We start from the raw sequence: 142359 nt of genomic DNA, 5'->3' as shown, positions 1-142359 counted from the left end.
AGGGAGAGGGAGCTGGACGCTTCGAGGATGAAGGTGTCAGACCTGGGAGACGAGCTGGCCACCACGCTGAAGGCCCAGGAGGCCATGCTGCGAGAGACCGCGCAACTTAGAAGCGGCCTTGACCGGGTCCGACTGGACTGCCAGGTAAGGGTCCCTCTGGATGGCTAAACCGTGGGCAGAGGAAAGTGCTTCCTGTAGCAGCTGGTGTCAGGCTAAAGTTCCAGAACGCTTATATTAAAAGCAAAATATATCTCACATGTGACTTTGCCTCTGTTGCAGGCTTTGCAGCTCAAACTGGATGAGGCTGGTCAGGAGAAGGCGGATTTGGAGAGAAAAGTGCAGAACTACATGTCTGACACCTCTCGCATCAAAGACCTGCTGTCCTCCAAGGTGTAGTCATATACATATACAGCTCCCTGTTTAATGCATAGGTTAAGATGATTTAAGCATTTTATCTATATTTTGTAATCGCACTCCAGAGTTATTGTATTCCAAAGGATTTTCCGGCCCATTAGAATGCGATCCCTTGGTTAAGGGAGCCTCAGTAGCCAGTCTCTGCTTCCTGGAATGGTGGAACATGGCATTTAACCACGCTCCCTAACTGTGACCCATGCACCATTTAACGATGCACCCTAACAGCTGCTTGCAGAGCATTCAACCACGCTCCCTAAACTGCAGCCCAAGTCGCATTTGACCACACTCCCTTACAGCCCACATACCCTTAAACCGTATGTCTTGAGCAGGAACGCGAGTGCCACGAGCTCCAGGAAGGTCGACGGCAGGCGTCTGCACAGGCTGGTGGCTGGGAGGAGCAGGCCAGGGAGGCGGAGGCCAGTGCCGCCGAGCTGCGCATGGGGCTCCACACCTCAGACTCAGAGAGGCGCGCGCTGAAGACCAGGGTGGACAGCCTGGAGGGCAGTCTGCAGGAGGTGGGCACAGGCAGCACGGCTAGAGCAATCGCCACAGAGCCTGGTTAGCTCAGCTCACCCAGACGATGGAAAGGGAAATGACTGCTGCAACACTCCAGCTGGGATTATTTATTTGGATTTATTTGGTGGTCTGCTTATTATTGTTAACACAAGTAACTGGAGAAAGGCAAGGTGAAAGCATAAGGACAAACACTTTCCATAAACAAATATGACTAAGTGGCTTTTACAGTGTTAAATTGATCTCCAGAGTAAATATAGTTAGCGTTTTGATCATTACAGGGTCACATGTTTAGACACTTATACTGATGAAGCTGAAGATGACAGCAGTGTCTTATTAAGAAAAAAAGAGCCAACACTCTACTCATACTCACTCTTTCTCACACTCTCTCTCTTTCAGGCGCTCAGTGCTAAACAGTCCCAGAGTGCTGAGCTGTCCCAGCTGAACCACACACTGCAGAAGCAGAAGGCAGAGCTTCAGCATGTGGAGGCGGAGCTGCGGAGGGTGGAGGCGGAGCGGTCGCACGCGCAGCATGACCTGGAGAAGATGCGCGAGCTCTGCATCAAACTGGACACCAGCAAAGAGACTGTAGGTGCCGCCTCTGTTACCCACACGCAGTTATACAACACCATTTATATGGACTGTGTGTGTGTGTGTGTGTGTGTGTGTGTGTGTGTGTGTATATATGTGTGTGTGAGGTGTGTGTCATATTCCATCAGTGTATTATCATTGTGCATTTTGGCAAGTTATTTATATTGCACATATTGTACACAAGGCAATTCAAGGTGCTATAAAATCACCGTGGGCACACAGGAAACACATTTTAAATATGTAAATAAAAATGAACGTTTTAGATGTAGGTGGGATTTATTTTGCCGCTACAGTATCAATTTATTCTCTCAGATTTAGACATAATGATTGACCAAATAAATATTACTTTTAGTGTATGACATTTGTTGTTGTTGTTGTTGTTGTTTATTTTGGCAGGTGCGGCAGGAGTTGGAGATGTGGCGCTCAGAGGCAGAGCTCGTACGTGATCAGCTGACCAGCGAGCGGGCAGCGGCACGCAGCCTCCAGGGCCTGCTGTCTGACGTGCGGGAGAAGGAACTGCATCGGCAGCTTGGCTCGCAGGAGAAACTCACCGAGATCCAGCTCCTGCGTGATAAACTCGCTGTGGCTGATAGCAAGGCGTGAGTGGGCAAGGTTGGGTTGGGTGGTGGTGGTGGTCTGAATATCACAGTGAGCAAGCTTGAGTTGCCTGCCTGCTGTCTCAACTTGCTAGGCTACTAAAGCGGACCTGAATATAATGGCGCAAGCAAAAAGAATAGGAATCATATGAGCAGACATGTACAAACCTACCAATGTGGAATTTTGCAAATAATTCTCAATCTCTAGCACTAAATAAGCCTCATTAACAGATGCTGTCAGAATGGTAGGATTTAATATTTTCTGCCAGGATGAAAACAAAACATAAACAACATGGATAATGAAAAATTGCAGGAAATCCCCTACAAAATAAGTTATCAACTTATCCTAACTGTATTCATAGGTTATGATCATGCACAGCCTTCATTACAATTAAAAACCATAGCTCAAATATATGCACGAAGGCCATATATATGACTTTGACCACTCTCCCTGCCAGGCTAATACTAGTAAAGTTAAAGCTTGTTGGCTGTGAAGCTGGGCTGTCGTCGGTTGAATTGCATTCTGCTGTACTGTTCTGCTCTTCTGAATTGTTGCTCCAGGAGCACTCAGGGCAGGGAGATGGTGCAGTTAAAAACTCGGTCAGCACAGCTGGAGGCTGACCTGGAGGCCACCAGGAAACAGCTCTCCAATGAGCGCTTTGAGAGGTGAGAGTAAGAAATAATAAACCTAATATCAGAAGTAATAATCCTATCAATAATCTGGGTTACAAATAATAGTCCTAATAGCATTTGGGGTGAATTTATACTTGAATATTGGACAGACAGACAGAGAAACAGAGAGAGAGAGTTACTGTAATTATTATTACTGTTATCGTTGGGGGTGGTGGTAGTGCTTCTACTTCTTATTATTAGTATTAGTATTATGTGAATGTTTGTTTCTTTACCACACACTCCCGCTTTCTTTCCCTGTCCCTCTCTCTCTCTCTCTCTCTCTCTCTCTCTCTCTCTCTCTCTCTCTCTCTCTCTCTCTCTCTCTCTCTCTCTCTCTGAGTCTGTGTCTCACTTTCTCCCTCTGTCTCATATCAAATCAGATGTGCTTCACAGGCATGACAGGATAAAATACCTATATTGCCAAAGCAATACAGTATATGTACATGTATTATTAATATACAAATGAATGAGTTTTTATAGAGACTAGAAAATAAAACAATTAAGTAAATAATAAAAGTAACTAAGAAAAGGACATTAGATTACAAACAGTAAATAACTGTGAATGTATGTGTTATAGTGTTTTCTCTGATCTTATGTTTTATATGTTTGCCCAGTAATATTTTCAGTTTTTCTGTATCAGTCAATGTGGGAAAGGTGGGGATCTTGTTAGTAATTCTGTGCAGAAAGGATTCTCTCATGGTTTCGTATTTTGGATATGAAAGTACAAATGGACTCAGTTTCAGACTCTCCTGACAGGCAGTGGTTACAGATTCTGGCCACCCAGCTTTTCATGTGCCTTCCTGTTTCAGTGGCCAGCTTATGGTTGCTCATTCTGTGTTACGTTCGGGTTTGCCTTTATTGTCTTTAATTCAATCTTTTTCTCTCTCTCTCTCTCTCTCTCTCTCTCTCTCTCTCTCTCTCTCTCTCTCTCTCTCTCTCGCACACACACACACACACACACACGCACACACACACACACACACACAGAAACACTTTGATGAAGAAATTAACATTTTGAAGGCTCGATTACTAGCTAGCAAAGATAAGTTAGTTAACTGTAGCTCAGTGGTCACCAACTCTGTTCTTAGAGATCAGCCTTCATGCAGAGTTCAGTACCAACCCTATTACTCCTATTACTATTATTATGTGCACCATTACCTCTATAACAGATAATAATAATAATAATAATAATAATAATAATAATAATAATAATAATAATAATAATAATAATCATAATAATAATAATAATAATAATAATAATAATAATGGAGCTCTGGTATCTGATATGTTCACTCAGTGTCCCTCAGACTGTGAATGTACATTACAGCCAGTGTGCTGAGCTCTTTTTGTTCACCAAGAACATACAGCACCTTCTACTCGTCAGGCAGATTTTTCAACTCTCTCTCTCTCTCTCTCTCTCTCTCTCCCTCTCTCCCCCTCAACCCCTGTCTCTCTCAATTCAATTAAATTCAGTAAGCTTTATTGACATGACCATTTACAGTAACAGTATTGCCAAAGCAGTATTGCAGTAAACAGCATGAATGAACATTTGCAATTAAGGAAATTAAGCATAATTCTATGTTATAATTATGAACTGTAATTGGTTAATTGGTATGAAATAATAATTGGAAGAGGTCAAGATGATAAAGAGAATTGAAAAGAAAGGTAAATAAATAATGAGGAGAGGAAGAAATAAATAATTAGACACATAAAGGTGTTTATAAATAGGGCAATATAGTGTGTGTGTGTGTGTGTGTGTGTGTGTGTGTGTGTGTGTGTGTGTGTGTGTGTGTGTGTGTGTGTGTGTTTTGGTGGGCTACTCACTGTCCCTCATGTTGTGGCAGGAAGATATATATTGCCCAGCTAAATTGCTGCTTTCTTTCATTTCTCCCAATAGGACGGACAGTTTGTCAGTATTAGAAAGACATTTAAAGTTGGGGTGTATCACATCATGTTTTGTGAAGTAAATCTGACGTATCTGAGAAAGTGCAGCTCTTTCGCTACAGTGTCATTGTTTCACTGCTGGCAGGGTCTCTCTGCTTTCTGGGCATCCATGATTTCTTATATCGGCCGGTCTGGATGGCCAGACTGGCTGAGTCTGTACTTTGTCAATGTGGTTCTGTGTTTAATATCAGTCACAGTGAACAGGTAATCTGCACTGTATAAATGCCAGATAACATTGCATTTTGCTTTGTTCTTATATTTTGTGTTCCAATGGGTGATGTAGTTTTATTTTTCAAGTGATTAATTTGGTTTGTTCTGACTGTATTTCAGACTGGTCCTGGTGTATAACAGTCTTACTGTTGGTTAATGAACTCACTGTCAGGACCAGCTGTGTGAGACTCTTATCTCTGCTCAGCTCTTGGTATTGCAGGGCTTTGTAGTGGTTTGTAGTGTAGTGTTTTTTAAGTGTAGCCAGTATTTAATAATCTTTTAAAAAATATTTTAGTAATAGGCGGAAATTTTCCTAATTAAATTCTACATGCATTATTTGTTGTTTTCCTGTGCACTTGTAGGATATTTTTACAAAATTCAGAGTGCTTAATTTCTGCTGGATGTTTGTTCCATTGTTTAAAATTTTGATTTGAAAGTGGTTCCCACACTTCATAACCATACAGCAGAATAGGTTCTATGATAGACTGGAATATTTTGAGCCAAATATGAATTGGTATTTGAATGTTAAATTGATTGCAGGGAATGCCTTGCATGCTTTCTCTCTCAGTTCATTGACTGCTGGATTGAAGTTTCCACATGAACTAATCTTCAGTCCTAAGTAATTGTAATTTGTACAGGTTTCTAGTGTTTGTGTCCCTAATGTGAAGCATGGTGTGTTTCCCTGAGATCTGGCTCTTTTTTAAAAAATAAGGGTTTTGACCTTTGTCGGGCTCACTGCTAGGGCCGAGGTCTGGGTCTCCAGCAGGTCCAAAGCAGAACCAAATCATCTGCATAGAGCAGAAATTTGATTTCTGAGTCATGTGCTGTAGAGTGAGACCAGGTGCTGCAGAGTGTTCTAAAATGGTGGATAATTCATTGATATAAATGTTGAATAATGTTGGGCTTAAGCAGCAGCCTTGTCTCACTCCATGCTCCTGAGACATGAACATGGTCCTTTTGTTGCTAATCTTTATACTCCACCTAATTTTTGTGTGTATGGATTTAATTATGTCATATGCTTTACCCCTACACTGCTTTCCTGTCATTTGTAGAATAGACCATTGTGACAAACTGTGTAAAAACTGTGCTTTTTGAAGTCTATAAAGCATGCAAATTTTTTTTTGTTCTGGTTAGCATGTATGTCAATTAGGGTGTGTAGGGTGTAAATATAATCTGATGTGTGGTGATTTGGTAGGAATCCAATCTGACTTTTACTCAAGACATTGTGTTTCATAAGGAAGTCTGTAGGTCTTGAATTAATATTACAGAATTATTTCCAAAGATTACTGTTCACACAGATGTCTTGGTAGTTATTAGGGTCGAGTTTATCTCCATTTTTGAAAATTGGTGTTACAAACCTTGACTCCAGATATCAAGGAAGTACTATATTCAATTTTTCAGTTATGATGTTTTTGTTCAGGTGTTGTATTGGGAAATGTATTGTCTAGTGATTCAAAACGTGTTCATTCTTTCTGTCACGGCACGGGCCCCACTTCCTCGACTCCTCCCCATGCCTGTGTGTGTGTGTGTGTCTTTGTGTGTTACACCTGTCCCTTGTTAGTCATCATTTAATATATATATTTAAGTCCTTGTGTAGTGGTCAATCCTTGTCTGTATTTAACTCGTGTGAGCTGTTACAAGCCATAGAGTGTTCGTATTACTGTTTATTACATGGTGCATTCTGTCTCATTTATATGTAGTGCCGTTGTTTGTGTTTTGCTTTCTGTTTCTTATGTGTGCTAAGAAACGTGTTTGTTCAGTTCGGCTCATCTGTGCATCCTGCTTCGCCTCCCCAACATGACATTTTCCAAATTTTTTTCCTAATCCTCTCTTGTTTTTTTTTTTGGTTTGTTCCTTACTTGTCTTAGGTTACATATTTGAGCAGCTGTACTAAAAATATGATTCATATTCTTAACTGCAAAACTGATGCTTTATCACTGTAAGTGTATGTAGTGTCCGGAAAGGTGTCTAAACTGTTTCTTGAGAGCTAATTGCTTTCTGGAACTCTTCTGTACTGTTTTGGGCCCATCTGTATGGTTTCCTCATAATAAACAGCTTACTGGGCTGTGTGGGTGCAATACTGTTAGTCTCTGTCCTTTTAATGAACACAGTGATTTGGCTGTGATCAGACAGAGGGGTTGGTGGCTTTACACTAAATGCACTGAGAGAAAATCTAAATCTAAATCTGTTACCATATAATCCACTTTGCTATTGTCAAGGGGTGAGCAAAAGGTGTATCTCCCTATAGAGTCCCCTCATCACCTACCATAGACAATGTACAGACCCAGGCATTGACAGAGCTGCAGGAGGTCTTTTCCATTCCTGTTTACTTGTGTGTCAAGAGTGATTAGTTATATTTCTTAGGTCCCCACAGATCAGCACACTTCCCTGGGCCTGCGTGGCGCTGATTGGATCATGGAAACTCGGAAAATGTCTTTGTTATTATAAGAGTATTCACTGGGAGGAATGTAAAATGTACAAAGGAATATATCTTATAATTTATAATATATCTTATAAATGATTTTCTAATTTCAGAGGAGTTCTGATTTATACCAGATAATGATTCCACCTGACCCTCTACTTCTTTTAATGTTAGGGTGCTTAACAGAGGGGATGATGATTTCTCTCTCTCTCTCCCTCCCCTCCACCTTTGTCCATCTCTCTCTCTCTCTCTCTCTCTCTCTCTCTCTCTCTCGCTCTCTCTCTCTCTCTCTCTCTCTCTCTCTCTCTCAGGGAGCGTGCGGTGCATGAGCTCCGCAGGCTTGGTCTCTCTTCATCCCCACATTCTCCGTTGCTCTCGTCCACGCTACGATCGTCCACCTCGCCCACCCGCAACTCCCTCAGCCCTCATGTGTCCTGGTCACCTGAGCGCTCCAGCCTCGCCATGCCCATCTGCCCACCACCCAAGAGCTCACCCAACAGGTGGGCACACATGGTTTTGCCATTAACACTCAGTGGGACCACACAATTCGTGACCCCATCACCTCTGATTGCCTCCATATATGATAATGTCTTACATTTCTGTAGTTTTATAGACAGAAATTACACTCCAGAGCTCCTAAGAGACCAAAGGGTTAGCCTAATTAATGAATGATAACTACATTAAAACTGAAAGTTTACCTTTTTAAATAACCTTATTAGGCTCACACAAGGCTTTTAACACACTGTTCCATGTCCTTATGTTAATCCATGTTTACTGAAACTAACTTTCTAATGAATATTAGTTCTATCTAAATGATTATGATTTGTTTACTACAGATTTACATACATAATTTATTCATTTCTTTCTACAGGAGTGTAAATTTTAAAGATCTGTATGACTAAGCAGACCTGGATTGGACTGGATTCTCCTGTTTTCATTTTGGATGCACATCAAATTTATTGTGATCCTTGATTACCTGCTGAAATAAATTAAATAATTCTATTTTAAATCTATTTGAGTTGTTGTCCAGGTGCTGTGAATGAATAGACATGAATGTAATATTGATGTTCCATTAATGCTATATTTCTGCTTTATACGATGTGAATTCTTGCCATTTTACATTGTTGTTTTCATAATTGATCACTTCATATTGAGAAAAAAATGTTTTTGCATTTTGTATGTTTTATTCAAATTAAATGTGAGTGAACACAAATATTACACAGTTCTAAGCAAAATTATTTGTATTGCTTACACGTTAATAAATGCAGAGACACATTTTAGGGTATATACTGCTCTAAACTGTATAGATAGTACCTGCCTATGTAGATGGGGCGGAGATGTGTGACGTTGCTTTGTAGGTCGGCGGATTTTAACCAATCACGGTTTACATCGTTGAGCAAGCCTAGTATGTTTTGAGGCTGGCATTACACACTGTCCTCGCTCACCTGTGCGTCTAGGATTCTCACTTTCAGGTACGATGTTAATTGTTTGGTTGCGTTGTTAATTACATTCACTTGTGATGTTATTTGGATGTATGTATACGATTTCTGAATGTCCAGTAAAAATGAGGATGTTCATACTGTATAAAAAGGGAACGTATTAAAGGTTATAATTCAAAAGACGCATTCCAGACTTAACATTGCCGCTGTCAGACTCATATAGTATATACGTACATACATTTGTCACTTTTTGAGGTCTCTGAGTCGACCCGAAGTGAGGATAAAGCCCCGCCTGTACGCACTTTGAGTGGTCTTGGGTTCACTTTTAGCGAGCGAGTAAAATAATAAATCACTTCAAGTCAGATAAATCAAATGGTAAATCAATATTAAACACGAGAGGAAGTGTTATCCACACGTTGTACAGATTACATCCGATCTTAGACTGTAACGCAGCCCTATTCCCCACTGCCTCAGCCTGCGGTTTAAACTAGTGTAGAATTAGCCTATGTTTAACCTGTATCCCGCAAATAGCCCGCAAGATTTTATTGCGATTTTGCCTCGTTCAACAAAAGCGCTATTAAGAGATTCCTTTATACAGCTGATACAGAATGGAGATGATGTTAAAGATGTTAAAGCGATGAAACAGCCGCTATACACGCTCTCAGATTGAAACAGCCCCCAAAACATCCCCAGACTACTAAAGATCAAGCAAATATCGAACGCTCATCTTACAAAGGGGTGATATAAGAATATGATATTACTTAAATTAAGCGGAACCTGAGGTCAAGATCATGAATTGGTCTAGCGACTACCCTAAAATAACAAAAACTAATCAATTTGTCAAATGTAAGTAATACGTATGTGTACATAGCAAACAATTATGTGTTTGAATAGTGTAATTGCAGTGATATGGGTTAGAATGGGGTATGAACCAGTCATCCCATCTCACCTGCAAAGCCTTGTCTTGTTAAAGTTTTAAAAGGCTGGGAACTGTTCAAACATTGGACTGGTTTACCCACACCTGTCTCAGACAGGTCAGGGCAATATCTTAATTGAAATCTGCATGCATAGTGCATTGAATGAGCACTGTTCATGTACATTACCTAAAGTGCATAATATAGACGTTTATTATATGGTTATGGTTGACTGCATGTGACTTGTGGAGTGTACTGTGTCCTTGTGCTGGTGGTGGTGGTGTGTGTAGTGGTGGTCAAATCAAAGATTATCAAGGATTAACAAACACATTGGAATTACACTGTATAATAATCGACATCTCTAAGTTAATTAAGTATGGATGCTCTCTGACTCTATGCTTTACTCATTGCCTTTTGAACAATGTGATGTCCTTCCTTATTGTTTTATATGAATATCAATGATGAGTATAACCCCAGTTACACTGGCTCAAATATCTAAACAGGTATGGTATATCGTATTTGTCCTGACTTAATTTGGGCTTGGGAAACTAGGCTTGGGAGTTCTTTAGAGAGTAACCAGGGGAACAGATAAATGTATCATTATTAGACTTTCTTCATGATGGGTGTGCTGTGTTTGCTACTGGAGGAGGGATTTAGTCAACCAAGACAGTCTGCAGATAATAGCTGTCCAAAGGTCAGTGAGCAAAGAGTCTGGGCTCTCCGTATGGTACTGAGAAACTTGGTGAGTCTGTAAAATGCTGTTAATGATCAGCTATGGTCACTCTCTTGCACCTCAAAGAGCATCAAACACAAACATGACAGTTAATGTTTAATTAATTTTTTTTTTTAAGTTAATGTGGTTCACTGTCCAGAACATAACGAAATCTGAGCTATGATAGAAAAAAGCTTGCCTATCCAGACTTGATTCAGAGACAGTATTTAAGGACATTCTTGTTCTTAGCACTTCTAGCACTGTACTACGTAGTATGAATGTTGTGATCAAAATTAATGAATGAAATGTTTGTGGCTCGATATTTCACAACAAAAGCAACAACAAAATAATACCAAAAAAACTATTATTGTTGTTGTTGTTGTTGTTATTATTATTATTATTTAGTAGTAGTAGTAGTAATCGCAGGAGGAGTAGTATTACTACTAGTATCAGTACTATTTTTAAGATCACACCTGTATCAGTAAGGAAAAGCTGTCTGTATGCAGATTCATTTGCAAAAGAGTGAACTCAGATACCACATCCTTCTCTGATGAATAAGTGTATCAGTGTATCTCTTCCCAGTGAAGATAACATTACTTCTGAGCCCAACAGCACCTGAATTAGAGGCATTCAGATGACCAGTCGGGGAAGTGAGGTACAGTCTAAAATGAACATTAGTTCCTAACAGAGGACAGCAAGAACATTCTATGTCCTACTCTGGTTGTGCCAGGTATAGAAATAACAGCAGATTAGTAAGCAAAAAGTAATGAGGTATATAGATTGTGCAGTTAATCCATACAATATTGCAATTACAGATACAGTTTATAGACATTTTTAGTTAGTGCTGTTTAACTTTGAGATTTTTCTCATTTTGTTTGATTCTGCTTTTTGGAAAGAGCTGTGCTGGTTACACAGGTTGTATTTACAGCACTGGGCAGATGCTCTTATCCAGAGCAAAATGTATCATTATGCCAGTATTTGTGCCTGCAGGGAACCAAAACAATGATATTGGTATTGGTAGCAGCTCACACTGCTGTCTTCAGCACACAGAGCCCTGGCAGTGTTCACTAGTCAACACTTAGACACAGAATTTTGTAAATATTTTAGAGTTAAAAAAAACAAAACAAAAGAGCAAATTTTGATCAGAAAACAAAATCCCCCCCACTGACACATTTCGAGGCTAATATGCTTGTCAGCAGAACCAAGGCTGCGGTACTGGGGCAGACTGTAAAGGCCAGCTGGGACTTGCATACAGAAGGCTCAGTGATGTAATGGCTAATCGATGGGGATACTCTAACTGTACTCCCGGAAATTTGCATAACTGTTAGTGATCTTATCAGTGCATGGTCAGGCAGGCCCTGGAACTATGTAAATGCAGCAGGAAAACATCTGCTCGTCCAAACAGCTGGCTTTTATATATGAGCATTTAGGGGACAGATTCCCTAGCAAATAGGGAAGACCTTTTATGAATTTAATAGGAGACTGTCATAATATAATGCCTTGCCTGTTTTGTTTCAGTTATGGCAGAACTGTCAGTACACTGGAGATGTACTATAACTAAGCTATGCCTTGATATGTAGGTGAATAATGTAAGTGTTAATTTAACACTTACACTTAACATTTAATTTAACACTAATATATCACTAATCTAACACTAATTAAATTTTTGAGTAGCATACATTACTATAGAAATTGTCCTTCATTATAGGTCTCGTGGGACTCATCAAGTGCTGTGATGAGACTGCAGTTCTGAGATTTGTTATTTGTTCAGTGGCTTTTGTAATGAGTTTCTGTGTGTGCGTGCATGTGTGTGTGTCTGTGTGTGTGTGTGTGTGTGTGTGTGTGTGTGTGTGTGTGTGCGCGTGCGTGTGTGTGTGTCACTGGCAGTCATTGGGAACAGTGCAGCATACCCAGTACCTTGCCAGAATGTTGAAAAGTTCAGTGGAATTCCTTCGCAGAAAAAGACCCACACTGGAGCTTAACTCTTAACATGCTCTCACTTCCACCTGCATTTGTCGATGTTTAGCTGTAAGTTGAAGGGAACAGTTACTTATTTCACATGTTTATTAACATTTAAGGGAAAAGATCACTGCGGCATATCTATTAAAAATGCATTTGTACCCGAAAATAGACAGGTCAGCAAACTTCTAGGAGACTTTTCAGCAAACCAGAGGGTGGCTGGCATTAAAGAGAACACAGAAGGCAGCCAGGAAATGGTATTGTTTAATACAAATCAAGATTTATTTTAAAAAGCTCATAAAGGGATTCAATAAAAAACTTACCCTAAGAGCACACACACACACAGAAAAGTAAGAAAAAGGAATACATAATATAATAATCAGTAATGACGTTATTATTTTCCCATTAGTGGTTGTGTATGACCCTTTAAAGGTAAACCTTGTGTAAGGACTTCAATGTGTTGGTCACAATTCATAATACTATAAAAAGCAGTCAGATACCACTGTATTCTCATTGTATCCTCTATCCATGTTGAATATGTTGTGTCAAATAGAGGTATATAAATTGGGATGTTTTCTCAATTTATTCTCCCATGCAGTCTCTTTCCCTAGTACTAAGCAGTGTGTGTGTGTGTGTGTGTGTGTGTGTGTGTGTGTGTGTGTGTGTGTGTGTGTGTGCTCAGCCTTCTCCCCAGAGAGATACAGGCAAACAAGGAACAAAGAAGAATCTACGGCAGCGCTCCAGGAGAGACAGAGAAAGCGGCATCACTTAGCTTGCATTTCAACCTGCTGGTGAGTTTACAGTATCCAGATAAAGAATATTTACACAAATAGGTCTACATGCAAATATATTAATTGATATTAAAGTCTGAGGGCGCAGTCCATATAGAACATACTCTTCAATAGTGCAGGGTTGGCAACAAACGTTTCTTCTACAGAGGTGTTTTGCACTCGTATCTGTTGTACTCACGTGTACATCATATTTAATCTGCTTTCACGTGTTTTGCTGTTTCTCATACAATTGCCTTTTCCCTTTACAAACCGAATATTGTCGTGATACAAACAAAAAACCCACAATGGCTGGATTAAGTCAGATGGATTATCCTCTGTGATGTCACTGGATTGAAATCGTCATTAGTTGATCTGTGTAGTTCTCCCTAAGCAAACCATAGCGGAATCTACACAATACAATCTTGGAAGTTTAGAATTCTCTTCTGTGACGTAGCTCATCGTATTACCTAGCCTAATTCATTTGATCTATGTTCTAAATAAAGACGCTATTGTCTGCTGTTCTGTTAACTGTTTGCTCTCCCTAGACAAACACAATAACCTGCAGTGACTTGTTTCAGGCAGGAGTGAAAACCTTCTGAGAACCAATGATATCAGATTTTTCGGTAAAAGAAAATGAACAATACTCGTGGCAGGTGTGTGAGTGTGTATATGTGCGCAAGAGTAATGAAGTCGTGGAAGAGTCTACTGGCTGATTTGATAGTAACAGAATGTGTACACAAAAACATGTTCACACATCTAAAATCACTACATGTGCATCAAATGGTGGATTTTGCTCTTTGAAAGCTTCCCTAGCTCAGGATAAAGTTTCAGCAGTGATAAAGAAATTTATTTTTTTTATCAGCAAGTCTCCACTGAGGACCCAACATTGAAAGCAAAGAGGTACCTAAGACTCACGGAAAATTTGTGTTAAGAGCTTTGCCCTTTTCTAAATAGCTCTGCACTGAAAACAGGATAATGTGTGTGTGTGTGAGACCAACAGACCAGGGACTTTAGTCTGAGTCTATGTTTCCTTGGTTGCGACATTGTGACTGTGTGTGCATGCATGCGTCTAAATCAGAATAAGCAGTGAAAGAGATGTCTCTCTCTCTCTCTTTCTCTCTCTCTCTCTCTCTCTCTCTCTCTCTCTCTCTCTCACACACACACACACACACACACACACACACACACACAAATACAACCACTTCTATTTAATATCTCATCACCTCATCCATGCTGTGCGCATCTCTAGGTAACGGCTGTCTCTGCCTGGGCCCAAGTCAACGCTACACATGCATCAGGTGACTCAGCTGAACAACCTCTCCGATATATCACACAAAGGAAAACAAAGGAAAGGCTACTCCTTACATGTATTTCTTTTGATTCATACAAATCTACTATATTTCAAGCACTTGTGAACATATACTTAGCATATAGACATTAAATACCCACTCACCAAACACTTTATTAGAAACACATCTTGTTCTTATTGACCTTACATTTTTTACCCTAATTATTGCAGTGTAGTAAGACCTAAATACTAAAAATTCATAAGTATTGTGATCCTGGCTGGAATAGATGAAGATCTTAAACACTCCCTACAGCAATCTCCCTATGGACCATGTGACCATGTACACTAGAAAGACTGTAAACTGATGTCATATTTCCAGCAGAGTTAACTGTAACTTTAACAATGAAGTAACAATATGCAGTAATTATGATGTGTGAAACAAATATTGACAAATATTGAACTTAGATTTTTCAGAGTAGCCATGCTTTACTTTAATGACAGCTTTGCACACTCTTGATGTTCTCATAACCTGCTTGATGAGGCAGTCGCCTACGATGTGTTCAAGAAATTCTAACATACACTCAGCACTTGTAGGGTGAGGGATTAAAGTTGAAGAATAAACAATGAAAACTATTTGCTGAGTGGCCATTTAAAATTAATTTTAATGATTTAATCTCATAGATTAAACTGTAGAATCATGGAGACAAGCCCAGAGGTGGACACAGAGGAGCTAACAGGTTGGAGAATATTCTGAACATTCATAAAAGTTGTTTCAACCATACTAGTTATACATGTAATGACAAATCACACAACTTCAGATATCATATAGGAAATTCACACAATGACATGAATTTCATATATATAGCTCGGAATAAGAGACCACTACAAAATTATCAGTTTCTCTAGTTTTACAATTGATGGGTATGTGTTTGACCAGGCTGAGCAGTTTTGTTTTATTATATAAATTACTGGCAACCTTTTTTCCAAATTCCAGATAAAAATATTGTATTTTAGAGCATGTTTTTTAATAAAAATGACTAATGGTCAAAATAACAAAACAGTTACAGAAATTTCAGACCACAAATAATGCAAAGAAAACAAGCTCATATTCATTTATAAACAACACAGTACTAATATTTAAACTTAGGATGAGTCAAGAAATCGATATTTGGTGGAATAACCCGGATTTTTAACCACAGCTTTCATGCATCTTGCATGCTTTCCACCAGGCTTTCACATTGTTGTTGGGTAACTTTATGCCACCCCTGGCACAGAAATTCCAGGAGCTCGGCTTTGTTTGATGGCTTGTGACCATCCATCCTCCTCTTGATCACATTCCAGAGGTTTTCAATTGGATTTAGGTCTGGAGATTGGGCTGGTCATGATAGGGTCTTGATCTGCTGATCCCGCATCCACATTTTGATTGACCTGTGTGACATGAAGCATTATCCTGTTGAAAAAAACAATCATCAGAGTTGGGGAACATTGTCAGAGCAGAAGGAAGGACAGTTTTGTAAGTGGCTTGATTCATGTGTCCTACACAAAGACAAATCTGCCCAATTCCAGCATTGCTGAAACATCCCCAGATCTTGACTGATCCTGCACCAAATTTCACAGTGGGTGCAAGACACTCTGGCTTGTAGGCCTCTCCAGATCTCCATCTAACCATTACATGACCAGATGTTGGACAAAGCTGAAAATTGCACTCATCAGTGAAGATGGCCTTACTCCAGTCTTCTACGATCCGATCCTCATGGTCACAAACTTCAGTCTGGCTCTTCTTTTCTTCTCATTGATAAAGGGCTTTTTTCTAGCTTTGCATGACTTCAGCCCTGCCTCCAGAAGCTTGTTTCGAAGCATCCTCGCTGTGCAAGTCTCCCCAGCTGCTGCATGCCATTCTTTTTGTAGGTCACTGGATGTCATCTTGCGGTTGTTAAATGACATTCAAATGAGGTGGTGACCATCATGGTCAGTAGAGAGTTGTTTTCGACCTCTGCTAGTCTGTAGCTGTTGTTGTCCCATGTGTTTGCTGCTTGACCTTATTCTTATGAACCACAGTTTTTTTAATTTTCAAGATGGAAGCAACCTGATGCTCACTGTATCCTTCTGCCAGTAAAGCTACAATTGAACCCTTCTTTTTCTTCAAATAACCTTTCTTTTCAACTCTTTTGGCATGGTCTGTAGCTGTATTTTGACTACCCTTACTTTTTGGGTAGTCCTAGCACTGCTTTTCCCATCCAGCTGGTTCTATAACAAGAGAATAATTGGAGTGGTCTCATTTTTTTCTGGAGCTGTATGTGTATATATATACATATACCTACATGATATCTGAAGTCAATTCCCTATGATATCTGAAGTCAATACCTATATGATATCTGAAGTGGATGCAAATGGGAACATGCCAAGTTCATGGCACCCCATCAACTTCAGCAAAGTTCCCACTTGTCACAGTTCACCAGACTTATAGCATGTACTATTACCTGTGTTTATTAGCAAGGAAGAAGTCAAAGTTTAAGTTCCTGAAGACTCGACTTTTCAGCCGCCTGAAGAGGAAGGAGACTGAAGGCCAGATAAAGCAGAGCCAGTCTTCTAGTGATGTCACTACGCATCACGGCGGAAAAGGTGAAGATGACTCGGAGGACGACAGCCAGTGAGTGCACAACTTACCATTTAGTCAAATATCAATCCCTTCTATTGGATTTATTTCACATAAAGCACCTGTTGTTCTCAATAAGGCATTTAAAATAGTATAACTCTCACTGCTGTATTGTATTCAAATCAGAAATGCATCTTAGACTTGACATAAGGAAAGCCATTAATCGATTTTCATGCACTAGGTTACTGAAAGGTTAGGGATAGGGTTTGGTCATTAAAAACACTTATCCGTTTTGCCTAACATTGTTTATTTAAATTTCGAAGGGATTTTCTTACACCAATTGAATAATAAACAACATATTACAGTACACTTATTGCTGCCTGAGTCTTGACATAGTCTTGATCCAATGTTGCAGCTACCAGCACAAGACATTAAGCTCCAGAGCATTGTCACATGACAGCATCTTTCTGGCCAATGAAGTACAGTCCTCACAGTCTGAGCGTGTTCTTTCACAAGAGAATGTGCACAGCAAGATTAGAGCACTGCAGGTGAGTCAAAAGGGCCCATATAACTCAGAATGAAAATATAAATCTACAATCTGCTCCAGCCAGCCTGTGTAATCACATTCATAAACAGCAATTTTATGCTCAAAGGTAATCTAACATAATCTACCATGAACAAACATGAACGTTATGTTGTCCCGGAAGCACAGCAAATATTTTCAACTCTGGACAGTTGAAGCTGCAGCAACAGAACATGCGGCTGGGCCCCCCTCCATTGCTGATTCCTGCAAAGCGCATTGAGGAGTCTGGAACAACTTCTGAGGATGATGGTTTACCCTGCAGTCCTCCTGAAATGTACTTACAAGATGTAGCTGTGCACACAACGGCCTATAAAGTGAGTACAACTATTCAACACATTGCTGAAAACTGACCAAAAAAAGTATGCCTGAATTTCAGTTATGGTTACCATTGCTGAGTAAAATCTCTTTGTCTTTCACAGTTTCCTGACACTAAAAAGCATCTCAGTTCATTAAGTTTAGCAGGAACAGGAAGTGAAGAAGAAGAGCAGGTAATGTTACATCATGTGAAATGCTACTCCCATAAGTTATTATTACTTTCTGTTGCTGGACTTTGCTGTGACAAAGTTGATGTTGTTTTGTAATTGCACAATTACATGGTCTTACATGAAGACACTACATTCTCCTCAATTCTTTATTTGGTTCCTCACAGCCTCCATCGAGGCCTCACTCGCCAGTCTCACGACTGTCTCCTCAGGCATTCATCTCATCACCTATAGATTTAGCTTCATCCTCTTCCAGTGTGGACTTCAATAGCCCTGCCCAATATGTCCCCTGCTTAGACAACTCAGCTGCCCGACACCGTATGTCTATCAAGCCCAGGAACCAGCGCGCCAGCTCCAAGGCCAAGAAGCCACCATCAGTAAGGGTCTGCATGCACAGAACTGGCTTAAAAACAGCTTACAAACATATTAACACTCAAATAATGATAACCCTCAGATATGGTTTAGCCATTTGTTATTTATTTGTCAGCCTCTTTCTCAGCACCCATATCGCCCTCACTCCAACAGTATGAACAATTTGGCCAACCTTCTTTCGGAGAGAGAGGAAGCATCACAGTATGATATCGGCAGATACCATCAACCTTTACTCTGCTCAGGTTACAAGCTTAGAGGATGAACTGACTTCTGTTTCACTTCCTGCTAATATGTCTCTACAGGACAAACAAGAGAAGACCATGGCTTTAGAAAGTGGTCCAGTAGGTCCACCAAGCATTGATGATGAAGCCCTAAAGGCCAGTGATCCAATAGGTCCACCAAGCATGAATGATGAAGCCCTAAAGCCCAGTGATTCAGTAGGTCCACCAAGCATGGATAATCAAGCCCAAAAAACCAGTGATCCATTCCCACCTGAGGGCAGAGTCACCACCAATCCACTCTACCTCCAGCCCATGCCTGGTCTATTTCCACCTTTAAATGCTGATAGCCAGCACACAAAGGAGACTGCAGTTGATTGTAATGAAGCATATAAGACCAGTCCAGTGAAGGTTTTAGCAGCAGATTATTATGTTACAACACAAAAATCCAGTGAGAGCGTTGAAGCAGGTACCACAGAACAAATGCACACTTTGAAAAAGGCTGTAGATGCAGATGCTTTGAGAGTGGCAGAGACCTTAGCAAGACCCCGCCCTGTTCCTGCACCACGTACCAAAAAGCCAACTTTAGAAAACAGAAATATGTCTGCACTGAAAATAAATATTTCAAAATACAGAGAGTTTGAAAAGGAGGCCTTTCTTCCTGAGCTAATCTGTAGGAACACATTGCCATTTGGAGGTCTGGATGAATCTTCAAAAAAAGATAATGAGCCACAAAGACTGAACTCATTCCAGTTTTCCACTGCATCTGTAAAAAATCGCTCCAAGATGAGTGGTGAGCATGTGTCTAAGAAGGAAGATGAAAGTTCTTGCGATGAAACTTCACTGAAGCCTCCATCCTACAACCCGAATCTGGAAGCACAAATGGAGAAAACTCATAATGTGAAACCTATTGAGGTTAACAAAACCTCTTTTGCCATCACTTTGCTAAAGGAAGTAATACTCCAGAATGTCTCCAAGACAGAAGTGGAAAGAAACCCTGAACTATGTGAAGGATGTGCACAGACCATAGAAGCTGAAAAGAGTAAGAAAGTAGAGGAAAATGAAGAGAAGAAAAATCTTTTTGGGGTTAAACTCCGAACCACTTCCTTGTCTCTTAAGTATCGCTCTGATGTGGCCAAAGCAGAGGCAAAAATAAAGCGACACAGTCTGGAGGAAAATCACATGATAGGAGTTTCTGATGGGCATACTGGAAAGGAACCATCTTCCATGGACATGACAGACATCACTAATGCCAGAAATGTAAATGTTCTCACAAATCTAGCACTTCAGAACCCGGACTTACAGCAAGATACAACTTTAGACAAAGGTAACACATAGTGCGATTAATGCAGAAATAACAAATACTTTGAAAGAATTCCTGAAAACTTGTCATTAAGTATGGTCAGTGATTGTGTCTAAACAAAATGCAATTGAATAAGTTGTCTGTTGACAAGTTAATTTCTGTATTTTGAAAAAAGCACAGATATAATCAGCTATAAATGTTTTCATATGTCTTATTGATTCCAAAGTCATTACTAGTTTCTGTTTTCTTTTGCAAAGATCAGAATATATTGTATTGTCAAATAATTTTGTCCATAAAAAAGAATGAAAATTGAGAATTTTGAGGCTTAATCTTTTTTGTGTCTCAGATAAAGAGCTTCCTCCCAGACCTGTGGTAAGCTCAAGCTGGGAGGCAGATACCGGATCTGAGCCAGCACGGATGACCTTTACCCGGGAGAAGACTAGAGCCCACAATCTGTCCACCAAACCCTGTTCACAGCCAGCTTCACCATTTAATTCTACATATTCATCTACACCTAAAACATCATTTGCTCCTCCACCCCTAAGACCAACACTTCAGCATAGACCACCCTTACCACTCATCACAAAATCTGATCTTAGGACACCCCTTAGCCCAGAGCTACAACCAAGTATCCAACCAACACCACAAACTCCACCAAAACTGGCTGCAAGTACAATGGCAGAAAGACGGGTCTCATACAGTCTGAGACAAGAAAATAGCAATGTGAGCCAGTTAGGAAAAGGACTTGATCTAGTGGAAATTAAGGTCAGTAAAATAAACAAAGGCAACTCTTTTCATGCATCCTGTATAATACATTCGAAATGTGTTTATAAGTACTCTGAAAGTATAAGCACCAATAAGTACCCATAAGTTTCAGAATAAACTATTTAAAATCTTAGTTTATATGTGCATCACAATATTTGTAAACTCTATTAGTTAGAATGTGACAGTTTAAAACTAATCCCAGATCAAAATTGTATTTTGACACGTAAAATTAAAACTGTTAAATTTTCATTTGTCTAGTCTTTCCAACAGCTGGCAAAAAGAAATCACACTGGCAGTGGAAATGCATGTTATTTACTTAATAATAAAAACAATATATTATTTATTGTTGCTATGATATTACAGGGACCATCTAAACCTGGAGGCAAGAGAAATACCCAAATAGAATCTGATGTCTTCAGGAGGACCCCGACCTTCAGTAAGAACATGACTTTACATAGCAACATCTGTAACTGTTAATCATTTTCTTGGAAAGGAAACACACTGTACATTTCAGGCCAAACACCAAGAAACCAAGAAAGTGTCCTTTCTTGTGAAAAGCTCAGAACACAAAAGAGCTTCAGCTTTCAAACTTTAAAATCGTGCAAAATTCTTTCTTGATGATGCATATAAAGTTCACAGTATTTAACATAGTGACATGTTTCTGTATTTACAAGAAGTTACCAATTTATTAGGTACAACACCTCCACACAAAAATTGCACCTACCAGTCATTTGTCATTTTGTCATGTGGAGGCAAAAATCTGTTCAGCACTACATCCAGTTAGTTTTCAATTGATTACTGAATTGGGCAAAGTGGTGACCTTAATGGCATTGAACATGACATAATCATGTGCATTATAATCATGTTGGTACAAGGCATGCCAGTTTTAGCATCTCCCAAACAGTTTCAACTTTTCATGGCTAACCATTTCATGGGTTTACTGAGAAAGCATAAAACTACCAGTGATTGGTGATCTTGAAAACAAAAACAGTTGGTGGATCAAATGTGTGAAATGAGAATGGTGAGAATTCTATCAACAAACAGACATGCTACCATAAGGTAGAACAAATGCGAACCCAGTATTAGTTGAAGAATGTAATCTCAAAAATACACTATTTACTGAACTTAATCTTAAGTGTTAGCAGCTAAAGGCCATGTCAACTGCCTCTGTGTTGGAATAAGCACAGGAACATCAAAATTGGACGGTTAAGAAGTAGAAAAAGAGTTGCCTTGTTAGAGGAATTGAAGTTTCTTTCACAAGCAACATGCTGTGTCAACAGTATAGGATGGTGCAGGCAGGGTGATGCTATGGGGAATATCCACACTCAGATAGACCCATCCAGTATGCCCGAGCACCATATCATAGGACACGAATTAGCACTGAATGGTTTCAGGAACAAGACATTGAGTTTTTATTGCTTCTGTGATCTGCATGGTCACCAGATTTTAACCCTGTCAAAGATCTGTGGGATAAGGTGAAAAGGATCACTTGCAGCAGTCCAGTTTATATCTTATATTTCTTCACAACACATGCATCATTTGGTAGATTTAATGCTCAGGGAAATTCATGCTGTTCTGAAAATCACAATAAGCACAACACACTACTAGAAAGGTGTACCTAATAAACAGGCAACTCAATGTACATCATATTAATGTTACAACATACATGAAGACATGAGGGATTAATTTGACAACAGTAATTATTTTTGAGTTCCTTAGCAATATTAAATTTGTCTTTGATCAGTGCCTACTGGCAAGCCTGAGCTTTCATCATCATCATCATCATCATCATCATCATCACTACTCCCCCAACAACAGTCTCCTTCAGACACAACTCAGCCATCTTGGATGGAACTTGCCAAGAGGAAGTCTCTGGCCTGGAGTGACAAATGTTTGGATTAAAGATAAATAAGAGAAGCTCTGAAGTCAGTATGTGTAGGTTTGTAAATGAAATCAAAGAACATGTATATGCACAACTGACACTTTATACTGTTGAGTTTATAAAAACTCAAACTGATGAAATGTGCTAGATCTGCAGAAATAACATGGTTTGGTTAAAAAAAAACCTCTGAACTAAAACTCTAAAATCTACTGACATTAAATTACAGTGTCATGTTCTGTCACTGTTTCCCGTCTCACGTGGGGTGTGTTTCCTTCTTTTAGCCTTTTTACTTCTGCTTCCATCTTTACAAATAGAATATATGGAACAGATATTACCCAGACCAGAAGTTCTATTTTGAAGTATTTTCTATAAAACGTAAAATGCCTCAGTGTACTGAATCTCACAGTTTGCATATTTCTGTACTCATGGAAAATACGTTGGAGGATGCTATGATGGTCGTGGCTTCGAGAACCAGTGCAGGGAGATATGAGTTGGTACCCAACCTGCCTCAGAAACCCAACACAGATTTGGAAAGATGGATGTGGGACATTAGAAGAACTGCCAGAGGGGAAGAATTAAGAAACTGCTTGAAAATGAAAAAATACATGATGCTGTTGTGTGGCACTACCCATATGCAAAGAGTCTGTAAATACATTAAGACAATAACATGCCACACACAATACTTTCAAAAGAAAAGTGTGATATAGAACTACCATGTATATTTCATAGTATAGTTATGACAGTCATGTGACACACACAATCATGTAATAAAGTGATCATTGTGAACCTGAAGGAAGAAGGTTCAGTTCACAAATGTGTGTTGTAGGTAGCTGGTATCATGTAAGCCAGTGGTGGCTGAGTACAATGCAGGTTAGTGATTTCCCATATCAAATACATTTGATGCATCCCAGCAGTTAATTACTAGCTTTAGTATGTGACCTGGAGCAGGGCAAATACCAAACTGTGACAGTCTCTGGCCCTCTAGTATCAGAGCACATCTGATCTAAACAATGCAGTGAAAATGTCTTTTACTTTGCATTGTGCAATAAACTTCTAAACCAGCATAATTATTTATTTAAGATATTAGCAAGAATATCCAAAATTGGCCTTACATCTTACACAACAAATGCTGTTTTAATCTTAATTTATATATATTTTACATATGCTTTAATATACATATAATTTTCATATACTTTCAATAGTGTTGTACAAATACCCCAAATGTTTGCTTTGATCTTCGAAGTTATTTTCTGTTCCATTTTTATGAGAATTCTGTGTTGGAGGATGGTTTAATCCATGGGATTCCCAGGATTTATGCGTGGTTAGCATCAAGGACGAGGTTCGGGTTTCACCACACCATAAGTACAGGACACCTCCAGGTAAGTTTAGCATGCATAGTTTATTGCTAAATGGTGAAAAGAAAGAAAAAGGAAAATAAATGGAAAATAAAATAAAATGCAACAGGAGTTTAGGATTCTAAGGTTTCTCAGACATTAATCAACAGTCCTATCAATTTATATTGGATTAGACTTCAGTGCCAGTCTAAAATATAGTTGGCGGCTGCTCAATCAGCAGACAATTACTAAATGAGTAAAGCTCCCATCTCACCAACCTCCACCTCCTGTTCTACACCCTATTAAATACAGGAAGCCCCACCCTGGGCTAAACCAATATCTCACAGAGATGAGTCTACAGAAGTAAAATAATATCTTGATATAATGCAATGTGTCAGTGTCAGTCCTGTGCACCCCGTTCAATGGTCACTACATCAATAGATTTACTGGTAAGGATAAATATTTATTGACTCAGTCCTTTTCTCTCTCCAGGTGTTCTTTTTTGGCAGATCCCCCTACCCTTGTAAATTCATGGGCCCTTCTGACTTGAATAAGGGTTGGAGCTGCTCCAGCACCCACTCTTTTGGAACAAGGCTCGCAGGTAAGCATATTCTTTAGTTCATTCCATGTTGTAACAGGTATCACTAACATCCACTGTGATGGGACAGGTCTCTGACATCATCAACCGCCCCCCCCACTCCTGAGTGAGAAGCTCACTTCTCAGAATGATGCGAGAGGAAGTCTGCTGGCACATTCTGGTCCCTCTGGGTGACACTTCAGTCAGAACTTGAAAGACTGCAAGGACAGGTACCAGTGGATGATCCTCTCATTACTGTCTTTCATCTTTTGTATCCACTGTAGCACTCTGTAGTGAATCTCGAACATGAACCCGACCCCCATCAAGTATTTTAATGCCCACATTTTAATGCCCACTTTGCTTTCACTCTAGCACCTCCATTTTCATGGTGGAATAGTTCAAGTCCCTTGGGAACAACTTCCTGCTCTATCACCACAATTTTAGAAACGCGGAAATGCATTGAAATTATCTATGGAAATACATTGAAATTTATGAAATTATCTATATTTTGTTAAAATGAAAATAAAATGTTGACTTATTAGTAATAATTTAAAACAAATATTTTAGTTCTCCTCTTTGGAGCAGCAGTCACAAGAACACTCCTCACATCGAACAGATTACTGTACTTGATCTTTGAAGCAGGTATGATGCCTCTCCAGATGGTAAGTTGCCTTCTTACAAAGGAGAGAGAGTCGTCCATTTACCTCAAGTGCAGGAGATCACAAAGAATTGTTAATTTATATAAAAAATAAACTAAGGTTTTTGGTTTGGAGAGCCTATATTAAGTGTTCATGAATCCTGGCAGAAGTGGTCTTTCATCAGTAACTCAGTGATAAATGTTCATGTCCTGGAGATTGGTGTGGCATGTGTCATATCTACCCATGACAGTTACTCCTAGCTGGCAGAATTCCCAGAGTCCCCAGAGTTCTGACTAATTCACACACATTAAGCCTGCTAGCCCTGTGAAGAATATTTAAACCCCTTGCAACTGCCTTTGTGTGAAGTCTTGTAAGTCATGGTTCTGCAATTCTGAGCATTTGTTTTTTCTTAACAGGTTATAACTTCTGTTTCTCTCATTTCTGTCTCTTATCAGATTTTGGATTTGGTTGGTTGGTTTCCATGGTCTCTTGCCTGTTTACTCTGTTTACTCATAGATGGGTAGATGAGGAAGTACCATTCAAGAATTTAGTGAAGAGATTGATAAAAATTGTTTATTTTATACAGCTTTAAAATTTGCACATATATAATCAAACAGACATTTGACAGGAATTTGATACTCCATTATTCAAAATTCATACAGTAAAAACACTAGAATGTCATTATAATAAGTTCATGAGAAAGTATCTTTCAAGAATATAGTGGCATGATTTGAAAAAAAATTGATTTGTTTTATACAGCTTCAAAATTTGCATATATGGTACTGATTAGCCTGGAACTTGCTCCATATTCCAAATGTGTTGTGTTGTACCATTATTCCAAAATGAAATAGTAAAAATGACTGAAAGTTATACCATGGGTGCATGAGACAGTGTATTTCAAGAATATAGGGGAGTGATTTGATGACAATTTGACTTGTTTATTTATTAGAGCTTCAAACTGTAACGTGAGAGGCTAGGCAGGATGCAGAAACGAACCGTGTAGAACACTGACAATTATTTACACACGAGGACAACAAAGCACACAGCCACAACATATGGTAAAACACTGACAAACATCACCGAATAAAAAAAGACCTTATATACATTTATATACATGCACAATAACGAAATAAAACGAGGAACAGGTGTGATACACGGGAAGGGCGTGGCCTTGCGCGCGCACACACACGTACACGATATATGACACCAAAAAGACATTTATTGGGATTTTTCTACCCCATTACTCCAAATTCCTACAGTAAAATTGACCGCAAATCGTACCGTGGGTACAAGAGTAAGTGTACTTCCAGGATCTACTTAAGTGATCTTATAACAATTTGATTTGTGAATTTTATAGAGCTTCAAATATTACATACATGGAACTGAATAGACATTAGATACAGGATTTTGCCATCCTATTATTCCAAATTTCTACAGTAAAAATGACTGAAAGTCTTAGATGGGTAGATGAGAAAGTACCATTCACGAATTTGCTGAAGAAATCTAGTGAAATGTGAAATTAGTGAAATGATTAGCCATTTGCACAATATTGCTACGATATTTCTCAACCTTCTCATGGTAAAAACATAAGGAAATCTTCTGAAAAGATGATAAGATTCTTTTTTTAAGAAACTGATCTTTGTAAATATAGTGGATTGAACTGAAAAGAAATAGATTTTAACTGCGAAGCGTTGAATTTCCAACCAATCTGATACTTTTCTACATATGTTTTAACACAATTACTTTCGATGTATTAGACCTTAATAAGATATGTTTAATTAAGCTGAAGAACACACATCTTTCAGATTATCATTGTCTGCACTAAAACTGCGATTAACTTCCCCCCACATCGTGCAGATGGCGTGACCGCGGTGATAGCTGCAGGTAGAACAAGGATCTCTCATTCGCCCAGTTTTGAAAATGGTCACAGTATTGATAACAACGGAGAATAGCGAAAACAATTAGTACTTTCCCGGTCTGCCCCGCCTCAACGTAAACTTAGCAGCAGAGCAAAGAAATGCTTCAGTGCAGTTCAAACAAATAAAGCACAAAATAAAGGGGAGAACCTAAAGGATTGTTTGCTGCTTGGGTGCTGGAGCGGTTTGGTCAAATTTAACCACTTAACTGTGAGAAAATACATTTTGTGAAAATTTCCAAATTTTGAAACTGAGAGAAGTAGTTCTACTACTTCTACTATTAGAAGTAGATGTTTCTAAAGTCCCAATGTAGGTGAGTTATTTTCTTTGATTGCATTTAATTAGTACAATATACTACATTATGGTCTACACTCTATAATTGTCCACTTATAAAAATGCACCTATAAAATAGGTTAGCCTAATAAAGTGGTGCATTTACGTGCAAAGCAAATGTTTAAAGTGATTTGGGGTGAAGCACCTTGTTTAATGCCAAAAATATGCCAAAAGCACAAGAAAAAGTTTTGACTAACTTTTGGTTGCCGTTTTATCTAGCTGAGCTGCACCTCATAATTGTGAGGATTTTTGTGTGTTTTTGTTTGCCTGGATTTAAAGCGTTTGCCTGAAGATAGACACCCGACTTATACTGAGTTTCTTGACTACTGAAACCCATGCAGTACATTTACCTCCAGAGTAGTATAGTGAGAGAAAAATGATTAATCTTATATTTATATATCAATATTTTAATGCTGAAAACTGACGGAAGAAGTGAGAGGCAGGGTCGCAACAAAGTGCTTTTTTTTATTATCCATTGGTATATAGCAATGGAAACACTAAACAAAACTGTTTATGAATGAGCGCAGATATCAGACGAGACTGACGTCTAAGGTCCGCTAATGTGCAGCCCTGTCTCTTGGGATCTGTGGGTTTAATTAAGCAGATCATGATTAACGAACAGATAAGTTCAATCAGTACTCCGGCGATTGTGAGCGGGACAGGGGTGTGATCCCTAGCAGGAGTGGGCGTGTCCCTCCTGCTAGCCGGCACCAACCGTGATCAACTTATTCTGCCAGCTTTTACTAAAACTCAAATTTAGAAGCTTATTACTTCACTGATCACAACAGGCTAGTGACTTTTTTAACCTCTTAGCACCAGTTAAATCCAATTATCTAACAGTTAAATATTGACAGCCATATATTTGACAAGAGCTAAAACGTATATGTTTTTTGCAATGTTTCAAGTTGTTTGTATTTTGAAGTTAATTGTACATTGACTGACTGTAGTCTTGTGGGAGAAAGCATATGTCCTAGTTATGTTATGGTTATTTTATAGTGGTGTTATGTTGTCATTGTTTTATAGTTTTGTTATAATTGTTATAGTTATGGCAGCATGAGTCACTTTTGGATAAAATAGTAAGTGTTTTAGTGGTATTTTGTACCAAAAGTCAGCTGATGTGCTATGGTGCGGGTTTCAAGAGCACAGTGTGTGAAGAGTTTTGAAGAAGTGGACATGGTCTTGCGACAAGTGTGAAAACGAACTGTGACATGCAGCTTCAATTACTGGTGCTTATGTTAACTAGCTAGATTCTTTTCTGACAACACTAAGTTAGCCTTATAATGGATATGTAAGACTGTAGTCTAACTGTACAAGCAATGATAAAAAAGCTTTTTTATACTTCAGAGTCCCAAAATAATTTTTTCATTAGAAGTTCCAAGAACAGTAACAACTATACAGGCCTCATTTACAGTGTGGGAAGAAAGAAAAGGAAGACGGACATGAGGCTTGTGGAGGTGGAGGAAGGGCTCACATTGATATGGTTTCCAGAAATAATGGATCAAACCTTTCTAATAACAAATTACGCTTTTTGCAAATAGGTTATATATTCAAGACAAGGTTCAATTGTAGCTTCAGAATATAAAATGGAATCCTTAAATGAGTGATCAGGTGATTGGATTATTAGATGAGCCAGATCTCTCTGAAACAAATTATAGACAAAATGCAATCAAAAAACACTACATAAAAGTTTCCTAATTTTGTAAAGCAAACATTAACTATTGTAAAATATTTACTAAGTAAGGACTTGACTGGCTAAATTGTGTGATGAACTTTGTCAATTATAGTCCATTTCTGTAGCGTTGCTATCAATACAATACTTAAAAAGCAACAACTAGGCCTTTCTCCAATTTGTTATTAATAAGAAGCTCTATGGATCTTTCAGTCCCCAAATGATCCACTCAGAGAACATTTTCATGTTGTGCAAGTCGCATCTGCGCCGTACAGCAGCCTACTGAAGGCGTTCACCACTACGCGCACGCGCGTTTTCGTTTACATTTTGAAGTATTTAGCGCGAGTCTTGTGAGTCGTTAGCTACCAACCAAACAAGCAATAAAACATTTCGTTTCAAATAATTAAAGTTTCTTTTCAGTTAGTCGCATTAACGCGTCAATGCCTAATTTGGTGTTTAGGTTTTTGATGAATGACACGAGAAGAAATTCACTTAGCTAATTAGCTAACCTACCTAACTTGGGTTAGCATAGCTAGCTACCACGGTTTTTAGCTAGTTAGAGTTAGTTAACCGCTATCTTAGATTAGCTATCGGTGTTTGTACTCCGCTGTTATTGTCTACATTGCTTCGGTTTGCATTTCTGCTTAATTTCCTACCAGCAGAGTAAATAACAGCTCTAATGAAACCTGCTCGAGGTTCCTCAAGATCCTCAACTCGGGGTCCTAAAGCGAAAGTTCGAGGGGAAAGGAGGTTACCGCAAACCGGCAAAGTAAGACTGAGGAGAGCGCTAACTAGCTAGCTAACCTAGCTATAGCTCAGCTTTCGTCCTGACCTGTATGTTATTCAAGACCTTTTTATGTGATAATTATTTTGTGATATTATATATTGTATATGTGACTACAATGTGTTCTAATCGCGTAAGATTAAAGGCTCATGAACGTTTGTGTTTCAGAAACCTTTGCCAAGTGGTCGGAAGACTCAAGATAAGTCTAGGAAGAATAACTGTGAGTCTGGAGAACCCAACAAAGCCGTCCATGGTTGCTAAGTAATAAATAAATAAATAAATAAATATAATATGAGAGTCATATTTGGGTATCACAACTTTATATCAGTAATGATTTGGGGTGGGGGAGGTTCGGGCTAGCTATCTGGGAAATTCACAAATCTTTTTTATAAAATGTATTTTTTGAGGAAGAACCCATAATTTGGGACCACTGCTACAGAACACATGCTAGTCATAGAAATATAACTAAATATGATTTGTTATAATTTAGCTCTCATGCTTCATTGCACCTACCTTATTTTCCAGTGCCTGCTGAGGTTCAGAAGGGACGGGAGAAATGGAAGCCACTGGAGAAGTCCTCCATTGTAGCTCTTGACACCATGCTAAGCATGTCAATTCTGTGAGGATTGTTAATTTAACAGTTAACATCAATAAAAAATTAAATGACACTTTGGTTAAACTTGACACTTTTAATGTTTCTTTATGCATCAGGACTGCTCTCACACTGAGAAGAAAAGAGAAAGAGGAATCACAGAAACACCTTAACTTACTGAAAGAACAGTAAAGGACATTTCTTAAATTCCTTCTCAGTGTAATAACCAAAGCAGCTATTAGTCTGCTTTTACCTCATGAAGTAAATGAGCTTGCTTTTTAACAGCAGTATGTTTCCTTCATCAGGTTCCTAGCAAAATGTTCCCAACTTCCTGTGCCTGTAAAGAAATGTGGAAACATGGTTCAAATGTCCCGGCAGTTCCAGGCAGAGAGCCAGAAGCTTAAGCAAGGAAAATCAGAAATTGAGGCGTTTGAGGTAACGGGCAGTAATCTGACGCATCTGATATTACAAATATTTGAAAGTACCTTCAATTCATCTGTCTATGATTTGTTAGAGCTGTTTGTCTGTGAAAATGTAGGTGTTGCTACTATATACATGCTTATTGGCTCTTTTGCTGATTGCATTACTAATTATTATTTGACACTATTGCCATGCAATGGTAGAGTTGAGTGTATTCTTGTGCTGCATTTCCCCCCATGTCTGAAGATGTGCACTCTTTTGTTTTTAGGGGAGCATCGGTGTAGTGGTAGGCAGACTAGAACAGCTGCAGCAAGAGATGGACATTCTAGAGGGGAAGTGCAGAGTAATGAGGGCCAGAATGGCGGAAGAGGAGGAACGTGCACAGGAGGTACGCATGCATCGCCAGCCCCTAGGTTACAGTACACTAGCGCTTCTAATGCTCCCACTAATTGAACAGGGATGTTTAACTATGCTTGACACTACTGCCCATCTTTTTTTCAAACATGTATGTTATCTCCACGATTTAGAAATTTTCGATCTTTTCAACAATTTTATAAGTAGTTTGGGCATGGCAGGGAATATAAGTTACAGTGGAGTTGTAGTCATGATAAAGTACATATGTCAAATACTGCTGGTTAGGTTGAACAAATATTTTTTTCATTGCACACAAGTCATGTGGCATACCACAGATTGAAAAACACTTCCTTAGGTTTTTAGTTTTTGGGACATCCCCTTACATGTTTTCCTGTGTTTAACATGCCCTTGCCTTGGGTTAACGATTTCTTTTAAACATGCAAGCTTTTTATTTAAAAATCAAATTCTATGCATTTAAACTGGTTAAAACTGACACATTTAAAATGGAAGCAAGACTTCCAGTGCTACTATGTGGTTAGTGGTAGAGATACCGGCAAAATAATTTATCATAGCACATGCTGACTGCATTTATATGACCTCCACTGACTGTACTTATGTGAACACACATACCTGACTAAGCTCTCTTTATTTTTTCCATCTAAAAAATGCATTATGTTGATTCCCTGGGCATTTAATTAGGCAAAGCTTAGGTTTACTAAGATTTTAGTTGGACTACTGATGATCAGACCTCACTGTTTACATGATTACAGCTTAGTTCAACTAACAGCCTTGAGCCTAATATAGAACCATTGTTGTGTGTGTGTGTGTGTTTGTGTGTGTGTGTGTGTGTGTGTGTGTGTGTGTGTAAATGTAAGTGTAAAGTTTTCATGGTAATATTGTCATGAAGTGGTACCATGATGTGCTTAAGGCACACAACATTTAAGTAATATTTAACTAAAAATGTGGTTGCTAATAACCTTTTAGCTCTGGAAAGAAAAAAACAGATGCCTCACATGGTGGAGCCATACAGTTACAACCCCAGGAACCCACAAATATGTGCCATACATTATGACTAAAGACTGCTTCTTTGTATTTCAGATAGTTTTTAGCATAACTACAGATGTAATAGTCTTGTATTTACCGTCCTTTAAAAAATAAGGAAACCTTGATCTTTCCTGTTAAAAGGTGATTCAGTTTTGTTCACTTTTTTTGCTGCTAGCTGGTTTTAGCCAGCTTCAGATGATATGAATAGTCTTGTCTTAATATCTTTAAAATGCATAGTAATGAACCATATGAAGTTTTGGATTTTGCACAAATGGCTCATTGCAGTGTCTAGTGATTAGTTATACTGTTTTATTTAACTTATGTCAAAGTTCTCTCTAGTTTTTACTTTCTGTTTATTGGTAGATCTTTCAGTTAGCTGAGCAGACAGTCCTGCGCCTTCCTGCTGTACCTCCTCAGCCTGATGGTGAGCTCTCAGTACAGGTACAGAACAGTAGTTTTTTTATGTATATTTTGGTCAGGCTTCCCCACTATAGCTCAGATAAAGTACCTGGCTATGGGGTGGATGGCTAATCCAACTTTTTGTTTTTCTTAAATACTGTATCCATTGGCATATGAAGAAAATGGTGTTGAGTGATAAGGAATTAGCTGTCATGTTGGTAATTTCAAGTGAATCAAAGTTGTAGGATGGTCATATGAGACTACACCATATACCAGATGAACCAGAACACTTCAGAATAAGAACAAGCCAGCTGTCAGAATAAGTCGGCTTTTGAAAACAGTATACTGAGTTGGCAAAAACTACAACAGAAAATATCTAAATAATCTGAGAGCATCGGTCTTCAGACATTTAGTTATGTTGCACATTGTAAAAATAGAAAGTTGCATTTTCACGCAAGACTCCTGTGCTTTTGGAGTGTTTAAGAGGGGGTGACGCTAAAGATGCAGAACAAGACAGAAAAAATGCAGTTTCTGCCAGCTGCACCACAACTAAAGTGTCAGACTTTATAAAGTGTTGGCCAGTTTCCTAGATAAGGATTAAGCCTGTTCCTGGATTGATTGGCAGTGAGGGCTGCTTAAATATCAGAAAGACTGAGTTATATGGGGTGGGGGGGGGGTATATTTTGGGTATTTTTGATTACATAATGGGATATTTGAATTTAAAAATGTCAAATTTAGCCAGAGCTCTTTCCAAGCTAATATCATTCTACTAGTGAAAAAGGTGAGAGTAATATAGGACTGCATAATATGGACAGAAAAACCCATATTGATAATACTGCATATTACATCTGTGAAGTACACACACACACACTTGTGACTTCAGAGCTAACAGTGTGATAATGATGTATTGAACAGCCCTGCTTTTAGACTTAATCGTGGCTAAAGAAAAGGGCTCTATGAGCAAAGTAGTAACAACTTTTGGTAGCCACCCTGCTGAATAGTGGAAATGGCTTCCTGCCACACTTTAAGGCAAACCACATCTGCCCTGCTGTATTGCCTGCATAATGCACAGCTGTGCTGCTGAATCAGTGTTCTGCCTTTTGTACGCTGCAATATCAGAGTGTTTAGTACAGCGTTAGGCTTGTGCTTAGCCAATCTTAGAAGGTGTTTGTGAAATACGCATTGTGTCACGATGGATTCTTGAAACCAGCACTCAACTAACACTTAGCTGGTTCATTAGGAGCAGATGTTGAAAATGGTCTCCAATCCCAAAGTGGTCATGAAGGTACTTCAGAGTAAAGTCACTGGGACTGTGAGAGCCTTCCTGGAGCTGGCACATAAGCACACAGATAGACTGATGACTCACCCGGCGACTACAAACACTGAAGACATTGTTCTATAAACCATTTTTTTAACCAGTAAAAATGTAATTTTATTGTTTTTCTTTTTCTTCATTTTAAGTCAATTACATTTTCTCATTTATATGAAGAGTAAACAGGTGACTGTATATACAATTAGCATTGACCTTGCAATACTAACTTGAAGAGTACAAATTTCAAGTTTTTCAAAATCACATGCATAGGTCTGCCAGTAAAGCATATCAAATCAGTATTACAATACAAAATTATATGTTCATTTTACTTCTGTTATTGTTCTACTCCATTGTAATGCAATTATTGGTATTATATGGCTTCTCTTGAAATAAATAAAATGTCATTTGATTAACTGTTCTGCTGCTGTTAACCTTGGCCCAAATGTTCTGTTTGAGGCTTTACCATTGCAGAGCAAAACACAAGGTAACATTGTTGGATTGTAATGGGCTGATCTATGTTATTTATTTTTTAAAATTAAACCTGGGCCATACTCAGCACACAGGTGCCAGGTATGTGTCATGCATTCATGTGTAATTCTTTGTTCACTGGGCTTCAAACATAATTTACCAGTCATACCTGTTTGGTTTATGGCCTTATGCAAGAAGCAGGACGCACGTTGGATATACTTTGTAAACTGTTCATTAAAGCCCTTTTAGTTGAAGTAAAACATCGACTGGAAAATACACATGCTGAGCTGAAAATGGTTTTAATTTCTTGTCCATATATGTTCAAATACTTGCATAAATTCAGCAAAAAAAATCTTGTCATAAGTTATCTACAGATGGACAGCAACTGAAAGGAAAAGCCTGAATGCTTGAACTACACTGAGGACTGGTAGACATGAGAATGCACTGCACAGCAACATAGACACCAGACCTCCTTATTACAAGGGGTCAAAAATTCAGGCAGGTCTAAATTTTTCACATCATGTCATCAGAATACAAAGAACACATGGCTTTTTACCTATTGTCTTTTTGAATCAGTCATTATTTACAATGAAGCTAGCATGGTTGATGAAAAATGTTGTGGGCCAGTCACGTTAACGTGGAGGCCTTCCATTTGTGTGTCCTCTGCAGCTGGTCTCAACGGAGGAGAATTGATTAACATGAAATTCGAAGTGTAATCAAACTAATTTGTTTGTGAATCACAACTTCACCAATGAAGTGCTCAGAAGCTACAAGCAAAAGAATGAGGGCTTTTCTGGTGCTTCAATCCAACTTCCACTGTGGCCAGTCCATCTATGTCCCTGCATGTGGGTCATAATACAGTACATAATTGGATCATCAATCAGGTTTTTTGCTTTGCTTTATTCCTGTTAGTTCAGATCTGAACATGCAGTTATGTACTGCACACTCATAATTAACTATTCCAGGAAATTCATATAGCACTTCTGTAAGTTGCTCTGGACAAACACATTTGCTAAATGATAAAAATGTAGTGTCTTTGAGATCAGTGATTGGTATTTCATGGTCTGTGCTTTCCTAGAACTGCGAGTCTTTTCGTCGCAGGGACTTCCTGCGTAGCGACTCTGACATATCCTCATTAAAGACTCGCTCAATAGTGGAGAGCAGCGAGGCACGGACAGTATGTCGCAGTCCCCGAGCAGCAAATACGTACAAGATTGGATTTAGTGCGCTCTTAATGTACACCAGGTACAATGCCACATATGTACCCTTCATTGCCCTGTACATAAGGTCTAGCCAACCTTTTGCCTCGAACAGTGCCTTCAGAAAACGGCAGGTGAAATACGGTACCCAACAGGTCAGGAAAATGAGCATGGTGAGGAAAAGAACCTGGTATAGGCGAGTCATCTTCTGTGAGGTGTAATTGGATCCAGTTGGGGAGGTGGGGGAGGTGGGGGAGGTGGGGGGTGTGGTGACTACTGTCGGCCTCTTCTCGGCACGCCTCGCAGCAAGGATTACCGCTAGGTTGCAGGACAGGAAAAGCACCAGTGGGAGCAGGAAACCCCCCACCGTCTCCATGACAATCAACGTATGTCCATCTTTGTTTTCTATGCACTGCGTACGGTTGTTGAATTCCTTGATCCCAGACGACTGGATGTAGGGCACAGACAGGGCAGAGGCGATGATCCACAGCAGAGTGCAGACTACTGGCACAACCCATCGGGGACGCCGCAGTCTGGCCCAGACAGGCCGTAGCAGGCACAAACAGCGCTCCACTGCCACGGCGCTCAGCAGAAATGCTCCGGCGTACAATCCAAGGCAGCGCAGTACCATGACCAGCTGGCACACAGGCTCTCCAAAGGGCCAGCTGTTGTGATTTGCTAGATAGCCTAACATTAATGGTGTACGCAGCAGCAGTACAAGATCAGACACTGCTAGATTCACTACATATACCCTGAAGCTTCCTGCGCCTTGCGTTTCACAACCCACAGATCCCCGCAGCTTCCTTCGCCGTAATCCCAACACCCAAACCACTAGGCCATTCATGGTCACGCCCACCACGAAGATCACCACTGTAACCACCATCTGCACAACTCTGGATGCTTCATCTGCCATGGTATCACTGTGGAGATTCAAATAAACAAGATCACAGATCAATGTTCAGGGGTTGGAAGTAGTAAATGCTTTTTTATATCAGGAACAACTGGCAAAAGTTCCTTTTCTGGAATAACAATATGTAACAAGGTGAATCATCTTTGCTTATTGTGTCCCCCTAAGTTGCTGTGGGTTTGTAATTGTGGCAGAATTGGTAATTAAAAGCTGCTTGAAAGCAGCATTCTGAAGTTGGAAGAGAGGACACTCTTGCACTGTAAAGGCTCGTGTACCTCAAAAGGATCAACAGAACAGAAAATTTAAACCGCCATCAAAACATTTAAAAATGATTTTATTTTAGATTTCCTCAATGTAAGTGCTAAGGTTTTTCTTTCTTTTTTTTTTCTTGCTGGAACAAGATTTTTTTAAGATTAAATTGATGCAAGATTGACTGAAATGGATTTTGAAAAGAAATGGAAATAAACAGCCACATTATAAAGCAATGTGTCTTTTTCATGCACTTACCTTAAACTTAATGTTTGACAAAAGAGAAAAAAAGGTTTCCCATATCACAAATGTTAAAAAGATAATTTGATAGTATATTTTTGTAAATATTAGAAGATGATGTATCTCACATGAACATCTTTGCATCTTGCAAAGGCAAGGTGACTGCAGTGTGACAAAGGTGTGATACTGAAAACACCTTTCTGGCGTTACATGAATATGTGACCCCTTAATTGTTCAATTGGATTAAATTTACACCTAATTGGTCGGACAACCATGCCTTCTCAAGGATGCCCATGGACGATTTTCAAATAGGTTTCCATAATGAGATTTTGGAAAGAATGATTGCTATTATCATAGGGAATGTCAGGTATTTAAAAAACTTGCAAATTTCCCTTACTTTTATATTGAATTTCCTGAACTTCTTGAATTTCCTGTATTTGATTTTATGCTGGTAGGTTATGTGTAACTTGTAACTCAGTTCCACTTTATATTGATGGTCGCCTATAGATTATCTACAGATGTACAAACCTAACAAACTGGCAGTTGATGTGATTCGCAACAGGTGAGTCTTAGATTTAGAATTAGGTTTAAGTTAAAGTTTAGGCTGGGGTCATGTTTAGGCTTAGATTTAATATAATCTATTGTATTTCCTATTGGATTTCAGTTGCATTTAATTTATATTCTGGTGAATGTTAAACTAATTTACAAAGCATCTACAGAGGACCATAAAAAAGTGCTACCTGTATACTACTATTACCACCACCTTAATAGGGCAAAAGGTTTTTCTATTTCTTTGCTATTAATTCCCACTAGCCATTCTTTGTACATTTCTTTACTAGAACAAGAGAACAATTTGGGTACACAACTTCAATAATTCAGGGCTTACAGCTGAGGTGTCACTTCAAAGGAATGTTATCTTCTGTTCCTTCAGGCTGGGGCAGAACTGACCTACCATTCAGAGCCTGTTGACACCTATCTAAGACGCAGGCAAGGTATGGGAACACACCTTAACGCGCTTGACTTTGCTCTCAATAGCTATGAGCACTCCTAGCAAAAATGTTTAGTTCTTGACATCTGATTTGTCAAGCATGACATTTCTAACAATCTTGGATAAGGCTTACCTGTTGCGAAGGATGTCTTCGCGTGGTGCTGACATGCGCTTAAGGTAGGGAAGACTGTTCCAGTCTGTGCTCTGTATGCGTGTGCAAAGAGTAGGTTTGGTGGTTTTTTGTTTTTTTTAAATGTGTGATGAATGGGGGCGTGTTTAAGAAAGTGTGTGTGTGTGTGTGTGTGTGTGTGTTCACATTCCTTCCTCTTAAAGTATTGCACCATGCTGATTGCAACATGAAAAAGTGCTTGGTATGAAACATGCTATATGTTCTATGCAGTGTCACCGATTTCTCAGTATGTGGTAGAGCTTTTGTGTTTCTAGTAAAAGGAATTTGAGAGCATTTTGTTTGCCTAAAAGACCAGGGCTCAGACCTTAACCTGATGTGCTCTGTTACCAGGTTCTTATATGCTGTGCAACTAAGGTTGTACTCTTGGCTTGCTAGTAACACAAAACTACTGAGGTGACAACTACTTCAAAGAAGACAACATATTAGTCATTTCTGGTGATTGCCTTGATTAAAAATAGTCAAACATGCAATATATGTTTGTGGTTTAGTGTAAGACTGAAAATGAGTCTTGCACAAGGAGGATTAATTGGAATGAGAATGCCTTGCAGTGAGAATGGGGTCAGTTGCTAGCAGGACCTCTGCTGAAGGAACAGATGTTGTGCCAAAATGGAAAAGCATGCAACAGTACTACTAAGTAGTCGTTTTACAATGATATGGGAAAATTTAGCAGGGACATGTGTAGTTCTTGGACAGCTAGACTCTGTCGTGTAGTTAAATCTTATAGAATATGGCATTATGCTTGTGCATGTTGTGAAATGAAAGTTTACCCAAGTTTTGTGCTTCTTGTTTCCTTGTGTGAATGTATTGTATCAATACAGCCACAGTTCCGTATTTTAAAGATGCTTTGGTAGCTCTGAAATCTCAACACTGTTCAATATTTTCTGTACATGCATTTTCTGCCACTGAAAATCAAGCAAGATAAAACTACTCAGTGACATGAGTGTTATTTATTTATATATTTGGCAGGTCATTCATTAACATTAAGACAGGAAGTTGGTCAGGAAATAATACAGGATATAGCAATTAGTTACAGACCTGATATGGTATACTGGCAAACTGAATTTGATTTCATTTTTATTTTATAGTCCCGGCCCTAACCTTAACTTCAAGTCAAAACCCAAACCTAATTCTGCTGAGAATCACATTTCATCTGTAGTGCATCTGTAGATAATCTATGGGGACCATCAAAATAAAGTGTAACCCTGAATTCAAACACTGTGACATCCTGTGTGGATTGGCTTTCAGTTATCTCCGTCACATCACCTATGTCTCTCAAGCACAAATCTCACATCACTCCTGTGTAGACAAGCACAGATCTGTGTTTAGTTAAAGGTTACACATCCCCTCTTCTGATTCACTTCCTCCAGCCATACTTTTAGTTTTTCCTCTTCCGTCATGTGCTTGGTGTTTGTTGGGTTATACTGCGTATTGTTTGTTTAATTAAACACAGATCTGTGCTTGTCTACACAGGAGTGATGTGAGCTCTTTCACGCAGATAAGAGAAAGCAAAAATTATACAGGATGTCAGTGCTTCAGTAATGAGGTTGTGTACTTGGCATAGTGGCACAAAAATAAACTTCCTGTAACATAATTGTCTATTTAAAGTGTAATCATCTACTGGCACTTTGACAACCAGAGGTCCTTCACCAGCTGTGCAAGCAAAGTGTAAAAATATAGTATTTTTTAATAAGCAACAGGTATACCACAAATAGAAAAAAACGCTCTCTTGTTGGTCTCTTTTCCTAGAGCATTAAACTGTACCTAAACCTAATTTCCTAAAAAGGAAATATTTGTTTTACATATTTACAAACCATTTCAAATAAATTTTTCCTTGGAAGAATCTTTAGGAAATGTGTCTTCTGAGTAGTCAACTGATTTTATTCCCTCTTCTTTAAATAGTTATTTAAATAGTAAAAGGCTTTCTACAAATGCTTCTATTTGGTGTCACAGAAAGAAATCTGAGCCATTTTGATTTGGTCTCATTTTGTGGAATAAAATGTAAAGTGTAACCTTTTTCCCGCTTGTATCCAAAAACTGAGCATTTGTGTGCACGTGCCAGTAGATTGATGCGGAATGAGTAAAAGGGTTAGTGGACTTCACAACTTATGAATATGCAGTATAAGGTAGTTCATGATTCACTATAGTCAATTAATGTTATCTATGACATCAAGGATAACACCAAATAAGGTGTGATTCCTAACGATAGTTAGGGGGCAGTATACAAATAATAATAATAAAATGTAGAGGTTATTTTATGCACTCTACAGTGCCCAAGAAATGTTGAAGTGAAGCAGAAGTATGAAGATCATCACATACTTCCTGCTAATACAACATTTTGAGTAAGGGCCTTTAAGTCATACGTGCAGGCACTGCTTTGTTGAAACAGACAAGTGGGTGTGTGAGTTTGCCCTCAGGGTTTGGATTTTGGACTGCTTTGACTTCATTTATGTTTCATCTTGGCCAAATCCTACAAAACTAAAGTATTTTACAACAATTTTGCAGATGATCCTGAGATCTATTTACAGCAAATAACTATGGTCCCTTTGGCTCATTATATCAGTGCCATGAACATATTACAAACTGGATGTGCCAAACCTGCAAAGCACAAAACACAAAAATGAGAATAAAGGAAGGAAGGAATACAAGAATACCACAAACTAAAAGAGGAATTAAAGAGAAAATAGAAGCTTAAATTCTAGTGATGACAGGAACATTAAGACTGTGACCCCTTAACTGGAAAATTGAGTTGCAGGTCACTAGGTAAACAGTTTACTCTATAGCTGAACCTATAAGTTATCAGTGAATTCCAATGGCACAAATACCCAAGAAGTTAACTGACTAATGATATAATTTTTAATTTCTTGCACAATTTACCATGTTTTAAAATGGTCAGGGGACATCTAGATCTTTTGTGTATATATGTATGTATATACACAAGAATATACATCAATGTACACTGTGCTTGCATAAACTGAATTTATAAGTGCATTTACTGTATAAATATATATACAGTACAACAGTACACTGCAAATATGCACAACCATATAAATCCAAAGACAAGTCCATAACTGCAGTAAAAGATGTAGAGAAGCAAGACATTTTGGACAGAGGTCCTTTATCAGGTAAACAAGCAAAGTGCTTCTCTCTCTCTCTCTCTCTCTCTCTCTATATATATATATATATATATATATATATATATATATATTTATATATATATATGTATATCTATATATATGTGTATATATGTATATCTATATATATGTGTATATATATATATGTATATATGTATATCTATATATATGTGTATATGTATATCTATATATATGTGTGTATATATATATATATGTATATATATGTGTATATATATATATGTATATATATGTATATATATATATATATATATATGTGTGTGTGTGTGTGTGTGTGTATATATATATATATATATATATATATATATATATATATATATATATATAAAGCATCCAGCTAACTCATATACTTTAATCAAAACCAGGTCATTCATGAAAAAGGACAACAGGGGGTTGAGTCATATAGTGGATGTTTTTCAGATAATTTTTACTATATAAACAAAATATGTTTATATTATTATTCCATTAATTTTTTGTTACCCCTTCTCTGAAGGGTTAGAAGGTCCTGACTGCACACCACTGCTTGGTAGTCTTTGGTCTGCTCTGATTGAATAAGAGCATAGAAAAAGCCTGTTTAGATTCTTACTGGGGACCACATTGGTTTTCTCCCCATCCTCTTCATACTGTATGAGATTAAGTCTCTTGGGCTGCCCGGCACAGAGAAGAGACACTAAGGCGAAATAAATGTATATTTTTCTTCCTGTCTAAAGGATTGTTTCCACGGAGCTTCTTTTTCATTTGTACTTTTGTTCAAAAACTCATTTGCATCTCTATAAAATAGGAGCTTGCAATTTTGATATTTATTGAAGTGCATTGATCCTCCTCAACTCACTTTTTATAAGGATTTCACCATATACATATTTATACCATTTTCATGCTTCAATTCATCCTGCAATGTTAATAGTCAGTAGTGATGACAAATTAGATTGCTATGTGTGTGTGAGTTGGCAAAGTTTCAGTATGAGCATATGTGACATTTTTGGATTCAACTTTCATTTTGCCAGGGAGGAATTGGCTTTGTTTGAGTGTTTAGTTTTGTGTTTACCCTTTTGGCTTATCATTTATTTCTCTTCAGTCCATGTTATTTCACCTTCATCCTTTTGCAGTGACATTGAGAGCATGTGGATTAAATGTGCAAAGAGTAATTGTTAACAAAACACTTTGAATAAACAAAACTATGGGCAAACTAGATTTTTCCTGTTACTTCATATGACAAATCCATTAAGGATCTGATTAGGACAGTATTAGCAAAGCAGAATTAGTGCAATACTAAAATATATTTTAGCAAATTCATGAAAGGGTAAATGCATTAGAAGTATAATTGCAGATTACTTTGACAAACACTGGCAGACCACCAGTCACAACCATTTCCAGAATGGGTGGGTCCTGAAGAGTCCTCTCTCCACACCACGCCAAGTTCAACTGGCACAAGGAAAAGAAAAAAAAGAAACAGGTGCAGTCACTAGTTGAGGGGCACACCCTCTGTCAAAGGAAATGCTAATAAGAAAAGTTCCATCACCTAACCCACAGACAAGAGGTGAGTCATTAGCCCTCTTAGGTGTATGACCAAAAAAAGAGAAAGAAACCAAACACCTCACAGCACCAAACCAAACCCATGACCAGACCGCTTGTATCCAAAAACTGAGCATTTGTGTGCACGTGCCAGTAGATTGATGCGGAATGAGTAAAAGGGTTAGTGGACTTCACAACTTATGAATATGCAGTATAAGGTAGTTCATGATTCACTATAGTCAATTAATGTTATCTATGACATCAAGGATAACACCAAATAAGGTGTGATTCCTAACGATAGTTAGGGGGCAGTATACAAATAATAATAATAAAATGTAGAGGTTATTTTATGCACTCTACAGTGCCCAAGAAATGTTGAAGTGAAGCAGAAGTATGAAGATCATCACATACTTCCTGCTAATACAACATTTTGAGTAAGGGCCTTTAAGTCATACGTGCAGGCACTGCTTTGTTGAAACAGACAAGTGGGTGTGTGAGTTTGCCCTCAGGGTTTGGATTTTGGACTGCTTTGACTTCATTTATGTTTCATCTTGGCCAAATCCTACAAAACTAAAGTATTTTACAACAATTTTGCAGATGATCCTGAGATCTATTTACAGCAAATAACTATGGTCCCTTTGGCTCACTATATCAGTGCCATGAACATATTACAAACTGGATGTGCCAAACCTGCAAAGCACAAAACACAAAAATGAGAATAAAGGAAGGAAGGAATACAAGAATACCACAAACTAAAAGAGGAATTAAAGAGAAAATAGAAGCTTAAATTCTAGTGATGACAGGAACATTAAGACTGTGACCCCTTAACTGGAAAATTGAGTTGCAGGTCACTAGGTAAACAGTTTACTCTATAGCTGAACCTATAAGTTATCAGTGAATTCCAATGGCACAAATACCCAAGAAGTTAACTGACTAATGATATAATTTTTAATTTCTTGCACAATTTACCATGTTTTAAAATGGTCAGGGGACATCTAGATCTTTTGTGTATATATGTATGTATATACACAAGAATATACATCAATGTACACTGTGCTTGCATAAACTGAATTTATAAGTGCATTTACTGTATAAATATATATACAGTACAACAGTACACTGCAAATATGCACAACCATATAAATCCAAAGACAAGTCCATAACTGCAGTAAAAGATGTAGAGAAGCGAGAAATTTTGGACAGAGGTCCTTTATCAGGTAAACAAGCAAAGTGCTTCTCTCTCTCTCTCTCTCTCTCTCTCTCTCTCTCTATATATATATATATATATATATATATATATATATATATATATATGTATGTATATATATATATATGTATCTATATATATATATATATATATATATATATATATATATATATATATATATATATATATATATATATATATATATATATAAAGCATCCAGCTAACTCATATACTTTAATCAAAACCAGGTCATTCATGAAAAAGGACAACAGGGGGTTGAGTCATATAGTGGATGTTTTTCAGATAATTTTTACTATATAAACAAAATATGTTTATATTATTATTCCATTAATTTTTTGTTACCCCTTCTCTGAAGGGTTAGAAGGTCCTGACTGCACACCACTGCTTGGTAGTCTTTGGTCTGCTCTGATTGAATAAGAGCATAGAAAAAGCCTGTTTAGATTCTTACTGGGGACCACATTGGTTTTCTCCCCATCCTCTTCATACTGTATGAGATTAAGTCTCTTGGGCTGCCCGGCACAGAGATGAGACACTAAGGCGAAATAAATGTATATTTTTCTTCCTGTCTAAAGGATTGTTTCCACGGAGCTTCTTTTTCATTTGTACTTTTGTTCAAAAACTCATTTGCATCTCTATAAAATAGGAGCTTGCAATTTTGATATTTATTGAAGTGCATTGATCCTCCTCAACTCACTTTTTATATGGATTTCACCATATACATATTTATACCATTTTCATGCTTCAATTCATCCTGCAATGTTAATAGTCAGTAGTGATGACAAATTAGATTGCTATGTGTGTGTGAGTTGGCAAAGTTTCAGTATGAGCATATGTGACATTTTTGGATTCAACTTTCATTTTGCCAGGGAGGAATTGGCTTTGTTTGAGTGTTTAGTTTTGTGTTTACCCTTTTGGCTTATCATTTATTTCTCTTCAGTCCATGTTATTTCACCTTCATCCTTTTGCAGTGACATTGAGAGCATGTGGATTAAATGTGCAAAGAGTAATTGTTAACAAAACACTTTGAATAAACAAAACTATGGGCAAACTAGATTTTTCCTGTTACTTCATATGACAAATCCATTAAGGATCTGATTAGGACAGTATTAGCAAAGCAGAATTAGTGCAATACTAAAATATATTTTAGCAAATTCATGAAAGGGTAAATGCATTAGAAGTATAATTGTAGATTACTTTGACAAACACTGTCAGACCACCAGTCACAACCATTTCCAGAATGAAGTATTAACTAGTGTTAATTCTGTTTTGGTTTGGATACTGCTGCAACTTCGCCACTGTCAAAATATACATTTCCCTGATGTGGGAGCAGATGCTTAATAGCAAGCAGAAATAACAGTTAAGCATTGTGCTGAGTGAGTTTCCTTGTGCAAGCAGTTCTCATGTGTGAGAGAGCTTCCTCACAAGACCAAACTTTTTCCTTGCTTTCAAATTTTGACATTAGTTTTACACCATAGTATGGGCCCCATATTGCCCCTCACCCTGATGTAAGGTCTCCCTCTTCAAGGGTAAGGAAAGCTTTGCAGTTAAGAAACTAAATTACACACACATGTACCTAATAAAAGGAAGCAGAATTCAGTTAGCTAGAATGACAGCAGCCCTTCAGCCATCACCACATATATGTCCAGATGAGAAAAAAAAGAACACCTAAAATGAATTTGGCATAAAAAATATAACTTAATCTCTGCTGCCAACTGGGAGGTCTTTGTTGTTGTGATTTTATTTTTATTGGCCAATGAACCTTGTCAAGATATAAGGTCTCATGAACTTCTTTAAGTATCAGGAAATCTGGCTGCGTCTGGCAGGAAGCAAAAAACGGATCTCCCATCATATTTGTATAGAAATAGTAATGGTAAAATTACAGAAGGAACCATTGCCACCTGGGGGTTACAGATGGAAATGACATGGACATTGCGTTGACGTACACTATCTGGCCAAAAGTATTGTTGGATATTCCATTGTTGGAGCTTCTTGGGCATTCCATTCCAAAACCAATATCATACAGAATTGACTGCAAAATCACTTAATTGATTTTCTGTCTGTGGGAATTTGTGCCCATTCAGTTAAAAGAGCATTTGTGAGGTTAGGCACTTAAGTTAGACGAGAAGGCCTGGAACCAATTTATTCCAAAGGTGTGGTTCAGTGGGGGTGAGATCAAGGGTCTGTGAAGACCACTGCAGTTCCTCAATAGGCAGTTCCTTTTCCAAACTGTCACCACAAAATTAGAAACATACTATTGTCTCTAATGTTTATTAACATAATCCTTCATTTGAAATAAGGGGCGTAGTACAAATCCTCAAAAACAACCCCAGACCAGTTTCCTTCCTCCACCAAACTTTGCTGCTGACACTAAGCATTCTGATAGGTAGCTTTCTGCTGACATCTGCCAAATGCCTCTTCTTCCATCAGACTGTCAGATAGTGAAGCACGATTCATCACTCCAGAGAAAACATTTCCAGGGCTCCAGTGTCCAGTGACGGCATGCTGTAGACCACCCCACCTGACACTTGTCATCGCATATAGTGAACGTGGGCTTTTGTGCAGCGGTTCAGACAAGAAAACCCATTTCATGAAGTTCCCAGCAAACACTTCTTGTGCCAATGTTGTTTCCAGAGGCAGTTTCGGGCCCAAAAAGAGAACAGGTGGATTTTTCACACCTGTTTTCATGTGGTTCAGCACTTGGAAGCATTGCTTTGGGTTTGCATCATCTAACATCTTGTTGTTGAGCTGTTGCTTTGAAAGATCAGTCAAGGCAGCACTGTGGTTTGGTGGTTAGTATGTTTGCCTCTCAGCTCTAGGGTCTCAGGTTTGACTTCATACCTGGATGGTATTTACATATTCTCCCTGTGTCTGCATAGATTTTCTCTGTGGTCTCTGGTTCCCTCCCACAGTTGAAAAACATGGTGGTCAGGTCAAAACTGGCTACCCTAAAAAACGGTGTGTGTGTGAATCACTGTTATGCCTGCATGCTGAGTGGCAGAAGGTGGTTTGTCCTGGGTGTCGTCATCTCTCCCCTTTCTGTGCCTGATTCAGTCCCCCAGGGGGCCGTGGTTTCCAGTTGAGTGTATGCTGTGTGCAGTTGACGTCTGACTCTCACCAGCGTGTTGACTGCATGTAAAGGTGTTCTTTGGTTCTGAGAAAGGTGCTATATAAATGTAACTTCATTCATTAAATGACTTTTTGCATCTTCTGGCAGTGCCAAGTTCTGTACATTTTCTTTAGCCAGTGGTTTTCTATGGAGATTGGATGGCTGTGTGCTTGACTTTACACCATAAGCAATGGGTGGGGTAGAAACATCTGAACTCAATAGTTATGAAATGTGTCCAAATACGTTTGGATATATCGTGAACGTTGGTACAAATAAAAACGCCTTCTACTCAGTGTCATTTCCTTCTGCCACCACCAGATGGCCATTCTTTTTATAAAATGAACTGTGTTCCACTCCATTTTACCGTTTTTGTTAATAAAATTGTAAATACCGCATTTCTATTGTTGGCATCAAGATATGGTAAAGTATTTTACTTTAGAAACTAAAAGCATTTTTATTTTTACATTTGAAGACATTCTTGGTTTTAAAATTTATTTTTGTGGGAGAATTATTGAAGCAGTTTTGGCCTCTAATGAGAGCAATCAATCAGCATGTAGCACCGTTCTAAAATAAATATTCAAATGAGCATGTTAGCTATGGTGGAACAAAGTATAAATCCATATAAGGATACATATATGGAATATTGGACTAATTGAACTATTGAACTAATATTTTAAAATAAGTAAAACTCAATCATTTAATTTAGTTTTTCTCATTTTAAGCTATTTCTTTCCTACTCTGCAATGCTTGTTTATGAAAAAAATAAGTATGATTTATATTATGTGTACTGCAGTAAATACCAGAGATTAACATTTTAAATCACACCCAAAGACTAATATATGTCTAAATTTTACTAATATACCTCTGGTGATTTGTGTCATAACTGACCAATATGACTTTATTTATGAAGAAAATATATAAGACAACAAAGAAAGATTTAAAGTGAACATTTACTTTGCAACATTTACTCTGGTGATGTTCTCATTCCTTAACCTTTATATCTACATCTACACTGAACTGGGCTTTATATAGTGTAACATGGACATCCCAAAGAGGATGGTTCCCTCTTATGTCTTAGTTCTCCCAAAGTTTCCTCCTTAATCTGTACCTTAATTCCTTAACTCATTTGCTTATTAGGGAGCTGGACCAATATATTGTAAAGCTGCTTTATACCAACATATGTTGTAAAATGTGCTATATAAGTACATTTGACTTTTCTTTTATATACCCCAGACAGAATCAACACACCCATGTATGCTTGTGAGTCCTGTCAACCTCCTTATAGATATTAGGGTGAACATGTCTACCCTCCAAGTTTGTCATATCTTTTCAATCTCCTTTGACAAAAACATTTGAAAGCTAGACTTTATATTATTAACACAGGACATGGGACACCCTGATGGCTCTGAACCCATCCTAATAATATTCTGAGTTGATGCTTCTCTTGAGGGGGGATGAAGACCACAGTAAATTCCCTTCTTTGATCAGAATGCAACCTTCACCTTCACCTTCACCAGAGTTATGATAAAATACATGACCAAGAGCCTTATACACACGTGTAGTATAGTACTGGTGTAATGTGAGCAAGACCCAAAAAACAACATATTTATAGCCCAGAGACACCCTAAAATTGGAACTGCTCGCACTGTCACTGGGTAAGTGCAGGTTCGATCACCGGTGGTGCTAAAGCCATCCCTGAAATAATTGATCTTGCTCTCTGGGAGTCTGACAGCACATAATTGGTCTTGCTTTCCAGGAGTCTGAGAGAGCATAATTGGTCTCGCTTTATGGATGGACTGAATGTCCGGTGCTGGAGGCAGTCTGAAAAGTTGCAGTGTCTGGCTATACCTGTATCAGAGGAAGCATACTCTAGCCTTCACCCTCCTGGCTTGGTGGTCTTGTATGATGGGGGAGAGAATCAATTAGCTAGTGGGTGGAATGATTAACACTGGAAGAAAACTGGTGTTAAAAAAAGAAATCCTATAGTAAAGCAATTTTCCCACAAAAACAGATACAATGTTATGATTTTGTCTGGCAGACAAGGTTCCTGTAGCAGGGTACAGCTGGCAGATGCACATCTAGAATTGTTTGTGTGTGTGTGAGAGAGAGAGAGAGAGAGAGAGAGAAAGTGAGAGAGAATATTAAATTCTGAATTTTTATTTTACTATATACCATTTGTTTTCTATGACCAGGAACACCACATATGTAACAAATTTGAATAGACTACTTATGTCCAGATAATCAAGTCATGCCAATCAAATGAAAGATGTCATATTTATTTTATGGGAAAACTGTAAATAGGTCAAATCTGAATGGAACATGTAACAAAGAGATTTCTCTTTTATCAGTTTAGCTTCAGGAGAAGTGAAGAACAAAGTACAACAAGGATTTTTAAAAATCAAGAATATTCAATATTCAATTTAATCAAGAATAGATTTTATCACAGAAAATCCATTCTCTGTAACAAGGTGCAGTTCAGTCTTCAGAGGAAATGCTAACATTTGATTGTGTTTATCTTAAATACACAAAATGTGTTGGCAGGGGGAAACTTCTAATTGGCTTGCAAGGATTCTCTTACGCTCACTGTTTCTCCACATTGGCTTGAAGCTGTTCAGATTTGTGATGTAGCTACAGCAAATAAGACTTGCCTATCAGGTAAGACTAACCTCAGTGATGTCTATGCTTTCCACCCTAGTCAGTATTGCTATCAGATATGTACTGCAACTTTGGCATAAGCTGGATCTGTTGGTTTCACTAGCTGTTTCTAGCATCGTGGAACATGTTTACCTCATGTCTTCCTTATAGCAAAGGGCACTGCTCTGCCCACTCCTGGTTCCCAAGGCCGCTTGTACTCACACACAGTGTTCAGTCTGGTATTCCCTCTCAAGTACCATATTAAAACATGGAATAGCTTGTACTTTTGTATACGTAATATAAAAGTATAAGAATGTGTATTCTGATTATTACACAAAACACAACCAGGGGGTTAAAATAAACTTGCAATCCTTGTAATTTTGGCTCATACACACTGACGAGTGTTACGAGTGATTAATCACCTTCACAGCTTGAAGCAGTCCCTATTATCCAAAGCAACTTAGTGCTTTGTTACCTTGGAAAACTTCACACTATAGTACAAAGTTAGCAGTGTCTCTAGGGATATGAAACTAAAGCCCCCAGGGTAAGTGTAGTCAATTGCCCCTACTAATGTTAAAATTCTCAGTGTTTGTGATACTGCAGTGTTAAACATTCAGTAATTTAAAAAAAAATCAAACATCTCACCCCAAAAACCTGTCAGCAAAAAAAAAAAAAAGAAACATGATAACAGCTCTACAAAATGATCTGCATTTGTTTATGAGCTGCTGCTGAAGACAACCTGGGCATTTGACCATCTGTGCATATATTACATTTAAATTTGACAGCACAGCTATGTATATGTCCTAAGACGGATTCTCAAAGATGCAAAAAAACAGATTGCCCAGACTTTACATGGGTGAGAAAGAGGAATGCAGAGGGTGAGAGAAGCTTTCACACTGTTTAGTAGTTTACCTAAGCTTTGTCAAAAGTGAATAACCACCCTCGACTTCAACACCAACTATTCATCTTAGGGAAGCAGTCGAACAGCCAATAATGCTGCAAGCAAAGGTTAGACTTCAGTCAATTAAACAGCCTTTAATACAATTAAATTTAAAATACATAAATAAAATACACTAAAAGCAGGTGTCCTAGTCTCCATAGGGCCAGAGTCCAGCAAGAGGAAGCACTCAGAAGAATGGGTGGGTCCTGAAGAGTCCTCTCTCCACACCACGCCAAGTTCAACTGGCACAAGGAAAAGAAAAAAAAGAAACAGGTGCAGTCACTAGTTGAGGGGCACACCCTCTGTCAAAGGAAATGCTAATAAGAAAAGTTCCATCACCTAACCCACAGACAAGAGGTGAGTCATTAGCCCTCTTAGGTGTATGACCAAAAAAAGAGAAAGAAACCAAACACCTCACAGCACCAAACCAAACCCATGACCAGACAGCACAATTATCCACATACCCAATAAACAGGAGAGCAGGGTACCAAATTACAAAAAGTGTTACAAAGTTTACTTCTTAAAATAGGTTTAAACTTTAAGAAAGGCCATCCCCCTTGAGTTGGAGTGCACACTCAAAGAGGGGTGAGTCTTCTCACCCTTCTCACCCTTCCCTACTTCCAGCTTCCTCTCAGCATCACATGAGCAATCCCTCTGTGGCCCAAACCGATCAGAGGTCTCCATCACTGAGCTGGCTGATCTTTCTGCAAGGCCCTTAACCCTCAATTGCTTAAGTTGTGTTCAGTCATATTTGTAAGTCACTTTTGGATAAATGCCATAAATGTAAATGTTACCCTCTGTTTGTTATGTCCTCTCCATCATTCTGAATCATACCCTAATTTTGTAAACCTCACTTGTTACAATCACCACACGCAGGTGAAACAGATCCTAGCTACCAATTTCCCCCCCATCATCTTCCAATCCAAACCCTCCACTACTCTGTTCTCATTTTGTGCCCAAGTGCCCTTAAGCACTTGCAACATTTACCCAACATAAGGGTGACCCAGTTTGGAAGGGGAGAAGTTGTTGTAAAAATAAATGAGTCATTTATTGGAAGGGTATTCGTATGACATACTTGTACATTGTGTTCCCAGAAAATCAAGACTGAACTAATTACTAAGAAAACTGATTTAGGTTCCTTGGAATCTTGTCTACTCCCACCATAAATATATAAACTAAATAGAATTAGTGTCCAAGCTTATTTAAGCACACTTGTACTGTGTATGTGTCTGTGTCTGAAGACAGTAAGGGATGCCAGGTGAAGTTCATTACACCATTTTGATATTGAAAAGGCTCAATACTTATCTTCCTTGTGGTTTTGGCAGGTCAAGATGTTAAGTGTAGTAAAGTGTGTCGCGAGTGCCTTCAAGCAGGTGGGGGCTGGTCCATTTTTAGCTTTGCAGGCAAGTATTTGGCATCTAAAATATAATGCTGGAAAATACAATAAGCCAAAGGTGGGAACACATCAGTGAAATTGTGTGTGAGAACTTGTGGAGATTGAATAGGTGTGCATCATTTGGCTGCTTCCAGACAGATGACAATGGAATGAATGAACATCTAAATTGTCATACTGGGGATAGAAATGGCCAAATCCTCCTCATGTTGAAGAACTAAGAAGCTGCAGTTGTGATGTGTGGAGAATGAAAGCCGGTTGGCAAAATGAATATGTTTTGTGCATATTTAGATTGTGTAATCAAGAAGATTGTAAAAGGAGAGAATGTTCATAACATATATCTCCAGGGATATTAAGTAGCTCAATCTTGCTGTGACTCAGTTTTAGGTGATGGATTGCCATCCATTATTAGATGATTGTCAGACATTCCAAGATACAAGCTGAAACATGAGTATTTGAGGTACTGAAGTATAGGATAAGTTGTCTTCAGGAAGTGTGAAGATTCAGGAAGGTTCTCTCTTCAGGAAAATCCATCTTAGTTCATTACCTCCACAACAGAACAAATGTATATTAAAAAAAGAAGTGGATCAATTACTGAGCTTTGATCGACACTATTACACTGTATGTATGGAGCAGGGGTTAATGCTCTCCATGTCACTTGAAATGAACTTGTGACCTTCATCAGGTTTAATCTGAACACCAGGCATATACTCCATCAAAAAAATCAAAACGTTACAACACCCAGTCATTGAAAGCTAAACAAATATTCAATTTATTATTTATTTAAATTTATATACAGAAAGTTGCCCCCAGCAAACCCAGAAAATCCATAAAGGGACATCCAACACAAGGAATGGAGATACGGGTACTCAGTAGTGGACAGGTGTACACACACTAGGCACTCAGTAGTGGACAGGTGTACACACACTAGGCACTCAGTAGTGGACAGCAGTACACACACTAGGCACTCAGTAGTGGACAGGTGTACACACACTAGGCACTCAGTAGTGGACAGGTGTACACACACTAGACACTCAGTAGTGGACAGCAGTACACACACTAGGCACTCAGTAGTGGACAGGTGTACACACACTAGACACTCAGTAGTGGACAGCAGTACACACACTAGGCACTCAGTAGTGGACAGGTGTACACACACTAGGCACTCAGTAGTGGACAGCAGTACACACACTAGGTACTCAGTAGTGGACAGGTGTACACACACTAGGCACTCAGTAGTGGACAGGTGTACACACACTAGGCACTCAGTAGTGGACAGCAGTACACACACTAGGCACTCAGTAGTGGACAGGTGTACACACACTAGGCACTCAGTAGTGGACAGGTGTACACACACTAGGCACTCAGTAGTGGACAGGTGTACACACACTAGGCACTCAGTAGTGGACAGCAGTACACACACTAGGCACTCAGTAGTGGACAGCAGTACACACACTAGGCACTCAGTAGTGGATGGCAGTACACACACTTGGGTGCAAGACTGTTACTTTCCATTTGTACAACTTCAGTTAGTTGTTCCTCTGTATGAGGTTGTCAACCTGCTGCAGTGTTTATCAGTATAGAGAGACCCACCTGGGCTGCATGCTGCATGTTGGGAAATTACAATGAGATGATGCAAAACTTGATTTACTGAATTCTCCCCTACAATCAAAACAAAAGTAAACCATGTACAAAGATATAGCCCTATTTTATACCCTCCCCAAATTTAGAACAACTAATTTTAAAAATTACATTCTAGATTAGATCTTCTTATTAAGATTAGAGTAAATTCCAGTTCACTCATTTCACACAGATGTACAGTTGCCTATAGAGTATTTTCCTCTGTTTGATGCCAGATAAAACAAACCAATTTTTAATCATATCAGCAAATACCCAGACTGAAATATAAATGATTTAGAGAAGATTCCAGGTGAGTAACTGCAGTGTACTGTAATACAAGATGTAGGGATATTCAACAGATTTAGGGATGTCTGAAACATCCTGTTTCTCTGGAAACCTAATGCAATTCACTGCAATTTGAAATCCTTTAAAAGAAACTTTGATCTTTAAATGTCATTGTAGTACCGCACTGGTACCGCACTCTTTTACTTCAACTCTCTCTCTTCCTTTCCCTCTGGTTCTCTGGTTTATTAGGACACACCCACACTTCTCTGAACTGTCAGAGGAAATTTAAACATCAAAAGCATGGCATTGATCTCAGTTGGGCCTGCACACAGCCAGCAGTTTGCAAGCATGTCAACTCTGACAAGGCAGCACTTCTGACTCATCCCCTCCCCCACCCTTTTCCTGCCCAACACTGCTTCTCGGCTGTGACTAACTGATCATTTCAAAGATCTCTTTGGATTCAGACATTAAGTATAATTGCAATTAAATGATCAGGTCTCAGAAAATTATAATTTCTGAAAAGAACTGAGCATGAAGGTTGGACAGAAAGAATGAGTAAATACATTTTTATACAGTGATTTTTACATTTTTATTGCACCTTTCATTTTACTCTTGGCTGTTCGGTTTGGTCCTGATTTTAAAAGGTTTTGTAATTTCAGAAACTTAGACATCACAGGTAGGATATAAATACTTTTGGTAAAAATAATGCATTTACTGGTTTACTATTTAATTTACTGGTTCACCGGTAATTAAATAACCAAGTTAAATAATGACTTTTAGCTTCATTAATGACACTTAAGCAAGGCCATTTTACAAACACTCTTAACGACTTCTTAGACTAACATGTTTACTCCATACAGATGCTAAAATTGCTGATGACTTGATTACACAGCATATTGCTTTTGTATTAAATCAATCTATACAGATGTATATAGATATTGATTCTTTTGTAACCACATTTCACTCCTTATTGTCACAGCGACACCACTAAAAAGAAACCTTAGTCCTGAATAGAACAGCCAGTGGTCAGTATAGTTACCATGGTTGTAGGAGTAAAGAGAAACCTGCATGTGCCTCAGAATTCCAAACTGGGTTGACAGTCTACCAGAAACCACTCATTTCAATCCACCCTTGAAGCAAAAATGTAGAAGCTCTGGATTCAGGTGAACAATAAATGTGAATAGAGAGTGTGGAAGAGGAGAATTCAATGTTAATTAATAAGGTCACAGTCAAGTGTGTACATGGCAGGTGTTTTCCAAAGGGTTTTGTGGACTCCCCCAAGGCCTAGGTGTTTCCAGCAGATGTAGTGGTCTTGGGGAAAGACCAGCCTATAGGCATGTAAACCTGCCTGTGTGCTCTGGCCGTTTCTGTCGTTTTTTTGTCTGCTTATACCTGGTTCAGCCCTTAGTCTACTCGTTTTCCTTTCGCATATTACATGTACAGGTCTCTTTTTGCCTCTATGGTCTTCTACGTATCTCATCTCCCTTGTTTCAGAAAATGAGTGACATGGTTTCACAATCAGTAAGACTCTTGATATTAGAGCCTACAGAATTTGACAGGGGAAAAAAACCCTAAATGACCTTCTGTAGAAACCTCCACAAATACATGTTATTTGCATGGTTACCAGGCTCTGTGCAAAATAGGAAATGATATCAACTGTGGGTTGCACAGGCACATACGTCTGGAGAGGTGAGGCTATTAACTAGCTCAAATTTATATTACACACACATGCTGACAGAAGCACATTTTAGTAGGGGGACATGTCCTTAATACCATTCTTATCATCTTCCTTGTTGTGTAGAGGCATAGTGGTTAGTGTAGGTCTACAGTGTCTTCTCAGTTAGTGATCTTAGCACTCAAGTCTTCTTCAACATATGCTGTACCTTTTTTGTATGAATGTCAGGCTATAGACGTTTCTCATCCTGCTTCCTGGAAGTATTGGTGAGCCACACTTGTGATATGGCTAGCAACGTGGGTAGTAAATTTCCAGTGCTTTGGGGTGGGGAGCCCCCTACTTCACAATAAGTCCCTTCTCTTTGTGATTGAAGCTTTTTTTTCAGCTTTCTTCTTTTTAGTCACTATTTCACATTACACATTAAGTTTCCACTCAACTTTCACCAGCCCCACAGGTGGCTGTGTTAAAATGCTTTGCTTTGTGTCTGTCTTTCTGTTCATATTCTTAATCAGCACTGACCAGCATTAGTCTTAAAGACTGCAGTAGACTCATACCTCATGATAACATTCTGACCTTGTTAGATACAGTAAGATAGAAATGAAATGATCTTGAAAAGGTGTTTGTTTTTTTTCTATTTTCAGCCTCTTTCTGTAAAGATGCAAAGTAATTTTTGTAGTAATTGTAATGGTAAGTGATAACTGGTAATTATGGGGCCTATGAGTGACACTATGTTCAGATGCAGCAGAGAGACATCTGTAGGTTCAGACATTCTTCACTCTTTTTACTACATTGTGTCATATTAGTTTCAATATATTTACTGAATAATTCACAGTAGCTAATGAAAAATATGCTTTAACTAAATAATGAGTATGGAGTTTGAAGTTAAAAAACATTTTTAAATGCCATGATAGTTCTGTGTCATAAATCAAGAGACATGCCCTCAAAATAGTTCAGTTTCAGTGTTTTGTTGAAAAAGTACATGTCATTTCCTGATGGTGTGAAGGACATTTAATTAGTCTAACCGTTGTTAAATCAGTCGGCCAGTTTTGCGAAAGAAACCGCTCATCTGCATAATTCTCTGCAAGAAACCATTACCTAGTACGGATGTAAAGAATGATGGTTTAACCTGTCGCTTAGAACTCTGTTCAGCATCCTTCATCAACATCAGTACACGCAGAGTGTTTGAAGAGCAGCAGTGCCAGAAACTGAAACTGCGGTCAAACCAGACAAATTGCCATTAAATGGTTTTCTTTAGTTAGTACATTTAAAGTGGATAAATCCTAAGAGATTAAATCAATACTATTAAATGTGCGAACTGAATCATGGTGTATTATACATATAGCTGAACACACTCCACTGATATTTACTTCACTTTTTAGTTAATTAATTTTCTTAATTTCTTAATTTTCTCTTTAAAAACATGTTTTCGCTTCATCATAATGGATGATAAAATGTAGATTGATGGGTGAAAATGGCAATTATACCCATTCAAAATCAAATCCACAACACAGTGTGTGCCAAAAGGGATCTGAATATTTTATGAATGTACTACAGTAAAACAGTTTGCAACAATTGACATTAAAGAACAGAAAGCAGGACAGAAGTTTTGAAGTAGATCATTTGAGGTCAAGGTGAACACGTGAGCACACTGTGGTCTCAACAACAGTTATTCAAACTCAGACTGAAAAGCAATGATTGACTCATGGCAACTGAAATCTTATACCTCTCACCATCGTTATAAGAAACGAAATGTATTTTACTGAGTTTACAAACCTAGTTATTCATTTTCTGCTTAACTGTCATTAGCATATGCAATCAAGTGATTGATTAACACCAGCCATTGTCCACTGCAGTGATGTCACTTTCTATACAGTAGGACTTCTCAAATTACCATCCGTGTGTATGGTTTTTTTCCTGGAATTTTTTAGGAATCAAATGTTTTGCTTTGTCTGCTGCGAAGTTCATTTTCATGTTGCCATCATCACAGTGATGACATCTTTTCAATGATTTTGTTCCTCCAGGGCACTCATAATAGTAACAAACAGCTACAAAGAAACATTTAAGACAATTTAAACATTTATTAAACTGCTTTAAATGTGTTAGACAATGTGATCCTATGATTGTGAATATATTACAAATGACAACCCATCTCATATGAATGGTTAGCTTATGGGAGCCAACAGCTACTGGGTTGGTTTAATGTTTGTAACTTTTCTTCATGTAAACCTTCATTCATGAAAAAACACAGTGAAACCGTCCTTCTTTATTGTGAAATTGGATTATGTTCATTGCTAACATGTGTCTTAAATCTTATTTTACAATTACAGACTCCTCAGAGGTTGTGTTTGGTTTTTTTAGATTTTGTTCAGGATCACTGAAGCTATGAAATGTGTAGTTGTGAGAGGAGTGTTAACCATTACTTTTACAGTTTTAGATTACTAATTTTAATGGACTTCTACTTTTACAGTAGATTTTATTACACATTATAGCAATAAACATACTGAGAAATGGGGGTTTTCTCAAAGAGAAAATGGCCTGAATTTATTTCATTCCTGCAGTAAAATGGAGACTTCTAACCATTTTAATGTTGAGAATGAAAACAAACATTCTTTACAGACATTCTGAATTAGTTAAGAGTGATAGTTTCATTTAGATGAAATCAGCGCCCATTTACTTTCCCCACTACCCTGGGGATTTCAGATGAGTCATCCTGTCAAATATATAAAGCCATTATATAGGGATGTATTTTTTAGACCTGCTCACCAAGCGACTGCGTGTGTGGGGTGGGGAGGGGGGACAGAGAGAGAGAAACACAAAGAGAGAGTGAATCTGTGAACTAGAATGTGAACTGCTTTACTGGACGAACTTAATGGAATGGAATACCAGGTGGACATTTAGTGATGATGAACGCAGACATGCTGGGAGAACAGAAGAGCCATTTTTGCCCTGGAGAAACATGCCCACAGAGAACATTTGCGAATGCTGGGCACCATGAGGAAGGAAGTGAGTCTGAGGAGGTAAATGTAGCTTAACTCTGTGGTTTTTTTTTTTTTTTTTAGCATTTCCTTGACTGATGTTTCAACCAGATTATAAAGTTTCGTGAGCTTTGGTTAATTTTAAACACAGGTGCTGCCATCACTAATAAAGGCTTGAGGTTAACAGCAAAATATAAAGCAGTTGTTAGCATTTGGCTTTTCCGGACAGCTAGTTAAAGCAAGAAACCAGCACCATTCAGACCTGTTTACAATAGAACATCCTCAGTTGAAGAAGAACCCGATGTTAAAAAAAAAATGCTAAAAACATAACATCACCTTGCTGATTAGCTGGTGAGCATTGAAGAAAGCCTTACGTCAACTGGGAGATGACTCAGTGTTACCAACATTTAAAGGTCACTTTACATATGGATTGTTACTCCTCTTTACAGGAAGAATGTGAAGGTGGGGGCAAACCGAAACTGCACTTATGCATGTAACGAACAGACGTCACTTTCCACAACGCTTTATGTTTCATACCCAGAGTCCTGATCTGCATTCAGTTCAAGCGTTCTTTCACAGAAAATAGTTTAGTACCTGTGTCTTTGATATGTAACCACACAGTTCTTGTTTATCAGTTTATGATTTAATACATGGCATCTTCCTTTGTTTTGTGGGAATAGTATAGAAAGAAATGGTTGCTGGCAAATACCCTGTTCTTCTCTGATGTACCAGGCGTCCTATATTTGTAGGCAGAATACAAATAAGTTCTCTATAAGTTACCATAACATGTACTGCTTTTTCTTTACCCGTAGGTGGCACTGTTGACAGACTTTCGATGCCGCTGCCGACCTGTTCAGTTCAGGTTTAATGCTAATCGTGATAGGGGTTGTGTTTACGTGAACACCTATGCTGTTAGCATTATCCCTGCGCTGGTGAGTTTGCGTCACATCATGGAGAACACGTGTGAAAAAGACTCTTTTTCAGAAACATAGGAATTCGGTATTTTGAGTGTTTTTCTGGTTTATTTTGAAAGAGCACTCTGATTTGGATGCAAACACAAACCATTCTTTTTCTCTCTTCCATCTCTCGTTTTTTTTCTCTCTCTCTGTTTGTCTGTTGTTCTGCCTCTGCCGAGCTGTCTGTCTGTCTACATACATACATAGATGTTGTGTTAATGCTGTTCATGACTGGAGTTGTGAGAACAGCACTCACTCCAGCTTGGTAGCATTCACACATTCAGAAGCCAGCCAGATTCATTAAACACAGACTGCACAATATTTTCCGTTAGTTAGTTGTTAATATTTATGTAATATGGTGCGACATGGACAGTTACGACAATTGTGTGAATTGTCTGTTTAAAACATATGGGATCTTATGAGCATAAAAAGCATGCATGATCTTTAAATAAATAAAATGAATCATGTGATTTTTCTAATGGCAAAACAGTAAAACCTCGTCTTCATTCTTTCATTGTTTTAATGATTTTTGTGGGAATTAAACAGTACAAAATAACTTTGCTTTCAGTTTCATTTCGGCTTCAGTTAATACTACTTTATTAGAAAAATGAACGGGAAGAATGGGTTTTAAACTGGAAGAACTTGTATTAAAATTTGTACTTGGTACCAAGCTGAAGGATACAAAAAAGTAGCAGAAGCAGTCAAGGAGCAAAAAGTAACTTACTTCCATTTTTTGTTAGATGTCTCAATAGTGTTAGAATAGTTCAGTAGTAATAATTGTAAAGAGTTTCTGGTAGCATTCTGTTTGTGGATAAAAAAAAAAAAAAGGGAAACATCAGAAATGAAGTGGACTGGCTTATGTATTTTGACCAATCAACAGGTGTTTCTCATGAAAGAGGAACTGGCACGCATGACCCTTCTTTAAGAACAAATAGGTCCACTGTCAGATTAACAAGTTAACAGTTGATGGACCTTGTCTGTAGCTCGTCACTGACCTATATTTACCTTTTTAAAACTATATTAAAATAATATTTAAGCACATATCTTTGGACGCATTATAAAAGGTCTGGCTTGTCAGACCTGCAGTGTGCAGCGAAGTATCCACACTTTTAATAATTTAAAAAGAGGCCTCAAAATGACACTACCATTTAAATGAGTAAGAAATGTGCATTTTATTTTTAATTTTTCGATTTAACTGTATATTGTCCCATAATGACATATCTTTAAAAATTGCGCATCAATAAAATGGATGGATAGAGTCAAAGAGAAGCAGAAAGTGCCATTTACTTTTGTTTCTTAATTCCATAATTAAAAAAAAAAAACAACTACATTTATTGTATCCTAGCAAAAGTAACTCAATATAAAGACTTGAGAACTTGTTGTAACGTTGAGCGGTAAGAAGGCGGACGCATGTACGGAGAAGAGCGGGATTTATGGGCAAATCCAAAATCAGAGTCGTTATAACGGTTCAGGGTCATAGAGCCGACACGGAGAGTACGGGGATACATGACTAAACAAACACACAAAAACAACAACAAAAAAAGTACACGAAAGCAAACAGGGGGATCAGGCTATAACAAAAGACTAGGGAAAACTCGGGGCTAAGGCTAGGAGAATAAACAAATACGATGATTCAAATATACATAAACTGAGGCAAGAAACAAGCACAGCCACATAAACACATTCAAATGAGCAGAAAAACACTGGGATCAAGACAGGATTTAAATACATGAACTTAACAAGCCTAGAAACGAGGGACAAGTATGGAAAATGAAACTACGGAATGGAACTAAGGTACACAAAACAGGGAAAAACACAGAACACGGAATCTGGGTCATGACACTGGTAGAAATTAGGGGTGGGACTCGATTAAAAAATTTATCTAATTAATTAGAAGCTTTGTAATTAATTAATCGAATTAATTAATCTTCACAATAACCTGTTTTACTTCCCTTTCCTCATCATACAGCTGCTGGATTTTTTTCGACATTGTCTTTCTGGACGGCAGTTCGTAACTTGCATCAGCTGACACAATTTGCAGCGTCTCTTGTAACCCTTTATCTTCGACCACAGAGAGCGGTCTACAGTCCACAGCAATCGCCAGTGAATTGGTCAGTTTGTCTGACGTGGACTTTGACATTTTGTTTCTTAATGTGAACCCCGACATGTGGTCGAGTGTTGACTGGCGACACTGTTTGCTCGTACTAGGAATACTATCACATTTAGCAGTTAAGTTAACATTACTGACCTGTGCGCTAGCCCCAACATGTTTTGCGTTGAAGTGGTAACGAAGAGTGAAAGTGCTCCTGTGATATTTCCAGCATAAAGTGCAAATAACAACATTTTTGTTTGTACTTCCATCTGGAAGTTTCTTGTATTTAAATTTCCCATCCACCAGCGTAGCCTCTTCCGTCATCTCCATCATGCTCATCACATTGTGCGTCAATATAATCTGTATGCCTGGAACTCGTGCACTGAGAAACGTTCCACGGTGCAAAAGTGTGATTAAAATGCGTTAATTTTTTTAATTCGTTATTTTCCCTGTAATAAATTAATTGAAATTAGCGCGTTAAAGTCCCACCCCTAGTAGAAATACATATTTCTAAAATCCTTTAGATGGTTGACAGAAAGCTGCAGGAATCGTGGCATAACGTAACCATGTAGCCTGATCTAGTCTTCGTGTCTATGTATTTAGTAACAGTTGTTATTATTGGTTATTAATGAATAACAATTAATAACTAATTATAACAAAGAATGTAAGTTTCAGGATTTCTTGCAAAACCTTGTGCATGAATCTGACCTCCAAAACGCCTTTAAACTAAATGTCCACACGAAATTGAACAGCTAAAGCTTATGCGAAAGTTTAAAATATAAGTAATGTCTATAAGCACGTTCCTTTTGTCTGTTATTACTCTTTTTTGCACGAAAGGAGTGCCGGTACTAATTCGGAACATAAAGACTGTGTGGACACGGAGTTATTATAACGGTGGACCTTCAGCGGAAGTCGAAGCATGGACCTTGCTGTGCGTTGCTAACTAGCTGGCTGGATACTCAGCTGTATTAGTTTCTTTTGTAAAATTAATATTTTTTTTTATTATACCCAACTGTTCCAAACACCAGTGAGCTCGAGCAGCTTTAAGAGCTATGGCATGTCGTAAAGTTTGCCAAATGGTCCAGCGCCGTAAGTCTCTCCTAATTTCAGTCGCGCGCAAATGTGATTGCCCAGGCTGCTGACCTTGGCTTAGTTAATGCATTTCTAGTAAGCGTAGACAGTATCTCTTTCACATTTGAATTTGCACTGACATATTCATATTTATGTGTTATGTGAAATGTTACGTAACATTCACTTTTGATATTTGGTTTGAATTACGAGGTGCCCCTGTTATTGAAGTTGTCTAGTTAGCTGGCTAGGTACCTTGTTGTCACTTGTGCTTCAGTACCGACAGTTGACTACCAACATAGCTAGATATTGCTGTCTAGGTTAAGCAAAAGGTTAAGCATATTCATGTATTTTCAGTAGCATAATTTCATATGGTGCTTTCTCGCAGGTCTGGCATCTAGCGCAGCAGCTGAGCGTCTGTCAGCGGCAGAGCTACGCAGCTGGCGGAGCGCTCTGTTTTCCAAAGAGCAGAATCGTCAGCGGTCCCTCTACCCACGCATAGAGAAGATAGAGGTGGCCATGCAGGGGCCTGGACTCCAGGGGACGCGTCTGGTTATGAACAAGGGGGTGTCTACCCCGCACAGCTGTGCAAAGCGTGAGTAAACGTTTACATTAGCTTTTTTTGCGGTTTGCCCCACGTCAAAGTGCATCCTTATGTTTGTTGTGTGGAATTTTTTAACATTTACATTTGTAAGTAAAATCAGTAATGTTGTATGCAGCATGAGAGAACATGGATTTGTCATATTTGATTTGAATAACCATCACCAGCGTCTTCTATGCAGTAAGATACAAATAAAACACAGGTGCTTTGATTTGGCCATTCTTAGTGGTAACTGCTGGGAGGGGATTAGAATTGTGTTTATTTAACAGTAGTATTCTCAAAACTTGGGTGTTTTTACATTCGCGGTATTTGTCAAATGCTCTTGTCCAGAGTGATTTACATGTTTATCAAGGTGAGAGTATGCACTCCTTGGGAATGACTTTTGTATTACTTGCACCTTGCTTTACCTGCTCTACCAGAACATTGGACAGTTGCACAATTTGAGGTATTTTATTAGTTTAGTTTAATTCTCTCTCTCTCTCTCTCTCTCTCTCTCTCTCTCTCTCTCGCTCTCATTCCTTCTTTCCCGTCAGACCTGACGGAGTGGCATGTGTCCAGTGCAGCTCTCGCCCTGGTTGACGGTGAGCTGTGGCACTTGCATCGACCCCTCACCCGCTCCTGCATCCTCCGCCTCCTCACATTCAAAGATGTCGACCCTCAACTCGTCAACCAGGTCTGTTGGCAACATCTCTGCGAATGAGCTATCTCGACCATGGAACCATTCGATTCAAGCTGAAACTCATAGTCAGTGATGAGACTTATTGTAGAGAAAACAGTTATGCATCCACACAGCACTTTTTTTTTAAGGTACATGATGGATCCATTCCTGTTCCGTCCTGATAAATTGAGGTGTGTGTGTGTGTGTGTGTGTGTGTATGTGGTAGGCATTTTGGCGCTCCTGTGCATCCTTGCTGGGCCAGGTGCTTGACGATGCCTTTAAAGAGGAATACAGCGTGGAGTTGCTGAATGTTCTGGAAGTGCCAGGTGTAGAATCACAGTCACAGAGTGACTGCCATCTTCATGTCTCCTACTGCGCATCCACATGCAAAGCCTGATGTTAGCTTATATGCCTGTTTTGCCTTGCTTTGTCTTTAGTCTCTGCGGGTGCCTTCTGCTGTGATCTGGTGCTGGACCCTCGCCTCGATTCCTGGAGCCCCTCAGAGGTCAGTCTGCTCATCCCTTATATGCAAGGGTTAACCAAGAGTATGTTTTATGAGTCCTGTTTTAATAGGGATATTAAAAAGAAAGTGGCATTTGCATCTCATTTACATTTTTGATATGTGCTATTGATTATATTGCTGCAAGAAATGGCTACAGCTTAATACAGTCTGTTCTTCACAACTGCATGTGGGAATTGTTTTGGTGCATTTCTGTAACGGGCACGGCCTGACCCCCAGGAGAACCTGCGCTCCTTAACCCGTGATGCTCAGCAGCTCATTCATAAAGACTTGCCCTGGGAGCCTCTGGAGGTGGCACCCCCTGTAGCTCTGGAGATCTTCTCCCACAGCAGGTACTACTTTCACTCTGAGTAGGGGCCAGTTAGGACACACGGTGCTGTATCCTTCTTGCTTTAAGGTGGCTGGCTTAATTTAGTGAATGGGACAGTATAACGTGGATGTACAGCACCATTGCAAATGAGTACTGCTCTTTAAGTACAGGTCAAAGGTTTTTAACCAGAGAAGTAAATTGTCACCAAAGTTTTATGCATTTGGTGCCACTTTCTGATGTATGGTGCTAGCCAGTTAGATTCAGAGGTATGGAATTCACAAAATTCCTCATGTTCATCTCTGAGTTGCAGAAGAATATCTCTTTCATTATCTCAGTTTATGCAGTTATGGAAACAAAATGACCTGTTACTGAAACAGTGACTGTTGATAGCCATTTGATATTTCATAGATGATTTCATTGAGGCTGTTCTATCTTGAGTAAAGACTGTTAAATTTTCATCCTTTTTGCTTTTGATTATGTATTTTTCACATTTTAGCTAGTAAAAAAATATTTGTGATATTTGTAATGCTATCTTGAGTTTGAGAAAGGCGCTATATAAATGCAACTTGATGATGATGATGATAATAATAATCCATGCAACACAGAGATTGCAGATATGCAAAGATAATTTCGTGACCGTGTTTAATTGAAAAGAAAAGCTTCCTCCTATGTAAAGCTACTTTACCACATGCCATATAAGTGTAAATATTGTATCACCATTCAGATGTAAACAAGAAGAAGTGGAGGAAATCGCTGCTCATAGTCCTAATGGCGTAGTGTCCCTATACAGGTCAGTGCACAGACACAGACACACACACACACACACACAGAGTGTACCATACATGTGTCTCCAAATGTACCCATATTCATAAATGCTCCAACATATCCTCATGTACATCACTAATTTTCTGAGCGCTCATATCCGAGCCAAACAAATCATCTATCTCTGATATGATGTCCTGCTGTCTTCCAGGTGTGGGCAGCATGTGATGCTGTCTGGTGGCCCCCTGGTGGCCAGAACAGGTCTGTGCTGTCAGTATGAGGTAACAGCACTCCATGCAGTGGGAGAAGGGCAGTGGGGCTTACAGCGCAGGGCTCAAGGACTCTCACTGCCTGTGAACCTTACGGTAATGAGAAACAGTGGTGGTGGATGTGAGTGAGTGAATGGGACTTTAAGCAAAGAAAGGCAGGCTTATGTATGTAGCACATTTTATACATGAGGCAATTCAAGGTATATAGAGAGAGAGATATATATATATATATATATATATATATATATATATATATATATATATATATATATATATATATATATAAAATTTGAATAATGAAATTAATTAAAAAGATGGAAATAAAATGGAATAAAAGACTTATAAAAGTTAAAAGTGTAATACTTAGACTGAGGCAGAAATAAAGTGTGCAAGATCAATTATAGGCACAGGAAAACAAAGGTTTCTAACCTGGATTTAAACATTGAAATTGGGGCACATCTAAGTTCTGAAAGTTGGTTCCAGTTGTGCATGGAGTTAAATCTAAATGCTACTTCAGCATGTTTAGTTGGAATTCTGAGCTTCATTAGCTCACCCATATCAATGAATCTAAGAGACCTACTAGACTTACACTCTTTAAGCTTACTGGTAGTGTACTACAGAAGTGTATTCTGGATTTCAGCATTTTGGATCTGCTGTAGCTCTTGAATGTTTGTTTGTGAACTCCAGTTTAGATGGGGTTAAAGTAGTCAACCCAGCTAGACATGAAGACATGCATGAGGTCTTGTTGGAACATTTAAGCCTTTGATTCTAATGATGTTTTTAAGATAGTTGAAGGCTGTGGTGAAGGCATTTTTGGTCAGTGTTTGATAATGAAGGTGAGATTTGAGTGTGTTAGAACTCTGTGATTTCTGACTAGGTCTTTAATTTTTAGATCCTTGGATTCTAGATGTGCACTAATTTTGACAGTCCTCTCTAATTCCAGATGTCATAACCTCTGTTTTGTCTTATTTTCATTGAAGGAATTCTGTTTCATGCAGTATGTAGACCAGGATTGTCTATTGGACCAGAATTGTGTATCTGTGTCCATGTGCTAAGGGATGATGTAGAATTAGGCCTGATGGGAGCATATACAGATTGAATAAAAGTGAGCTCCAAACATGGACCAGAATTGTGTATCTGTGTCCATGTGCTAAGGAATGATGTAGAATTAGGCCTGATGGGAGCATATGCAGATTGAATAAAAGTGGAATGAGAAATGTTCCCAAGTCATCCTGTCAGATTCATAATTGCTAAAAAAAAAGGTTCGGAGGAAGTAAAGTTTGTGTTTTCTCAGAGTAAAGTTTTGTCTTTTCTGTTATATACTGAAAAAAATGCCAGCTTTTTCACTACTTTTAAACTTTTATACTACTGAAAAAGGTTTCATAATTCTTGTTACTGTAGTGTGAATGGCCTACACAGGTGCTTTTATTACAAAATGTCCCTTGCTATTCATCTCATTTGTTTTCTTGTTTATACTGATTCAGAATTGCATAAATTACAATGTTGACTCCACTGTCCCAAAATATTTAGCAATACAGGCAGGTATCTAATTACCCATGAAGATGGGTCTCGTTAACCTGTATTTCTTTTCTTCCATTTTCTAAAGGCTCATCATACAGTGTGGAGAAGGCTGAGGCAAAGAGCTGAGAAACTGGTAAGACGTCACACTGGGTAAATACGTGGACCTGTAACCCATCAGCAACCTGTTCCACTCTTAAGACCGCTTCGTGCTGTCCTATTGGCTGCTTCTGTTTTGCAGGTGGAAATGCCCTCATCTGCAGACAGTGAACCTGTGACCACACCGCAAACTCCAGAAGCCATTCCCCCTTCTTCTTAGTGACTTGCAATCATCAATCCTAGTGCAAATAACTTTGTATCATATTGTTCAATAAAGCGCATGCCAAGCTGTAAATGTTGGTTTTAGTGCGCTGATTTGAAGTACATGTCTACTGTGCAGTGGGGAAAATATGAAAGTTTTGATTGGTTGTGTTTTGACAACCAAGTTCAACCAAACGTCTTCCATAACTAATTTGTTGATAACATCAGCACATGAGATCATGTAACATGAAACCCATGGGGGGGGGGGGGGGGTCATATGTGTGTGATTAGAGAAGAGCATCAGTAGGGTGTGTTGGTGTATTGCATGTCCAGCCATGTCAGCTGGAGGTATGTGAGAAAGCAAGAGTGTAAGTAAGTGGTCAGCACTTTGGCTGGGCAGAGACAAAGGCTGTGTTGTGTGACTGTCATGGTCACAGCAACTGCCATGTCTGTCATTTCAGGACAGGTGCAAGGAGCACTGCCCAAGGATTTAAATACCACGCCAGATGACAAGTTGCCATTCCATAATTATATTAATCCATCACACATCTAAAACCTTTTGTAGCTGCATTTTACGTTCGGACCAACGGCGTCTTCTGCTTTGTCATAAAATACCCGGGCTGTCATAATTTAGTTTAGTTTCGTTTAGTTTATTATAACGCGCTTCTGCGTGAAGAGAGTCGATTTTACTCTAGGCAGTTTAATGTGCTGCATGCTTGCGCTGTATGGATCTATAGCACAGCTGTTCTCTCCGCTCAAACTTTACCCCTCGCGTTACCCCAACAGCCGCGGGCGCGTAAAAAGATCCGGCCATTCCCTCCTCGAGACAAATGGGTTGCTTTTGCTTGTTATCGGGCCAGCAGAGATGTTTTTGACCGTGCCCGCATATACCACCAGTACCACCCTCTGTGCATAAGAGCGCCAAACACGATCACAGTGTTATGACATCCATCGTTACCAGTTTCGGTTGTGCACCAAGAGTGATGTGAGCAATACGCGCTTTCTTGCGCTAATTTATCATAACTCACCGACATTTACCGACTTCGAGCACTCACCTGCAGCATAGTTTACTATAAAAGCGATTTTACACGATTTATTAGTTTGTATTGTTCTGTCCGTTATTGTTTGATATGGTCTGGTTTCGATTACATTTGTATTATGTAATTAGCCTACACATTAACATAAAGTCAAAAGATGCTGCATGTAGTTTTAACAGATGGGCGTCGTTCGGGTTTCGTAAGTAGTTTCGAAGGAATAATCTGCTTTAGAACGTGACAAAGCGAACTTTAGTTCACCTCTGTGCCTTCAAAAATCTCAACATTTCAGCAACATGACTGTGGCGTCACATGAATATGATAGCAAATAAGCGGATAATTTTGGTATTTCACAAAAGCAGGCTCTAATCCTTTCGAAGTATGAAAAGAAAAAATGAATTAGCATTGAAAGACCTTTTCATAGGATCTTGACACGGGGGGGGGGGGGGGAACAAAACTATTCGGGGGGTCCTATTTTGCTTGATCAATTTAGTTGCATTCCAATGTATTCGTATTGTTAATTTTATAGGTTTATGCACATCCTTCGCTTTCTTTGACTCTGTGAGCCGCAAACGCGTATTATTATTATTATTATTATTATTATTATTATTGGTTATTATTGTAGTAGTAGTAGTAGTAGTAGTAGTATCGTTATAACATTTATTATTATTATTTAAAATCATATACATTTGTCTTGTACTTTCACGATTGTGTTTGTACTTTCAATCGATAATAACAGTAGAAACGTATTGTCGTGCGCTTCGAGGACAGTGCGGAGCGCTCTTGGAAATTCCCTTTTTGCCTTTCGCTCTTTCGCAGCTTGCCTATTACACCAGAGAGGACAGGTAAAACCAACGGGGCACCATTGAAGATAAATTACGCGTTTCAGCCATGCTAGAACCATTATGCCAAAGAAAACGCGAAGCGCAGCACTCAGGGTGAGACGCAAGAATGCGCACGTACGTGACGCAAGAAAGCGCAAGTCGCGCTTCTGATTAAAGGACGCCCCTGGTGTAAACACAGACGCCTATTAGGAGATCAACATATCGTTGTGAACTCTTACTTGGACTGGGCCGGACTTTCATTGTCCTGTTGTGCTTCAAGGGTTAACAGGCTAATTGCGAATCTGCAATTAAATTAGGTCAAAATGCTTCTTTTTCTTCTCGTGGTTTTACCGCTGTTGATGCAAAGTGAGTACTTTGCCCCATTTTTATCTTCTTCGGGTTTATTGTCTAATTTGGGAATGGGATTAGGCTACTTGTGTGTGTGTGTGTGTGTGTGTGTGTGTGTGTGTGTGTGTGTGTTTTGGGACGGTGTTTAGGGAAAAGCAGAGCAGGTATTCTAGTAGCAGTTATTCAGGAGACATCATCTAAAATCCTAAACACAGTACAGAAAAGTTTGATTGTTCTCGCGCCGTTTCCATTTGTAAGTACATGTTTAGAATGCAGTAATCTGGAACAATCGTATAAAGAAAATTATACTACATAATATTGCTGCCATCGCACGCATTTTTGATAAAGGGTATAGATTATCTCAAGTTTTTCATGTGGGTAAAAACGATTTGGGGCGCGAAGGACAGCACAGATAAAGGAAAACGGGTGTATTGCGGTCTCACACACACGACCTCAAAAAATTACATTTACCTGACATGCTGACAACTTCCATTCCCGTTATCACAGGACCGCGAATCAATTTTGGCAAAAGGAAAAGAGCAGTCGAGTTTATCTACGAAAAAAAAAAGAACGCTTTATAACAGTGGTCTTAGTTGATGGCTGTCTGTGATGCTGTCAGTACGTGATTGATTGCGATCAAAGCTGACCTTATCAGTCAGTTTTTAATTTTTATTTATTTATTGTTGTTTGTTATTCTTGTGGTGTGCATTCTAATCACAATGCAATATCAGGCGATGACGTTTTTTTTTTTTTTGGTGCTGTCTTATAATGGTTCTAAAGCTTAAGAAACTGGTAATGCCTTTTGTTATGGTAGTTCTGGCAGTGCTTGGCTGATTATGCTTTGTTTGTGGGGTCTCTACATCTGGGTTGTGATCTTTATATGAGCCCTTTCATTTTTATTGTTTAGGACGGTGTGATGTGTTTGAAACTCAGTGTTCAGTTTTTATGCTCTGATTATTACAAGTGTGATAGAGATAAAGTGGTTTACTGTTGAATTGTTTGGTTTGTGTGTGTGTGTGTGTGTGAGTGTGTGTGTGTGAGTGTGTGTGTGTGTGAGTGTGTGTGAGTGTGTGTGTGTGTGAGTGTGTGTGTGTGTGTGTGTGAGTGTGTGTGTGTGTGTGTGAGTGTGTGTGTGTGTGAGTGTGTGTGTGAGTGTGTGTGAGTGTGTGTGTGTGAGTGTGTGTGTGTGTGCGCGTGTGTGAGTGTGTGCGTGTGTGAGTGTGTGTGTGTGTGAGTGTGTGTGTGAGTGTGTGTGAGTGTGTGTGTGTGTGAGTGTGTGTGTGTGTGTGTGCGTGTGTGAGTGTGTGTGTGTGAGTGTGAGTGTGTGTGTGTGTGAGTGTGTGAGTGCGTGTGTGTGTGTGTGTGTGTGTGTGTGTGTGAGTGTGTGAGTGTGTGTGTGAGTGTGTGTGTGTGTGTGTGTGTGTGTGTGTGTGAGTGTGTGTGTGTGTGAGAGAGTGAGTGTGTGTGTGAAGGTGGGGCTCTCTGTGCCAGAGTCACCCGGCTGAGCCAGCTGTTCCCTCTGGGCAGTGCAGAATTACATGCACAGAGAAGCTTTGTTCTCTCTTTCTCTCTCTGTATCTCTCTCTTTCTCTCTCTCTCACTCTGTCTATCTCTCTCTCTGCCCCTCTCTCTTTCTCTCTCTCTCACTCTGTCTATCTCTCTCTCTATATCTCTCTCTTTCTCTCTCTCTCACTCTGTCTATCTCACTCTCTGCCCCTCTCTCTTTCTCTCTCTCTCACTCTGTCTATCTCTCTCTCTGCCCCTCTCTCTTTCTCTCTCTCTCACTCTGTCTATCTCTCTCTCTGTATCTCTCTCTTTCTCTCTCTCTCACTCTGTCTATCTCTCTCTCTGCCCCTCTCTCTTTCTCTCTCTCTCACTCTGTCTATCTCTCTCTCTGTATCTCTCTTTCACACACACACCACTCACAAATGCCACACTTGTCAACTTGAATTCAAACAGGTTTCCTTCCACTTGCTTTATGACTTATACATGAATATTTTAAATTTTCAATGACAAAGTATTTCCATCTGATTGAAAAATTAAAGGTTATCTATATTTGACATAAATGTTACTGCAGTATAGAATACAGTCTAAGTCCACTAACATCAAAATCCAATTTAGAATGCATAGAGTCTATAGAGATCAGATTAACAAATGGACAAATTAATCTCTGCTGTCAGACAGTATTAAATGGCTACCACAACCTAATAAAACCCTTATAATTCAGCTCCTCACAGTTTTTGACAGCTGCATACACTGCCTGGCCAAAAAAAAGGTCACCACCTGGATTTAACTAAGCAAATAGGTAAGAGCCTCCCATTGGATAATTACTGCATGGGTGTTTATGTTTCAGTTGGCAACAAGTTATTTAACCCTAACTGATGCAGTGAGTAGCTTCTCATTTGTTAAACAACCATGTCGAAAGACACATCCTGTGGTCATGGAAAAGATGTTAATCTGTTTCAGAAGGGTTAAATTATTGGCATGCATAAAACAGAGAAAACATCTAAGGAGATTGCTGAAACTTCTAAAATCGGGTTAAGAACTGTCCAATGCATTGTGCAGGATATATTAAATATCCTTTAGGATTTTCATAGGTTGCTTGTTTTCATGGAGCCAGTCATGTACATGGAAGAATGTTTCCAGAGCTTTAACTCTGTGACCTTATCCATCACTGCAAGCAATGTGCAAACTATTACTTTGCTCCCAGCATGTTTCTATGCTGACTTAGTTCTTTCAGTGCCTTTGGTGTGACAGGAGTGTGTGGGTGTGTGTGTGTGTGTGTGTGTGTGTGGACACACGTGCGGGTGTGTATGCGTGGAGGGCTGTCACAGTTTAAACGGTAACATTGGGAGGATGTGTGGACGGCACCTCAGACTTGTTCTCACTGCTTTCTTATCAGACTGCGCTGAGTTCTCTGGATGGCTTCCATCAAAGTAGACACAGCCAGGCCTTGTGTCTCATTTGTGTCTCATTTGCCTCTCCCCTCTCACCTTTGCCCCAGCCAGCGTTGGTAACAATGGTCCTCAGTAGGAAAGTGAGGTGATAACATGCTTGCTGCAAGGCCGTGCTGGTCGCACAGCTGTGCTGATAAAGTGCGTGGAGGGAATTCACTTTGCTTCAGTTCTGAGACCAGTTTTGAGGGTCAATGTTATTATATATATAAATTATATATAGGCTGGTCCTAGAACAGTTCAAAATGGAAACCTTTGCCTATAATGCAGGTGATGATGGGATTAGGAGAAAGGCAGGCCTGAGGTGTGTAACAGGTGAGAAATCTGTGCTCTGCTACATATGCCTCTATATCTCAGAGAATGTCACTACACTGTAATAACACAGATACTGGAAAAATTTGGAACAGTTCTCATTTGCTCTGTATCTTCTATTTTTGCCACACTTATGGAATATAGCTGATATGTAGGTGTCTGTGGTGAAACATTCAGTCCACAATGGCACATGTGCATTTAGGTCAGTTGGTAAAAGTTTACAGTTGTGCCGTGCAACTTGCAGTGAGAATCCAAGTCTCTCCTGCAGGTCTCAAACTACTGCTTTTGCTGAAATGAAGAATGACCTTGTTTTAAAAAGGGGTTTTTTTTGCAAATATGCTTTCCTTTTTTGTTTAAACTGTGTAATTAAATATAATCTATATAGAATGCGTGATGGTGATATATAAGATATATAGAGCGAGTGTGGTGATTACACTTCTCTATATTACATTATTCTTTACTGACTATATATATATATATATATATATATATATATATATATATATATATATATATATATATATATATATAATGTAAGATGATACATGAGTAATGATGAGCCCAACTACTCATTAACTGTCACATTTTATAGAAGGATATTCTTTGAAAAACTGCATGCTTGACACTGAACACATCAACCTGAGCTTATGAACATCTTCAGATGTGAAATCCATTTCTAGTACCAACTGATCCAACAAGTGCTCCTTTACATGACCTCTGACCTCTGACACTTGCTGTTCAGCACAGATGTCCAATCGAGGGTAAGGGAAGGAAAACCCTGGCTGTCATAGTAGCAGACCCACTCCACACTAGTAGGGTAGTGTCTAGAACTAACAACAGTAGCATTTATGTCTTGTAGATCACTTCCTTAACTGCAAATCCAAAATCTGATTTATTATTAGAGGTACCCAAACTGAATGTGAATGTAACACGAAATACAATGGCCACAATTCTGTTGTGCTGAAAATTGCAGTTGTGAATAGATTTTTGGACTGAAATTGCATCTGCTGGTCTCCACCTAGGAAAATATCATTTAGTGAATGCATCTGCCTGTTTTTCTGTGCTCAAGTTTTTAAACGGTGTTGAAAGTGAGACTGGAGTCAGGAGCAGGAAACAATACCAGAAACTACATGATCTGTCTGTCCATGGATTTACACAGTGTGTCTGGGAGGTTTGGTGGAGTGATGGCTACAAACATTTTCTGAAAGGATGTTGGACTCCTGAAATAGGCTGCACTCTGAACTCATTCAGAAAAAATTTCTTTCAAAAAATTGAAAGAATTGTTTCCTCTAGTCTGATTAAATTTCTGGTGTTTGTAAATAAAGAGCAATAGCCCAACTACAGACAAGGATTAAATCTCACAGTGTTCCCATATATTATGTTGTCCATGACAGTGCTTCTTGTAGTTTCTGAAATAATTTTTTCTTTCTCTATATTCTCCGAAACACTCATGTGCTTCCGTATCTCTAAAGAAGGAGATAGCAATTTATTTCTACAGTTAAATAAATAAATACAGATAAATAGAATTCAACAGAGCTACAATGGTTTGCATGCAGTTTATGTATTATTTATAGTTGCATTTAGAATATTTACATAATATAATTTTGAAGCAAATAAATAATTAATGATGTGATGATGTGGCTTGATGTAATCACTGGCCTTGGGAGAGAAACAGGATGACAAACAATAGTTGTCATGCACGGACACAATCATGAAGAGGAAGGGCTGCACCTGTTTCCTGTTCCTGACAGGAAGTTAGAATTCTGTGTAATGAAAGTTAATCATGCCACTGTTTTCTCAGTATAGAGGTCATAGGTGATATATTTACATCTGATTTATATATATTTTTGGTAGACTGACTTTTTAGAAAACCTTGCCTGTTATGGCTTTGTAATAGGACTGGCCCTTCCTTTTAGGGAAGCAGAGGAAGTTTCCAAACCTAACATTATTTTTGAGTTAATTAGAACTGGGAATCAGGATGTTTGGCTATGAATTGGGTACACACCAACAGGTTATATTTTCACACAAGTACGTCATTATCAAAAGGGTAGCACATTCCTGCACTTTAGTCCACAGCAGTTTTATATCAAGTTAGGAAGTTAGGAAGGAATAGTTAAAACTTAGCAAGTGGTCAATTTGTCAAATCATCAGCCTTTGTGCCAAAAGAACCCAAAAAGTTGTAAAGGCAAACCTGGTGTCGCCATGTGACCAAACCTCCCTCTGATCACCTTACCATCAGGTTTCCCCATTGTGGCAGTCACCGTCACCACCTCCAGACCCAGAGTAGAAGTGCAGGAGAATTCAGGTAAGTGAAATTTGAGGGGCAAACAAGGTACCATATGATATCTACCACGTCTATCTATTCAGTTACCACCAACAGGGGTGGATGATTGGCTAACTTTTGAGTTCCCTTATTTCTCGGTCCAGATGCTGTGCTCTCGTGTGAGTTTAAGACGGAAAAAGATCAAAATCCTCGCATCGAGTGGAAGAAGAAAGATAAGGAAGTGTCCTTTGTTTACTTTAATGGCAATTTCAGAGGTGAGTATTATTTATGACCCACTTCTAAATATGACACTAACTACTGTTCATGCTCCAGTTACAATAAAGGATAAATCCACCAAAACTGGCAGAATTCCACTAATGGGGCCAACACCCATGGAGGACTCTCAGCTTTGGAATGCTACTTGAGAGTGGACTGATATATCCCCATAATCCTCCTATTTTACTTAATTATCCATTCACAGGCTTCTGTCTTCACAGGACCATTTAAGGCACGTGCCAAGATTGAAGGGGCTACGGTAACACTGCGCAAGGTGACACTGAAGGATGCAGGACAGTACCGCTGTGAAGTCAGCGCCCACCTCGACTCAGTCATGCTGGGCGAGACCAACGTCACGCTCAAGGTGTTGGGTAGGGAACCGTTCTCTTCTCCTACTCCCAATTCTTGCTCAACAGTTTGCTCTTCAGAAAGCCAACTGACACCAGTTAATAGTCATCACATCGCATTGCCATTCCGTGGTTGGTTGTATTCTCATCAGTCCGTCTCTGTTTCTCTGACTACAGTCCCACCACACACCCCAACCTGTGACATCCCCAGCTCAGCACTAACAGCATCACGGGTGGAGCTCCGCTGCAGTGACCAGATCAGCATCCCGCCTGCTGAATACTTCTGGTACAAGGACAGGAAGCCACTGGTACCCCCACGCCAAGCCAATGCCAGTTACACTGTCAACCAGCGCACTGGTGTTCTGGTGAGACTGAAGGATTTGTAATATTTGATTACATCGTGGCATGTATGTTTGCGTGCTGCATATGTTTAAATGAACAACTGAACCATCAAACCATGGGTGTTTAATAAGAATTAGTTCCTTGGTTAAATATGTGTTGCAAAACAAATCCTACTCAGACTTGGAGAGCCATAATGATGGATTAATATTGACAGGCAGAAATAATCCCAATAAATAATAAATACTGTCATATTGACCTGACACTGACATTTAAAAAAAAAACAAAAACACGTAAGAATGTGTACACCCCCCCCACACACACCACCACACATGCACACACACACACACACTAACAACCTTTGCCATGGATGTCAAAAATTTCTTTCTCAACACATTGGACAAATAGATTGGAGAAATTCAGTATGCTGTACCTGTTCCTCTGTTTGGAACAGACTTTTCTAACAGTTACCAGAGCTGACACAGGACAGTACCACTGTGAGGCCAGAAACGGGGTTGGACAGCCAAAAAGCTGTGTAGGAAAGCATATGAATATCGGTGAGTGTATGTTTATGCATATATGTATTCATATAAGTCCTGTAGTGGAAGGTTTTCAGAAACGGTTCATTGAGACACATTAGAGTTAACTAGTCTATATCAAGGTGTCTGTATCCTTGCCAACTGGGTATGATAGATATTCTGGTACCTCTGCTCATTTCCATCTTATTTTTCCATGTGTTGGACTAATGTTCTTTCTCTTTTCCCTCAACCTGACCTTTCTTTTTCCCAGATGACCTAAACATTCCGGCTGTAATAACTGGGATAGTATTAGTGTGTCTGGTCATATCAGTATGCACTCTTGGAGCATGTTATGCCCACCGGCAAGGCTACTTCAGCCGTAAGTTCGCTAGCACGGTTTCCACTGCCTGTGTATGTAGGTCATGACGTGCTTATCAGTACAAGATGAAAATGTATTGACCAATTGTCTTTTCTTTTTATTTCCATGTCTTAATCTTACTATAACGCCGTGGTAGGGCACAGAGGGCGGTAAGAATATTAATTCATTCAAAAACATTGAAGATTGTGTGTGGTTGTATATATGTGTTTGTTGGTTAATGGGGCTCAGCTGTCAAGATAGAGATTTTAGACTTTACATAACCACTAAAATTAGTTTATTCAGAAGTTTAGACATATAGATACCTGGCCTAAGGCCTAAAGAATTCCTATTCTCAGTACACTACTTTTGAACCGGGACATATTGCAGAAATGACTGAGATTGACCAGTGAGACTGGATAAACTTGTTGGCTAACAGCTCTAAGCCTTTGACGTGATTGGATAACTTTAGCATGACTTTGTAGTGTGATTGGCTGACTCTGCCTTGAACTTGTCTTGTGACTGGTGAATATAATTCTACATTTGCATGCAACTAGCTAATCCCTCCATTCCTTGCAAGTGCTGTTATCTTGTCATGAAAGTCACTCACTGGCTCTAACCTCCGTAACCTCCAGCATGACGCACAGTGTGTGCCGTGGCCTCCAGCTGTTAACTCTGAGCTATGAATCCCATGGCACCTTATTGCAGGTCATTCTGGATTCCACAGTGTCATGGAGTGGCTCACATCAGCAGCCAGAACCTCAACAGAACTGAGGACATGTGAGTTAGAGAGAATGACAGAAAGGATCTACTAAACAAATTAAGACACTAGATGATCATTACAGCTGAAGAACAGGATCAGAGTATTAAAACAGTAGTAAAGACTTGATTTACACCAAGGGTTGAAAGTGGTCATGACAGAACCATAGTCACAAGCCACAATATCTTAATCATATCAATATAAACCTGATAAAAGACAAAAAAACAACCACATAATACCCTAAATACAGGCCATGTGTTAGACTGTTCTACATAAACACTGATCAAAGACAGAGTGTGGGGCAGGCTGAAGGACAGCTGGGTGACTGAGACAAATGGCATTAGCTAAGGCCTAATAGTACAGATCAAAGTGTGTGTGTGTGTGTGTGTGACAACAAAAATAATTAACATATACAGACCAGGATTTGTTTTAATTGGAAGATAAAGGAATATTTTATTCTAGAGAAAACTATAAAATTAATGTGTGGATGGTGCCTTTGGCTTTTATTTCTACTTCCTGTAAAATAATAACAATGTTCACAGATTTATTTTAAACTTTCATTTATGATAAAAAGATATCTTTTTGTTATTTCACAGCCCCCATGCTGGCTATGGCCCACCTTCTCAAGACGTGAGTATTAACTGTAAAGTGTCTTGTTTTGTTAATTTGGCTACAAAGCCAAATGATTAAAACTACAAAGGTTTATATATATATATATATATATATATATATATATATATATATATATATATATATATATTATATATATATATATATATATATAGTGGATGTGCACATGTCTTTTCTTACTACAAATGAACAACGAATTGATATTCATTGTTCAAGACATTTTTAACAATGAGCTTCTTTGACTTTTATTCATTCAGCAGTTGATCTTCATTTCCAGTCTTTTAATGGATTTAACTAATTTAAATCTAATTTAGCTGACTTGACTATAACTATTACTATTATATAACTATTATTACTATTAGTATTAGTATTATTAGTAGTAGTAATTCCTGTTCATTTTTTAATTGTAATTTTTTTTTACAGAAATCAGGTTTAGATATATTTTTAGTATTGACCCCATTCTTTAGTATATCATATTACATAATTGCGATATAGGCACTAAAGAATGAACTAACCATATTAGGTCTTAACACAAGATATAATACAACAGTCAAAATGTAGTAACCACCAAAAAATCTAGACATTTTTTTTGGCTGATTCTTCATGACACTTTTGAGATTACTGAATACCTCGTAATACCTCCTACCCAGTGTGGTCACTGGCTGTTTCCGAAAACTCAAATGTTTATTCATAATGACACCAGCTGCACTTATCATGATTTATACTAGTTATTACACTACTTATTACTGACAGATGGCACCATAAATTGGAAACTTACACTGTTGGTTTGCAGAGTCAGGACTTTAAGCACACCCAGTCCTTTATGCTCTGAGAGGCCTTCATGCTCCCTCTGAACACAGTCAGCATCAAAGGCAACATGGGAACCAGAGTGACTGAGCCTCATTGATGCTCTCGCTGCCACCATGGACAGACAGCTTGCCAGGACAGAACGCACATGTTCCCTTCTCCTCTGCTGCTGCTGTGAGGCTCTTCTGACAGTCTTTGAGAACATTTGCATGGTAGTACCATGTGGCACTCAATCACTGAAACTGTATTTTACTACTGTTTTACCACCACCCCACTCCACCCTACCCAGCGGGGGCCAGTGGCTTGCTTTTGTGCTGCACAGTTCAGTTGCCCACTGGCGCCCTCTGCTGGTGTTTTAATACACACAAAGCTGATCACGGGTGGAACACGTAATACTCTTTGGGTTAGTGATCTTCCCAAGTGTGGTAGCATACAGGTCATCTTAAGGTGGCCGTTTGAGCATCTTAATACTATAATGCTTTTCGGAAACTGGGCCCAAACTTCAATTTACATGATATCTGTATTCTTTGTGCCTTAGCAGGGAGACATTCACTGGTTTTGCAAATGAACTGTTTTCAAAAATTAACTCACCATGTTGAGTCTCATCATTTCACCAGTCAGTGCTGCATTGTGACTGGTTAGTTCAAGAGTTGAACGATCTATTATTGGGTGATGTTTATATGAAAATGTGTTTGAACTGTGCCTTTTTTTCATTTTAACTGTGCAGTTATTCTTCTAAATGGAAGCATGGGATATGAAGCAGTGAATGATTTGCTGTACTATTAAAGTTGATTTTTTTTTTTTTTACATTACAGTGCAAATTATTGTGTTTTTCTGATGGCAACAGACTGGAAAACTGCTTTACTTTGAAGGGAGAAATAAATCTAGGTTACATACACCATCAACCATAGACCCAAATAGCCATAATCATGAACACAATGGCATATTTCTAAACCAAGGTCATTTATTAAATATTCACACCAATCATTTAGGAGACAAACACAGGAGCAGAGGGTTTATCACTTAGCCACCTCTTCCAGCTTGGGTTCTGTTGAGGGGAAAAAAAGAGGATGAGGTAACACAGAAAACCCAGCAGATTAAAAGTAAAGTGAAACCCACTGAAGACAGCGACCACTGCGTTAAAGTTACATTATTATGATGTACATTCTGATCAGGAAATAAGAAGTTAACTTTCTTCCCACATATTTTCAAATTCTTTTGTATGTCAAATGTCTCTCCAGGTTTACAGAGATCAACCCATTTCTTTTAGGATAACTGGGCATAAATTTGGCTCTTTTGCTTATCAAAGCAAGATTAAAGTGTTGGCCTTTGTACCATCATCAAGTTATTGCAAATAATGAGAGTAAATAATGTTCATTATGAAATACACCGGTTATGTAGCACTGTGTTCAACACATGATCTTAAATTCTTGTTCACTGCTTACCTGGCCCCACTTTGGACCATGAACTGGATTGTGTTCATTTTATATGTCAATAAGGTGAAACAGCCTTTGAGAACAGAGTTAGTGTTTGTGCTTGCGCTTAATATAAATGTTGTTTTTATTGGGCAAAAAACCAGAGCCCTCTCATAAGATAATGGACACAAGCCTATTTATTGACACAGTCTAACCTATTCCTTTAGACTGTAATACTACTGTACTGTCAAACTGAAAATTGATTACTGACCTGGGAATTTGAAGTCAGGGAACTTTGTAAGGTCTCCATCTCCGTATAACCTTTGTAGTTTTGCAACCTCTTCTGTCAGGTTCTTCTGGTAATTGGGGCCAGCATCAACAACTCCACCTGTGCTCCTTAATATAGGATAAAAGAAAATGCACTGAGGAATCTACTTTAAAAAATTAAGAAACATCATTTTTCCATAAACATGGAGCATAAACTACTGTTCCACTGAGGCAAAAAGTGCCTGAAACAGTAATCATAAGTGAATTGCTTTGCACCAATATTCGTGTGCCTCGGTTGTTTTTACTAACTTGCTCTTGGTGTTGTATTCGCGGATCTTGTCCAGAAACAGTTTCTGTACAGGGTCCAATTCTTTTGCTCGGTTAAACAGCACAGCTGAGATGCCGATATTCCTGCGCAGTGTCACCGTCACTGCTGAGCGGAACAGTGAAGACAGCTGGAAGAGCCGACGGAGCGCCATTCTGACATGAAATAAAGTCAAACGCATTATTTACCGTAAAAAGTAGCAAATTGGATAGACTGTTAATTTTTAAGCTCCCCCTGATAACAATATCAACTGCTAATAAAGCTAACGTTAGCATCGTGGTGGGGCACACCGCATAATTTAACCGTAATTTACTGCCAAGATAGATAACCTAGCTAACCAACAAGCTACCGCCAACACATTTTTTTTCCGCCGCTGTGTCCCATCCCATTAACATAGCAATGATTTACATATCCTACATTTATTCAGACCTGTCAAGGACTTATTTTAACAGGTTATATGAAATGAATTTAGCAATCTCTAGGAACAAAACATGACGGCTAACTAGCTAGGCTTTCATTTTACTTCAATGGCGTAAGATAACAAATCTGAAATGCGCTGCCATAATCCGACACCAAAAACAACCACCTGCATTCCAAAGGAAACTTATACAAAAGTTAGATGTCTAGCTACAATTTCCAGGTACGAGGAACCCTGTAAAAGAAGAACAAACAGCGCAGTCACCTTGCAACTATCCCGCGTCCTCAAAGCAATCAGCGTACACAAGCAATGGCGGCCAGGCCAACCCTCGAGCATTAGGGGTAATTCTCCTTCTTCGTTTTGTTTCTTTCCGATGAGAAGGCGCAGTGCCACCACCTACCGAGCTCCAACGGAGGTAGTCTGCTCACACAGGGCTGCATATCACAATTTTCCCCCGTGGGTTTAAAAAAAAGCTCACATACAGCCGGACTAGCCGACTCATGAAATAGCCATATTCTTGTTTTTAGACGATTCTAATTACCTACGCTTTGCCTCCCCACCCACAGAAATCTATTAACCGTCAATGACTGCTGGCAACACATTTATTTGCCACTCATTTGATTTACAAACACACCCACTCATGGACCACTGTATTAACTACGCCCAAGTTAGCGATACACTTTATAGGTGTAGAGTTACAGTATTGGTACGAATGTGTGTCATCCTGTGCTCCATTTATCGCTCGCTAGTTTCTGACCACTGCACAGCTGAGATATTATTTGGATATCTACCATTCTCAACACTGCCGCGACAACGCCAAAGTTGTGCATGAACACCTCAGCAACGCGGCTGTGCCAACTCCCTCAATCACACCATTACGTAAACTGTCAATGCTGCCTTATCACACAAAAAACATCCAACCAAGAGCGGATCTGTGCTGAGAAACGTAATCAGAGGAAGAACCGACAGCTAAAAACTACTGACGACCACAAATCTCATCTCTAACTGTACACATACAAAGCGTTTCTAACAAATGTTGCCAAGTGTGTGGAGGACTAAAATATAAAATACTGCAAAAAAAATCTTGCTACTTGCACAGGAATTGTAATTTTAGTTATTCTGGATACGTATTTTGGGAAAATAATGGTCTAATTTTTTGCTTTTCACAAGGACAAGCTTTTGTTAGACTTAGCCCATTTTAATTTAGTCACTCAGTCTATGAAATGTACTTCTTTTACAGGCAGTGCAAACATTTTGCAAAAAATTGGTCCTGCTCTTGTGTTCCTTTCCTTGTGAGTCTTATAGTGCAAGATCATAGCCTTCTGAAGAATTCAGATTTAAATATTTGATTATCTAGTCTCATTCACTATCTATTGATTATCTAGTCTCATTCAATATAAATTGCCTGCATGCCACACACACACACACACACTTTAGATATACATTATAGGCATACCAATTACTGAAACATTAGGATTCAGGGTCTAGAACACTTAAGATTGTGTAAAGAATGATGAAACACCACACAGGGAAACTATGTACATTCAAAACTTTATTATGGAATACAGTGTATAAAGCATAGTTTTCCCAGTCAAAGCAAATGTTTCATACAGTTACAGAGAGGAAGAAAAAGTCACAGAAAATGAAAATGAAGAAACCCTGCTTTCTCTGCATCTACAGTGCAGTTCTGCCCACATCCCTAAAGCCTTCCTCAGCTTCCTCTGCAGATGTGATCAAATAACTGCAATTAGAGCCGCTTTAGCCTATGTAATTAACCAGCCACTGCTGAGTTTCCGCATCAGTCTTTTCATGCCTGATGAGACTGCTATAAGAGATCCTGCAATCAGCTCACTGAGAGGAAAAAATAGGGGGGAAAAAGAGGTTTTTAATTGTACACGTTCCTCCTTTTTGGTTTGAAGACACTCACCAGAGCAGTGCAAACGTTTTCTATGCATGCTAGATGGGTAGTGTAGTGTTTGTCACATTCATTAGAAGAGCTAGGTGAGACTTTTGAGTGGCTTGCTTACCATGCACATCCCCCTACCCAATATACCAAATCAGATGTGCAAAGGCTAGACCTGATCCTGGATCAGACTGCATGACCATGGAAGTAGAGCATCTCTTAGCAAGCAGCCACTCATTCAAGATCAGCGCCATTATATTAATTACACCCCCCCCCCCCAAATCAGGGGAACAGAATTGAGACTGTGCCACATGCACTGTTTCTCATTTAGTTCAGTGTTCAATTACCCTCTTTGCCATGTCTGTTCTATATTCCCCTGCTCTGCTAAGCACCCCGTATATGCATGACAAGTATCTGGCTCGCGTGGTCGCAATCTGGCATTCGGGGTGACATCCTGTAATAAGCCCGATAATTTAAAAAAAAAAAAAAGGGGAAGCAAAAGACAGAAGAGTGCCTGTAGACCGTGTAGAGCTAGGAGGGACATCACAAGCACAGCCCAAAGTGCTGCACCTGTTCCTCAACTTTGCCATAGTTACAGAAGCGAGAGGTGAGAATCCAGAGAGAGAACAAGAAAAGGAGAAAAAAAAAAAAAAAAAAAAAAAAAAAAAAACATTTGACGCCCCTGTGCAGCGTGAAAACCAGGAGAGGCTGAGGGCAAGAGGCATTAATTTTTTTTGCTTCTTCTTTTACGTTCGTTTTGCTTTTCTTTTACATCAGCACATGGGACCATACAAAAACACAAAGCTGGCTGGAAAGAACACGCGTACAATACACACAGTGAATGTGCCCCCCCCCTCCCAACCCCACTGTACCCACCCTCTGGGTAAACCCACGCCCCAGCCCCTGGAAATCCCATTACAAAACACATAACCACGTGATTTCAGAATGGAGACTGAAATTAAATAAAGTGGGTCATGGGAGCAACAAAATCCATCTCCGAAATGCATAGGATTAAAGCACTCTCAAACGTAAAGACATGTAATGTACACAGGCAGATTTATCCAGCCCCCAGGTACTGGAGGAACTCAGCAAAGTAAAAAAAAAAAAAAAAAAAAAAAAAAAAAAAAAAAAAAAAAAAAAAAAAAAAAAAGCATTGACCTTAAATTGTGTTTACATGATAAAGCAGAAAGCCAATTAGACTACATCCGTTTTCTCGTTACCGAAATTTAAGTCACGTGTTCACAAGAAGATACTAAATGTTTAAACCCTGCTAAAATGACGATCTCTACATGAGAAAGAATCCATTCAGATAGCAGAAGAGAGTTTTCTTCATGTTTTTCATCATGCACTAAATAGGTACAGCTAATTTTCCTGCATTACGGCAACACATTAGACGCAACAAAAAATTCTTCTAATCTTTCTCCTTTTTACAGTGATTTTTCTTTTTTTTCTTGAAAAACAAACCAAAATAAAAAAATCTTAAAATAAAGAGCTCATTCAAGAGTAGATTAATCTCATCACTATAATCATATCGTCATTATGATTTTATCCTTTATAACCCGGCATAATCCAACACAGCACAGCTGTCATCGAAGCGCACAAGGGAGACGATCAGGATAGGTGACTGTAGAAGGAGGGATGAGAGGAGAAGGAGGGACAGCGGAGGGATGAGGAGAGAGGGAGGGACAGCAGTGTCTTTAAACTTTATATCCCAGTGTTTAGCAGTTGAAGTAGTGTGGGAATGGACAGTGTGGGAACACTCTGGTAAATGTCCTTAAACAGACCTTGGATTAGCTAACTCTATCCAAGTTTGGCCAATATCGAGGAAGGGAAAAGACCTAACCTTGAATCAGTGCTTAAGGGCACTTCCTCGCCACGCTAGAAAACCAAGGTCTTGCAGTAGCATTAGAGTTGCAGTAGCAATGGGTTGACCAACTCACCCCACAGCCAGTGAAAGATGCAAGTCTTTTTGATTGACAGGGGAAGCGACCAATCATCTGTGGACTATGTGAAGTAAGCTCTTCCCTACACTGTCCAGAGTGGGGTTACAGGTAGTGGGGGTTAGAGATCAGGGGTCAGGGACTCAGCCTAGGAAATGGATCCTTAGTTATGCATTTGCTCAAAAAACTTATAGGTGGGATTCTCATAGCCATTCTGCTGCATTTTAGAGAGATGGCGCTCCTCTGGAGTGATAGCAGCATCCACCTGTGGCGGGGGGTGGGGTGAAAGAGGATTGATAACATTAATTTGCAAAATAATGAAGCGATGCTTATCTAAATATATATAGTAACATTATATTATTCAACAATAGCATCAAATCAACTGTATACACGCATGCAATAAAGACATGGAAATCGAGAGCATAGAATAAAGTAAATAATCTGAACTTCAAATGACAAATTGAGAATCAGAACTCAAGAACTGCAGAACTACGTAACCCGCATTTAGTTTCACATGAAGCGGACATGGCAGACTGAAAACAGGTCTGGCAGTCACATGCGGTTGAAGAAGGCGCAGAGGCACCGAGTCATGCTGCACCCGCCCACCCGTGCTGACCTCAATCACTCCGTGATGGATGGACGTGTACTGCTTCTTTCTCAGCATCACCAGGGTAATGACAATGATGGTTGCTATGACGACACCGCCGACCATCAGGCCAATAATAGCACCCTTGTTGGAGCTGACATCTTCTGCAAAAAACACCTAGCAAGTGAGGGAGAATGAGGGAGAGGCAGAGAGCGGGAGGGAGTCGGGGAGATAGAAAAAAGTGAAGAAAAGAAAGAAAGATATTAAAATAGCAGTGGGGATAACTCTAGCACTAGCAAGAATGCTCAGGGGAAGCCATGGCAGCTGCTATCGCAATGGGCCCCTGTTGCCATGCCAACCTGACCTTGTAACGTGGTAACAAGGACGATGCTGCAAGACTCTCCTGGCACCATGTTAGATCTGATCTTGGGAGATTGTGTATGCGGGGAAGGGAGACTAGAGTCTAGAAACCATCTCAAGTGTGTGTGCGTGCACGTACGCGTGTGGGTGTGTGTGTGTACGCGTGCGCACACGTCAGTGACTATATACCAGCTTCTGATGGTGCACCTCATAGCCGGCACTGCGCCTCTCCTCTGCCTCCATCCTCAGCTCAGGGACTTCCTCCGGCTTCAGCCCAGACACTAGACCCAGCGGGCGGAGGGTGGCAGGAGATGGAGCAAATGCTGTTATAGCACCATATTAAACACACTCCCCAATCCGTTATAGCACCATATTAAATACACTCCCCACTATACATCACAGACCCACCAGCAGCTTCATTAGGAACATCTTTACACCGGATTATTCATGCAACTGTCCAATCGGCCAGTCATGTGGCAGAGATGAAATGCATCAAATCATTCATAATTGGGTCAATGGCTTGAGTTAAGAATCACACCACCATGAATCCATGGACCCAACTCTCCTTGTGTCAACGGATCAGGCTGATGGTGGTATAATTGTGCGGGGGTATACTTTTCTTGGCACACACAGTGCCCCCTAATACCAATCGTGCCTTGTTTGAATGCCACAGTCTAGCTGAGCATTGCTGCTGGACATCACTTTATAATCATTTTAATACACCATATTAATATGGCATTCTTATGAAATTGACCAATTAGTGTATGTCCTACGGTTTCATTTATTTTAATCAATGCTGCCTTAAATTTGTTCTGACAGTTTTATGTGGCTTTATTACGTGTAATAAATGCACCTGGACTCGTAGGAAGGCCTCTGTCGGGGATTGGCCGAGCATCGACAGGTTCAACTACACGAAGAGTGGAAAAGACCTTACTGTCAGTGAACACGCCACATACTTATACTGTGGTGTACTTCATATTTTATGAAACTAGGTTTGAGAGACTTTTTGTGTGGGTATATACCATGGTTCTGGGTGTTGGGCTGGTTGAAGCTCTCAGGGTGGATGAAGCCCAGGCCATCCAGGCCCAGGTGCTGGGTGTCCTCGGATGGGAGCAGGTCCAGTGTGGCCGTGCTGTCAGGCAGGTCCGGCATCAGGGCGTCATTGCCATAACTCACCCTGCCGTCGCTCTGAAGCGATGCTAGCTGTGCCGACATCTCTTGCTGCTCACGCTGCAGGAGCTCTGAGTGTGAGAGAGAGAGAGAGAGAGGTGAGGGGCTTAGCTCTGGGACTGCCCCTGACCCGAGTCGTCTGCTTTTAGCCTCAGCGTTTGTAGCCGTGCATTTCCGTGGCTGACGAGCCGTGATGGAGCTGACCCAGCTCAGAGTAGAAAGCTGCACAAACATGGTGGAAAGGGAGAAAATTAGGGCCCGACGAGTTTGTGGAAGAAAGAGCTGAAATGAGCAAATTAAAAGAGCTGAGAGCAATAAAGTATCAGGGAAGCGCAGTGCAAAGCACAAAGGAGAGTGGGCAAGAGACAGAGGAGGAGATTAAAGACACAGAGATCAATGCTGGAGCTCTAATTAAAGCTGCGATTAATGAAAGAGTGGCACCAGAGTGCAAAAGAGTATAAACCATGGGGAGAGAGAGAAATAGACTATGACTGATTCAGGGACTCACAGATGGTCAAATGACGCATAGAACACAACACAACACACACACACGGTGGGGGTGGACAAAACAAGAAGAAGCAACAGATACAAGTCGTCATACTGTAATATGACACGATATGTAGTAACCTACATGAAATCAAGATGCAAGTGGTTATAGGTCATTAAATGTTTTTATGTGTAAGCTGTTGTGTGTGTGTGTGAGAGAGAGAGACACTCACCCACTTGATCCTGGATATCTTCCAATACACCGGGCACCTTGTAGAGAAGCCCCAGAGACTGGTTCATCCTCTCCTCAATCACACGCAGGTGGGTCAGCACCTGAAGGTGAAGCCAGAGGGCTTGAAGCATGAGGCTCTAATCCCTTTATCCTTTCAGCTGACTACAAAATGACTGAGGTCCTGAATCAATACAGGCCTTTCTGACTTCAAAAATCAAATGAGAAGTCAAATGTTATGAAATAACCCCCCCCCCCCCCAAGGCTAATCTTACAAGCTCAAATCATAAAATCACAAAAAGGCTTCAAAACAATCTGGATTCAGTCCCACAATATGGCAGGTGAGCACCCGACAGTCTGCCAGGTCATCCCATTCCCAAAGGCTGGAACAGGAGCGGCCCTGGCTGGCTACCTGGGGACGGATCTGGGCTGCCTTCTTGGGGTCCACCACGCGGACATGCTCAAAGTGTTTCAGGGTGTGCTGTCTGTCCTTCTGCTCCGCACGCACGTACTTCTTCAACAGGATGAACACGTGATGTGGCTAGAGGGAGAGAGAGAGAGAGAGAGAGAGAGAGAGAAAGAGTGGTTATTCTTCTTGGAATAGGACGCAGACCAAATGGTCAGCCATTATTCGTCATCCTGTTGCTGCCTTAGGTGCGAGTGTCGAGAGTTGGCAGCAGTCATATAGGCAGCCATATGGCATGCTTTCATGCTGTTAACGTGTATTAATATGTTAATGCGAATGTGCTGCCAGTAGCTTCGTATGTTTGATTATTTGAAAGGAATATGTGCTTTCCAACTCTTCTGAGGAGGCTAAATGTTCTAGTAATGGCTACACAAACATTCGAGAGCATAGAGACTGGACTGGAGACTGGAGTTTATGGCCAAAAGAAAAGCATCAACCTCTTAAAGGAGTTCTTAAGGAAAAACACACACACCTTAAGGGTGTTCGTGTGTTTTAGCAGTATGGTGGCGAGTCCTTTGGTTACTAGTACATACCTATATCCACACAATGGAATGCATTAAAAGCTAATGATATTTACTGCTTCGGTAGCAGCACTTATGAAATTCACAGGCATTTTTTTTAAAACCAAGATTTTACAGTAGGAATAATTACATTTTCCTGTCAATTACATTTATGGCCTAATATTGTTAAATATAAGAAAATGAGGCCTCAGTAGTAGCAGGTCTAGAATAAGCATCTCCTCTTTGAATAATCAAATTCTCTTCTCTCCTTCTCTGCTCCCCTTTGTGTGTCTGCATACAGTCTTAACTGGAACAGGCAAGAAAATGAAAAACGAAGATTGGATTGAGTATGAGGCTAAAGGAAAGAGAGGCGGGGGGGGGTACTGGAAGGGGAGATAAGTGTCAGGAAAGCAGTGGAGCAGAAAACGGGTGAATACGCAGAGGGAGAGGAGGAGGGATGGAGAGGCACAGATGGTGAAGGGTTATGACTGGAAGTCAGAGCTGTGTGAAAAGGTCTGGGTGTGTCTATGTGTGGAATGGTTTTTGCTTGTGCTCTCCTCTGTACATTATCTGGTTGGCCTCAATACTCGGAGCAAGAAAGGCAGCAACAGCCAAGCTAAGACGTTTAGTATATCTGTGGAGGTTTTAAATACTGGATTTGTGTGTGTGTGTGTGTGTGTGTGTGTGTGTGTGTGTGTATATATATATATATATATATATATATACCCGTGGCTGGTCAGCCTGCAGGGCTGTTAGAAAGTTCTCGAGTGCTAGGCGGCGGCGGTCATTGAGCAGGGCCTCAACACGGGCCATGTGGGTCTCTACCAGCTGCTGTCTCTCGCTTGCAGCCTCCTGCTCCAGTGCTTCCACTTTCTCCTGGAAGTGCTGCTCAGGGAGTTGGGGAGGAGAGAGAACAGTTGGGTACAGAACAGAAGAGACTTTTATTGAGGCATTCCTTTCTGCAACGATCCTCCTTCCAACTTCTCGAAGAAGAAACCAGAGGAGCGGAGGAGAGGAACATCAAATCTGAAATTTGAGCCCAACCTTAATAAAACCCCAAAGGCTGAATTTCAGGATGGTGTGTGCGTTATGCCTTCAGGGGAAATTTCCAGGTGCTGAAACCTCAGCTGGGCGGCGCTCACCTGTATGACTGCCTTTTTGTCAGCGCGGGGCAGACTCTTAGACTGCCTCTCTGCTTCCTCCCACTCTCTCATCACCTGCACAGTGGAGAAAGCCCACGATGAGGACACCACGTCATGCTTGCATTCTGGCTTGTTCACAACTTGGCTACCTGCAAGTCCCGAACTCTTATTACGTGTTCTCCCTCTGTCATGCAGGTAACACCACCAAGCTGGGAAGGCTGAAGCTCTGAGGCATGTTAGGCTTGCAGTGTCATATTCCGATCTGCTAGCCAGACCTTATAAGCGTCTCAACCTGCCTGGACTGCCAGTAACTTCTTACATGAGGACGAGATCAGCCGAATGAATGGCTGAGTCACTGCACAAAATGGGGATGACCATTTTGTCTTCCAGGTGGAATCCAATTACAGTGCGTGTCATCAGCCATCAGCACTGTACTTCTTGGTCTGTCTGTACCGTGTACAGTGTGCATTTGGGTGTCCTGCTTCGTCAGTCCTCTGCCCAGCAACACTGGCCTCCCCTTAACTGGCCATCTCAGCCTGCCGAACACCCTTACCTGAGACATCCTCTCGTGGTGCTTTGCTTCTAGACTCTCCTTGGCCTTCTGGAAGTGCGCATGCTCATTCTCGTCGGCTGGGGTCTCCAGATAGCGGTCGACGGCGTCCGAGGAGATGGGTGAAGTGGTGGGTACTGCAGGCAGAGAGATGTGGTGGTAGGATAGTGTTTAAAAGCAACAGGCAATGAGCTGAGCTGAGTGGAGTAGAGGGAGCAGAGCCAACACCCCCCCCAACTAACACACACACACACACACACACACACACACACACACACACACACGATTAGTCTGGGCAAGAGCAAGACACAGCGCATGTCCAACTGCAGTGTTAGTCATTCAGAGAGTAGACTGGCTAGAGAAATATCTGTAAAATTAAGTCTGAAAACGGGGCCAAAGTAATCAGAGATGTAAACAATTTCAAATTGAATTCATCAAGCATGGGAATCAATCTAAATCAGCAACATTTTGTTAGTGTCAGTCACAGTACAACAAATTCCTTATGGGAAGGGAATTGGGGATGCTTTTTCATCTTTGCACCATAAATAATGTAACTGCTAAATTACTTCTGACATGTGAGTGGACTCCGCAGTCTCATATAGTCATATCGTTTAACTGAAGGTTTTGGATCTTTCAGTGAATAAACAAATGAATGGACATATGAGTTTAATCAAATGACTTAATTCAAAAGCACACTGGTCCCAGGGATACATACCAGCTGGTTTTGCTTCCAATGTGAAGAATGTTAAGAACTCATGAATTATAGCACTGGAAGCGGAATTTATTTTGACATCATGGACAAAAGCTTTCATTTTCAACACTGCGCAAAAATATACTGCATGTCCTACAGTTTAAAAAAAAAAAATCTTGCATTTGGCGAGAATGAAATTCCTAAAGTTGTCAGTACTGGTCTGTAATTAAATTAGTCCAATAACCTATACTCTTAGGTACAAAATTTGAAACCTGATCCCATTTCAACAGGAAGAGGGAAATTTTTAGAAGCACTTTCCAGTAAGCATTTTGAAACTGAGCCTTGTTGGTAGTTCTTGAAGGACTGTGATGAGGGGAATGGTTGTGTGACCAGGGCTTACAGAGCAGAAAAGAAAGGGGAGAAAGAGAAAAACAAAACAGGAGGAAGTTCCAAAAGTCAATCATGAGCACTCTCATGAGTTTAAAAGGTCAGAGGGTCATTCAGGGCATGATGAGCAAGCAGTCAGGACTGCAGAGTCACTGCAGCACAAAGGCAAGCGTGTGATCACTCACACACACACATACGCTTGCACGCACATATGTATGCATGCACACGCACACGTGCGTACATGGTGAACGTTAGTCAGTGGAAGAACACCAGATGGAAGGGAGCAGCTGAGCCAAGCTTTGTTGTCATGTATAAACCAAGCTGTGGCTTTCCTAGTGAGAAACATATAGAGAGTAAGACGCTAACGTGCTAATGCGTCTTCTCAGATGCTCGCGCACGCTGCGGGAGGCTGTTCGTGAGGGTGTTTGAGCGGGCGCGGCGGGGGGTGAACTCGTGTGAGAGAGAGCTCATACACCAGGACAGAGAGTGACCGCAGCCACGGTTGACGACGATGACGGAGAGTGGGACCACACATGCGACTTACACACACTGCCGCAGACGGACAGGCAGTACTCCTCCGAATCAAAGTTATTGCGGTTGCCTCCACAGCCACCGTAGATGAAGGGCGCACAGCGGCCCTCTTCCCTCACAAAGTACCAGCGGGGCAGCATGGCCCGGCATGGGCCCGTCTCTGCACTCGCCCCGCACACGTCTGAGAGGGGGCACGCACGCATCAACATGCAGCCACGCACACGCCCATGCGTGCGCCCGCGCACACACACCCACACACACACACACACAAATTCATGCATGCAAGCACACATCCATGTACGTACGCACACAAGCATGCGCACGCACACACACACAAAATGAAAATGTGGCTCTTAATGGGTCACTGTATTTAACACAACCATACTCTTGCATTTTTGATGATCTATGAAGTGACATGTTGAAATAATGAACATACATAAACATGCTCACTGTTCTTCTGACACACACACACACACACACACACACACACACACACACACTCTCTTACCTCTGACTACTTCCTCCACAGATTCTGTGGTTGTGGTCGTGGTGGTAGTCATAGCAATGCTGGTGGTCTGCTCATTGTCACCACGCTCATCAATCATCTCATCATCTTCTTCCTCCTCCTCCTCTTCTTCCTCCTCCTCTTCTTCTTCTTCCCCATCTCCATCCTGGTCATTATCCAGAGTCTCCTCTTCATCTTCAAGGTCTTCATCATCCTCTGCTGCTGTAGGCTCCACCTCTGTCTGCTTCACTGGCTCCGCCTCCCGAGCCATACTATACATACGGTTAAGAACACAGGAAAAAAAACCCAAACAAATTTATGGTTCAGTTATGTTTTCACACATCAATATGCCTGAGTGGTTGTTAGTTTGTGGATATACAGTCCAGTGGGTAATAGCATCATGCGTGTGCACACACACACACACACACACACACACAGGAGTACATAGGTTCTACAGTCTTCTTTAGAACCATTGCTATGATGAGACTGGTTCTTAAGCAGATTGGATTTGTGGATCTAAACAAGCACAAACCCATGTGCAGAAAGAGCTGTGTTGCTATCCAAATGCAGCCTAAACTGGAAGGGGAATAAAAACAAGGCTCATGTTTATCAAGTATCTGCATTGATCTGCCAGACCATTATTAATCTATTCTTTAAGATATGAAAAGAAGACACTGGTTGAGATCAGCTTTCTGGCTTAAGGACATTTAGGGCCCTGGTTCCATGTGATTTAGATTTTCTTTCAGGTTTTAGGGAAAAGACACAGACATATTGGACACGTGACAGAAATTGGATGAGACTGCCACACACAGGAACAGAATTACATGTTTGGTTGGTGTGTGTGTGTGTGGGTGTGTGTGAGTATTTTATTGTAATCTCTTTGTGAACAAAATGTCCCCACAGATACTACTGATCCAAATGAGCAAAAAACATTTTGTTAAAAAACAAACAAACAAACACAAACACACACACACCACCAACAAAAAACGGCTGAAAGACTTTGGATGTGAGGTTTGGAGTAAATTTAGCTAAAGTAATATCAGGACCCATCTCAGCAGTAACACAGTCTGGTGCCAAATCTCCATATATACACACTAACCCAAAGGGTGTGTCTGTGTGGCACACCTGTTATCGGTGTAGTCGTTCTCGGCACCTCCCCACCACACATCGGAGTCGTCCTCCTCCATGTCGGCACTGTCTGTCTCTCTCTCTGCCTCCACCGGGCAGCACACAAACTCAACGCCGCGAAAACGGTCAATTGCGCAGGGCAACAGCATCCCATAATTGTGGAGGTTCATGGTGTGGTCCCCGCAAGACTGCAGAGAGAGAGAGAGAGAGAGAGAGAGAGAGATAGTAGAGTTGGAAAGACACATTCAGTAGGACTTGATTCCTTTCAAAACAATTTCAATCATCTGTTTACTAGTGGGAAAGGCCTCTATTGTGCCTACAGGGACAACGTCGGGATACGGAAGGAGACTGGCCGTGGTACGGGAATGATCTAATAAGTAGGACTGACAGGTGCATCTTAAGTCCTTGAGAGATGCTCAACAACTATCCTGGGGGACAACGTGCTGGAGAAGCGTTGTCAAAATGAAATCTCTACCAGCGAGTCTAGACATGCATTTGTCTAACCAAGACAAAGGCTGAATTTCCATACCAGCTCCAATGGCAGCAGAAGCCATTGAAACTGCTTCATGTTTGACAAGTCATGCAAACATGCCTCATGTGTAATGCCAGGTTTAATGATGTGATGCTCACGGGTCAAGGCATTATTTACAGTAGCTTGATGTGAGGTTTCTGTATAGTTCTAAATTAGTCCTGTCCAGTGTCCCCTCACCTCTTTGGCCACGGAGTGCCAGTGTAGGTGGCTCTCACACATGTCCATCCGCTCCTGGTGCAGGAACTTACACTTGTCAGGAACCAGCAGGGCATCACTCACAAACTCCCCGACTAAGGCAAAAGGTTTATCAAAAATGCATGAAACCTGCACATATGCAAATCGATGCCAAACGTAATTATACATTTTAATGTCAGACACTGTGACTAGGAAATAGGTATTGGCATAACAAATAGGTGTTATCTTGTCCCTGGAGGACCAGATCCCTGTCCCATGAACAAAATAGGTAGCAGAGAGGACGGACACACACACAAACAAACACACACACCATACCTAGGCAACGGTAGGGCACCACGATGTGTACATGACTTCGGCACGGCTTGCGACTCTTCTTGCACCAGTTCTGGATACTAACCGGCTGATTGGCCTCTACCACATTTGTGATCTGCAGCTCTGGATACACCTGCAGGAATGTTAAGTTGACCGTTCAGCCGAGCAACCCCCCCTCCCCCCCCCGCCCCCAACACCACATGCTTTGTGCACAGTCACTCTCCCTCATCCACATCAGTCCATTCACCAAGATGCTAGGACATCTGGACCCATCTGTCCCGTGGAGCTCTCGTGGCATCTTTGACAACAACGCTCAGTCCCCTCTCCCTCACAGGTCAATGTCTCACGAATGCGCTGGACAATTTAGCACTTTTCTTATTGGCTAATTACTAAAATCCTTCAGGAGCCGAGTCACGTCAGCCAGATCTGTCCCTCCCTCTCTTCATAGCCCTTCACTTCTTCCCTCCCTTTGCTGTTTTGCACATCCACCCTCCTCTGCACCACCCCTCTCCGAATCATCTCCGGCCTGCCCTTCTCCCCACGGGTCGTGGCCTACCTCCTGGCAGTACTGGAGGATGCCCTCTTTGGTGCCGATGCAGCTCTTGGTGCCTGAGGGATCCAGCTCCCACTTGCCAGTCTGGACGTTGACGTGCATGTTGAGCTTGCCGCAGAACATCGCCACCTGCGGCTCGGCCAGCAATCCCGCAGCCTCCTCTGACGGCACCTGGGGAGACAAGCGGGAATTTGACTTGCACATTTTGTAGCTGATGGGCATAAAGTTTTTTTTTTTTTTTTTTCCATTTTAACACTGTCCAGGATATCTTATTTAGATTTGGAAGCAGAAAGTGGTTGAGGTTTTGTACACTCATGACACCATTCCTCATATAGCGGAGACAGGCATTTATTTGTGGATGAGAAGAGTATATTTTTGTTGTTAAATTTTCACCATGCTTCTCACAGGGATGCTCAAACTGTCCCTCCTTTTCTTCAGTGCTGTCACATTCACCCATTTATATTGCCTTAGAAAACTGCTGCCTTGTAATTATAAAACATCTACAACACACCCGGCACCACAAAACAGTCCTGCACATGTCAGCGGCTGGATTCATGGGAAAATAAGAGGCTGTCAGCCATTAAGAGAGTTTTACAAGACATTCCAGGATCACTCGGAGAACATGCACATAACATAATTTAGAGAAGAAACTTATAAACATTTGATAAACGTGGCATGATGGACAATAAGGTTTACTAATGGAGGCATGGCGACCCCACCCATACAGCTTTGTTAAAATGCTGTTTTACCTAAAAATTGCATCCTGTATAATTACACATGCATAGATTGCTACAATGCTTAAATTAATCTGCTGTATGGGGTGGAACAACGCTGATGTCATCAGGAAAGGAAGGGAAGACCAGCTTCTGCTGGTTGCCCCGAATAAGGCAAATTCACAAATCAGCTACGGGCATTCTGCCACTGGTCTACAGGTGGCAGCACTGATGAGCGTTTACTGTAAATGGGCCCTAGAGCTTTTTACTATCAAAGCTAGTGTGGAAAGCAACAGCAGTTAATAAAACAGAAACTCTTATTTTTCTCACCAGGTCTTTTATTTCTGTTTGATTTGTGCGATTCCTGTGCGAGAAGGTATTTTTGCGGGCGAGTGGGAGCATAGAGCAAAGGCAAAACATCACTCAAAGACGGCATTGTGTTGTGGCCGAAATAACAAAGATGGGGGGGGGGGGAAGCAAGGTAACATTTTCTGTTCTGTGATCGTGTTAGAACACTGAATGCGCCGTCAAGACGACAGCAGCTCGTTTGTGAAGAAGCGGAACACGTTATGAATAGAGTGGACTACTGGAAACATCTGATACACACTACACATATAAACACACACACACACAGTCTCAGGCAGATCAGATCACTGCTCATTTGGATTGGGATGTGAAGTCAATGTCCTTCAAGGTCACCCACACATACAAGGTGCATGAGTGCAAATCCCTTGCAGTATGTATATACACACACACACACACACACACACACACACACACACACACACACACACACACACACACACACACACACAGAGAGTCAGTTCTTCTCAGATCAAACAAATCCCACCCATCTGTAGCCCAACAAGGTAGGGACTAGGGACAAATTTCCACACAATCAATGAACCTGAAAGTGCTTCTTAAAGTGAACAGCCTAACGCATAAGAGAGTCCACATCAGTGATGCCATGAGATTCACGACTTCTCCTTCAAGCCTTCCCAAATGATCGAATGCATCTTCCGAGACATCGTAACAAGATACGACGCTAATCGATATGCCACTGCTGACTAGCAGTCTGACACAAGGATCGGAAAAGGGCACAAGAGCAAGTTGCCTTGTAGGTGACTGACATTTAGTATGTGCTAGACTAATCACATTTAGGTAATTAACATTCAGGGAAAGCATAAGTTCACACAGCATGAGCAGAGTGGAGTTGGACTAGAGAAAAACAACTATAGAATATAATCTCCATCTAGCAGAGGAGATGGTTACATAGTGATAACTAACTGTACAAGACAAACTTGCCACTGAAAGAGTGCCATCAGGCTATCTGAACTACTTCCGTTTTTTCTTTGATCTTAAATTTTTTTAAAAATCCCTTCACAAAAGCCTCGTTTCAAATGTTCAAGTGCACTGTGGGTGTTTAAAAAACCAAAGTTTGCAATAAACCTTTTTTTTTTTTTTTTTTTTTTTTTTAAATTAGCTCCCCACCTCTGTTCTCCAAAACTAAAAAGATTATACCCGAGGGTTCGTAAAGTTATTAGTCAGTTATTACTGGCCTCAGTCTAAGAAAAGATGGCCATAAAATTCACCCTGGCAAGTTACCTAGTCACAATTACTAACCCATAATATTCACATAGGCCTGCTGCAGCCAGCCACTGGTTGCCCTTGCTACCTCTTTTCATGCCACTCTTGCCAGTGTTGTTGGACAGGGAGGCTCTGGAGAGAATCAAATAAACCCCAGGCCAAGATCAGAGCCTGGGACACGCTTCTCCACTGATGGTGGGCACACAGAGAGTGCTTAGGCTGCTTGGATGGACACTGATAAGAAAGCAAATGGACACACTTGAGTTTATCTTTCGTAAAAGGGTTTAAAAGGCAATTTCCAGTACTCAAAATGGGCTATAGGAGAACTAACCAATAACTTCAACACGGATAAAATGTCGGTGAAGTCAAAGTGATGAATGGAGTGAAAGGATGTGGGATTACAAACCCATCATTTAGGGCTGACCTGAAGTTAATACTTCAGTATTATTTTGGGGACATGCTCCTGTTGGAAGGAATGAACAATGCAGTTACTAATGAGTAGCTTGAGCTAACCAGGTAACTTTAGCCCTTTGCTCACCCACACCCATCTTTGGGCATGACAGGAGTAAGTCAACTTCAGAATCTTCACCATTCTTCCCAATTCTCTGTGTAGACCTGTAAATAACCTTACACCATTTGTCTGGATGTTTGCTGTTCAAAACAGAGTTATTTTTTACAATCATGAAAGAAATTACCATTACCAATTTAATCCTTAACTAATGAGAAAACCTCCTTGTTAAAAGTATAATAGCAATAGATTAAACTGCAAGACTTGACGCAACCATGCCTTCAGTCTGATAAGCAAAACAGGCTCAACTAAAAACACAGTGGAATCATGCTGAGATATGATCTTCACTCTCTTCAAATACAATTTCAAATAAAGTAACAAGAGCAAGACTTCTCAGATTTTAGAAGGAAGTGAAAAACAGATCATACTGTTCCACAATGCAATTGAACTATTGACTGGTATGGGTCACCTTCTCTAGCTGACCCAAATTAACACATAGTTCATTGTGGGTGCGGCTTCCTCACAGACCAGGATGAATTTCCCACCATCTGCTGTGTTTGCACTTTCAATCACATTTGCATGCAAAAGCTTTAGCATGTAATCCGCTCTAAAGCAGCCTCTGAGACTTGGCTCACTTTTAGTTGTGAACTTGTGTTATCAGAGAGGAACATTTGTGAACCCCTCACCTAACAGACAGGGTTTCAGAGCTGTGCTGTAATATTCTTTGACTGGATATAAGAAGAGTAAGAGATTCCTGGTCATAGCAACTTGAGTTGTTCAAAAGCTGATGAGACACAGACAAAAGTCTGTCAATGATTAAAAACCCTCTATACAAAATTTAAATACTTATTTAAAAATTCAAATAAGCAGCATACATTCAATATTTTTGGGTTTATGCAGGATAACAATGTAAACTGTTTACCAAAGACAAAGAAATAACAGCTACGTAGTAAACCTCCACAGAACACAAAGCAAATGGTGGAGAGTGATAGCAGATTTGGGTGTGCCTGTCTGAGAGAGATAGAGGTGGTAATCAAAGCGCACACACAGTTAGGGGGGGAAAAAAAACAAAACAAAATCATCTGAGCATTCCCCTTAAGCTTTCAGGCATGTGTGTAAAATAATATCCGCTATTCGTTGCTAGGACCAGATCCTCGGGGTGGGTATGCATTGCGATGATTACAGGGCAGTCTGCCTCTCGTTTTCCCTCATACTGCCTGCCAACATTCCACCCTGCACTGCACCAACTCACTGACACGCGTGCGCGCACGCACGCACGCACACACACACACACACACACACACACACACACAAACACAACCACCACGACAAAGACAGCGGAGATGTGTGCTCTTACAGATACTGGCTGTTGCCACACCAACCCCCCACTCAACTGCTCTGACGCCACTCAACAATCCATCCATTATCTCACCCCCACAATCCCATTTGGAAGAGACCCCCCCTCCACCCACCCCTTTGTGCCAATATAGGACCAGTTCAGCAGTCTCTATATAAAGGTTTTTTATGGTAAGATTACAGTCAAGAATGCTAATCTTTGTTCTAAAACAACAATCTACCAGTATGTGAATAGCCTAAAGATGTGAACAGAGTTAGATGCCATGTATTCATCAGTGGGCAAATGTTGAATGATAATTCTGAAAGGGAACTTTTAAGTTGTAGCATCACTTTGCTCCATTGGGAATAAAAATCATTGAAATGCATTGTGTTGGAGGAGAGGTAAGGACAGAGGTGGATGAGAATGACGGAACTCTGTCTCTGAATGACAGAGTCGAGCCCTTGGCCAGAGAGCCTGCAGGGAACCCACTGCGATTTCTCAGAAGTGCTACGCTGCCCGCTGCCTGACCTCCACCTTCACCATGGCAACACATAAGTCAACCTGTTTGGTGCCCTTGTTACAGAGAGACGCATATGGACTGTAACTCATTCTCTTTGTCTCTTGATGGAAGATCTGTTGCCTTCAAGCCTTCGGTGGGGGAGGGAATGATGGAAGATACACAATACCTAGTTCTGGCAAATGTAATACCACAGTGCACCTAAACGTGATCTTACCAGCTATTTCTTAGTGTTGCTGACAATTCTTATGGTGAAGCATGAGAATGTGGGGCACCAAACAGGTTTTACAACTCCTTCAGGAAAAACTACTCCCACTTCCTTTAAATTTAGGTCATCCCTCAAAACAACTCAACATATCTGTTACCTTCTCAGACATATTCTTGCCAGATCATTCTAGTTGAGAACAATCACATGCACTGTACACAGACCGTGGGGTGCACACAGCAGAGGGTGAGCCATTTGTCTTTACGTCACCCGTGGCCAGACAAACAGAGGAAGTGTTCCTTTTTATTTCAGTGAATAAGAGCGAAACAAGAAAATCATGAACAGCTTTGCATGGCCAGCAAATGTCTACCACACCACCCTGTCATAAGTGACCTAAAATTAGTCATAAAATTTTTTACTCCTACTAAATTTTATATATATATATAAATAAAATAATTATATAGCATCACTCAATTTGTGCATATACATAAATAACATTTTTTCTTCAACATTTCCGTATTTTGTCATCATATGTCTGTGCAGGGAAAAAACAGCATGAGCTCTTAGATGTACAAATATATGCTTGCCTTAGATCTTCACATGCTAGTCTAGACCTACATCTTGCATCATCAAATTCTCAGGGCACTCCACTAATCCTCTCCAAACAGCCTGAGCATGATTTGGTAATGGAAATATCACGCTTTACTGTATCAAAAGGAAAGCAGGGGGAGGTGGGGGGACAGGACCCTACGGTGACAGGAATGAGAGCAGGGTGACAGGAATATTGCACCCTGGCCCAGCTCAGACATGGTTCTCTGGGGGAGCGCTAATTATAGCCCAGGTGCTGTGCATCGATGGGTAGTCTGGGTGTTATAGCAGCCCCTGAAAAGTGCAGGTGGAGAAGGGTCCAGCCATACACAGCCGCGCCTGTGTAACGTTTGTCGTGCCCATGCACTTGAAAAATAAGCCTAAACTCACAGAGATTCTCTATGAAGATGCAGAGTATATTTCTATGAATCAAAGAATACATGTTATTTTAACTGGTTTATTCTTTGCTCTGTTCCGTGTTTGGAAAAACATTAAATGAAACAATTAAGTTGAAAGATTCTGAAACCACCATCGTTAACGTAAATATTTCTTTTTTCCCCCCCTTCAGTAAGAATCTAAAGTGAAGCCAAACCCACAGCTCATCAGGCTATTACCTGTAGTGAGATCACACCATAATGCCATGGGTACTGTTTCCCCGGTTTCCATTCAAGACAAAGCCCCATGGACCATTTGAGCTCTGTGCTACTCACACTTCCTGATTATAGTCAACTGTGAAGGTCAAAGGTCATTCGCCCCCACTAAGCAACAGTCCCGTTGCCAAGGCAGCACAACCACTGGAGAATATGTGTTAGCTATGGATCTCATAATCTACGCCCCCCCCCCCCCCCCCCCCACCCCCCGTCAACCAGCCAGCAGGAAGTTGCCCAGCTTCATCTTCTCTGTACAACAGAATTGAGTTGCATCTGCATCTGCATGCGGTAACAAATCAGCCATGCCAATACAGGCAGGACAAATCCTGGTCAGCTGGCCATCCCAATTATACAGCGATCTACTGTGCCGCTCATCTCTCCAGACACAACATCCCTCACCTGCTGACAGACCGTGCTGTAGCCAAACAAAGACCCGTATTCAGTGCTGGGCTTTTCATGGTGATCAGCTCTGAATGCTTTCCATTCCACTGCAGGAAACATGACCTTTCAAGAGCTGTGGCTCAAAATGAAAAGGCTGTGGTACAAGGCTAATTGAAAAGAACACACAAGAAGGCACATCGGTCAGAACAAAGAACTTGTCCATGATGATAAATAAGTGTAGGACTTTCGGAATAAAGATTTAGGTTTCTCCTCAAAGTTCAGTATAAAATTCATTGGATGTACAAACTTTTCTTCGTCATTTGAAGTTTCTATATAAACAGGCAGAATCAAGTAATAAAAGCAGTAATGACTGGTATTTAGGCAGTGGGTTTAGACCAGAAATTATTAATTTAATTGAGGCAAATTTTTTTAATAAAATCTAGATGTCTAAAGGTTGGCAAATTTGACTGAAGGGTAATTGGTATAGCCTAAATACTATCAAAATGTGTGTACCAGGATTGTCATAATTAACATGACACTACACCTGGAAAAAGCATAGTAAAAAGTAGTAAAAATACATGAAAACTACATTATTGGAACAGAGGATTTTCATTAGCCATAATTCTGAATTCCAAGGCCATACACAAAGAAACTGGTTAAAATAATGGTGGAGAGCCGTCAATCTAGTGAGGTGGCTAGTGCTGTAGTCACCTCGTGAACGTCTCGTCATACTCATAAAAGGAACACAATCATGCTCCTTTATTTTGAAAGGTCTGTGCACCCTATGAGGAACACCTAGCAGGTAAACCTCAGTGCAACCATTATTTAAGTCACCCAATTATTGACTTTAATTAAGGTGTCACTGGAATTAAAGATAATTAGCATGGGATGACAATTATACTGCTATTCCAAATTCATTTTGATATAGCTGTTCCACTAACATAGCCCACATACGTCGTACTAAAGTTGTCACCTGAGCTTATTGCTTATTACTTGGGAAGTTATTTCACACAAGATGAAATCTGAGATATTGCGCTCGACAAAGACATACGTTGTTACAATCCAGGCAAGCCTTGAGACGTCTTCATCACATGAATCTAGCTGTTATAAAGCTAAACGTACGTTTCTGATCAGTTTATTTCTAAGGTCATAGACACGTACATTTGTATTAGATATAAGGACCGCAAATTCCCTCAGTCAACTCGCGAGTTTTCTATGGCCTATAGGTTATGTAGCCTCGTGGAGAGCAGACGGTTACCTTGAAAATACCACACTGACGGTGGAATTCGTGATAACGTGGTCAATCTAAAATGTAGTTCAGGACAAGATATGACTTGCAGTAACAAAAACGAAGGCTTGGTATTTTGAGAGAACAGCCTTAAGGTTGAGAGACTACTATGTGAAGTTCTGCCGTAGACCGCATAACAATGCCAGTTGCTTGTTACGTTCAAGAAAAGCTTGTATTTACTTGTTCAGACAACTACTATATAAAAAATGTTGTTTCAGGCAGACTCCCACTGACTTTACTGGCATAGTTACTGCAGTTAACCGCCGCCATCTTGCTTCTGTCTGGATACATCCAACCATCCCTACCCACGACATGTAGGTAACATGTTGACGGAGAAATATTCATTAAAAAAGCAGAGCTTGGCAAACAGAGGTGGTCATGTTCCTTGCTAATTACTACACAGGCCTTCCATCTGTACAGTCAAACAAACCGTTACATTAACGTAAAGAAAAAAAATGAAACATAAAAATAACATTTCTTCACACCCACTTCTGAACAGCACCGCTAAATTTAACCAGGACTACAACTGCGCAATTTTTAGACAACGGTCTAGATTTCTACAAACCTACACTGACACCAACATAAACTTATTTTTTAAACGAACCGATGGAACAAGTACATATGTAGCCTCGCGGATGGTTATATTCTCTCATACGTTTCGCGGTCAGTAATTTAAACGTAAGCTGTGGGTATTACTGTATCTTGTCCCCGCAAAAATAATTTGGCCCGTATGTGAAGACGACCTCTATACAAAAACGTTTTCTTTGTTGTTGTTAAACGTTTATTGCAGGCTACGTAGAGAAGTGTGAGACACAATGGCATAATGTGATCTATTATCAGCATATATAAAAAGGATATAGGCCCATTTAACGATAAACAACGAACCCCTTTCGGAAATATAGCTAAACAACTTAAATATACACTGGTCAGGTAAATAAAATAACCGGTTCAGTCTGATTTCAATAACACGAACCAGCACAAAATCTTGTCTACCGAAATTTAGGATTTATAACGTGATGTATTATTATTATTAAGCGTTATAACTGCGTTTCTAAATATTCGTGCTAGCGTAGCTGTTACCATTTATCCCCGAGGTAGCCTCAAGGTGAGATTTTGTTAGCCCTTAAAAAAACATAACCGTTCTTTCTGGCTTATAAAGCACATAACCGATACAAATAGCCAAAATGTGCCCTCGATGAGGGGAAATGTGTTTAAAGAAATATTTTTGTGTATTTTGTTTTACAGTGCTTTAAATACATGCCATCATAGTATTGACGAGTCAGGCAGGTTGAAATATACAGCGGTATATCGCTGCGGAGTCCCGCTGCTCACCCTTGTCGTATCTACAACACAACGCAACATTTCTGTATTTCATCCTTACCTCAACCGCCAGTGCCGAGGTCGCAACCAGCAACAGCAAGAAAACCCCGCGGTCCCCCATTCCGAATGATCTTTTACAACGCTCCCAGTATTCTGTATGCTACCGAGTTTCTATGTCGGCTACAATACGACGTCGACGTATCCGTTCGTGTCGGTCCTGTGAAAAGTGTGATGACTGTGAGGCTGTACAGCTGCTCGAACGCGCGTCACCTGACCGGACAGACAGAATGCAATCAAAGGAGGCTGGGAAAAGGAATGACTCAAATGTGTGTAGTTCTGCAGGATATTATTGCGACTCTATTCACCCCAGTATCTTTAAAATCAATAGAGATGTAATTAATCTGTGAGCTGTTTTTATACATATTTGTATACATCATTGTGCTAAGAAGCTTACTTGAAACGATGGTAACGTTTTCTACGTGCTTCAGTATATTAAACCTGTTTTATTTTATTTTTATTTGTGAACTGTTTTACTGGCAGTATAGCACAGCAAAAAAAAAAAAACGGGGGCGTAGGCAACATTTTATTATAGAACGAAATAATCTTTGCTGCCACGATGTGGTGATTCGTCAGACAGCAGCTGCTTGAAGATATAACCTGGTTCAAAGTCTTCTCGGAGGATTCGTTCTGTGCTGCAAGAGCTTAATTGATACGATAGTGCTGAATTATCCAAAGGCAAACCAAGGGCTTAAACAAATCTGCTTATATTTCAACACAATGAAAATTAATTTTCATTAATTTAATAAAAATTAATACTCATACTAATTTTTAACCAGTCAGCTCCAAAGCTTTACACTTCTCTCTTTTGAAAGTAGTACGACTGCAGACTAACCCTACTGACTGGGCTTCTCAGTGTGTAAGAGATAGAAAGATACTATTAGACTCTGGTGTAGCCCATTAAACATAGTTTCTGTTAATAAAAGGATTTACAGTGATAAACATGACTTTTTGAAATCAAAAATCCAAAATCCAAAAAATGTAAAACAAAGATTTTGTTATTCAGGTCAACCAATTTAACACCGAGTTGGAAAAGGGAAATGAAGACAAACATCAGATGTTTGGGCTCTCAAAAAATAATAGATATCACATATGTAATTCAACTGATCCATTAACCAACCATCAAGGTGAATATATAAGCTTTTATTTAGATGACAACATTTATAGCTTCTATTTTTTATTGTCACTTACCGCAAACAAAATCAGTTTGATTCCTTTAACTGCATCACAAAACACAGTTCAAGTCACTAGCCAAATGGAACACGGATTTATCTACGACATGAATTCTTTTACTTTCTCACATGGTTGCACCTGTTTTGTGTTCCAGAATTGTGCAAGAGGCCATACATAATTTAGATGTAGTCTTCCAGATTTATACAAATGTGCATATAAAGACATGATAAAAAACAAATAATTAACACACTGTATATAAACAGTGTCTATGGGGATGATCCACACCCCCCTCAGCACAAATCTCCTGGGTTGATACATGAACCCCCCTCCCAGAAGAGGACAGTTGGACTTACCCAGTTCCAGAATTACGAAAGGCAGTTGGTCCCATTCACAGAACATTGACACAACAGCTCAGAGTGCAGTTAATGTCCTACCTCACAATGTAGCAAAGGTAGGATTTAGCAGTTCATCATACTGTGTAGTGCAGATGTACCGTGTATCACAGTTAGTGACTTCCCGGCCACTTCCCCAGTGTCAGCATGTTAAGGAAGATTCATTTTCTGTTATAGCCTGGATAGGGTGGAGGTGGTGAGTAGTTTGCCGTTCTGGGTGGTGTTGGAGTGTATGGAGGGGGTCGAAGATCTGGGGGATACATCTCATAATCATAGCTGTAAGGAGGTGGTGGTCCTGTGTGTGAGAGTGAAATGTTCATATGAAACGGTTAAGATAAGGCATGGTAACAGCTATGTAGGGGTACAGAAAAAAAAGGCATTTTTAGCCAGCACTCAGTATATCTTTGAACTACCAATGTACTGTTCTCAGAGCAAATGCCTAATATTTCTTGCGGTATTCAATTTGATATTAGTTGATTAAAAACAGCCATTTTATATGTAGCAATGTGTGCAAACACGCGTTTGCGGTTTGCCTTATAGCTGATTGTAACACTGCAGCGCCCCCTTGTGGATAAAGTAATGAAATCGAGTGTGATGAAGTGTAAATATTTGGTTACCTGGGTAGCCCTGAGTCACTGTGTTGATATATGATGTACTGAAGATACCCACTCTTGCTCCATGCCCATTCTTCACACACATGCATATGCACAAAAAGATGGCCGCCACTGCACCCATCAAAAACACCACACCAAACACAATCCCTGAAATCGCTGTGCCCCTGTTGTTAAGAAAGAAAGAAAGAATTGTAAACAGACAGCAAGCAGAATTAGGAAACTGTTTATTAGGTGGCAGAGTATTTGCAAGAGGCAGATTAGTGTTTCTTTGTTATATGCAGATTTACAGTATAAAAGCATTGCTGAATTTGGATATAAAATCATCCTTTCTGGCTTTCCTTACTTAAACAAGTAAGGAATCCTCCATAAAATAAGATTTATGGATCCTCCATAACAAGATTTAGGGTCCCCCTGACAACACCATGGCCATTCAAATGCTAGATGCAATTTTATTCAAATGTAAACATGTAGGTATCTTAAATGTAAACATATCTAATTTTAGTGGGTGACTGTTGCCTCATATCTCATTTGCACACCTCGCAGTGATTCAGTACCAAAAACCTGCTCATCACATAGTTCCTATTTAGAGCTTTAAATGTAATTTCACACATATTTAAATGCAATTTCACAGAAAATGTTTAGTCTCTCCCAAAAGCCTGGATGCCTTCTTTTCACATCTCATGAAGCAACATTTAGCCCCCCTCAGAGCTTGTGTTGTAAAATTAGGCCACCCAGGTTATTCTGTCATTTTTTTCTGCATCAATGAGCATCATTTGGTCCTGTCTGGGCAGCATCACTGAAAGGCTGAGTCAACAGCAACGTGTCTTAGGAGACACGGTACACTTGATGGAAAAACACTGGGGGAATGGGATGGAAAAAGAGCTTAAAGCACCCACACACACCTCCAACCACACCTTCATACAAAAAAATATTACATTTACAGTAACCCTGAGGACACATGTAGGACCAGCGAATGTTATTAATGCTATGTGATACACAGGTTTTAGTCAAAAGACGCCATTTGCCCATTTGACACCTGAAAGATGCATTTTAATCTCCAATCTGCAGGGACAGGAATATTCAGTATCAGGATATCAGTAAGTGCGAGTAACTAAATAAGACATGGTAATCCCTCTACACAGTAACAAGTGGTGCTTTGCAACGAATACAAGGAGGTGTTGATCTGGCACTATTGAGCAGGGGTTGCTTACTGTCCGAGAGTGTTGATGGAAGTGATGTTTCCGATTGGAATTAAAATAACAGCTGCCTGTTCCATCTCTTCCCTTTGTGAGATCACAAGAGGGTAAAAGTTGTAAGGAAGACTGGTGTGATTACATGTGGTAGTGATTACTTACGACAAGACATCCCCCACGTATGCATAGTATGAGCAGCAGAAGGGAGGTGCACCATCACAGCAGTACTCAACACAGCCGTCACACTGAGCCTGGCCACGGCCTGGAATTGCGTGTAAACACAATCAAATGCTGCTATGCTTAAACGAAGCCAAATTCCTTTCAGTTCAAAAGGAAATCGCAAGAAAATAAAAGCTGAGAGAAGATATAATTTTCATGTAAAAAGTTTTACAATATTTAGAGAAAGCATTTTCTGTTAGGTGACAAACAATTCCTTTTACAAAATTACACATGACAGAACACATGTACTTGTTTGTTCAAGACTTTACAGCAAATGTACTTTGTTTTCAGTGGGCAAGCTCTTTAAAGATTGTTTGAGGTCTGCATGTAAATCCAATATTATCTTATGGAAGCACATTGTTTTTGGATGACTGTTGGGTGGCATTAAACAGATTTCTCCCTGTACACAGAGGTCAAGCTGTGGAGGTACCCATCATATCAATACACAACCCTGCTGTGCTTATTGTCCCACACCCTGCTATTGAGAATACGCAATGTGCACAAACTAGTCTGGTCCTGCAGTAGTTGCATGCTTTGCTTTGTCATTTTATTTTCTTACTCAGTCACTGTTGTTAGCTTCGACCTTCAAGGCCTGCAAAGAAGCTTGGTGTATAAGTGGAGCATAAACAGTTTTTCACTCATGTACTCTCTCATACCAATACATGACAGATGGTGATAAAATGTATTAAATACCTGTTTGTTAATACAGTTACAAAATGCTAAATGAACAAAACTAGACGAAACAAAGCATCCCTGTAATGCGTGTTTTTTTTGGTTAATGAGGAGAGACCGGTGTTTGGGTAGTGGCCATGTGGTAGCCATTATGTCCCGATTACTTGCGCCGAGAGTTCTTACCTAAATTTGTTTGTGTGTCTTATATTGGCATGCATAGACTCGTAGGATACTTTACAACAAAAACTACTGATGTTTAAACCTGTACGTGCTCCTGTTTATGAACACGTTTTTGCGAACATGTAAAACAGGACTGAAGTTATTTCTCAATCACAAACAGGATGGACTCTTAATTTCTCTAATTTGAGTGGCGCCAGTTTGCATCTGGATTCTCATGGCAAACGCGACCGTTTGATGTGCGCTCCTCCGCGCAGTCTCGCTACATGGGTGGTCCTCGCGAAGTCCTCGTTTTACCTCTGGGTCCTGTCGGTCAACACGTTTGAGACAAAGCCTATACAACATATTCTTTAAAATGTTCCAACTCACAGCCCGACCCCCTGTGATGCCGCTGTTTGTAATAACGCTTTAGTGATGCTTGAAGTAAATGCCGACTGTTGCCCAGTTGAGAATTGTTTTTTTTTTTTTTTTTTTTTTTTTTGTTTTACCGCAGGTCGTAAATTGACGAATTTGTACCGTTAGTATGAATTCAAGGTTTATTTCCATAGACTGTATATATGGTATTCAAAGATACAGTGCATGTTTATTAATCTGTGAGAAAACTACGGCACAAAAAGTAACGCTTGACAACACCATGCAGCCGTTACCGGCTAAAACGCATTTATGAAATTGCCAACTCAGCTGTCTGAGTATGATCTCTCTGCTTTTCGGCATCTTCTTCTATCTTGCTGTTCGTATGTTTAAAAAAAGTTGTCATAAAAGTTGTTAGTGAGTTGGCACACAGCGTAACTCTTCGAATAAACTATGGACTGACATTAAAATTGAGTTGCCCACGTTGTAGGATGGATAGTAACTTAATAAGGCTTACCGGCAAAGAGGCATATAAGCACAGAGTCCATAAAGAGTTTCCACCCCGTCTGTGAACTCGTTGTTCCGCGACTTTCCATACCGTTTAAAGAATGTTTTCCCCAGTCGAATGGACTAACTTGAGGATTTGTAGCAGTTTTCCCAGTCAAAAGGGATAAGACAAGACGCTTCAGTTTGCTACGTCTATTGCATATCTTTTGGTAGTAGATTACATGTTACTGAGTCGGCGTAGGCTATCATTTAATGGTCTTTGAATAAGAAGGCAAAATACGACTTTTTTTTTTTTTCCGTGGACACGTGCTCCTGTCCCTCAAGAAAGTGTCCCCTGACTTCTTCCTCTTCGTTTTTCCCTTCTTCCTTTAGCTACTTCTCAGCACCTCCCCCGCCGCTATTTTGCTTAAATTACTCTTCGGTCGTAGGGAGAGCAAGGATGTGACTGCACGGCCGACTCACGGTTCTCCGACAAAACAACGCCTCCACCGTCACGACATGTAATTCCACGATCAAAGAAATATTTATGCGCAATTACCGAAGGAACACTGAACAACCTCACGATCGTTCTGGGAACATGACGCTTTTAAGGATTTAGCTTCAATCATGCTTCCTTTTCGTTACATTGATCAAGGACTTGCGTACCTGATGTCTATATTTAGAACGGGCTGGATTATTTTGTTCAAGAATCCTTTTTATAGTCAATTACTGAGTAGAAGAGAGAACGTAAACAAGGCGAACGGGTTCCCGGGCCCGTCTCTTCTTTTTAGTATCCATTTCTTAATTAAGTTACCATTTGCTTGCTTCACAAATACAAGTTGGCGTAAGTCTCACCAGCAACTGTATGGCCACAAAAGTGCAGAACGTGAAATTAATTATACTGTTAGTTTCTACTACCAGTGTATGAGAAGTGCGGTCCATAAGTGACAATAATGTAGTAAGACAAGACTTCTGTTACTCTTTTCATCACAGCCCCCTCACTATTTCCCCTGTATATGAATTCTCATAACCAATAATGTATTCTTGAGCAAGAATAACTAAAAATACCACTGTTTCTGTGTGGTGTTTGTGATATAGCAAATAGGACACCACTCGTCTCTATAAGTAATTTTCTCTTACATATCTAACCTATTTGATCATCTCTGTGGTTATGGCAATTTCACTGCTGATAAACATCATTTATTGATATGGATCACGGGTATTGTCAGTCTTGTGTGGCTTCCCATTTAGTCCACATCAGTAGTGCAGTTTTTATTAGATGTGTCTAGCAGTAACACCAATGAAAACAAGTTTTAAATGTATGTATGTATGTATGTATTTATTTATTTTATTATTTTTATTTATTTTTTTTTTTTACCAGCTCATAGCCTCCAACTCCACTCCATGCTACCCCGCCACCTGGATTTCAGCAATTCCTGAACGAGTAGCTAGTTTTCTAAATGGGTGCAAGGGTGTGGTATTGCCCCCTTGTGGATGAAATATGCAACGTACAAAAAAGTGTAGCAGCGTACTGCTACTTAGGTAGAATTTTGAAGATTATGGGAAAATTTTGTCCACTCAGTTGCTTTTCTGTTATTTGTTTGTGTTGTATATGGCTGTATGTATGACTGCATTTAAATACTGTACCACTCAACTTACTACTGCTTTACAGTAGTTGTCATTTGTTTAAACACCTTTTTAGTCACATCACCAACAAACTAGATCCAGCAGTTTGTATATCTGGCAGGCAGAAATGTGCTAAACATTTTATTGCACAGGCCACAGAGAGTACTTGTGAAATGGTAAAATTTCAAAGAATGGTTACACAAGCATAGGGTCACCACAGAGTTGTCTTTTATCTTCTTTATTGTTTATTTTACATGGTTATGAGCATCATAGTAAACATTTGCTGATGAGTCTGGGCTTTTGACCAGTTCATGACCATGGGACTGTCCTATCACAATTTGTTAAGTGTTGTTAGTCAGCAGGTCTGTAATTCAAGGACACAAATAGCAAAGGGATGGTTCTAGACTTTTCCAGACACCAATCCATGCACAGTGAAATATATAGTCATTGAGATGTAGTGGATAGAGTACATCATTATAAGTACCTAGGTACAATATTTGATAGTAGGCTGAGCTTTGAGCAAAAAACAAACAAACAAAAAAACTGACCTGATAATTAGAAAATGTCACAAGAGGCAATCTTTTTAAAGAAACCTAATTCATTTGGGGTGGAAAGGCATGTACTTAATATGTTCTATTATGCATTCAGGACAACATCTTCATAGCCAGAGATGCAAGACTGTTTGTAGGAAGGAAACCTTTACATCTCAAATAATTTACCTCTTATACAGCTCTTACAAACCCTTTCTTCACACAAACTTGGAAAATTTACCATATACAATATTGAGTGTTTAAAATTTTGGACTATATGAATGATATTATCTTTTAGGATTTTACTGTGTATGTTTGGTATATTATGTGTTTTGGTTATTTTGGGAATTGACTGTTTTTGTGGCCACATTGTGGTCACATCACCCTGTATGGATAATTAAAATTTGTTTAATTGCTTGATTTATTAATTACCTAGCCAGGGTAAGAGGTGATATAATCTTAATCTGTTGCTCATCTTTAAAATGTATTTTGGGCAAAATCTGGCTTTAAAGGAGCATGATGTGTGTGTAACTCTGAAAACTATGTTAGTGTATAAACAACAGAATCCCCAGTGTTCAATTAGCACTTTTTTTATCAGGATGGAAATTAACACCAATTCTGGATGGTGTTTTTTTTTTTTTTTTAGCAACTCTGCAGGTGTTAATTCAAGATTGGGATTTTTGATGCGTATATTTATTTTCTTTCTCCATCTCAATGATGGAGCCATTAATTACACATAGAAATGACATCAGTCCACAGATCAATGTGATACTTTATTCATAAACCTAATTCCATATATAATACTGTATAAATACTCTAATATAATCTACATCCTTCTTATTTCAATAATAACAACAAATAAAAATACAATAATAGAAAAGCCACAAGATTGTATTAAACAGGCTGTACAAAAATAAATAATGTTTGGATATTCTGTACAAAAAGAAATATGTCATTAAGATGATACCTTCTTGGAAGGCAGGAGAGACTTACTTATGAAGTAATACTAAAAGAGAAGTCCCTCACCCAATCTCCACACATGCTTCTAACACACACACACACACACACACACAAACAAAACCATGTTCTTAGGCCTCTCTCCCCCACCATCTTTATGATTCCTTATGATGGTCTATGGCTTTAAAAATTGGCAACAATATCAGCCTTTACACTAGCTGTGGCTATAAGGAAATGCACAATACCTGTTGTGGTGTATGATAGCAGCTTGTGTGTTTAGGTAAGGAGAGACATGTAGGGAGTTTTAGCAAGAAGGCATCTATACAATATGTGCTCTGCATGCTAGGCAAAAACATTGGCATTAGAAGTAGGAGTACCATTTCTTGGCCCCTCTATAATATATAGCTATTAAGTCATAAGTACTGCTTTCTCACACAACCAAATACTCTCAGACTCCTATATATTCATGTCTCTAACTTTTTCCATTCTGTGGATCCTGTCATATATATTTCTGAAGCAGACCTGTCTGTCCAGTCCAGCTCAGACAGACAGTACAAATATGTAGACTAGAGATTTTCAAACAATCACTCACTTTAACACACTCACACTCACAGAGCTACATACATGACAGTAGCACCTTAAGCAGCAGAGGTGCCCTTACATGGCCCATGCACTCCTCCTCCATCTTGTTTTGTGACAGACGCGCAGTGTGCCAGCCTTGTGCCCTGTACTGTGTTGGAGGAGTGGGAGTTCTAGCATAGGATTGAGGCTAATTGCAGTCACTGTCATGAGGGGTCCCTGGGATCCCAAAACCTGTATCACTGCTTTAGACACAATTAGCAGGATTACAGTCACAATTGCTAGTCCCTAGCCAATCTTAACAGACAATCTCAGTACACAAGTCCAGGAGGGGTCGTGGCCGATCTTTTGCATTGCAGCTGTCGTGCGGCAAGGTTTGACCATCATGCCCCACGCATCTCAAGGTACGTTTCCGGAAGCCTCGTCCACAGGTCTTGGAACAGGCTGACCACTCACTTACAAGCCAAGATGGGCAGGCCTGTTTACAGGGGCGAGTGGAAAGGGGACGCAGCTCTTCGGGACAGTCTTTTGATGGTCGGCCCTGGGCATCTAGACAGAGGACATCCCTTTTCTGTGCACCTTCTCCGCAGGTCTGTGAGCAGGGTCCCCACTCACGTAGGGTCCACTCTGCACCTCCTACTTCTCTGATGGCATTGATGGGCCGTCGGTTTGAGCCAGACGTGGCAGAAACAGGACGCGGGGCGAAGTAGCTGTACTTGATGCGGGGCCGAGGAGAGCCGCTCACTGACAGTACTTGAACTGTCAGCGGCTCTGGGAGAGCAGCAAAGCTGCGCAAGCGCTCGATAGTGGCCAAGGAACCGCTGTAGCGCAGTAATGCCCCTCGCAGGGAAATGTCAGTCTCCAGAGTTGTAAGCTTGTAGTCACCATTTAGCAGGTAGGTGCCATCTTGCCGGCGGACTGCCAGGTAACTTCTGTCGTGGCGACGGCCACCGGGGGTTCGCTGTTTAATATCGAGGTGGGTGGCACCAGCAGGGACTGTCACCACATCCTGATAGCCAGGTCTGAAAGCAAGACACAGAGGTTAGATTCAAAGCTTGAGATTTGGAAGACAAGCTGGCATGCTTGGTTATAAAGTAAGGTTATTTGTTTACCTTGCACGGTCCAAGGATCCAGACACTTTCTTGCAAGTGGAGCCATCTCCTCCACAGACGCCACATTTATCAAACCGTTGGCTTGAGCCAATCACACGGTCACATCCTGCCTTAACGCACTGGCCTTGAACACACACTGATGTGGAATCGGGGGTGCAAGGTGTCCCATCGGCCACCTGGTGGCAGCAGAGAGTCACATATTGTATGCAGAGTCTCATTTATGTTGGGGAAATATTGTTTAGATTGCACAAATAGTATTAATATTTACCTTTGGCTTGAGAATGAAAAAGTAGCCTGTTCCCTTTGCTCTGCAGACTAGTTTGCATCGGTCCTTGGGTGATACACCAGCATATTTTGGTACCCACTCAACACCCTCACCCGAACCAAAGGACACCTGGGAGGAGATGTCATTATGGGCCAAACACTGCTCTTCACGAAAGCTCAAACCTATACAGAGGATTGAACATTGACATTAGTTACAGGTAAAAAGCACATACTATGGATAATCATTTTCACATTCTAAGGATTGCATTTCTTACCATTGCTATCAGGGCAGGCCTCCGTATTGCAGGATCGATACTGAATTCTTTTACCCTCACAATATTTTCCTCCGTTCTTAGGCAAGGGGTTGTCACAGTCCCTGAAAGAGTACTGCACACCACCTCCACAGGTGCGTGAGCAGTCACCCCAACGTCCCCACGGTCCCCATGCACCATTGACTGGCATCTGAAAACACAACAGAGAGAGAAAATGTCAGACATGGGTTTGGCAAACAGTTTGCTGGCAGAAACCATCATCCATTATACAAATAGCACACCAAATGGTGCTTACCTGATAGATGGCTGCTTGCCTCTTGCTCAAACACTGGCCTGCCATACAGTAGCTGTCATGTCCACATGGTGTTCCATCAGCCCATGGAAAATTCTTGGTCTGGCAGACAAGCAGACCATTTGTAGTGGTGACAGTGCACCAGAGAGCTGCACAGGTTGTGCTCGGGTCAGGGCAGTGCTGTGACTCCTCCCCAAATGTGAGACGGCACTGATGGTCAGCATCGTACACCGAACCTGGCAGGGCCTGGGAAAGTTGCTGGGGTCTCTGGGGCTTGTCTAGCAGACACTGACCATGGCCATTATCCAGGAAGGTTGTGACCATCAGTGCACTGCAGGGAGACCAAGGCCGCATCTGGTCCAGATTAGACAGTGTGGAAGCCATCATGTGGGAACCCCAGTGATCCCCATTGATGCTAGCACACTGTTTGGCATCATCATGGGGCATGTTGAACACGTGACCTACAGTAACAGTAAAAAATAAGAAAGTGCTTCTTGAAATTTTTTTTTTAAACTGGAGCCTAATTTTTTGCATTCTTCTATTTTTAGCTACTTTGACAAACACTTTTAAAAAATTATTATTATTATTATTTTTTTTTTTACCCAGTTCATGTGCAACAGTGAAGGCTGCTTGCAGTCCATCATCCTCAATAATGGAGCAGCTTCGGTCGGGATCACACGCTGTGCCCACATCAGCCATTCCCAGTGTGTCACAAGAATGAGCCCCACACAGATCCTGTAAAGAGAAGGTGAAGTAAATTACAAAAATCTGAGATGGACTCTTTTACTATCATGATTTCACTAATTCATATATTTTAAACTCCCAAGTGCTCTTATATTCTTTATTATTTTTTTCTCCTTTAACGTAAAGTTGGTTCCTACCTGTCTAGTGAACAGCACGGCCGTATCGTAATGCTCTGGGTGGCGGTCACTGGGGGGGTTGTGCTGCCTTTGCCACTGACAGAAGTTCCTCAAGGTGAGGGCAGCGTTGGTGGAGACATCTGGGCCCTGTTCCTCATCATATATCACCAGCAGCTTCACCACAGCCAGAGTGATGGAGTTATGAATAGTTGGGTGGCGGTACAGACGAGATGCTACTGCCATTATAGTCAGCAGGTAAGGCTTCAGTCCACTCCTATGGAACTCTGCCATAGACTGATCTGCCACGATCATGATCTCCAAATATCGTGGGATGGATACAAAGCGGCGGGACCGACGGTGTTCTGGAACAAAAACAGAAACGTAGTATATTCTTATTATTTATTATAAAAACATACAGTATTTGATGCTTAAACGGCGCTTGTTGAAATTTTTTTCATGCACTTAATTTAAAACGTATTGAAACAGTCCTGTGGTTTAGCTAATCTAGAAAAGTTACGCGCTTTTAAGCAAGTGAAAACTGATCTGACATAATGACTCAGCTTTCACCTGAGCTCCGCCCCGTTACTAAGTTTTCTAAACTGGCGTTTTTAGGTTTGTTTTTTTTTTCACCGAGGAAAGTTGCCGGAACTTTGCGCTATCCGCAGTCGTCCTGAAAAATATGTCCGCCGGTGCAGAGCTACCCAGCATGGTGTATCAGGAGGCGAATTAACGCGTCGCACCAGCTCAGAGCCGCCGGCTTTCTATCAGTCCCTCCCACACTACCGTTAAGCGGTAACTACCCTCCTACCCCTTTTCCACCTCTAGCGAGTTCTGCCCTTTTCCAGTTAACCCTAACCTCGCTTGCAGCAAGTTTTCTTTGCTCCACTAACCACACGACTACATTATTTTAATATATAATCACACCTATTTAATTTTGATAGGTATTCTGGGGGTTTAGTGGGGGGATTCAGCAGCAGATTAGATGGCGGCACCTGGTGACTTCCGCCGCTAGAAGCAAAACAGTCGAGAGTGATAATTCAGTCATTAGGCGCCAAGCACACCCTAAACGTCTGTTGTCACCGAACTCATGGTTTATTTGAGGGTAAGCATAATTTTTAGAGGACATGGGTATCTTATTAGAAACGAATAAAATTTGTTAAGGTTACATGCCGTCTTGTCAAAGTATTATTGCTACATATTACATTTTCATTAGTTTTAATTCAATTTCATTTGTTTTTAATTTTGGAACAAAAATGTATACCTTGAGAACCTGTTGAGAAGGGCTCCTTGTTTGAATTCGTCTCATGATTTTCAGGAACCTTTTCCTCTTCCTCGTTCACACCGCACTTGGAGCTACCGTCCGCAACAGGCCCTCTACTTCTGCGTCGAATGATGTGGAGGTCTCCTTCTGAAGAGTAGGCTGTTGCACTGGTATTGGTGGGTTGAATGAAGTATTCTTCTTCACCGATGTAGAAGCCACCTCTCAATCCATGACAGACGTTTATAGCGGCTGCTGAGTTTTTCTTGCTGTTCACCGTTCCCGAGTAGAAGCATCGCGCCTCCTCTGAGCTGTCAAACTCCTGCTGGCTGAAGGGTTTCCCCACCACATGGAAGACAAACCCAGGCGCCAAGAAAGTCTGGTCCGGCTCCAACTCCAGCATTACCCGATCCCCAAAGATGTCCAACTGATAGAAAAGCTTTTCTGATTCTTTTTCCTGAGCCTCTGGAGAAAGGGTAGATTTGCGCTCGTGAGATTCAAGTTTGACTGGTATCACTGTAGTTTCCTCCCATGTTCCCTGCGCAGCGTTAACGCACAGAACAGCAGTGAAACCCAACACGACACGCACAAAGCACATCATAATTCCTCCAGGACTCAAAGTCAAAATTCTAGAAGATGGAAGTACAATCCTGAAAGGTTTGTTCGATTTTTGGAAAAAAACGCACGGAAGTCCAACTGGGTGGGTCACGTAAAACTAACTTCACACAAATCTATAGCCTAATAAATCTAAAACCGGCTAAAAATCCATCGCAAACCCCATTTGAGTACCTGCGCTGATAAACATAGGTAGAAATGAATGAAACAAACGCCGTGCCGACTGAGTTCAATCTCTTGCAGCAGCTTTCTGCGCTAAGTCCCAGATTTAATTCCGATAAAACTTTTCAGAAAGCAAAGACTAATTTCTCCCGGAATATAATCAGCTGTCTGGGCTTTCTCGGCGAGTACGGGACAGTTTGTTTCGCTGTCTTTCGAGGTTCTGCTCTGCTTTTCTCAGAGTCGAGTAGAGCCCGGCTCGCTATATAAGCCCCCAAACAGGACCACCCCTTTCCTGGAGGTCCTTTGATGTAACGGCAGCGAAATTTCGTGCGCAACCAACGCAGCAGAGATCTGGAACGTAGCCACAAAAATTAATCACAGTAGAGTAGGACGCTTCTGGTTGACACCCCACCTCTCCTTCCCCTTCTTTGACCCCTCAATAAGACTGTATTGACTCATGTCTAGAACTTTTCATTCGCTTTTATTGAAATCGTGCGAAATAATCCACATTTGTGTATAAAAAATACTTTATAAACAGGAATACTTTTAAAATATGAAGACAGGGGATAATATGTAGGTCACCGCTCATATTGCCAGTTTTTTTCAGTTTTCAAGGTGATGGTGGTAGGCCAGTGACAGCAGCCAGGGGACTGTAGCCAGTTTTATTTGTAGTCACTACGGGCTGAACCTTTACGGCGTCAGACTGCGGGTGGAGGAGAGGGGCAGTCAGTTCAGATGGGGAGAGGCCGGCCACGAAGCTGTTAAGGTGGACTGTTATTCGAACAGGTCCCGTCTCATGCTGAGGGGCTCAAAGTGCCCCGTCCAAGTGGCTGTTCTCTCCTCCTCTGCGCACAAGCAGCTGAAACACTTCATAAGTTGATCCGGCAGCTTTGAACCCCTGTCAAGAAATTAATTATGCCAGGATTAACCCACTGATGTGACCGCGTCACGATATTTGCAGAAAGGCGTTTCAAACTCGATAACAGAACCAATTTAATGAAGCATTCAATGAAAGATGTCTGTTTGACCTTGAAGTGAAAGCATGGATAGTTAAATGGGACATACCGTACAAGAACAATATAAAACAAGCATGGATTAAAGGAAACATAAATACAGATAAGAATCAAAGGTTTGAGATGTGCTCAGCGGGACCAGACTGTCTTGCAAAGCATTTAACTGTGAATTGCACATCAGTTTTCGGCTCTAATCTAACGAAAACCGTCTGGAAAGACTTCTGATGTCTACAAAACCCGAAATTAGACGTTTTGAAAAAGAGTAAATTAAGTAAGTGTTTTTTAAATTAAAGTGATAAAAAAAAACTAGGCGTCATGCAATCGTTAGGCTCGACATTGTATAGTTCTGGTCCACCTTAATTAAATTTCAAAAAAACGTTTTTCTCAGAGTTACTCAAATGTCCACTAGATGGCACACGGTGATCACGCAAGAAGGGCCGCTTAAGATATTGTCTTGAAACCTTGTAAAACACAAAAATAATTCCATAAATACACTGTAGTAACTAACAGTTATATCCCCAGTAGGTCTAAACAACATCGTATCTTTAAACATTGCCACACCACATATATCAGCATTTCAAATTAATATTACCGGTTATTTTTCATGAAAATAAATAGTGAAATAGTGAATGAGAAAACTTGCATCAGGCGTTGAAATGAGGACAGACCGATTCATGATTAAGATCACATAATATGACAAATGAGATTGTTTATTCAATTTAGGGAAAAGCAAAAAATGAAACACTTTTAACCCTTTGTCCTACACAAGTCATTGATCCTTCATGCAGTGGAGGAGTACTAACAATCAACATTTTGTCAATGTAGTGCAGTTGTTGCAAAAGCGGGTCAACAGATGGCGCTGCAACCTCACATATGTTTCCCTAAAGATTCACTGCTTTCTCTCAGTGCAAGTGTTTCCATGTGTGGAGTTTATTATTATTTATAATTATTATCTTATTTTTACATTTCTTATTTATTATTTTAATACTTATGGTTTTAATTTCGTGTAGGATTAAACAATGAATTCAGGTTCAGTGAACACACTTATTTGTTTAGTAAATAGCAAAAGGTTTGTTAAGATCTCCTATTTTCCACAGATACGTTCTGACCTATAGAGTAGGATTCCTTTCGGATTATGGACAAAATGTCTTCAGCTCTTTTCTCATGCTTTATCTGCTTCATCTCTACTCTGGCAGCATCATAAAATACTTATCAAGTTGACTTTGTGACTCTAACAATTCACCTAATGTTAAATAAACATCTTTTCATCCATTTATCAGAAGGAGTTCAGAGTGGACAGCTAGAATACAGTACATAAGAGGGTAGACGTATGATCTGAATGACAAGAAGTCGAAGTGGGGTTGTGAATGCTTAATGCGTTCATCTAACTAAGTACACTATGTTGTGGGTTATGTTTACACATTTATTTCAAATAAAGATGTTGGTGTTGTAAAAAGTGTTATATTGAAGAATGTCGAATATAACAGCTGAATTTTCACATGATTTCATTTAACTTTATTTACTTTTGCTGTGCCAATTGATTTAATTGGAATCTGTGTGAAAAAAGATGAGCGCAGGTCAGAAGGATGTACTGACCCAATTAATTTTCATTGTGCAATTTAGTGGAGCGAATTTTAACTGATGTTGAAACATCTGGAAAGCTAGACAGTGATTAAATTATAACCTTCCAATCAAATCTATTTGGTTTGCTAGAAGAAAATAGTTGTATTTTAAATGTGCTCAGCTTCGAGGACTTTTATTGAGAAGTGATGTATGAATGTGAGGCTATATCTAATATAACTTTGTCAAGTGAATCCCAGTAGACCACAAACAGAAGACCAATTTAAATATATAGATTTTTATATACATACTCTTTAGATGACAAGAAAACAAACACTATTTTCTTTAAAAGAAAGTATTCTGCTCAGTCATATCAATGTTCCTAGTTAAATAGTAATTATGATACAAAATGACCATAACAATAAATAAAATCACGTTTTTTTTTTTCACATACCAGTTGTACAAACAATAAATTATCATTTCAGTGCTGTGTTTTCTGTCATTCAGCAAAGGGGTTTTGTTTTCTCAAGGCGAGAGTCAGACAGTACTGCATACATGTGGTCGTCAGGGTTGAAGTTGACTGAGTTTCAACACAACATGTGGACTGACGTCAGGCAATAAATTGAAATCATTGTACAATAAATTCATTCTATCAATTTAAACAATGTGGTGACTTTTAATAACTGACTGAATCTTCTGAAGTGGCAGCATTAAAAATCAATCTACCCCAACCCTAAAAGAAAAAGTCATGTGTGTTAATGTAAGGTGTTATTTTTTCTCTGTGTGTGTGCATGTATCTGTGTGTGTGCGTTTGTGTGTTAATATCCTGATGACACAGATCACATGTCTGAGTAGTGGTGTTTGTTTTCAGCAATATAACTGCTTCTGTTTTGTCAATATGAATTGTTCAGTATGAATTCACACTGTATGTCAATGCATTACATGTCCAACAATATTGCTGTATTCTATGCAAAATCTGATGGAAAGTTATGTTCCAGCAAGTGCATTAATCAGTATTCATTTTTCTACATGCCAAAGTGTGAATGGTTAAAATGGGTGATAGGATGTAATCCAGATTAATTTCCTTCTTGGTGTATTACAATAATCCAGGGCACATATAAACAAATGGCACCTAAACACAGAAAAACAGACATAAAGACGTACGTATATGGCACCAGATTTCAGGTTGCCCTTATAGTTTTTCAGTTATGAAGGAAATTACATCAAGCCACTTTGACAATGTGCATAAACATAACAAGATCTACATCAACAAACAGGTGCTGGTCACAAATACACTCCATTGAGCATGTTACAGGCTTTGATTTCCAGAGTGTGCACCACTAAGAATAGCTCAACTACAAAACCAAAGTAGTCTTTACTACAGTCCCATGGTGCAGGAATTTACTTGCCGTCCTCTATGATGAACTCAAGATTCAGTTCTAGTGTTATTTTTTTGGGGTTGCAGTTCAAATTTGATTTGTAAATACACTGAACCTCAAAGGGCAGGGTCTGGACAAAAGGATGTGGCTACATACTGTTTATTCATCAGTGGACCGAGACCGCAGAAAAAGTCACTGTGTTGCATTAGAGGCCTCGGCTGGCACTCCTTGTCCAAGGTCAATATAATACACAAAAACTCAAAGTTCAACAGTGATAAAGTTTAGGGCATAAAACAGCATCAGCACACTCACAAATGCAAATGCAATTGTAAAAGAACCTTAAATGGATTTTGCTCAACAAGATTCTATCTGCTCCAGTCAGTCTCCTCTTAAGACCGTCCACCACAGATGGGGAAGAAGAAACGTGTCCATTAGCGAAAGTTCATATCCACTCAGGGTTCTCAGCACTTTTTAACCAAGCAGTGTTTAAAAACAGGAGGTCGGGCATTGAGAGGACACCCCTTAGTCAGCTTACCATTTGGGTCCTTGCACTGAACTGTACGGCTCTGCCAGCCTGTGTCACAAGTCCTGGAACAAGTCATCCAGGACCCAGTCACCCAACGAGGCCAGGGCGGTGTTGTTGACGGAGGTTTGGTAGTGGAGGACACCTCCGTGGTCATGGTCAAGACCTCAGCTGAGGACAGAGCAGCTGCTGTGGCAGAAAATGATGGTGCTGTCCAAGGTGGGAGCGGTGTCTTGCGCGGCATAAAGAAGCTGTAACGTACGTCTAGAGGCTTCTTCGCGTCGGTCGCTAATATCTGTATCACCAGGCTCTCCTTGAGTGCCCCGGGCCCCATGTTGTGGAGGGTCTCGTCATGCTGGCTCCAGCCACTGTAGTTGAGCACGGTGCCATTCAAGGGGATGACAGTCTCCGAGGTGGAGATCATGAACTTGCCGTTGAGGAGGTACTGTCCTCCTGGGCGGCGCAGGGCTAGGTAGGCTGTGAAGCGAGACTGCCCTTTTGGCTTGTACTGACGGACCTTGATGTGGGTTGAGCCTTCTGGGATCTTCACCACATCTGTGTAGCCCTTACTGTAGATAGCAGGGGAGAAGGTGGTTAGAGTGAGTTTAGTGCAAAGAGGAGAAAGTCTAGTGCAAAGAGAACAAATGCACATTATACAGCTGTTTCTTTAGAGCCCTCTATTTCAAAGCACCAGACCACTTAAACTATGTTTGTAAATGAGCATGCGTGGAAGTAGGTTCCAACCCTGTTCCTGAGGTTCTCCAACCAATTTATCTTTTGCTCTATTTCAGTTCACATTATAGCTGAGCCAGGTAATTAGCAATTGATCACCTGATTGAGGTGAGTTGGGAAATGGAACAGAGCAAAAACTGAGCAGGAGTCAGTACTTACTGGGAACACTCCTACCTAGTACACCCCCAATTTGGTTCAGTTATACTTAATAATTTCTGCTTGCTGCTTAGAAACGAAATGCAGTGCTGAAAGACATACGATGGCGGCGTGTCTCATTTGCCGTGTGTGTTCGGAGAGAACGCATGGCGAGACATACGTGTCACACTACCTCTTTTTGGTGAAGTTGCCGGCCACTTTTACACAGCCGGTGCCGTCACCTCCGCAGACGCCGCACTTGTCGTACTGCAGCTTGGAGCCTATGATTCCGTCGCAGCCTGTGCGCGCACATTTCCCCTTCACACACACTGAGCCGCTGTAGGGCCTGCACTCCGTTCCGTCTGTCACCTGAGGAAGAGCAACACTTTGTGGTTTTTGTTTTTCCTTTGGCAGGTATCTGCCAAAATGCTGAACTGTTGTTTTTGGCTACGGTTGCAATACTTCTTCTTCTTCTTCTTCTTCTTCTTCTTCTTCTTCTTCTTAAAACAACATGCCAGAACAACAAGCTTTCACAAGCATGTTCGTTTACTAATTTAATTCTGGAAATTTTCATTCACATTTGCTTGTGCAATTATTACCATATTCTACCACATGTAAGCCTGTTTCATAAGAAGCAAAATGAAGGTGAAATCAGTTTTTTATGTTAAACAAATGTGCTGAACTTACCCTTTGGGAGAACACCACATAGTAGCCTGTGCCCTTGGCCCTACAGGTTAGCTTGCACACGTCCTTTGGAAGAACCCCAGCGTATTTGGGTACCCACTCTACAAATGTCTTCACTCCCTTAGGGTCGGTCTGTGGTCCATTCCTCAGCTCACACTGCTCTTGCCTAAAGCTCTTACCTATCATTCACACATCAGAGGAACACATTAGAGAGTGTGATAGAAATCATCTGATGTTGAACTGGTAAGCGATAGGTATGCCATTGAATAATCTACACTGTGAACGTGTTTATATGTTTGTGTGTTTGTATGTGCGTTTTTGTCTGCGTACATGTCTATATGTGCATGTGTGTTTGTGTGTGTGTGTGTGTGTGCGTGTTTGTGTATGTATGTGCATGTGTGTGTTTGTATGTGTGTGCGTGCGTGCATGTGTGCCGGTGGCACTCACTCTGCGTAGGGCAGGGCGTGACGTTGCAGGACCGGTAGATGGCTCTCTTTCCTGTGCAGTAGCGGCCGTTGTTGCGAGGGGGGGGGTTGTTGCACAGGCGATTGGCAAACTGCACACCCCCTCCGCACGTCCGGGAGCACGCGCCCCATGGCCCCCAGGAACTCCAGCTCCCGTGGTTAGAGGTCTGCGAGAAGAAGCGGTGGACCAGTGAAACAAATGTCACAGAAGTAGAAGACATGAGAAGCCAATTAGGGTTCCTCATAAAAGTTACATCATTATTAAATGAATTACCTCATTTACATAATTTACATCATCATCAATACAGCATCAATGTAAATTGCAAGCAGGCTGTAAATGCATTTCATAACACACTGCAAAAACAAACTGCAAAGAGGACTGAAACTATGTTATGTCCAAAGATGCAGAATCAAAAGTATGTTTCCTGCCAGCATAACTATGATCAAAACAAAGCAACTGCCAGGCATTTTAAGAGATTCCAGTTTCACCTGGGATCTGTGCTCCTCGAGGGAGACACTGGGCACATTCTTCTTGAAGTTGTTTAATGTCAAACGAATTTGGTTGCACGAACGGTAAGCTGAAACAGGCTAACAATTTTACATAAGGTTGTGCACACACCCATTCCCTATTCGTGACGAACAATCACAAATCCAAGAACAGCCGGAGAAAAGTCTCGAGTGAGCCATTGTGCATCGCAATGACCCCTAAATACTGGACATTCTGAAAGAGTGACGCTATGTTAGACAAGTTCACAGGAAAGGAGGGGAAGTGGGAATGTATGTGAGAACTACAGTTCATCATTCATCATTCCATGGTACAAACACACCCACAGGCTTTTCAAAGGGTACGTTCTCCTTTGAAAAGTAAAACCAAGTCTACATAAGTTAATGACTTAGCACCCATGGACAAAATTACCCATAATGCCTGGAGAAGAGGAGAGCACAGACAGCAAGGGAAATTCCCTATGCCCTGCAGGCTAAATGTGTGTGATATTAACCCATGGACAATCAGGAGAAAATCTACCCAAGGTTTTGTCTAAGACTGAATTTAGGAGATAAACAACTGGGGTAGTCATACCAAATAGCAAGCTTACTTTTAGCCCACCTAGTTTCTTGTCATATGTCATGAAATCACTATTTCCTCTCATTTGCCTTAACTTTATTGCCAAAACTTCATTCCATGCGCTGGAGAACAAATAAAAAAATCATTAAAAACCTTCCACAGCTTAAAAGCTGCCCTGTGGGTCAAATTCACATATATGAACACCTACTCGTGATGTTTCCCACGTCACTCATGCTCTCTTCTTCTCTACTTTTGTGTTCTACCGGGTCTCGTGGGGGCGAGGCCCACACACCTTTATGCCTGGTTACATTTGCTGTCATACTCGCCTGAAGACATCTCCAGTTGATCTGCCTTTGGTGCCTCCTTAGCCTGCATGTCCCGCTACACCCCTGCATGTCCCGCTACACCCTCCCTCGGAATTCCATCCTGTCTTTCACCACGTAACGCCTCTGCTAGGTGTTCTCAAGCCTTCATTTCAACACACCCACTCTGCGTTCCATTTCTCACCCCATTTCTCGCCCGCATTCCATCCCAAGTTCACTCTCGTTAGCTCTCTATCCAAACAGAGCCTCCTGGAGAGCCCTTCCATGCACTTTTAACACATCTATCCATCTCTCTCTCTCTCCCTCTAGTGCTCTCTCACTCTGTGGGAGTACATCAAGCCTTAGTTCTCAACACTTCTAAACAACAATCTCTTTACTACTGTCAGCCATTTTCTCTTTCACCAAGTCTTTCTTGTTCACAGAAAATTGGCTCGTGTAACTCTTTTCCGACACTAATGCATCCATCCATCTTTCACTCTCTCCCTCTTCCTTGCTGTCTAACTCCCTGTAAAATCTCTCGCATGCGTATTCACGCTTTCTGCCCTCTTTCTCACCCATCTCTTTATCTCTTCCTCCCTTGCTCTCTCTTTTTTTGACCAAGTCCTGTGGTCAACATATCCATAAAAGTCATTTGACTGTCCCTCATTCTTCCCCAGCTCACCGAATAGTGTTTCTTGCGCGTCTTGTCCACACACTTGCCCTGCAGACATATCCGCCCCTTGCCACATGGTGTGCCCTCTACGGCCGGCAACTTCTTGGTCAGGCACACCATCTGGCCCTTTCTGATCACAGCGCACCACAGGCGGGCACAAACATCCATGCCCGGGCACACTGTGTACTCCAGGCCGAAGGCAAGCCGGCACTGGTGCACTGCGTCGTAGCTCTGGCCGGGGAGCTCTTCGGGGCCCAGGATCGGTTGGCGAGGCACATCCAGCAGGCAATCCGCTGGGGAGGAGAGATGAGGATGTCATTCCAGTGACCATGTGATTTCTGTCCAAAAGGGGTTTGTGCAGGGACTAACAAACCATGGTTTACTAAACTCATTTGGGAGCATGTCACGCCTTGTGTGTGCTGCCCATGCAAGTGGCATGTTATTCAAAGACAGGTCTTTGAGTGCTGCAGTGAAAAACAAGGCTGTCTGTGTTTTTTGCTCCATTGGTTTTTGATAAACTAGTCATGATGAAGAACCGAACCGTTGCCGTCGTCAAAGAAGTCGGTGATGGTGGCAGAGGTGCAGCGGCTCCAGGGCTTGGAGGCGTCAATGGAGGTCAGGATGGAGGACATGAGCCTCTTATCCTCTGTAGAGCCAAACCTCTCCTCACAGAAATTGGAGTCATCGTGGGACAAACCAAGCAGGTGCCCTAAACACAAGCCACATTACAGCAGTGTTACTGTAAGCAGCCTCTGGGCTATAGTTCTTATACATAAATGAAGAAATCACCAAACTATCCAGGGACATTATCATTATTATTATTATCAACAACAACAATAATAATCAAATAATTTTCTAGAAGTCTAAAATAAATAAATAAATAGTAAATATAAAATTAATGTAATAAAATCCAAGTGAGCTGAAACAGGAAGTTCACAACAGTATAAACAGGAGATGGTGCAGGGTTGTAGCTGAACAGCTCTATCAGCAGTGTGGGTGTGTTTTACAGTTTGGTGTCTTGTACCGATCTCATGTGCGACAGTGAAGGCAGCGTGCAGGCCGTCGTCCTCGATGATGGCACAGCTTCGCTCTGGAGAGCACACGGTGCCAACATCAGCCATGCCCAGTGTATCACATGAGTGGTGCCCACACAGGTCCTAAACAGTACACACACACACACAACCTGGTGTAACAACAGCTGTCGTTGCGCCAAAGCAACTACTTGGATACTGCAGGTAAAATCTGCCATGTCTTTCATTCGTTCTACTTTAAACAAAAAGTCTGCACCCATTTGTCTGGCCCTCCCTGGGGTCGGAGCTCCTGGATATCAATCTGTGCGCTCTTCCACTTTTATTATGCGACTAAGCCTGAAGGTCCAGTGACAGTCCTGAACAATTTTGCGTCTTTTACCAATGACCCATATTTGCTAGACTGGTTTGACCCGTGGCGGCTACTGTTTACACCAAACAGATGACTTGCTTGAGCTTTGTCTACTACCTTTAGACAACAGTTAGCAATGTGTTTTCTAGCAATGTTGCATTTTCCTCCAGATATTTGCCAAACACTGTGGCCAAACTACTCAACACTACTTCTACAGTGTTGAGAAAGCTCTCTGCCTGACCCACAGCTCAAACATTTGAACATGTTTAACTGTGTGGAAAGCCCAGTGTAAAAGTGGTAATAGTCAGTCCACACACTGTACTCTCCAATTCACATCTTGTTGAACACACACATACACATGCATGCTTGAGTGCATAAACACACACCCACCCACACACACACACACGCACACAAAGACACAGAAGCACATATGCGCACACATATGTGCTATGTTTATTCACACATTAGCTTAAAAATGTAGGAAGACATACACACACACCTACAGCTAAACAAACAGGCCCTACTGTTGCAATCCTCTAATGACTGACTGTGTCTTCCCAGAAGGTGGGCCAGTGACAACCTCACCCCTGCGGGGCCGTCTGGATGTTTACTTACTCCTTTACTCACACTTAATGGAAACACACTCCGCTCAGCATCAGCATTACACACACATATGTAGATAGACAGGCACGTGTGTGTGTGTGCACACTAGACAGACAGGTATACACACACACCCACCCACCCACCCACACACACACACCTAAACCACATAAGAGAAAGGTGCACTTAAACCCCATGGCTTCTGGGGTTTACTAAAGCAACACCAGGACAGTCTATATGTTCACAGTGCAAATACCCTAAAGGGCAAAGTTTGGGTTATTACATCAGTGGAGTACATGTGTAATGTGTATTTAGTTGTGAAGCAAGCCAGTGTGAACACATGGTTGATTGGCATAAACGCCAGGTCTGGGATCAGGTGTATTTGTGATCCTTGAGATGGGAGATGGGATGTGACTGTTCTTATGGGTAAAGTCCCGGTGCTGTTAGAACTCGGCAGCTTTCCTCATCCCTTTAAACTGCACTAACTGGGCTTTATGCAGGAAAAGCTTGTGGAAATGACTAAGCGGTTTCATGCTGTCCCATTTAAAAGATATGAAAGAGTGACAGTGACCTCCATTCAATCAAAGAGAAAGAAGAGTAGGTTAGATTATAACTGAACAAGGACTTGAGGAGCAGACGTCTAAGTCTCTTTCTTGCCACGCATAGCTTCACTCAAACAACTTACAGCTCCAGTGCAAAATTGGTCATGGCTCTCACACCTGGCGTGTGTTCAGAGCAAACATGTTGAGGAGAGACAGACAGGAAGTAGGGAGCTTAGGCGGAAAGGGCTCTGGATATTTGATTCTAGGTGTGACCACACCGCCGGTTTCTGTCAGCTGTTCCTGATTTGTTGGTCCCCTCAGAGCTTGAAAAATGGCACCACCTCCACTTCATTCTGTCCCAGTATCAATTGACTTGACTCTTTCTCTGATCTTTATTGGCATTAACCCCATCAGAACTTGCCTCAGATGTGCCCTTGAGCACACTGTCCCATCTACCGAATGATAGATATCGCAGAGTTTGAGGAACTCCAGATCAACTGCTGTCAAAAACAAACTTATTGGGTTTTTCAAAAGTGTCCTGAACCCATCCTGCATTGGCACAGAACCCTGTCTAGTCTGCTGGCATCATAGAGGGATGGAGTCTACGCTAAATTATGTCTGAGGTTTTCAGCCTGCCTTTACGGTATAGGGAGTGAACTATAGGATGTGTGAAATACCCCAACCTGTTATGACAAACACAAGGGGAGACTCTTGCAGAAGTAACTCTCACCCCTTTTTCCCAGAATTACAAGTACACATCTATACACATGTGCAGAGTCATAAATTATGAACGCAGGAATTATGAAACTAGGAGGACAGGCATTGAGTATAATGCATGCACACATGCACACACACATGGGCACATACAGGTGTGTGCGCACACGCACACACACACACACACACACACACACACACACACACACACACACACACACACACACACACACACACACAATCAGAGTCACACACGTGCGTAAACCATCCATTTGTGCTCTCCTAGTATATACGGTACTTCATAATTCCAGTACTTCATAATAATCCAAAAGGTTAGGGATGATTTAATTGCTTGTTTACCTGTAAAAGCAGTCACTGCTGATACACATATGCCATATCTCACACTGCCTCTCATAAATAAGCACAAACACACTAACACTAACACTGTGCATACTAGAGCTCTATGTACAGTACAGCTATGTGTGACTGTATGAGAGAACAGTAGACTGTTAGACAACTATGGGGGATAAGGTCAAGGGAAGGCAGAATCTACAGGGTATATTTGAACTATATTGATATGGATGTCTCTAGTGCATGAGTGTGAAAGTGTGTGTTTGTGAGTGTGTGTGTATTTGAATTGGTACATTAGAGAGAGAGAGAGAGAGAGAGAGAGAGAGAGAGAGAGAGAGTGAGTGGGGTTCAAACAACTGTGAACCAAATGTTTCAGTAAGGAGCTATTTTTTAATTCAGCAATCAACTAATGTGTATTTTAATTTAGACTGTATATTTTAATTAATATAAAAGTAAAGTATGTGAATTATTTGGCCTTTTCATGTTTTACATTTAAAAAAAAATGTTATTTGAATTACCATCTGTTGTTTAAACTTAAAGATTAGTTTTACTACAATATATTTTATTATTCTGTACTTCATGTAAGTACTACTGCAGCTGAGACTCTTATTATGCCAGGACTGTGTTGAGCTTGGTAATGATACAACTGGACTGTTGTTCACTAATGCTACAGAAACAGCATGCTGTTCTTTCAATATTAGTTTTGGAAATAAATGTTATAAACCTTTTAAACAAATGTTATTACCTATGCATGAAAAGTACTAAGCAATACTGTAATTGAGTGAATCATGGTCTCAAGAAGCCTTATCTGTCAAATAATCCTCTGTGAATGAATATTACCTCTCATTTGACTCTAAATCACTTTGACGGTTCTTTCTCAGACTGAATCTGATTCTGAATCAAAAGTAGTCGACTGCGAGGCTATTCTGACAGGGATGGATCCTAATGCAGAATCAGAATACTGTCCCTCAGACGTGACCCTATTGTCATCCCAAGCTCATCTTCAGTCTCACTCAACAGGCTAACAGGCAAGGCATTGTCTCCTGCCTCTGACAGTGGCCTGCAACGTCAGAGCACTCGTGCATCCATCCCCTCAGTGATATTACATCACATAAACGCGCGCTCACAAAAACGCCTGTCGCACAACCGACACCCCCCCCCCCCCCCTCAATGTGCCTCTTGTTCCGGACTGCTTTGGTATGTGCCCAGCTCCATGGGCATCTCCACATGCTTGAACTCACACTTGAACTGAAAGGGGGCAAAAAGATTCTGGGAATTGAGTCTGTGTGTGTATGTGTGTGTGTGTGAGAGAGAGACATGTTCTGCCTAATCTTCCCTCTAAAAGTCTAATTCAAAGATCCATGGCCCAGCTGATTTGTTCTTATTGTTGGAAAAATGATGCTTGATTGGACAGTTAAGGAAAATAAGGATGGGTTATGATAGTGGTGTCACCGCATTGCTGGATTCTTTAGGAAGCTTTCTTCCCATAACCTAAATGATGAGTGGCACCTAGTCCATAAAAAAAAATAATTCTCTGATTATCTTACCTTTGAATTCCTCTGAGGTTAGGAGTAAATAGGTTGAAGTTATTGAGTATATGACTGAGTGTAGGACTCATGGCTGTTCCCATTAAGATTAATATGAACCGGAACTGCAGCCCTCATGTGTTTAGCTGTATTATGTTTCCAGCTTATCCACTGTGCAAACTGAACAGCATCAAGGAAGAAAGAGAGGACCATTGCCTCATGAGTCACATTGTATATGCTTAACACTTGGGCTTGGCTGCTGGGCTTTTATCACCTCCCCCATTCCCACAGCCCCCATGGGTGTCTGCGGACTCGATTTGCACACTGTGGCCCGCCGATATGACAGACATGACAGAGTTGACACCACAGCTGCCACACACACACAGACGCGCACACTATGGCAGCTATGGCGACCGCACTCTGCCGGAGAGTTCAACACTGGCACTGGTGCCCTCTGTGCTTGGTCTGCAGTGCCAAGAGAAGCTTCCTCTCAGTGGGATCTGGAGAGGAGAGCCCTGCCACAAGGGAGTGATGTCAACAGCACGCCAGTCGACACTGGGCATGCATCCTTCAGAACAGGCTCCATGGGGAGACTCAGTGCCAAGAGATTCAGAGCTAGGCGTGGAGCCTGTTCCCTACCAACCTCATATGACTCGTGTGCACTGCGAGCTTTGCCGGGGAACAGGATACGGCAGCCAGTGGGGGGATGGTTCGGCGAACCACATGAGACAGGGGTGAGAAAAGCGCGAGACTTTGTACTCCGCAGCAGGCTTTGCCAAAAGGGCAGGAGATTTAAACGAATGTGGTCTTGGCCCATGGAAATATTCTGAAATGGTGGATCTGTTTGTTTTTCTGACGGCTCACAGAGTGGGGGTGAGTTATGGCCTGTGGCTTTAAGTAAAACAAAACAAATAAAAATCAGATGATAAAATTGCTGACTTGTTGCAAAGTGTGCAAAAAATTGCACTGTGTAAGAAGAATCACATGCACTTTGAAGATATACACACAGGAAAAAGGGGGGAAGATGGAGGATGGTACACTCTTCCTAAACTGGCGAGTATGAAACAGTTATATATATACACAAATGTTTCCTACTTGCCAGTTTAGGAAGAGTGTACCATCTATATATATATTCTGCGTGGGACACGTTTGCTTTTGTACATGCATCACACACACAGACGCGCGTGAGTTCACGCGTACATGCAGTCACGCGGTCATAGACTTTCCTCCATTGCGGATTATAATATTACGCGTGGGCTACAGGTGGGATGGGCGTGACAGTCATGCGCTTTTACCTGCCTGGTGAAGAGGATGGCCGCATCGTGATGGTGCTCGTGCTCGTCATCCAACGGATTCTGCTGATTCTGCCACTTGCAGAAACTCTTCAGTGTCGCGCCTGCGTTTTTGGACACATCGAGCCCTTTCTCTTTCTCCGTTACCACTGTGACCTTAACCACAGATAAACGAATAGGATTCTCGATACTTGCGTGGCCGTATAGCTTGGACGCGATGGATGCCAAAGTCAACAGGTAATGGCGCAAATCCTTCCCATACTTCTTTGACATGGACTCGTCCGCGACCAGAAGCAGTTCCACGTGCCTTGCGCGAGAGACCGACCTTTTCCGTCTCTTTGCTTCATCCTGTGAGAATGACTCCGTGAACTTTGCCCACCTCCTCCTAGCTTGCGACCAGTGCTTCTCCTCTTTGAGCGCAAAACCAGAGCGGTGCTTTTCCTCCTTCCCTTGACCTCTCTTCCGGCGTTTCCGAATGCCGTCGTTACGCCTTTTTTCTTGGCGAGTGCCACAGCTTTCGCGCAGCGGTACAGCCTCGAAACTGAAGCTCTCGCGCGTGTAGTAGTGGATAGCCCGCTCTGCATCAGCATCTTCCACAACTTGTACGTCATTCTCATGTCCTTTCGCCCGTATGAGCGCCTTAACTGTATAGCGGGCATGGTTAACTGCAAAGAACCCACTAAGTCCTCCGCTGCACAGACTAAAAACCGCCAAAGATTCTGGGTTCGAATCCACGGTCCCACGGTAAACACATTCCCGGTGAAGAGGCGGCGCGCCATCTCCCGCCCCCAGTAGTGTTTCCACATATTTAGAATTGAAATTATGAGACAGTATAGATTCGTCTCTTTCCATGTCAAGTTGAAACCTCTGGTTGTCCATGTACAGAAGATAACCCACTTTTCCGCCTCCATGGTATATCCGGTCAATAGTCTGTACGATACCGTCAGTCCTCCGGGCAGGTGTGAGGAGCGAGTCGTTCGCAGGTGGAGAGAGGGCGCTGAAAGAGGCTCGCTCGGAGTCGGGACGAGCATCGCATATACGCAGCAATGAAAAACACAGGGAAATAATCCTTAGTGACATAATGCTACCAATGAAAGACTAAGGCACACAAATAATTGGCGCGATCTAAATAACAAGCCGTTCACATCGAAGCATAAATATTCCGTTTTGCAAACACAGCAGGTTTAAGATGACTTGGGCGCAGAATTTAGTAAAATGTAGCCGGTCTACTCCGGATGCGCATCTTCTAGATGTTTCGGAAGTGTTCTGGCCAGAATTATGAACAGACGAAATAAAAAAGTCATGGAAAAACATAAAGACAAGCAGAAAAAGACGTGAGCGAAGGGGGACAGACAGTTCGCAAGAACTAAGCTGAACTTGAAGAACAAAACAAAGTTTTCCTCTTAAAAGCACCAGAGTGGGAGAGGGAGAGAAGTCCTGCCCCTTTGCGCTAAACTCTCCACTCCACCCCCCGCCTCGCCCTCTCTTTCTCTCAAGTTGCGGTCTTGTGTCTGTTGGAACCTAAGCAAAGTCAAGTGCTCAGGGCTGCCGAGACTGACAGTTCGCTCTAGCCCAAATCCGGCGCCGAAACACAAACAGTAGGAGAGTAAATGTAGAGAGGATACGGGATAACCAGAGCTGTTACGAACGGTCTCCAAATTGGCCTCAGCGGAGACCCGGCGAGGATAAAAGCGCGCAAAAGAAAACGGCAGAGAATAGCATTGAAAGTTAAGCTTCAGGTTTACTCAAGTTTCAAGTCCATTGTTATGTTTTGGCAACGGAGAAGCTAGAACAAAAAGAAAAGCACTGTTATTTAGGCAGAGTATGACACTGGGAAACCTAGAGACGTTTGTTCAATAGTGCATTAACCCCCGCGGGCGACGACTCCACTTAGCGCAGAATACCGGGTATTGTGGACACGAGCGCGGCGTTCATGCTGCTGTCTGGTGCTGTTGCGGGTTATTCGCATTGCACCGTGACATCACCGTCACAACACCGACTGTCAACAGTTTCTCTCTCTCTCGCTCTCACACACACGCGAGCGCGCGCCTACGCGCGCGCACACACACACACACATTTGTGTGGAAAGTATACAAGTTTTGTAAACATTTGAAAGATTCAGTTACCACTGTGCTGTTAGCTCGTGCATTTAATTACTGAGCTTTTTTTTCTTCTCCATAAAGACAGTCTGAATTTAAGAGATGAAGGGTATGCATAATTTATATCGCGTCCAGAGTTAAACGTTTAATCATGCTTGGTGATTGAATAGACTGTGGTTTTGTGCGCTCTAACGTAAGGAAAAATCAAATGTTCACGCGCGTTCTTATGAGTTCAAGAAGAACGTGTAAAACTTTGTGTTGTTATGAAAACATTTATTGCGGTCTCGGTCGCTGTTTTGGCCTGTTGGATAATATTAGACCTCATTTAAATTCACATCCCATTCTGCCTTCCATATAAAAAGTGACACTTCATGCATCTCACGCCCAGTATTTGTTTATTAAAGCTTAGTCAGTTACTAGTAAGTCCCACAGGACCCATCAAAACACTGAGTCAGTAACAGGCAGGCGACAAGAGAATTTAGGTCCGGGGAAAGACAGTAAGTAAGAGAAAGACAGCTGGAATGTGGGCTGTCTCTATCTATCTCTGATTCTCCCTCCCTCCCCCCTCCCACACACAGACAAGCACACACACAGACATACACACACACACATTATTTGAATAAAAATTTTGCAAATCAGTTTGGTCTGTACTATACCCATCACACTAATTCATTAATTTATGGCAAGTCTCACCAAGAAGACCAACCACTGACATGCATAGAGCTCTGCATTCCAACTGCTCTGTGATGTCAGTGTGTGGGAGGGTTTGAATGCTTGTTTACAGCAGAACACCATGTGCTACCATCATAAGCCTTCATACAAGTTCAAAGTGGTACAATCCACTTCAATTGAATGGCCTCCCCTTATAAAGGTCTGAATGGAAGAGTCCACTTTAATTGGTACACATACAGTGTACAAAGTGACATAATGCAAAGTGGCCTGGTCTCCTTAATGTTTCGATAATGCAGTTCTTTTACATAGCCAATATTACCCTTTTTAGATGACCATCTTACATAGAAAGTTGTTTACACAACCTCTTACACTCTCCAGAAAATATCACCAAGCCAATGAAAGGGGCGTTATCCTGCACTGAAACAGCTTGCCCATCACCACAACCCACCACACCCCTTCTCTCGATGACAACGAGGGCCATTCCATCTCCAGCATATACTGATACATTAAACCTCATTATGTAACCAGAGAGAAAAGAACCACAGTCAACCTCCCTCTCCTCACCTAGCTGTCTCTGTAGAGAGAGAGAGAGAGAGAGAGAGAGAGAGAGAGAGAGAGAGAGAGAGAGAGCGAGTAGGAGGGACAGAGACAAACCACCACAGCCAAACATTCTGACCACAGCTGTTTGGATGTTTGCTCAGACTGAGGTAGTGTGTATTGGGTCTGGGGTTGAGTGGGACACTTGCATGCATGTAAATGTGGAAGAAGATGCACTCCCACTTACTATACAGTGCACTTCTCCCTTTTTGGGATATGTTTGGTGTGTGGTGTGTGTGTGTGTGTGTTGAATGACAAATTCCTGCAGGGTCCTTTAAGGTATCTTTTATAGCTGTTGCAGGCATATGCAGTGACAGGAAGCCAGCAAGCAGCAGAACACAAGGACTCATCAGAGACCAGCGTGGCTAATTCATCTCACTACCTGCTGTGGTTTGAGCACCAGGGCCTCCAAAACCTTGAGCCTGAGCATTCGGATGCATATTACAGGGGAAAAGTGGCAGGGTGGAGGAGCGTGGTGTATTGAGGCCTAGGAAGATTAAGAGATAAGTTATTTGAAAGCACTGGATGGCAAATAAGCGTTCATGCACGCACACGTGGTGTGCTTTGGCACACAGTACCCAACACGTCATAGCTCACCCCAAAGCCCCCCCCCCCCGGTGCCGGCTGGTGGATGCTCGCTGATGCATTGGCGCATCTAACATGAGCACCCATTAGGGAATTACCCATAATCCTACATCTGAAATAGAGGTAGATGGCAGTGGACCATATGGACGTCTGTGAGCCGCTTGTCTCTTTCTCTCTCTCTCTCTCTCTCTCTTAGACACACACTCACACATATACTAGTCACATGCTTACGATGCCATTCAAAATATAGAACACTCACCAAAAAAAAAAAAAAAGGCTTGTATTTGGGCACATACAAGGACACGTGCTGTGTGAACTTGTGCACACAGTTACACACACATGCACGCACAAACATGCTCAGGACAAGTAGATCCTATAGCACTAACTAGTAGTGGAGTGATTTACTGAACTAGAGGGTTAAAAGGCAAAGCTAATACTCATCCACCAATCTCCATGCTTGCACACACACTCTGTCCCTCATGCATTACAGACCTCACATAAGTGTCAGCTTAAAATACTCTTCAAAAGCTAGACAATATTAGTGACACCTGGGACCTTCTCTGTTAGAAGGAAATGATTTTATGCAATGTTTGGAACACAAGCCTGTTATTTCAAAGTTGATGGGTGATGATTTACATGGGTTAATGCCCGTTTTCTTGTTTTTCACCTGCCATCTGTTCATATGCCTATTGTGAGTCCTCACTCTCTTCCATTAACATGCATGTCTGTATACACACATGCACAATCTTGTAATATTATAATACCATATATTTATACTAAACACTGCATTATTGTAGCTAAATATTGCTTTTCCTCCATCTAAACAAAAAGAAACCCTTTAGCAGCATTAATTATTAAAATAAAAGTCCATGACAGAAATGTCATTTTCTTGTCTCTGCACACACACACACACACACACACACACACACACACTCACCAGATGTTATTACTTCTTTTGTTTTGTTTATTTATTGCAATCTTTAATAGTATTCAAAATAAATAAACACACCACCACCAACCACAACAAAAACAAAAAACAAACAAACAGGAGAGGTTAAGAAATAACCATCTTAGAAGCAATTCTGGTAGTGACTAAGTGCTGAATGCCATGTCAATGGTGGTACCTGAACTACATTCAATGGTTCACTCATTTGAGATGTTTATGGGATCACTGGTTAGCGAAGCATTCTGAAATTCTAGATGCTTGCTCTGAGTTATAGGCCTGCCCTCAGCACACACTACATGCCATTTTCTGATTTACGCCCATGGAAGACTCTTTTAAGTGCTGAGAAACACATGAGCTGTGATTTCCCCAAAGCCCTGTCCCTGGGGCCAACAGCAACAGGGAGAAGTCTGCTGCTCACTTTTCACCAAAGCAGCCAACAGCGGCAACTTGTTTTTAAGCCAATTCAAGTTTCAGTATTTCATATCCAAAATACAAAAGTTCTTATATTTGATTACCATGCAGTTTGATTACCATGGAGCAAATAAAGTAACAGAAAACTGTGAACATAATTGAATGCATTTATATATTGCCGTACTGTGAGTTCTCCCGTCAGCAGCCTCTGTTTGGCAGCAGTGGCAACGACGTGACTTTCAGTTATGTTGCGTCTTATGATTTATATGCCACACCCGCACACAGGTGTTGTTTCCTCATTCCATCCGTCATGCTGCCTGTGTTGTTAGCTCCTTATTTCTGTCCTTTTAAAACCCCTCTTTTTAAACCACTTTGTTGGCTATTGATGTTACTTTGGGTTTGTTCCGTTTTCGTGTGAGCAATTGTTTTGTGGTTTGTTCCATTAAAAAATCTTAGTTTGAAACTAGTGTTTGCTTCCCAGTTTTTTGCTTGTCCTCGTCCATGACATCTACCATTAAATTTCTGATAAATGAATTATGCCAAAAATGAAATATTTCTCCATACAAAAGTTACATTTAATTAAAAAAACAAAAAACAAAGACACACTGTCAACAAAGCCTATTTTAGTGGCAACAGCACCTCCTTGTGGATCATGTTAATCATGTTAAATGCGAGTGAGTGAGTTACAGGTCAGAAGCCAGATCCATTATGTGCTTTGCATCTAAAAATGTAATAGGCCTTAGATATCCTTCATCTCCACCAATTACAGTAACAGTTCTGGTGGTGATGAAGTGCATTCAAGTAGAACTTCCATGTGCATTCATCTACTAAGTGAAAATGAATGTCTTGGTCAGCATCTTGAACTTTTAACACCAGCAACAGACATAAAAGACATATTTCTCACTTCTTGCTCCTTGTCATTCTCTTTGCTCTCTTTATCCTGATTGCACATCTACTACCACAGCCATTTAACCCATTCTACTAACACAGCCATTTAACATTCCTTCTAACACCTCGTCAATACTCAAGGGCTCCATCAATCACCATTGAGGCTTCCCTTTGTAGAAACGGCCCTGGTATAGTTGGACAGATTTTGCAGTTAAGAATGACACTTAGGAGTTGACTCATGACTGATGGATGCTGAGTTTGGGCAGCCGGAGTGTATTCAAAACTGCCGTCCGCCTCCTTGGTCTTCACTGATGGGTCAAAAGTTAAGCTGATAGCGTTAGTAAGGTGCTTCTCGGCCACACTTGAGCCCTCTACGGGATGAGACAGCATGCGCAGTCGCTAGGGTTGGAGAGAAGACATATGGCTCATTCATCTGACCTGTGGGACTCCGGTTCAGGGAGACTAGTGCAATTCCATGCTCTGAGACAATCAGTCCTACCCAGTAAAGGCTTGGTAATTAGCTAGGAAGTTGAATCGGGTGTGTTACATTAGGGAAAGCACCAAACTATGCAGTGCCATCAAGTACTACAGTCAGAGACCCCCAATGTGGATGATTCATGATTAAAAGGTTAAGTCTGTTCATGAACTGAACCGAAAGATTCTCCAATGTTCTTTCATTTGTTTTTTGGTAATTAGTAATGCATGTAAAAATCTCAGTAGCTGGAAATTTCCAGTAAACTTAATGTTGATGATATTTTTCCTTGGGGGGGGGGAAAAAAAAAAAAAAAAATTCAAAACAATTCCCCACTGAGGCCGGAGAAAATAAATGGAGAAGCTGTCCTACCAACCTGGACAAAGGTACCATGGGCGTTCACCAAGGCATAGATGGCGCAAAGGGGCAGAAGAGAAACCGAAGACAATACCAGCAGCCAGCCCAGGGCCGTTGTCCAGGCTGGAGCTGCCACACCCTTTCGTAATGTCAGCGGGGACCAGCTCACCAGTGAGAACACAAATGTGTCCTGAGGAACCAGAGGAACAGTGACCGTTACCACAGGAGAAGTGGAAGGAACAGGAGGTCCAGGGGCCCAAGCTGGATGAGATTCTGATGGACCACGCCAAAGGCCGAGGGTGGAGGGGGTCGCCCACCATGCACACTGCAGGGGTCAGGTAACGCCAACACAACCTGAAGGTGCAAGGTGGGGCGTAGCCAATCATGCTTCAGATGTTGTTGCTGAAGTGCTCCGGTCCTGGGCAACAAAGGGAAAGTCTGTGAAGAGCAGCAACCAAGCTGCAACCAAACTGTCCTCGCAAGAAAATTCACAAAAACCCAACCATTGCTAACAACATTTGCTACATAGTAGTTCTTAATAAAGCTCACAATGTTTTACACAGCAGCTAAGAAATATTAATTGGAAGTGATGATTGTATTCGAATAATGAGTTATTAGACATCTGGTTTCCTTAAAGCTTAAGAAATATTGAGGGACAGTTTTCAGACGCAGACTAAAATTAAATTCTGAGTGACGGTGACCTCCTGTGCCAGCAGCCTCCATGTGGTGGTGGAGGCGGCTAGCTACTGCATAGCTTTTGTTTGCCTAGTTGGTTTCATGGGCTTTAATGTTGTGCTTTTGTGCCACGTGCTACACAGGTGGTGTATGTTTCCATTTTATTTCCCGTGCTACCTGCATGTTTGTTATGCCTTTTGTTTTAACTGCTATATCGGTTGTTGTTACACAGTTTCTTTCATTTTACTTTGGTCACAGTTTTCCTTTGTTTCATTAAACTCCTTGGCTTCCTCCTTTATTTCAGGGTACAATAAATGACTCAAAAGCTTCTCTTCAAGAGGCAATTCCTATAGTTTAACCACCCAGATAGTAGAATCCCACATTTAGCAAACTGGAGCCAGAACCACAATTTAGTACAGTCAATAGACATTTAATAGGCCGAGAAACACAATAATCTTCCTCTTAAAGTGTTTCCTTCTCCAATTTTTCAGTGTATTTCAGTCGCTGTCTTGAGCTCCGCATGGACAGCTTAACAAGTGAACTTGTACTGGGACCATAGGGGACCTACACCTGATGTATTCCA

General features: G+C 40.7%; 11 protein-coding genes across 19 annotated transcripts in view; 5 read left to right on the top strand and 6 right to left on the bottom strand.

Moving 5' to 3' along the window:
- tsga10 (testis specific, 10) overlaps positions 1-8514 on the top strand; it is a 14721-nt gene extending 6207 nt beyond the window's left edge. Inside the window, exons 9-16 of the mRNA XM_035535135.1 lie at positions 1-144; positions 280-390; positions 744-929; positions 1327-1515; positions 1915-2117; positions 2676-2780; positions 7674-7862; positions 8234-8514. The exon at positions 1-144 is cut by the window's left edge and continues 25 nt beyond it. Of these exons, the coding sequence (XP_035391028.1) occupies positions 1-144; positions 280-390; positions 744-929; positions 1327-1515; positions 1915-2117; positions 2676-2780; positions 7674-7862; positions 8234-8264 (1158 nt within the window). The 3' untranslated portion in view covers positions 8265-8514. The remainder of the gene's footprint in view (positions 145-279; positions 391-743; positions 930-1326; positions 1516-1914; positions 2118-2675; positions 2781-7673; positions 7863-8233) is intronic.
- Positions 8515-8771: 257 nt separating this feature from the next.
- On the top strand, positions 8772-24670 carry cracdlb (cracd like b). 5 transcript variants are annotated; one of them, XR_004777019.1, is made up of 15 exons: positions 8772-8834; positions 13069-13177; positions 14406-14454; positions 15126-15181; positions 16938-17094; positions 17456-17588; positions 17776-17937; positions 18043-18111; positions 18273-18482; positions 18780-20022; positions 20345-20763; positions 21127-21199; positions 23914-24024; positions 24472-24580; positions 24648-24670. XR_004777019.1 is itself a non-coding variant. In XM_027005618.2 (13 exons), exons 4-13 carry the CDS (start codon positions 15142-15144, stop codon positions 22647-22649), a joined length of 2574 nt encoding a protein of 857 aa, XP_026861419.2. In that variant the 5' UTR covers positions 8772-8834; positions 13069-13177; positions 14406-14454; positions 15126-15141; the 3' UTR covers positions 22650-23763. The 5 variants fall into 5 exon arrangements, 3 of the variants coding, with proteins under 3 accessions (XP_026861419.2, XP_026861418.2, XP_035391027.1); XR_004777018.1 differs by lacking the exons at positions 24472-24580; positions 24648-24670 and adding an exon at positions 22508-23515 and having other exon boundaries at positions 23914-23997; XM_027005618.2 differs by lacking the exons at positions 23914-24024; positions 24472-24580; positions 24648-24670 and adding an exon at positions 22582-23763.
- Positions 24671-24754: 84 nt separating this feature from the next.
- Positions 24755-34426, top strand: LOC113574598 (centromere protein Q). 2 transcript variants are annotated; one of them, XM_027005620.2, is made up of 9 exons: positions 24755-24786; positions 29772-29881; positions 30065-30116; positions 30422-30515; positions 30608-30676; positions 30794-30923; positions 31177-31296; positions 32670-32747; positions 33946-34426. In XM_027005620.2, exons 2-9 carry the CDS (start codon positions 29792-29794, stop codon positions 34105-34107), a joined length of 795 nt encoding a protein of 264 aa, XP_026861421.2. In that variant the 5' UTR covers positions 24755-24786; positions 29772-29791; the 3' UTR covers positions 34108-34426. The 2 variants fall into 2 exon arrangements, with proteins under 2 accessions (XP_026861421.2, XP_026861422.2); XM_027005621.2 differs by lacking the exons at positions 24755-24786; positions 32670-32747 and having other exon boundaries at positions 29444-29881.
- Positions 34427-34524: 98 nt separating this feature from the next.
- On the bottom strand, positions 34525-38277 carry LOC113574597 (C3a anaphylatoxin chemotactic receptor). The gene is made up of 2 exons (XM_027005619.2): positions 38202-38277; positions 34525-36604 (listed from the first exon to the last, which is right to left on the bottom strand). Exons 1-2 carry the CDS (start codon positions 38234-38236, stop codon positions 35560-35562), a joined length of 1080 nt encoding a protein of 359 aa, XP_026861420.2. The 5' UTR covers positions 38237-38277; the 3' UTR covers positions 34525-35559.
- Positions 38278-62729: 24452 nt separating this feature from the next.
- On the top strand, positions 62730-67923 carry mrpl39 (mitochondrial ribosomal protein L39). The gene is made up of 10 exons (XM_027005607.2): positions 62730-62912; positions 63280-63486; positions 64026-64165; positions 64377-64476; positions 64588-64655; positions 64890-65002; positions 65705-65770; positions 65954-66107; positions 67618-67665; positions 67771-67923. The coding sequence occupies exons 1-10, from the start codon at positions 62876-62878 to the stop codon at positions 67846-67848; spliced, it is 1011 nt and encodes a 336-aa protein (XP_026861408.2). The 5' UTR covers positions 62730-62875; the 3' UTR covers positions 67849-67923.
- A 1791-nt stretch (positions 67924-69714) lies between these two features.
- Positions 69715-80403, top strand: jam2a (junctional adhesion molecule 2a). 2 transcript variants are annotated; one of them, XM_035535061.1, is made up of 11 exons: positions 69716-70053; positions 75541-75606; positions 75729-75839; positions 76062-76211; positions 76365-76552; positions 76981-77083; positions 77316-77423; positions 77560-77572; positions 78108-78179; positions 78756-78789; positions 79583-80403. In XM_035535061.1, the coding sequence occupies exons 1-11, from the start codon at positions 70011-70013 to the stop codon at positions 79619-79621; spliced, it is 927 nt and encodes a 308-aa protein (XP_035390954.1). In that variant the 5' UTR covers positions 69716-70010; the 3' UTR covers positions 79622-80403. The 2 variants fall into 2 exon arrangements, with proteins under 2 accessions (XP_035390955.1, XP_035390954.1); XM_035535062.1 differs by lacking the exon at positions 78108-78179 and having other exon boundaries at positions 69715-70053.
- A 137-nt stretch (positions 80404-80540) lies between these two features.
- atp5pf (ATP synthase peripheral stalk subunit F6) lies at positions 80541-82392 on the bottom strand. Its single transcript, XM_027005628.2, has 4 exons — positions 82286-82392; positions 81588-81758; positions 81283-81407; positions 80541-80644 (listed from the first exon to the last, which is right to left on the bottom strand). Exons 2-4 carry the CDS (start codon positions 81755-81757, stop codon positions 80616-80618), a joined length of 324 nt encoding a protein of 107 aa, XP_026861429.1. The 5' UTR covers position 81758; positions 82286-82392; the 3' UTR covers positions 80541-80615.
- A 1161-nt stretch (positions 82393-83553) lies between these two features.
- On the bottom strand, positions 83554-105596 carry appa (amyloid beta (A4) precursor protein a). Of its 3 annotated transcripts, none has more exons than XM_027005591.2 (17): positions 105342-105596; positions 96191-96358; positions 95638-95767; positions 95305-95417; positions 94593-94783; positions 93471-93739; positions 92976-93143; positions 91357-91490; positions 90804-90878; positions 90388-90546; positions 89108-89236; positions 88700-88799; positions 87833-88051; positions 87664-87717; positions 87018-87091; positions 86481-86627; positions 83554-86129 (listed from the first exon to the last, which is right to left on the bottom strand). In XM_027005591.2, exons 1-17 carry the CDS (start codon positions 105399-105401, stop codon positions 86028-86030), a joined length of 2292 nt encoding a protein of 763 aa, XP_026861392.2. In that variant the 5' UTR covers positions 105402-105596; the 3' UTR covers positions 83554-86027. The 3 variants fall into 3 exon arrangements, with proteins under 3 accessions (XP_026861392.2, XP_026861391.2, XP_026861393.2); XM_027005590.2 differs by having other exon boundaries at positions 87000-87091; positions 105342-105594; XM_027005592.2 differs by lacking the exon at positions 92976-93143 and having other exon boundaries at positions 87000-87091; positions 105342-105593.
- An 863-nt stretch (positions 105597-106459) lies between these two features.
- cyyr1 (cysteine/tyrosine-rich 1) lies at positions 106460-114098 on the bottom strand. Its single transcript, XM_027005614.2, has 4 exons — positions 110646-114098; positions 108872-108971; positions 107520-107680; positions 106460-107197 (listed from the first exon to the last, which is right to left on the bottom strand). Exons 1-4 carry the CDS (start codon positions 110722-110724, stop codon positions 107064-107066), a joined length of 474 nt encoding a protein of 157 aa, XP_026861415.1. The 5' UTR covers positions 110725-114098; the 3' UTR covers positions 106460-107063.
- Positions 114099-114204: 106 nt separating this feature from the next.
- Positions 114205-119357, bottom strand: adamts1 (ADAM metallopeptidase with thrombospondin type 1 motif, 1). Its single transcript, XM_027005641.2, has 8 exons — positions 118368-119357; positions 117128-117468; positions 116849-116981; positions 116250-116707; positions 115958-116144; positions 115687-115865; positions 115419-115594; positions 114205-115328 (listed from the first exon to the last, which is right to left on the bottom strand). Exons 1-8 carry the CDS (start codon positions 118963-118965, stop codon positions 114605-114607), a joined length of 2796 nt encoding a protein of 931 aa, XP_026861442.2. The 5' UTR covers positions 118966-119357; the 3' UTR covers positions 114205-114604.
- Positions 119358-121996: 2639 nt separating this feature from the next.
- Positions 121997-135986, bottom strand: LOC113574587 (A disintegrin and metalloproteinase with thrombospondin motifs 5). The gene is made up of 8 exons (XM_027005606.2): positions 134078-135986; positions 128694-128826; positions 128211-128378; positions 127679-127962; positions 125615-125798; positions 125171-125346; positions 124677-124852; positions 121997-124185 (listed from the first exon to the last, which is right to left on the bottom strand). Exons 1-8 carry the CDS (start codon positions 135152-135154, stop codon positions 123555-123557), a joined length of 2829 nt encoding a protein of 942 aa, XP_026861407.2. The 5' UTR covers positions 135155-135986; the 3' UTR covers positions 121997-123554.
- Between the last annotated feature and the right edge of the window lie 6373 nt (positions 135987-142359).

Source organism: Electrophorus electricus, chromosome 16, assembly GCF_013358815.1.
Source record: "Electrophorus electricus isolate fEleEle1 chromosome 16, fEleEle1.pri, whole genome shotgun sequence".
NCBI lineage: Eukaryota > Metazoa > Chordata > Actinopteri > Gymnotiformes > Gymnotidae > Electrophorus > Electrophorus electricus.
Note: the sequence above shows the minus strand (reverse complement) of the source record. Positions and strands in the feature narration are given on the sequence as shown.

Excerpts from the sequence above, each read along its gene's own strand:
- cracdlb (XM_027005617.2), top strand. The coding sequence starts at position 15,142 with ATGGAGACAAGCCCAGAGGTGGACACAGAGGAGCTAACAG. Across the intron at positions 18,483-18,779 it reads AGGCCAAGAAGCCACCATCA|GACAAACAAGAGAAGACCAT; the intron begins GTAAGGGTCTGC and ends ATGTCTCTACAG. Across the intron at positions 20,023-20,344 it reads AGATACAACTTTAGACAAAG|ATAAAGAGCTTCCTCCCAGA; the intron begins GTAACACATAGT and ends TTTGTGTCTCAG.
- LOC113574598 (XM_027005620.2), top strand. The coding sequence starts at position 29,792 with ATGAAACCTGCTCGAGGTTCCTCAAGATCCTCAACTCGGGGTCCTAAA. Across the intron at positions 30,117-30,421 it reads TAAGTCTAGGAAGAATAACT|TGCCTGCTGAGGTTCAGAAG; the intron begins GTGAGTCTGGAG and ends CTTATTTTCCAG. Across the intron at positions 32,748-33,945 it reads ATGGTGAGCTCTCAGTACAG|GAGCAGATGTTGAAAATGGT; the intron begins GTACAGAACAGT and ends CTGGTTCATTAG.
- LOC113574597 (XM_027005619.2), bottom strand. The coding sequence starts at position 38,236 with ATGTCAGCACCACGCGAAGACATCCTTCGCAACAG. Across the intron at positions 36,605-38,201 it reads GAAGACATCCTTCGCAACAG|TGATACCATGGCAGATGAAG; the intron begins GTAAGCCTTATC and ends GAATCTCCACAG.
- mrpl39 (XM_027005607.2), top strand. The coding sequence starts at position 62,876 with ATGGCATGTCGTAAAGTTTGCCAAATGGTCCAGCGCC. Across the intron at positions 66,108-67,617 it reads CACTGCCTGTGAACCTTACG|GCTCATCATACAGTGTGGAG; the intron begins GTAATGAGAAAC and ends CATTTTCTAAAG. Across the intron at positions 67,666-67,770 it reads GGCAAAGAGCTGAGAAACTG|GTGGAAATGCCCTCATCTGC; the intron begins GTAAGACGTCAC and ends TCTGTTTTGCAG.
- jam2a (XM_035535061.1), top strand. The coding sequence starts at position 70,011 with ATGCTTCTTTTTCTTCTCGTGGTTTTACCGCTGTTGATGCAAA. Across the intron at positions 70,054-75,540 it reads TTTACCGCTGTTGATGCAAA|GTTTCCCCATTGTGGCAGTC; the intron begins GTGAGTACTTTG and ends CCTTACCATCAG. Across the intron at positions 76,553-76,980 it reads ACCAGCGCACTGGTGTTCTG|ACTTTTCTAACAGTTACCAG; the intron begins GTGAGACTGAAG and ends TGTTTGGAACAG.
- atp5pf (XM_027005628.2), bottom strand. The coding sequence starts at position 81,757 with ATGGCGCTCCGTCGGCTCTTCCAGCTGTCTTCACTGTTCCGCTCAGCA. Across the intron at positions 81,408-81,587 it reads GAATACAACACCAAGAGCAA|GAGCACAGGTGGAGTTGTTG; the intron begins GTTAGTAAAAAC and ends TCCTATATTAAG. Across the intron at positions 80,645-81,282 it reads CCCTGACTTCAAATTCCCAG|AACCCAAGCTGGAAGAGGTG; the intron begins GTCAGTAATCAA and ends TCCCCTCAACAG.
- appa (XM_027005590.2), bottom strand. The coding sequence starts at position 105,401 with ATGGGGGACCGCGGGGTTTTCTTGCTGTTGCTGGTTGCGACCTCGGCA. Across the intron at positions 91,491-92,975 it reads GTCCGTCTGCGGCAGTGTGT|TACCCACCACTTCACCCATC; the intron begins GTAAGTCGCATG and ends CTCTGCCTGCAG. Across the intron at positions 86,628-86,999 it reads AGGTGCACCATCAGAAGCTG|GTGTTTTTTGCAGAAGATGT; the intron begins GTATATAGTCAC and ends CTCACTTGCTAG.
- cyyr1 (XM_027005614.2), bottom strand. The coding sequence starts at position 110,724 with ATGGAAAGTCGCGGAACAACGAGTTCACAGACGGGGTGGAAACTCTTT. Across the intron at positions 107,681-108,871 it reads TACGTGGGGGATGTCTTGTC|GGGCACAGCGATTTCAGGGA; the intron begins GTAAGTAATCAC and ends TCTTAACAACAG. Across the intron at positions 107,198-107,519 it reads AGTGACTCAGGGCTACCCAG|GACCACCACCTCCTTACAGC; the intron begins GTAACCAAATAT and ends TCTCACACACAG.
- adamts1 (XM_027005641.2), bottom strand. The coding sequence starts at position 118,965 with ATGATGTGCTTTGTGCGTGTCGTGTTGGGTTTCACTGCTGTTCTGTGC. Across the intron at positions 115,595-115,686 it reads TTTTCATTCTCAAGCCAAAG|GTGGCCGATGGGACACCTTG; the intron begins GTAAATATTAAT and ends TGCTGCCACCAG. Across the intron at positions 115,329-115,418 it reads GGATCCTTGGACCGTGCAAG|ACCTGGCTATCAGGATGTGG; the intron begins GTAAACAAATAA and ends TCTTGCTTTCAG.
- LOC113574587 (XM_027005606.2), bottom strand. The coding sequence starts at position 135,154 with ATGTCACTAAGGATTATTTCCCTGTGTTTTTCATTGCTGCGTATATGC. Across the intron at positions 128,827-134,077 it reads CCATCCTCTTCACCAGGCAG|GACCTGTGTGGGCACCACTC; the intron begins GTAAAAGCGCAT and ends TGTACTGTTTAG. Across the intron at positions 124,186-124,676 it reads GGCAACTTCACCAAAAAGAG|TAAGGGCTACACAGATGTGG; the intron begins GTAGTGTGACAC and ends TGCTATCTACAG.